This window comes from Chiloscyllium plagiosum, unplaced genomic scaffold (assembly GCF_037043375.1).
Source record: "Chiloscyllium plagiosum isolate Xiang-an unplaced genomic scaffold, Cpla_swu_hap1 HiC_scaffold_10, whole genome shotgun sequence".
In the NCBI taxonomy this organism is placed as follows: domain Eukaryota; kingdom Metazoa; phylum Chordata; class Chondrichthyes; order Orectolobiformes; family Hemiscylliidae; genus Chiloscyllium; species Chiloscyllium plagiosum.
The window spans coordinates 76795975-76940153 of NW_028270148.1; the positions used below are offsets into that span (position 1 = coordinate 76795975).

At 43.8% G+C, this 144179-nt stretch overlaps 1 protein-coding gene across 2 annotated transcripts; it reads left to right on the top strand.

Moving 5' to 3' along the window:
- The first annotated feature begins 28712 nt into the window (after positions 1-28712).
- On the top strand, positions 28713-109277 carry rsph3 (radial spoke head 3). 2 transcript variants are annotated; one of them, XM_087991470.1, is made up of 8 exons: positions 28713-28910; positions 37307-37391; positions 68471-68612; positions 68998-69143; positions 74302-74505; positions 80347-80509; positions 106399-106485; positions 108743-109277. In XM_087991470.1, the coding sequence occupies exons 1-8, from the start codon at positions 28807-28809 to the stop codon at positions 108799-108801; spliced, it is 990 nt and encodes a 329-aa protein (XP_087847596.1). In that variant the 5' UTR covers positions 28713-28806; the 3' UTR covers positions 108802-109277. The 2 variants fall into 2 exon arrangements, with proteins under 2 accessions (XP_087847596.1, XP_043552105.2); XM_043696170.2 differs by having other exon boundaries at positions 28715-28913.
- Positions 109278-144179: the final 34902 nt, after the last annotated feature.

The following is a 144179-nucleotide window of genomic DNA, read 5'->3' on the forward strand; positions in this document are numbered from 1 at the left end:
AGGAAATAGCTGGGACCCTGATGGATATCTTTGTAGCAGCCTTTAACACAGGTGAGGTGCCGGAGGGCTAGAGGGTTGCTCATGTTGTCCCCCTGTACAAGAAGGGTGGTAGGGATATTCCGGGTTACTGCTTAAAAATGTGCTGCTGAAAAAGCGCAGCAGGTCAGGCAGCATCAAAGGAACAGGAGAATCGACGTTTCGGGCATAAGCCCTTCTTCAGGAAGAAGGGCTTATGCCCGAAACGTCGATTCTCCTGTTCCTTTGATGCTGTCTGACCTGCTGCGCTTTCCCAGCAACACATTATTAAGCTCTGATCTCCAGCATCTGCAGTCCTCACTTTCTCCTATTCCGGGTAACTACAGACCAGTGAGCCTGACGTCAGTGGTGGGAAAGTTGCTGGAGAAGGTACTGAGGGATAAAATCTATTTATATTTGGAAAAGAATGGGCTAATCAGTAACAGGCAACATGGTTTTGTGTGGAGTAGATCGTGCTTTAGCAACTTAATAGAGTTCTTTGAGGAAGTGATCAAGTTGATAGATGAAGGAAGGGATGTATGTACTGTACATGGACTTTAGTAAGGTGTTTGATAAGATTTCCCAGGGTAAACTAATGGAGAAAGTGAAGTCACATAGTGTGCACAGTGTTCTAGCTAGGTGGATAAAGAACTGATTGAGCAACAGGAGACAGAGAGTAATAGTTGAAGGCAGTTTCTCAAAATGGAGAAAGGTGACTAGTGGTGTTCCACAGAGATTAGATTAGATTACTTACAGTGTGGAAACAGGCCCTTTGGCCCAACAACTCCACACCGCCCAGCCGAATCGCAACCCACCCATACCCCTACATTTACCCCTTACCTAACACTACGGGCAATCTAGCATGGCCAATTCATCTGACCTGCACATCTTTGGACTGTGGGAGGAAACCGGAGTACCCGGAGGAAACCCATGCAGACACGGGGAGAACATGCAAACTCCACACAGTCAGTCGCCTGAGGCGGGAATTGAACCCGGGTCTCTGGTGCTGTGATGCAGCAGTGCTAACCACTGTGCCACCGTGCCGCCCACTAAGTAATCTAAGTAAGTAATCAGTGCTGGGGCCAGTGTTGTTTGTCATATACATAAATGATCTGCAAACAACATTGTGTCAGCCCAAAAGCAACAAATATTTTCTTGACAGCTTTTTCGATTACTGGGTGTTTAACATTCATTGAGGCACCAGATATTAAAACCTTTCAGGAATTGGCAGACGTAGTTAGGGAATAGTATGACCCCAATCCTCCTCTAATACTGAAACACTATTACTTTTACTTGGCAATTTCAGAACTAGGGGAATCCAAATCAAGATTTTTTGACTTTGTTAAGATAAGTGGCAGAAGCCTATGACTTTGGTTTAACTCTTAATGAGATGCTTAGAGACCATTTGGTATATGGGATTAATGATGTAACTGTGCAAAAACACCTGCCAAAAGAAGCCCAAGTGGACTTCAAACAGGTGCTGTAGCTGGCTTTATCATTGGGAAATGCAGTAAATGGAACTTACCAGTTGCAGGGTATGCCTGTGGAAGTGGACCCCATCTCCAGTCAGACTGAGCTTGGAGAATGCCACTTGAGCACAGGCAATTGCACTGTCTCAATCAGGACATATCCTGATCAGAGAAACTCAAGGTCAGGCCACAGCAAAATCCCAAATGAAGCTAAACCACAGATTCAATCAATAAGCACATCGACCTGGACCCAATATACTGGCCACTGCAGCGGACATCTGGAACTGACAACTGGAAGCAGCAGGTACAAATCACCATAAATGCTGGAGGAAACATCACAGAAGCGCTTCACAGGAGGTTCCCAAGCACTGAGGATGTCACCTAGACAGGGGACGAAATGTCTGCAACACAAATTTCCAGCTCGGCGAACAGAGCCACAACAACGAGCACCCAAGCTACAAATCTTCTTCCAAACTCAGCCAAATGGTTAGAATTTTTTTCAGGATCCTGGACAACAAGCCATTGTTGTTGCTGTCAGTATGCAGACTTGAGACAGCAAAAGTGCCCTACTAGACCTAAATCGAGTAAGATAACTCATAGGCATGTCCAGGAGGGTATCCAGGACAGTTTATCCTCAGGAAAGTACACCTGCATCTGGTTTGGAACAGTTAAGCTGCTTAGCCACATCCAAGTCAGAACCAATCAAAATAAACATCTGGTTAAATGGTCATCTGGTTCTAATGGTGATTGATATTGGCGTGGCCATATCAGTGATCGTAGAACCAGTTTTCAACACAATTTGCTCTGGAAACCAGCCTTTAGGTTTGTGCAAGACCTACGTTAGGCTGAGAACCTATACCATGGGACTTTTACAGATTAAGGGTACATTTTGATTCTGGTTGCTTATGAAAAGCAACTGCCTCAGTTAACAGTGATTTGTAGTAAAATGCTTGAGCGCAAGCTTGCTGGGGTGAAATTGTTGTAAGAGATTCACCTATACTGCGTCAACATGTTTGATTAGAAAACGGTTGCCTAAGTCCTAATTAAATACTCGGAAGTCTTCCAGGAAGGCCTAGGGACTATCAGAGAAGTCAAGGCCACCTTGAACCAGGAAGCAATTCCATGATTTTGCAAGTCCTGCCTAGTACCATTTGCTTTATGGGCAAAAGTAGAGGCGGAACTCAGAAGGCCAAAAAGTGAAGGAATCATCAAATTTACGGAATGAATTGCATCCGATTGGATCGATTTTGAAACCTTATGGGTCAGTTCGCCTTTGTAGGGATTTTAAGCAAATGGTAAAATCATTTTTGAGCTGGATAAATAGCCAATTCTTTGGACAGAGGACTTATACACAAGTTGGCAGGGGAGCTGTTCTTCACGAAACTGGACATGAGCCACATTTACTTGCAATTACATTTAGACAAGCATTTCCAGAAGTATGCTACAATTAATACACATAAGGGCTTGTATCAATATACAAGACTGCCATGTGGGGTATCATCAGACTGTTCAATTTTTCAGTGGATGACAGTTTACAAGGCCAACCTCAGGTCACCATTTACATAGATGACATTCTAGTAACAGGGAAAACTAATAAGGAACACTTGGAGATCTTAGATATAGTCCTAAGGCATTTTTCCAAGGTGAGCATACACCTGAGAAGGGCAAAATGTGTCCTCTAGGCACCCCAAGTGACAAAATTGGGGTACAGAGTTGACAACATCAGGTCACACCTACTGGAAGATAAAGGGAGGGCGATCAAAGGGGCTCCAACTTCCACATGAAAAGGAGCTTAGATCAATTTTTTTGGATGGTAAATTATTACAGAAAGTTCATACATAACCTGGCACCTATCCTGGCACTTTTGCATCAAGTCCTAAAAAGTGTCAGCCTTGGAAATGATCACATAGACAAACTCTTCCTTTCAGTGAAGTAAAGAAATCACTATCATCTTCTAAAGTGTTAGCACACTGTGACCCCAAGAAAGATCTGGTATTTACATGCAATGCCTCCCTGTACAGCATCAGGGTGATATTAGCTCATAGGTGGCACAAAGGAGAGTAATGCCCAATAGCATATCGACCCAGGGCTTTGGCTAATAGAACATGGAACATAGAACATTACAGCACAATACAGGTTCTTCACCCATTGATGTTGTGCCAACCTGTGGAACCAATCTGAAGCCCACTACACTATTCCATTTTCATCCATAATGCCCTTTCATCCATTTAAATGCCCTTAAGGTTGGTGAGTCTACTACTGTTGTGGGCAGATTGTTCCATGTCCCTACTACTTTCTGACTAAAGAAACTACCTCTGACATTTGTCCTATATCTATCATCCCTCAATATAAAGCTATGTACCCTTGTACTGGGCCATCACCATTCCAGGAAAATGGCTCTCACCATCCACCCTATCTAACCCTATGATTATCATACAGGTCTCAATTAAGTCACCTCTCAATCTTCTTCTCTCTAACAAAAACAGCCTCAAGTCCTTCAGCCTTTCCTCATAAGACCTTCCCTCCATACTAGGCAACATCTCCTCTGAACCCTTTCCAAAGCTTCCATCCTTCCTATAAGTGGTGACCAGAACTATACAGAATACTCCAAGTGCGGCCGCACCAGAGTTTTGTACAGCTGCAACATGACCTCAGCACTCTGAAACTCAATCTCTTTACTAATAAAAGCTAATACATCGTATGCCTTCTAAGCAACCCTATCAACCTGGGTGGGAACTTTCAGGGATCTATGTAAATGGACACTGAGATCTTTCTGTTCATCTACACTACCAAGAATTTTACCATTAACCCAATACTTTGCATTCCCGTTAATCCTTCCAAAGTGAGTCACATCACACTTTTCTGCATTAAACTCCATTTGCCACCTCTCAGCCCAGCTCTGCAGCTTATCTGTGTTCCTCTGTAACCTACAATAGCCTTCGGCACTATCCACAACGCTACCCACCTTAGTGTCATCTGTAAATTTACTAACCCATCCAACTACGCTCTCATCCAGGCCACTGATAAAAACGACAAACAGCAGTGGCCCCAGAACAGATCCTTGCGGTACACCACTAGTAACTGAACTCCAGGATAAACATTTCCCATCAACCCCCACCACCCGCTGTCTTCTTTCAGGAGCCAATTTCTTATCCAAACCGCTATATCACCCACAAACCCATGTCTCCATATTTTATGCAATAGCCTACCATGAAGAACCTTACCAAATGCCTTACTGAAATCCATATATACCACATCAACCGCTTTACTCTCATCCACCCTCAAAGAACTCAATAAGGTTTGTGAGGCACGATCTACCTTTCACAAAACCATGTCAATTATCCCTAATCAACGTATTCCTTTCTAGATGATTATAAATCCTATCTCTTATAACCATTTCCAACACTTTACCCACAACCGAAGTAAGGATCACTGGTTTATAATTACCAGGGCTATCTCTACTCCCCATCTTGAACAAGGGAACAACATTTGCTATCCTCCAGTCTTCGGGCACTTTTCCTGTAGGCAATGATAACATAAAGATCAAAGCCAAAGGCTCTGCAATTTCTTCTCTGGCTTCCCAGAGAATCCTTGGATAAATCCCATCCGGCCCAAGGGATTTATCTATTTTCACATTTTTCAAGCTTGCTAATATCTCCTCCTTGTGAACCACAATCTCATCTAGTCTAGTAGCCTGTATCTCAGTATTGTCCTTGACAGCACTGTCTTTTTCCAGTGTAAATACTGACAATAAAATTAATTTAGTGCTTCCCCTGTCTCCTCTGACTCCACGCACACTTCCCACTACTACCCTTGATTGGCCCTAATTTTACTCTAGTCACTCTTTAATCCTGATATACCTAAAGAAAGTCTTGGAGTTTTCCTAATGCAGAATGTAAATATGCCCAGATAGAGAAAGAAAGCTTAACGGTTACATTTGAAATCAGGATGTTCCATCAGTATCTTTCTCGATGAAAATTTGTGACAATCAGTGACCACAAACTCTTTCTTGCTGTGCTTAAACAAGACAAGGCAGTGCCACCCATAGCTTTGGGCCACTATCAGCAGTGGGCTGCAATGCTAAGTGCTCATAATTACAAGTTAGAACACCTTAGAAGGCCAAATAGAGAATACAGAAGCATTGGGTCACCTTCCATCAGCAGATACACCACCCGTGGTACCCCCAGTGGAAGAATCTGTAATGGTATTTAAATTTTCTGGACACACTCGCAGTTACAGCTGACAGTATCAGACTTCGGACACAGAAAGATCTAGTGCTTTCAAAACTGAAACAATTAATGGTGATGGGGGAAACCAAAGGGCTGCCACAACTAGAATTGAAACCTTTTCAGTGCAGGAGAAACCAGCTCAGTAGAAGATGGCGTATTGTTATGGAGAGCAAGAGTGATTGTCCCAAGCAATGGTCGCCATTGAATACTGGCTGAACTCCACCAGGGCCATCCAGGGATCTCCAAAATGAAAATTTTGGTGGCAAGTTATGTCTGATAGCCAGGCCTGGATACAGACATAGCCACATTGTTGGAGCAGTGCTCAGAGTACCAACAACGGCAAATATTTCTACCAGCAGCTCCTCCACATCTTTGGGAATAGCCAGGTAAACCTTGGGCTCAGGTGCATTTTAACTATGTAGGTCCTTTGCTGGGTTCAATGTTCTTTGTCATTTAGATGCCTACTCAAAGTGGTTAGGCATGTATGCAGTCCATTTGTCAAACACTGGTATGACAATGGAAAAATTATGCACATCCTTTTCAATACACGCAGTCCCAAAAGTGTTGGTCACAGATAATGGGCCATCATTTACCAGCAGGGAATTTGGGTATTTCCTAAAGTCAAATGGGATTTGACTCCATACACACCCCACTCATCCAATGGCCTGGCAGAAAGAACATTCCAAACTTTGAAGGCTGACTTGAAGAAACAGCCTACAGCCTCACTAGTCACCAAGCTGTCACAGTTCTTATTTGAGTCTTGGACTGTCCCACATGCAACTACAGGGAGAGCACAGGCAGAGTTACTAAAGGGTAGAAAACTCCACACTTGGTTGAGTCTGATCTTCTCAGACTGGGAGCATCAGGAATACCAATGCTGGACAAGACTCCACCAAGTCAGAGAGACAATTTGATACAGGGACGAAGTTTGATGTTAGAATCATGGAAGTGGACCCACATGGGTAACAGGCATTGTCGATGCAAGGTCAGGACCAGTGATGTATTTGGGTAGGTGCAATGGTCCTGAACAAGAACGTGGACCAAATAAAATCTGCAAATTCACAAATGGTGCAGAAACAAGACATGCCCTGCCCTCAGAACAGTCAAAAAGACTGCCAGAACTCATTAGTTTACTTCTCCACCAAACATTGGTGAGTCCTCTGAATCAGAGATGGACATGATGGATGTAGCCGCTTTGATGCCTTTACCGCTAGAAGAAGAGTAAAATTCTAGCAAGGCATGCCTGATGCAGGGATGAGCTTCCATGTAACATCAACCGTATCAGATGCAGTGTCAGAGAACTTGACCTGGTGCTAAAATGCACTTGGAGACTCTCCACGAAAAAGGTCCAGCCTATGTTCTAGGTCTCAGAGAAGGAGAGATGCAGTGACTGTAATGAGGTTGGCCAGCTGGACTTCATAGGATATGAGTTCCCTAATTGGGGCTGTCAAATGGGTCTATTCAGGAAGCTCTGGCTGACAGATAAAAAGGAGAGTGTCAGAGATACTGCCCCTTTGAGAGCTGTGACTGAATGGGGCAGTTCTAGATTAGATTACTTACAGTGTGGAAACAGGCCCTTCGGCCCAACAAGTCCACACCGCCCCACCGAAGCGCAACCCACCCATAACCCTACATTTACCCCTTACCTAACACTACGGGCAATTTAGCATGGCCAATTCACCTGACCTGCACATCTTTGGACTGTGGGAGGAAACCGGACGCAGACACGTGCAAACTCCACACAGTCAGTCGCCTGAGGCAGCAGTGCTAACCACTGTGCCACCGTGCTGCCCACTAAGTCAAGAACTCTTCATAAAGAGTGACAGGAAATTGGCCTCTGTAGAGTTACTTTCTTCTCTAGTTCTCTTGTTTTACACTCTAATTTTATGTAGCTTGTTCCTCTTTTCTATTCCTGTAATTACTTTATTCACAGTCTCTCATTAATGTAGCTTAAACCCTCCCTACTAGTGAACTTTCACATGTAGACATTAATGTTACCCATTTTTAAAAAAATATTCTTCCTGCTGCAAAACTGATCCCAATGCCCAAACATTTGAAGTCTATCTATCCTACACAATGCCTCAAGTCAAACTATAATATTCACTATTTCAATTCTTGCTGATGCATGGCATTGGCAGCAATTCAGACGTTACTGCCTTACATTTTGCTTTCCTCCCTAGCTCCTAAAAGTCTGATCCTACATCTCAATACCTGCCTCTCTGTGTGGTAGGTACCAATATGTGTCACAACTTCGGGTACCCTCCCTTCCCCTTGCTGAATATTCTGCACCCTCTCCATAATATTTTTTACCTGGCAACAGAAACATCTGACTTTCAAATTGTGGGATCTCTGATAACAACTGCACTTCTACACTTTGTTGTTTCCACCCCATGCTGTCCTTTGCCCACTGGCACCACTGTCTAACACTTACAATCTAGAGAATTCCCATTTTCCTTAATGGTCTGCAGTAACTCTGTTTGTCTTTCAAGCCTGAAACCATTAGCTTGAGTTCAAGAAGCTACATTCTGATGAAGTGACAAAACCAATCCACAGGAATCTACTTTTATAAAAACTAGTGGACTTCTTGAAACCATGTAGCCATAAACTTTATAACAATAGTAAATACAACATGTTCGCGATTTTGAGCATTGTGGAAATAATTCACTGAAATAACACTGCTCTTGGTTTTTTGGTAACATCTTGTTCAATGTTTCTTTATGTACGTTGTTTTGTTAAATTTAATCATCTGTTTCTATATACAGAACATAAAATATTGACTCAGATGTTCCAAAGGGCAGATGATGGCGGCACGGTGGCACAGTGGTTAGCACTGCTGCCTCACAGCGCCAGAGACCCGGGTTCAATTCCTGACTCAGGCGACTGACTGTGTGGAGTTTGCACGTTCTCCCCGTGTCTGCGTGGGTTTCCTCTGGGTGCTCCGGTTTCCTCCCACAGTCCAAAGATGTGCAGGTCAGGTGAATTGGCCATGCTAAATTGCCCGTAGTGTTAGGTAAAGGGGTAAATGTAGGGGAATGGGTGGGTTACGCTTCAGCGGGTCGGTGTGGACTTGTTGGGCCGAAGGGCCTGTTTCCACACTGTAAGTTATCTAATCTATCTATCTAATCTAATGATTGTTTCTGCAGTATGGATGGGAGTTGTGTATTGGGACTTCACAGACTCCCCTGTCTAACAGACTCTGACGAAATCACTGGGAAATTGAAGATTACACTGAGCAGTTACCCCACACTGGAACCCTCAGAAAATATCAATTTAAATTGGACAATTCAGAGAGTTCGACTGCAATTAAATGATTAGTTATCAGGCAAGGTTAGACTATTAAATACCTTTTGTAACTCCTGATTAATTATGCAACTGACACCACCCCATCACATCTCACACATCCCCAACTATACCTCCCACAGACCCTTTAGCATCCTAGGCCTGACTCAGCACTCTACTTCTTCAACAAGATCTGACACAGCACCCTACCTCTCGAATCAAAAATCCCCTGCCATGGCACTCTCTACACCTGCCTCTGCTCCTGGGGCTCAACATCAACACCAACCCTCAATTTCCAAGGTCCTGATACTTTCTCAGCTTGCCACTGGACCCGAACTGCACTCCCCACCACCAGCAGGTCTACCACAACATTCCATCACTTACCTGACCATCTTTCTACTTTGCACCTGATTCCCTGCCAACCAGACATCATACATGCTCGACACCCCATCGCGCCAGCACTCTAACCTCACACTAATCTTCTGTAACTATCTTTTCACAGAAGCTGTCAATATCTGTATTGTAAAATATTTAAATCACAGACTACGGCAACTACTGCTGGGAAAATGAAGGAATGATTTGCCGACCCCCAACTATCCTACAGTACATGAGATTTGTCAGATTTAAAGGTGCCCTCATTGGAATGTTCTGCCAGAAATGTGGAACTCTTCCTTTACACAGAGAAGGAAAGAATCGTACTCAATCTGATTATGATGGCCATTCCTCAGAAAATCTAGCCCATAACAGTCCTGAGTTTCTGGGGAGTGATGAAACCAAGACAGTCAATGCTGACCTTGAATAAAACCTCACTGAAAGATCTATTGTTTCCAGTGCTATGTTATGGTAATATAGTTGAGAGCAACATTGTTTACTGAGGAATTCCCAACATGGAGCTGGAATCATGTCATCAAACTGTTCAAACACCCAATCACAATAAAAGATTTTCAGTAACCTTGAAGTGGAAAAGCACAAGTAATTAAATAAAATTATTTACAAAGAATTTTCCACTTAACAAATTAAAAATGGTTACATACAAAAGAGGTGAAGGCAGAAGCTAGAATATTGAAAAAGCATTTTTTTTTAATGATCAATACTACTAAGTAACTTACCAGGACTCCAGAAATATGAAAATACATTTTCAAAGCCAGTTCTGCTGTTCAGCAAATGTTATAACCTTAGCATGTGTTATACCTTGAAATTGCAGTCAGTTTCACAGGGATTAGAAAGATGAACACTGACAGCTTACTGTCAACTCCTCCACTATTGCACATCCCTCACCATCACACTCATCAATATTATCCCCACCCCATACTGCTCCACAGTACATCCAGGCCAATCTGTTATTTATATTTTATTCCATAAACCTAAGTTTAGAAAGTACAATTCTGCAATTAAATTCTTGAACGTACATTGCAAAGTAGCTCCATCTTTGTAGCCACAACAATCACAAACCTTGCAAAAATCATAATTCTGTTTGAGGTATTTTTTAAAAATATATCTTCACATCAATTTGTTTACCTTTGAGGAATAGTAGGGAGATGGTGGAAAGATTCCCACCAGCCTGCTGAACTGTTTCATGTACAGTCCTTCAGTGGTCAACAAATCCTGGAGACTTGAACCTTCTTTAAGAAGGCACGGTTACTACTACTGCAACAAAATATCTCTTATGTTGAACTATTCAACAATAAAACAAATTCCCACAAATTCTGCACGTAAAAATCATTGATACTGTATTTTATGTTGCAAACTGCTAAATAACCTCTCTTGCTCAAGGTAGACCAACTAGGACATGCATCGACCAGCACATCCTTCAGCCATTTCTGAACAACTGAAGATTATTATGGAATGACAAGGTTATTTAGTGAATAAAGATTATTTGCGTTACTAGGTAAATAAAGCTGGCCTGTGACAATGAAATTAAAATGCCTTTTTTGTTTATGAGACATGATCTTCCAACATATATAAAGAACTAATGCATTTCTATATACTCTGTTTTACACATTTGAATGCAAGAATACGTTACAAATTACACTACTGGAATCAAAATCAAGTCTATAGCACTGCAGATGCATTAAACAGTGCAGTTCTGCCACAGCTCCAAATGAAATATAACAGAACACCTGGGACTCTAAACTGCCAAAACAGGGTAATACAGTGGTATTTTCATTGGTACCTTGTTACATATAGGAACTCAGTCTGCTCTTATATGGCCCTCTGCATCAAAAAGGACAGAGCTAATGAAGACAAGGGGTTCCTGCACCTTTAGGACTTGAGCAACCTGCTGTACATACCAGGTTCCAAATGTACAGTCAGATAAAGCATACCTTCCTGAAAGGCTGAAATCTGCTTCACAAGTTGTGGTGTCCAAGCTTGCAGTCAGAACCTGGACCCTAACAACCAGTGCAATTTCTGCTTTAATAAATTTGTCGCAGAGTCCCCTGACAGACTCTATGAGAGCAAATATAGTGAAACTTTTTCCACTAATTGGAATCGTCCGTCAAAGAAGAAACTTATTTTGATTGATGGAATTCAGTCTCTCAGTCTGAAGTTACTTAGCACTCAGCAAGACTCACCAGTATAGAGTAGCGATCTTCAAAGCCATGAGAATGAGAACTACAGAATTAAAACATTCAAATAGAAGTAGTGTTCTGATTATGCAATGCTGTGCTCAGACCACACCTTGCCTGATCTGGCTGCTGATAACGATGAATGGAGGCATTGATGAAAACTGTAAGACTGATCCCTGCAGCATCAAAGGTTACGTGGAAAGGCTAGATGAATTTAAGATTTTCATTGTAATTTTATGGTAGTCTGCAAAAGGTTAATCCAAAATACTACTGAAATAAGGGTCGAGATTGTGGTGCTGGAAAAACATAGCAGGTCAGGCAGCATCCGAGGAGCAGGAGAATTGATGTTTCAGGCATGAGCCCTTTACTGAATTAACCATTGTTTCGTGAAAATGGACAGAGACAAACATGTAAAGGTAGATTTATTACTGATATCAGAAGGTTTATCCACAGTGATCAACAATTGAAACAGAGAATTGAGTTGAGGCAAAGACCCTAATAACTCAAAAGTGCAACTAAATATAACAAAGGGTACGGTTCCAACGGAATTAATTGAAATGGGTCAAGTGGTATTCCTTTCAGTAAATGTTTTGCGCCATTTAGAAATGAATTATGATTACTGAGGGGAGAACACTCAAGGAACATCATAAGAAGCCTGTGAAATAATGATAAAAGTGAGATAACGAGAACTCAGGAATAGCATGTTCCTGTTAGTTTGAAGGGCACAGTTGGCAGGAGTAGGGAACACTGGATGACTTGAGATATTGAAGCTCTGGTCAAGAAAAAGGAGGTATTTGTCAGGTGGCATCAAGGGAATCCCTTGAGGAATATAGGTGATGTCAGAGTACATTTCAGAGAGAAATCAGACGGGCTAAAGGGAACATGAGATAGTTTTGTCACATAAGGTAAAGGAAAATACAAAGAGATTCTAAAAGCATATTAAGGGCAAAAGAGTAACTAGGGAAAGAATAGGGTCCTTTAAAGATCAACGAGACCATCTATGTGTAGAATCACAAGGGATCCACATTACAGAATAGGAGGTGCTGGAGATCTTAAAACACATATAGGTAGACAAATCCCCAGTAACAGATCAGGTTAACTCAGGACATTGTGAGAAGCTAGAGAAGAAATTGCAAGGTTCCCATCAGAAATATTTGTATCATTGATAGCCGCAGGTGACATGTCAGAAGACTGGAGGGTGACTAATGTTATATTATTATTTAAGAAAGGCTGCAAGGAAAAGCCAGGGAACTACAGATGGGTAAGCTTGACATCAGTAGTGTATAGGTTGTTGGAGGGGATTCTGAGAGACAGGATCTACATGCAAAGAAAGGCAAGAACTGATTAGAGATAGTCAGCATGGGTTTGTGCATGGGAAATCATGTCTTACAAACTTGGTTGAGCTTGTTTGAAGAGGTAACCATGAAGTTAGATAAAGGCAGAATGGAAGTCGTTGTCTTCAGGGACTTTATTAAGGCCTTCGACAAAGTTCCACATGGTACACTGGTTAGTAAGGTCAGGTCACACGGGGTCCAGAGAGAGCTAGCCAATTGGATACAAAATTGATGATAAGAGACAGAAGGTGTTGGTAGAGGTTGTTTTTCAGTCTGGAAACCTGTGACCAGCGATGTGCCACAAGGATCAGTGGTAGGTCCACTGTTGTTAGTCATTTATGTAAACAATTTGGATGAGAACATAAAAAGCATGGTTAGAAAGCTTGTAGATGACACAGAAATTGGTGGCATAGTGGACAGTAAAGAAAGTTATCTAAAGATCCAATGGCATCTTGATCAATTAGGCCAGTGGACTAAGGAATGGAGTTTAATTTAGACAAATGCAACATCTGGCAAGTGAAACCAGGGCAGGACTTATACAGTTAATGGTAGGTCCCTGGGGAGCATTGTTGAACAAAGAGACCTAGGGATGCACGTACATAGTTTTTTTTTTAGATTACTTACAGTGTGGAAATAGGCCCTTCGGCCCAACAAGGTCCTCACCGACCCCGCCGAAGCGCAACCCACCCATTCCCCTACATTTACCCTTTTACCTAACACTACAGGCAAATTAGCATGGCCAATTCACCTGACCTACACATCTTTGGACTGTGGGAGGAAACCGGAGCACCCGGAGGAAACCCACGCAGACACGGGGAGAATGTGCAAACTCCACACAGTCAGTCGCCTGAGTCGGGAATTGAACCTGGGTCTCTGGCACTGTGAGGCAGCAGTGCTAACCACTGTGCCGCCCAAATTCCTTGAATTTGGCTTCACAGGGTGGTGAAGAAGTTACTTGGCACACTTGATTTCATCGGTCAAAGCTGAAACGTGTGGTGCTGGAAAAGCACAGCAGGTCAGGCAGTATCCAAGGAGAAGAAAAGTTGACATTTCAGCATAAGCCCTTCATCAGGAATGTGGGGTGAAGGGGTCTGAGAGGTAAATAGGAGGATGGGGGTGGGGGAAAGGTACTGGGAAGACAATAGGTAGATGCAGATGGGGTGTGATTATGATAGCTTGGTGGGGAGAGTAGAGCGGATAGATGGGAAGGAAGATGGACAGATGAGACAGGTCAAGAAAGCAGTGCCGAATTGAATGGTTGGATCTGCGATGCGGTCGTAGAGGGGAGATTTGGAAACTAGTGAAGTCGATGTTGATGCCATGTGGTTGAAGTGTCCCAAGACAAAAGATGATGTGTTCCCCCTCCAGGCGTTGGGTAGCTCGGATTTGGCAGTGGAGGAGGCCCAGGACTTGCATGACCTTGGTGGATTGGGAAGGGGAGTTGAAGCAGCTGGCCACAGGACAGTGGGGTTGTTTGGTAAATGTGTCCCAGAGATATTCCCTGAAACATTCCACAAGTTGGCATGCTGTCTCCCCAATGTAGGGGATACTGCATTGAGGGCAATGGGCACAGTAGATGAGGTATTTGGATGTGCAGGAAAATCTCTGCTGAATGTGAAAAGATACTTTGGGGCCTTGGACTAAGGTGAGGGCAGAGGTGTGGGCAAAGTTTTACATCTCTTGCAGTGACAAGTGAAGGTGCTAAGTGTGGAGGGTGGGTCGGTCGGGACGTGGACCTAACGAGGGAGTTAAAGGTAAGCACGGTAGTGAAAGCGGCGGAAGAAGAGTTTGACGCATGGAATTAATTGACCGGAAGTGTAGTGGGATGAAGGTGAGACCTTTACTGAGGACTGATCACTCATCATCAGTGAGATGGAGGTCCTGGGGGATGGTAAAACCTGGCAGGGCTGGGATCTGGGGGCTGGTGTAGAGCTGGAGTTGGGAGTGGGGGTGCAGACTGTCTTTGGAATGAGGGCAATTATGTTATCATTGGTAATGTCACCAGAGGAAATAACATAAATAGCAGTGGTCAGGGTGGCGAAAGTGGTGCATTTGGTGGTACCTACAGGGGCGGAAGTGGCATTCCGTGTAGCATTCACAGTAGGTGTACCTTCAGCAAAGGCTGCCAAGGTGACATGGTCAGCGGAGCTGTGGTGAGTGATGTCAGTGGGGGCAAAAGTGACACATTCCACAGCAACTGCAGGGATGTAAGTGGTAGCTACAGTGGCACAAGCAGAAGCAGTGCTTTGGCATCATGTGAGAGGGTGGGATGGTATTCGGGGCTGTTCTTGTGAGTGTTGTTGGTGGGGACGGAAGTGGCATAGGCAGCGATAACCACAGGTGAGGATGTGACGTGGGCAGTGTTCATGGAGATTTCGGCAGCAGAGGCTGTGGCGCCGTTCATGGCGGCAGAGGTTCTGGCAGTGATCATGGAGTTGGTAGTCGTGGCAGCGATCGCAGAGGCAGCATTGTCGGCAGTGGTCATGGTCAGTAGGGTGGAAGTGACATCATCATTTTCAGGGGTAGTGGTGACTGTAGCGGCCACATGGATAATGGCATTCGACTGGTTCTGGAGGCCGGGGGAAGGTCTGGATTGGTCAAGGAATTGCGAGTTTGGAGGTAAGTATGTGAGGGTTTGGTGTACTTACATTCCTTGATGTCTGATAAGCTTGAGAAAAAGTGTTTGATGAGCGTTTTGCAGGTCTGGGAGAGTGTGGCCCTGAGCTGGGGCACAGCTGACTGCAGGAAGATGGCAGCACATGGCTGCGAATGTGAAGTGGATAATCTGGAGGAAGAACTGTTTCTGGAGGCTTTGGGTTTGCTGTAGGTAGTGATTGTCCCGGTCCAAATTGTGATGGTCTGAATGTGGTCTGGTCCATGCGAGGTAAGTTGGTTGCATAGGTAGGTGCTGAGGAAGGAGACATGACTGTAGTAGTGGGTCTGCTTCAGGATGTGGTTGAAGAGCTTCAGGACAGAGGAGATGACCTAAGGGGTGCAATGGGAGAGGTACTCACTAAGATCCCTGTGAAGGGAGGAGAACTTCTTCAAGGTGGGCATCCTTGGAAGAGGCTTCGTAGTAATGGTACAGTGACTAGGGAAAAGTTCAGTCAAAGCACTGAGTACAGGAGTTGAAACATTATGTTACAGCTATGCAAGACATTGGTAAGGCCATATTTGGAGTACTGCATACAATTCTAGTCATCCTGCTATAGTAAAGATGTTATTAAACTAGAAAGGGTGCAAACAGATTTACAAGGATGTTAACGACAATAGAGGGTTTGAGTAATAAGAAGAGGCTGGATAGGCTGGGACATCTTTCCCTGGAGTATAAGAGGCTCAGGTGACCTTAGTGAAGTTTATAAAATCATGAGGTAAATAGCCAGGGCAGGGGAGTCCAAAATTAGAGGGCATTTGTTTAAGGTGAGTGGAGAAAGATTTAAAAAGGACTGCAGGTGCAACATTTTTACACATAGTGTGGTGCTTTTATGGAACAAGCTGCCAGTGTAAACGCGAGTACAATTACAACATTAAAAAAAATTCGGACAGGGACATGAACAGGAAAGGTTTAGGAGGATATGGTCCAAACGCAGGCAAACGGCGTTCAACTTCGGAAACTTGGTTGACATGGTTGAGTTGGGCCAAAGGGTCTATTTCTGTGCTTTACAACTCTATGACAGATTGTTTCATCTGTCTAGCACACTTATGATTTTGGAAACCTTTTTCAGATCTCCACTTAGCCTTCTTGCCAAAGAGAATAGTTGCAACTTGTAACTGAAATTTCTCATTCCTGGAGCCATTTCTATAAGTCACTTCTGCACTCATTCTAATTTAGAGTCATAGAGTTGAAAAGGCACAACTTTAAAATGATTAACAAAAGGAGCAAATATAGAGCAAGTCAAACTTTTCACAAAGCACATCGTTAGACTATGGAATCCATTGCCTGGAACTGTGTTGGAGGCAGGTTCATTTGATACATTCAAAAAGTTATTGAATGATTATTTGGATCAAAATAATAATTGAATAAGGTTGTGAGGAAGGGGGGAACATGAGATTGGCAGAAGGCGATGGTGGTCATCTGTGTAATGATCGGAACGATGTCAACAAGGTGGATCTCTCATAGAATATGAATTCCCTGATTGGACCTCCTAACCTGGTCCAATCAGGGAGTTTCAGCTGACAGGTCAAACAGGAACATCAGTGGTTCTGTTCACTCTGGGAGTTGGCTCTGTGCTAGCTGGGTGAATGATGTTTAAGTAAATGATGACATGGTGACGAGATATTGGCCTTCTTGGAGTTATTTCAGTGATCATGAGATTAAAAAATCCCATATCAAGAATCCATATCTGGAATTTTGACAAAGTTAAGATGACTGGCAGAGGCATTTGATTTTTGATTTAACCCAAAGTGAGATGCAAAGATACTATTTGGTATGTGCGATTAATGATGTGACCACTCAAAAGCATTTACTAGCTGAAGCCCAATTGGGCTTCAAACAGACATTACAACTGGCTTTGCCATCAGAAAATGCGGTAAATGGAGCTTATGAATTATAGGAGTTGCCAATTAAAGCAGATATCCTTGCCAAGCCTGCAGAGCTTGCATCACTTGAGTGAAGGCAATTGCATAGCCTCACTCAGGACATATCCTCATAGAGGGACACTAGGGCAGCCCACTGTAAAACTCCAAATCAAAGCCAAGCCTTGGCCAAATGGTTAAAATTTTCTCAAGGGCTTGGACTGGCAGGCCATTGTAGTTGCTGCTAGTACGCGGACTCAAGATAGCAAAAGAGTCCCACTGGTCTTGAATTGAGAAAGAAAACTCAGGCTGATATTGAAGAGAGTGCACACCCTAAAAAGTTAAAAATCGCACAACACCAGGTTATAGTCCAACAGGTTTAATTGGAAGCACACTAGCTTTCAGAGCGCCGTTCCTTCATCAGGTGATAATCACCTGGTGAAGGAGCGGCTCTCCGAAAGCTAGTGTGCTTCCAATTAAACCTGTTGGACTATAACCTGGTGTTGTGTGATTTTTAACTTTGTACACCCCATTCCAACACCGGCATATCCAAATCACACCCTAGAAAGTTCACCTACAGTTGGTTTGGAACAGTTAAATTGCTTAGCGACATCCAACAAAGAGCCAATCAAAATAAATGACTGGTGAAATGGTTACTCGTTCTAATAGATGTCAATACTGGTGTGGTCATTGCAGAACCAGTCTTTAGCAAAATTTGCTATAGAACCCAATGCTTAAGTTTGAATAAGTCCTCAGCCAGGCTGAGAACCGAAACCAGGGAACCTTTACAGATTAAAGGTATAATTTCAGTTCCAGTCTCTGATGAGAAGCAGCTGGTTTAGTTACCACTGATTGTAGTAGAAGACTTAGGCCCAAACTCAATGGGGCAAAATTGTTTCAGAAAGATTCAACTTGACTGGCCCAATATATTTTGAAAAAGAGTGAAATCCTAATTTCTTTTTTCAGGGAGATCTGGGGACTATCAAATGGGCTAAAGCCACCTTACATGTTGACCAAGAAGTAATTCCATGATTCTGCAGGGCCTGCGCAGTGCAATTTCTCTTGCATGCAAAAGTAGAGGCAGAAATGAGGAGGCTGGATTGGGTAGCACCATTTGTATTGATTGTAAAGCCTTTGTGGGGATTTTAAACAAATGGTGAACCACTTTTTGCAGCTAGATAAATACTCAATTGCTTGCATAGAGGATGGATACACAAAGCGAGCGAGGGGAGGAGGGCTGTCCTTCGCAAAGCTGGACTTACATTATGCGTACCTGCAAATGCAATTAAATAAGGATTCCCAGAGGTCTCCTACAAATAATACTCATAAGGGGTTGTACCAACAAATGAGCCTGCCCTTTGGGGTATCATCAGCCTGTGTCATTTTCCAGCAGATGATGGAGAACATTTCACAAGGAATACCCCAAGTTGCCATTTATCTGTATGATGTGCCGATAACAGGGAAGACCAATAAAGAGCATTTGAAGAACTTGGTCATGGTGCTTAAACATTTCTCCAAGGTGGGTGGATGCCTTAGTTGGGAGAAATGTGTGTTCCATGTACCCCAAGTGGCTTATCTGGGCTACAGAGTCAACAAGACCAGGTTACACCCATTGGAAGATAAAGTGAGGGTGATTAAAGGAGACCGGCTCCCATGTCTGTACTGGACCTTAGGTCTTTCCTAGAAGTAGTAAATTATCACAGAAAATTCATCTGCAATCTGACCTCCCTCCTGGCACTCTTACACTTGTTTATCGAAAAAGTTTCAGCCTTGGAAATGGTCTCATAACCAAGATATAGTGTCTAGGGAAGTGAAGAAGCAGCTTCTGTCATCTAAGGTTTTAGCAGACTATCATTCCTAGCACGATCTGGTGCTGACATGCGATTCTTGCCCGTATGGTATTGGGTTAGTGTTGACTCATTGATGGCCCAACAAAGAAGAACGCCCAATCGTGTATGTTTCCCGGATGTTGGCTGATGCTGATTGCAAATGCCCATATAGAGAAGGAAGATTTGGGGCGGTCAGCTTTGGTGAGAGAAAGTTCCACCAATACCTTTACTGATGTAAATTTATAATAGTAATGGATGACAAACCCCTGCAAGGTCTATTTAAAGAGGACAGGGCTGCGCTGCCCATAGCTTCAGGTTGAATTCAGGGATGGGCACTTATTGTGAGCGTGTAAAATCACAAATAGGATCCAGCACCACTAATCCAAAATTTGGTTTCCAGCATCTGCAGTCATTGTTTTTACCATCCAGGAGGTCAAGTAGCAAATGCGGATGTCTTGAGCTGCCACCCACTGGTGGATAAACCACGGGTGGTCCATACACTGGAAGTTTCCATTCTAGTTTTAAACTTTCTGGATATACTTCTGGTCACCACTGACAATATCAGAATGTGGACACAAACAGATCCAGTCTTGGCAAAACTAAAATGAGAGGGGTGACAAAAGGGCCATCATAAACAGAACTGAAACTATTCTGGACCTGGCGAGATTGTAAAGATCAGTATATTATTAGGAGGAGCAAGAGTGATTGTCCCGATCAACAGTAGCTGCCAGACACTTGCTGAATTAAACCCGGGTAATCCAGGAGCTTCCAAAATGAAGATGTTGGTGAGAAGTTATGTCAGGTTTGGATACCGATTTAGTTGTGTAGGTGGGGCAGTGTCCAGAATGTCAACAAGGACAGAAATTACCGCCAGCAGTTCCCCAACATTTGTGGGAATGGACTTGGTTACACATTGACTATGCCAGTCCTTTCATGGATTCTATGTTTTTAGTCAAAGTGGGCGCTCCATTCAAAATGGTTGGATGCACATAAAGTTAATTTGTCAAATACAGGAATGACAACTGAAAAGTTTCAAGCATCTTTTGCTATACAAAAATTCCCAGGGGTGTTGGTCACAGACAACGGGTCATTATCTACCAGCAGGGAATCTGAGTATTTCCGAAAGTCGAATAGCATTCAGCATGTACGGACAACTCCATACCATCTATCATTCAATGGTCTGGTAGAAACAGCAGTCCAAACTTTGAAGGCGGGTTTAAAAAAAAGCCTGAAGCTTCACTCAACACCAAACTGCCCCAGTTCCCATTTGATTATAGAACCACCCCTCATGCAACTACAGGGTTAGCTCCAGCAAAGTTGCTAATGGGGAGAAGACTCCACACCAGGTTAATTCTGATTTTCCCGCTCCTGGGGAGGGGGGATTGGAGAAATGGCATCAGGCAAGCTAATGCCGATCACGACTCTTCGAACAGAGAGAGAAAGTTTACTTCAGGGAACTAGGTTTGGTGACAAAACCTTAGGAATGGCCCTTCATGGTAAGAGTCATGATTGACGCAAGGTCAGGTCCCATGACGTACAAAGTTTGAGTTGGGGAAGTGGTCCAGAACAAGCACGTAGACCACATGAAAGCTGCAACTTCACAAACAGTGCAGGTGCAAAACATACCTAGACCCACAGAACATCCAACAAGACTGTCAGAACCCCTGGGTTCTGCCTCTCTATCTTGTGCCAAAGAAACTTGTGAGGATAAGATGGACATGGCAGATATCGTAGCCTCAATGGCATTACTGCCTGAAGATAAGTTGCATCCAAGAGGCGGGCAATATCTGGTACACATTGCCATATCCAAGGCAGAATCCAAGGAACAAACCGAGTGTGAAAACACACCAGGAGGAGCTACAGGAGAAAAGAATGGGCCTATGTCCCAGGACTTAGAGGGAGAAGGATGTAGTAGAGAGAGAAGTATATAGTGATCGGACCAATGTCAGCCAGGTGAGTTGATTTAGAATATAAATTTTCTGAGTGGGGCTGTTAACCATGTCCAATCAGGGAGTCCTGGCTGATAGATATAAACAGGAGTGTTAGAAGCCATTATTAAGAAAGTTATAGCAGGACAGCTGAAGAGTCAACACTCAGGGTCTGCATAGTTTTGTGAAGGTATATCATATTTGACTAATTTGCTGGAGTTCTTCGAAGCAACAAGTGGATAATGGAGATCTGGTAGATGTAGTATAGAAGGCATTTGATAAGGAGCTGCACAAAATTTACAAGGTAAGAGTAAATCAGTTTAATGCTAATTTATTAGCTTGGATAAAGGATTAACTGACTAACAGAAAGCAGAGAGAGTCTTTGGGCACCCGGTACGGAGGAGGGAGGGCAGGTCTGCTCCTAGGCCTGACCAAACTGCCCATCAACAGGTCAAGGCAGCGGGCCGTGGAGGGGGTCGTTATGACCAACTGCCTGCCTCTCTTCCGCGGTTACGTTAGAGCCCGGGTGTCCTTTGGAGAAGGAGCACGCGGTATCCACCAACACCCTGGAGTTGTTCAGGGAGAGGTGGGCGCCACAGGGAGTGGGGTGCATCATTTCTCCCTCCAACTCTATTTTGATTTAGTCCCTACCCTCCCCTTCACTGTTTTGATCACACCGCACTGCCCTTTGATGTGAAGGGCAGTGCTTGTCACTGGCCACCCGGGTGTTTTCCTATCTTCCTGGTGGTGGAAATTGAATAAAGATTGGTGCACTTTGTGTCTTTCACTGTGTCTCACACCTGCACAAAAAAATAAATAAATACATAAACAGGAGATTTCCGCGGTTAAAAAAAAAATAAATAAACAGGAGATTTTTGATCACACAGCACATCCCTCTGATGTGAAGGGCAGTGTTTGTCACTGGCCACCCGGGTGTTTGCCTAATAAAAGAAAAGAACAGGAGATTTTCCTTTGATGTGAAGGGCAGTGTTTGTCACTGGCCACCCGGGTGTTTTCCTATCTTCCTGGTGGTGGAAATTGAATAAAGATTCGTGCACTTTGTGTCTTTCACTGTGTCTCACACCTGCACACACGGACCATGGGTGCTGGGGATAAAATAAGCACTACCGCACTTAGGTGGTAGTGTGGGGGTTAAAGAAAAAAAAAGAAAGAAGAAAAAAAAAGAAACAATGCACCCACCCTCCCCTTCACTGTTTTAATCACACAGCACTGCCCTTTGATGTGAAGGGCAGTGTTTGTCACTGGCCACCCGGGTGTTTGCCTATCTAAAAAAAAAATAAACAGGAGTGTTAGAAACCATTATTAAGAAAGTTATAGCAGGACAGCTGAAGAGTCAACACTCAGGGTCTGCATGGTTTTGTGAAGGTATATCATGTTTGACTAATTTGCTGGAGTTCTTCGAAGCAACAAGTGGATAATGGAGATCTGGTAGATGTAGTATAGAAGGCATTTGATAAGGAGCTGCACAAAATTTACAAGGTAAGAGTAAATCAGTTTAGTGCTAATTTATTAGCTTGGATAAAGGATTAACTGACTAACAGAAAGCAGAGAGAGTCTTTGGGCACCCGGTACGGAGGAGGGAGGGCAGGTCTGAAGACCTCCTCGTGGGTCTGCTCCTGGGCCTGGCCAAACTGCCAATTAACAGGTCCAGGCAGCGGGCCATGGAGGGGGTCGTTATGGCTAACTGCCTGCCTCTTTTCCGCGGTTACGTTAGAGCCCGGGTGTCCTTTGGAGAAGGAGCACGTGGTATCCACCAACACCCTGGAGTTGTTCAGGGAGAGGTGGGCGCCACAGGGAGTGGGGTGCATCATTTCTCCCTCCAACTCTATTTTGATTTAGTCCCTACCCTCCCCTTCACTGTTTTTGATCACACAGCCCTGCCCTATGATGTGAAGGGCAGTGTTTGTCACTGGCCACCCGGGTGTTTTCCTATCTTCCTGGTGGTGGCATTTGAATAAAGATTGGTGCACTTTGTGTCTTTCACTGTGTCTCACACCTGCACACACACACACACCATGTGTGCTGGGGATAAAATAAGCACCACCGCACTTAGGTGGTAGTGTGGGGGTTAAAAAAAAAGAAAAGAAAGAAAAAAAACAACAAAAAAATTAAACAGGAGTGTCCTCCTCTGCTTTTGGTTGCACTTCAGTCCCACGCTCCTGATCTTTGGGCACCCGGTACGGAGGAGGGAGAGCAGGTCTGAAGACCTCCTCGTGAGTCTGCTCCTGGGCCTGGCCAAACTGGCCATTAACAGGTCCAGGCAGCGGGCCATGGAGGGGGTCATTAGGGCCAACTGCCTGCCTCTCTTCCGCGGTAACGTTAGAGCCCGGGTGTCCTTGGAGAAGGAGCACGCGGTGTTGACCAACACCCTGGAGTTGTTCAGGGAGAGGTCGGTGCCGCAGGGAGTGGAGTGCATCATTTCTCCCTCCAACTCTGTTTTGATTTAGTCCCTACCCTCCCCTTCACTGTTTTGATCACACAGCACTGTCCTTTGATGTGAAGGGCAGTGTTTGTCACCGGCCACCCGGGTGTTTTCCTATCTTCCTGGTGGTGGAAATTGAAAAAAGATTCGTGCACTTTGTGTCTTTCACTGTGTCTCACACCTGAGCACACACACACCATGGGTGCTGGGAAAAAATATATATATAATAAGCACTACCGCACTTAGGTGGTAGTGTGGGGGTTAAAATAAAAAAATATATAAAAATAAAAAAGAACAGAAAAAGAAATAATCAAGAAATTCGCGGTGTCCACCAACACCCTGGAGTTGTTCAGGGAGAGGTGGGCGCCACAGGGAGTGGGGTGCATCATTTCTCCCTCCAACTCTATTTTGATTTAGTCCCTACCCTCCCCTTCACTGTTTTTGATCACACAGCATTGCCATTTGATGTGAAGGGCAGTATTTGTCACTGGCCACCCTGGTGTTTTCCTGTCTTCCTGGTGGTGGAAAAAAATAAATAAATAAATAAATAAATAAACAGGAGTGTCCTCCTCTGCTTTTGGTTGCACTTCAGTCCCACGCTCCTGATCTTTGGGCACCCGGTACGGAGGAGGGAGGGCAGGTCTGAAGACCTCCTCGTGGGTCTGCTCCTGGGCCTGGCCAAACTGCCCATTAACAGGTCCAGGCAGCGGGCCATGGAGGGGGTCGTTAGGGCCAACTGCCTGTCCCTCTTCCGCGGTTACGTTAGAGCCCGGGTGTCCTTGGAGAAGGAGCACGCGGTGTTGACCAACACCCTGGAGTTGTTCAGGGAGAGGTGGGCGCCGCAGGGACTGGAGTGCATTATTTCTCCCTCCAACTCTATTTTGATTTAGTCCCTACCCTCCCCTTCACTATTTTTGATCACACAGCACTGCCCTTTGATGTGAAGGGCAGTGTTTGTCACTGGCCACTCGGGTGTTTTCCTATCTTCCTGGTGGTGGAATTTGAATAAAGATTCGTGCACTTTGTGTCTTTCACTGTGTCTCAAAAAAAATATATAAACAAGAGATGTTCCTGGTGGTGGAATGTGAATAAAGATTGGTGCACTTTGTGTCTTTCACTGTGTCTCACACCTGCACACACACACAACCATGGGTGCTGGGGATAAAAAAAGCACCACCGAACTTAGGTGGTAGTGTGGGGGTTAAAAAAAAAACAGTAGAGTAGGGCAATGTTTGTCACTGGCCACACGGGTGTTTTAAAAAAAGAAAAGAGAAAAAAAACAAAAAAAAATATATATAAACAAGAGATGTTCCTGGTGGTGGAATTTTGAAAAAAAAGAAAAATAAATAAATAAACAGGAGTGTCTTCCTCTGCTTTTGGTTGCACTTCAGTCCCACGCTCCTGATCTTTGGGCACCCGGTACGGACGAGGGAGGGCAGGTCTGAAGACCTCCTCGTGGGTCTGTTCCTGGGCCTGGCCATTAACAGGTCCAGGAAGCGGGCCATGGAGGGGGTCGTTAGGGCCGACTGCCTGCCCCTCTTCCGCGGTTACGTTAGAGCCCGGGTGTCCTTGGAGAAGGAGCACGCGGTGTCCACCAACACCCTGGAGTTGTTCAGGGAGAGGTGGGCGCCACAGGGAGTGGAGTGCATTATATCTCCCTCCAACTCTATTTTGATTTAGTCCCTACCCTCCCCTTCACTGTTTTTGATCACATAGCACTGCCCTTTGATGTGAAGGGCAGTGTTTGTCACTGGCCACTCGGGTGTTTTCCTATCTTCCTGGTGGTGGAATTTGAATAAAGATTTGTGCACTTTGTGTCTTTCACTGTGTCTCACACGTATACACACACACCATGGGTGCTGGGGAAAAAATAAACACTACCGCACTTAGGTGGTAGTGTGGGGGTTATTAAGAAAAAAATAAAGAAATTAAAAAATAAATAAATAAACAGGAGTGTCTTCCTCTGCTTTTGGTTGCACTTCAGTCCCACGCTCCTGATCTTTGTGCACCCGGTACGGAGGAGGGAGGGCAGATCTGAAGACCTCCTCGTGGGTCTGCTCCTGGGCCTGGCTAAACTGGCCATCAACAGCTCCAGGCAGCGGGCCGTGGATGTGGTCGTTAGGGCCAACTGCCTGCCCCTCTTCCGGGGTTACGTTAGGGCCCGGGTGTCCTTGGAGAAGGAGCACGCGGTGTCCACCACACCCTGGAGTTGTTCAGGGAGAGGTGGGCGCCGCAGGGAGTGGAGTGCATTATTTCTCCCTCCAACTCTATTTTGATTTAGTCCCTACCCTCCCCTTCACTGTTTTTGATCACACAGCACTGCCCTTTGATGTGAAGGGCAGTGTTTGTCACTGGCCACTCGGGTGTTTTCCTATCTTCCTGGTGGTGGAATTTGAATAAAGATTCGTGCACTTTGTGTCTTTCACTGTGTCTCACTCTGCAAAAAGAATAAATAAAAATAAACAGGAGATTACCCTGGAGCTGTTCAGGGAGAGGTAGGCGCCGCAGGGAGTGGAGTGCATCATTTCTCCCTCCAACTGTATTTTGATTTAGTCCCTACCCTCCCCTTCACTGTTTTGATCACACAGCACTGCCCTTTGGTGTGAAGGGCAGTGTTTGTCACTGGCCACCTGGGTGTTTTCCTATCTTCCCCTGGTGGTGGAAATTGAGTAAAGATTTGTACACCTTGTGTCTCTCACTGTGTCTCACAACTGCACACACACACCATGGTGCTGGGGATAAAATAAGCACTACCGCACTTAGGCGGTAGTGTGGAGAAAAAATAAATAAATAAACAGGGGATTCACTTAGGTGGTAGTGTGGGGGTTTAAAAAAAAACAGGAGTTAATCCGCACCTCCGTACTAAAAAAAAATAAACAGGAAGCACAGCCCGGGCGTCCTTGGAAAAAAAAATAAACAGGAGTGTCCTCCTCTGCTTTTGGTTGCACTTCAGTCCCACGCTCCTGATCTTTGGGCACCCGATATGGAGAAGGGAGGGCAAGTCTGAAGACCTCCTCGTGGTTCTGCTCCTGGGCCTGGCCAAACTGGCCATCAATAGGTCGAGGCAGCGGGCCGTGGAGGGGGTCGTTAGGGCCGACTGCCTGCCCCTCTTCCGCGGTTACGTTAGAGCCCAGGTGTCCTTGGAGAAGGAGCACGCGGTGTCCACCAACACCCTGGAGTTGTTCAGGGAGAGATGGGCGCCGCAGGGAGCGGAGTGCATCATTTCTCCCTCCAACTCTATTTTGATTTAGTCCCTACCCTCCCCTTCACTGTTTTGATCACACAGCACTGCCCTTTGATGTGAAGGGCAGTGTTTGTCACTGGCCACCTGGGTATTTTCCTATCTTCCTGGTGGTGGAAACTGAATAAAGATTCGTGCGCTTTGTGCCTTTCACTGTGTCTCACACCTGCACACACACACCATGGGTGCTGGGAAAAAAATAAGCACTACCGCACTTAGGTGGTAGTGTGGGGGTTTAAAGAAATAAAAAAAAAATAATAAATAAATAAATAAATAAATAAACAGGAGTGTCATCCTCTGCTTTTGGTTGCACTTCAGTCCCACGCTACTGATCTTTGGGCACCCGGTACGGAGGAGGGAGGGCAGGTCTGAAGACCTCCTTGTGGGTCTGCTCCTGGGCCTGGCCAAACTAGCCATTAACAGGTCCTGGCAGCGGGCCGTGGAGTGGGTCGTTAGGGCCGACTGCCTGCCCCTCTTCCGCGGTTACGTTAAGAGCCCGGGTGTCCTTGGAGAAGGAGCACACGGTGTCCACCAACACCCTGCAGTTGTTCAGGGAGAGGTGGGCGCCACAGAGAGTGGAGTGCATCATTCCTCCCTCCAACTCTATTTTGATTTAGTCCCTACACTCCCCTTCACTGTTTTGATCACTCAGCACTGCCCTTTGATGTGAAGGGCAGTGCTTGTCACTGGCCACCCGGGTGTTTTCCTATCTTCCTGGTGGTGGGAATTGAATAAAGATTCAAAAAAATAAATAAAAAATAACCAGGAGTGAGTACGGAGGGTACTGAAGAAGGGCTTATGCCCGAAACGTCGATTCTCCTGTTCCCTGGATGCTGCCTGACCTGCTGCGCTTTTCCAGCAACACATTTCCAGCTGAGTACGGAGGGTGGCTGGAGACTGGAAGGCCGACAACCAGCTCATAGAAAGGTGGCCTGGGGTAGTCTGGTTAGTATGTGGGGCAACTGGAGTTGGGTGGTCGATAACCAGCCTGGAGGAAAGTGGGCCTGGGGAAAGTCGGTTAGTACACAGGGAAGCTGGAGACCAGAAGCAGTTGACTGTTCTGAAGGAAGACTAGCCAAGGACGATCCGAATAGTATGCAGCATGAACTGGTGTTAGTGTCTTTTCCCAGCTATATTGGGTCTGTGTTCTATGCACTGTTTCTCATTTGGTTGCAGTGTCTTGTCTGTGTTTGTTACTATTACCTTTGACTGAAAGTGGGATTTGAGGTTTGTCCTCATCTCTCTGAAAACTGGATGTACAGTGAGGTTTGGCTTTGTGGCCCTTTCTCTTGTATAATGCTTTTTCTTTGTGAACTGCTGCTTTCTGTTCATTAACTGTATTTTGTACTGTTTAATAAAATAAAAAAAGGTGCGTCAGGGGTTCTGTGTACTGTAGGAGCTAGCTGTGTCAGTGTCTTCTGCTATGCCTAAATAAATAATGGGTGGCGGGGGGAGATAAAATGTTGGCCTTTGTAGAGTTATTTCATTTTGTAACAAAATTCATACACTCACGATGGACCGAATGGCTGCCTTCTGCGCCCGAGCAACTCTATGATCCTCTAAAACAGTGGACTTTAGCTTCTCAATGATAGGGACCGGAGATGGGTCACAACCAATATAACTGTTACCAGGGGCAACCTTTCAATTTTCACCTCCAATCCGTGCTCCAACAGTGAGAGGAGCAGGCAAGGAAATCGGCGTCAGTCAGAAAAAAAAACCACTGGACGTGAAAGAGGAGCGAGGGAGCACTTCTTATGTCGCCAGGGAATTAAAACAGAAACAGGGAAATTACGTCTATGGAACAGGGAACTTCCTTTTGTCATTGGGAGGCTCGCTCCCGGAAATGACGCGAAGTTTGCATTAGTAACCGTTGCCAAGGCAGTGGTTGTTGGGACTGTAGGGGTACTGCATCACCTAAGTTTTACTCTCGGTTCCAGTTATTAGCTAAGCTGTAGCAATGGCGACTGTCTTGCCACAACAGGACAATAGCAACACGTACACATTCTCGAGCCGCCCGAGAGCGCTGCAGGAAAGGAGGAAATATCGGCAGGAGCAGCAGCAGCAGTGAGTAACGGGGAAAGAGACAAATGGAAAGTAGGAGTCGGGCAGAGAGCAGCACTGAGGAATGGGGTAAAAAGAGGACATCGGAGGGTATCATTGAGGGGGGAAGGGCAGGTCAGAGGATGACATTCGGGAGAGGGGTGGAACACCCGGGTAAAGGGTGGCATTAAGGGAGTGAAATTGAAGGGTAGGAGAGATGGGCTGAAGGATAGTAAGTGAGGCAAAGAAGTGCATTGTTGAGTGAAGTTATCATCAGCATAGGACTGCTGTCTAATTAAGCCACCATTCATGTAGTGGTTTAACCTGAGGGTCACCATGCCTCAGGTGAGAGAAGGTGAGTTCTTCATGGTAACCTCAGCTGGTATGGAATTTAACTTATGTTGTTGCCATTGCAAGCTAGTCACCGAGCCTGATTTCTCCAATTTATAGCTTTCATTCCCTGTTGGCATAAAATGTCACCTGCATGATGCAGCTTCTCCACGTCCTGGTGGTTATGGGGATAGACCAGGTGATGGAGGAATTTAAAAGTTTAAAAATTAGGGTTGCTAAACTGAAGTGTTGTCAGATCAGGAGTCATGCAAATTCAACAAACTTGAGTGGGCAGTGAACAGGATATGCAGCAAATTAAGATATAACTGTGCTTTGAATGAGCAAATGTTGTGTATGTGAATGACTTGTCAGATGGGCATGAAATAGTTAAGTGTGATGATAACATTGGCATGGATGAAGTCTTAGTGATATTTCTGCTTGATGGCAGTGATATGCAGGAGGATGCAAGTAGTTTTAGTGATGGTAAGAATAAGTGGTTATGTGTTAATTTCTGTTTGAAACATCAGTTATTCTGGCCTTGTTCTGCTTAAAATAATTGTAAGGAATTGAAGCAGTGTTCAAGGAGAAGTGCTTGTGGTATGGACAAAAGTGAGTTCCATTTTCTCAATATTTCCTTGGAAAACATTTCCCTTCATTCAATATTGAATGTTCAATCATCAATGTGACAAATCAGCCTGTAGAGAGTTTTGAAGCAAGGGCGGTGAGGTAGAAGTAAGAATCAAGCTCAGATCTGGAATAAGATATTTTTGGACGCTATACCAAAGGATTAGATGTTATGGATTCAAGAATATATTCTTGGACTCCAGAGCTTAAAGTGAATAATTGAGAGAAAAACCATTTCAGATGAATCGTTGTCCATGATTCCATAGATAAGAATAGAAGTTCCCCTCCAAGCCACTCACCATCCTGACTTGGAAATATGTCATTTCAGTGTCATTGGGTTAATATGCTGGAACTCCTTCCTTCATGGCATTATAGGTATACCTACACAAAATGGATTGCGGTGGTTCAAGACAGCTCACTACCACCTTCTATGGGGCAACTTAGGTGGGCAATAAATGCTGGCCCAGCCAGTCTCAGCATATCCCATGAATGAATTTAAAAACAAACTGACTACAACTCCACATAGCTGGACAATAAAGGAGTCTTTAGGGTAGGGTGTAATAGTCAATTGTGTTGAAGACTATGGATAGGTTAAGAAGGAAGAGGTTGAGAGAATTTACAGGGATAAAGATAATCTGAACATTCCACAGTATGGAAGGAAGGTGGGAGTTGGGTCCTGGTGCCTGTGTGAGGAGGGAGTAGGGCTAGGTGGGCACGAATGGAGTCAGGCAGAGGCACCAGGAGCTGGGGTGGAGGTGGGAGTACTTGGACAAGGTCTGGGAAGGGAGTGAAGCCAGTACAGCTAGGGGTGAAAGCAGAAGAACAATTGAGACCTGGGGAGTGTAGAGCAGAAGCAAGTGTCGTAAGGGAATAAAGGTGTTATTTTCAGGAGCACAGTTGAACTCTGGGATATGACGAGATGGGGCCAAAGTTGACGGGAGTTAGGCCAAACTCTGGAGAGGGAAGTTGTCCCTGAGATGAGAGATGTGTGAGCTTTTATTAAGGAGGCGAAACTGACAAAATATGGGTGGAGCAGAGATGGTCGAGATCATGAGTGGGGTAAAATTTGATGGAAAGAGTATACTGGAAAATTGGGCTGTGCTTAGTATATGGGTTGCCTGATTTGGATGGCTTGCAAAGTGCAGAGGGAAGTGGATATTAAGATGGTGGAAGTGTTCTCTGTAATCTTCCAAATGTTCCCGAGATATGGGGGGTGGTGTGCCAAAGTTGGCACATAACAAATGTGACATCCTTCTTCAAGAAAAGTTACAAGGACATTCCTGATTACTCAAATGTTGCTTAATATTAATAGTGGGTAGGTTCCAGAAACAATCAGATGGAAAAAAACATTCAGACAATTGAAGAGGTTTCAGTTAATTGAGGAAATCCAGTAATGATTTGTAGAAGATGGATCATGCCTAACTAATCTAATTGAGTTCTTTAGATGAATTAAATGAGAGGAGAATTCAATGAATGCACTCTGAATGGATTTTAAGAAAACATTTGACAACATGCCGCGTAAAAGTGGCAAACAAAACTGAGGTTTATGAAGAAGTAAATTTATAGTATTGTTTTAATCTTTCAATTCCAAAATCTCTTCACAATTGAAGAGAAGTGAAAAGGGAATGAGCTTTGTGTCGAAAAAGATGGGGTGGAGGAGCAATTGGAAATGGAACAGAAGGAAATATCAGGAAAACGTGCTGTCAAAATCATATTGAAGAAGGATGTAGTTGAGACTTTGGGTTGGCTAAAAACTGTGAAAGAAGCCAATGGATAGGCTATCTATCTGTACTTGGTAGCAAGAAGCACCGACTATCCTTCTGACCCTCCTTAGATGCACATGCTTGAGATCTGAAAATTGCCCCATTATTTACATCATATAGAAGGATAAACCTAATGTCTACAGTCCTGTCAGCTTAATTTTTGGAGTGCAAGTGATTTTATAAGTGATAATCTGGGACAAAATTGACACCCTTGGACAAATGTGGCTTGATTTAAGGAAAACCAGAAAGAATTTTTTTAAACATGGATGAGATTTAACTTCTGTTTAACATTTTTGTGGTAGTGCAGTTAATATGGCTGTGTATATTTCTAAGAAGTTTTTGCTAAGTACAACAAACAAGTTTGTGAGCCAAATAAAATCCATGAAATATAGGTGACAGTGACAGTATGGAGGCAAAGTTAGCTGTGTCAGGAAACTGTAGTTGTAAGCCATTGTTTCTCTGACAGGAGTTAGGAATGCTCATCATTCATAGTGTTTTACTTTTGTCTTTACAATGGTGTTTCATAGGGACCAGTAGTAGAACTACTGATTTTCTTGATCCATATTGGTGACTTAGACTTGAATATACTGGGCACAACTTCAACATTTGTGAATGACCTCCAGAATGAGAAAAGTTTATGAACTATGGGGCAAGGCTTTTTAAGATGCTTTTCCTTTTCAACACAATTTGAGGCCGCCAATCCAAAAATTCTAAGCAACAGGTGAAGCTAACTGGTATATGTGAGACTAGATAAGAGGAAAAAGGATGAGTACATAAGGTCTAGGCGACTGAAGACAGACAAAGCTTTGGAAGAATATCAGGAATGTAGGACCAATGAGATATCCTTAGCGAGCAGGGTTAAGGAAAACCCCAAAGCCTTTTTTTCATATATAAGGAGCAAGAGGGTAATCAGGGAAAGGGTTGGCCCACTTGAGGACAAAGGAGGACAGATATGCGTGGAGTCAGAGAAAATGGGTGAGATTCTTAATGAGTACTTTGCATTGGTATTCACTGAGGAGAGGGACATGGCGGATGTTGAGGTTAGGGATAGATTTTTGATTACTCTACGTTAGGTCGGCATAAGGAGGGAGAAAGTGTTGTGTATTCTAAAAGGCATTAAGGTGAACGAGTCCCCAGGTCAGGATGGGATCTATCCCAGGTTACTGAAGGAAGTGAGAGAGGAAATAGCTGGGGCTTTAATAGCTATCTTTGCGGCATCCTTGAAAACGGGAGAGGTCACAGAGGGTGTGGGGCAGTCCAGAACGAGAGAGCATAAATTTAAGGTGAGAGGGGAAAGATATAAAAGAGACCCAAGGGGCAACCTTTTCATGCAGAAGGTGGTACATGTATGGAATAAGCTGCCAGAGGAACTGGTGGAGGCTGGTACAATTGCAACATTTAAAAGGCATTTGGATGGGTATATGAATAGGTAGGGTTTGGAGGGGTCGGGTGCTGGCAGGTGGGACTAGATTGGGTTGGGATATCTGGTTGGCGTGGATGGGTTGAACCGAACGGTCTGTTTCAATGCTGTACATCTCTATGACTGTATGACTAGAGAATTGCTAATGTTGTCCCCTTGTTTAAGAAGGGTAGCAGGAATAATCCAGGTAATTGCAGACTGTCAGCTTGCCGACAGTGGTAGGGAAGCTACTAGAGAAGATACTAAGAGATAGGATATATACCCACTTGGAAGAAAATGGGCTTATCAGTGATAGACAGCATGGTTTTGTGTAGGGAAGGTTATGTCTTACAAACCTAATAGAATTCTTTGAAGAGGTGACAAAGTTGATTGAGGAAAGGGATGTAGATGTCATACACATGGACCTGAGTAAGGCGTTTGATAAGGTTCCCCATGGTAGGCTGATGAAGAAGGTAAGGCTGCTTGAGGTCCAGAGTGTTCTAGCTAGATGGCTAGAGAACTGGTTGAGCAACAGGAGACAGTAGTAGTGGAATAGTGCTTCTCAAAATGGAGGTCTGTGATCAATGGTGTTCCACAGAGATCCGTGCTGGGACCACTATTTTTTGTGATATATGTAAATGATTTGGAGGAAGGTGTAGATTGCCTCGTTAACAAGTTTGCAGATGACACTAAGATTGGTGGAGTAGTAGACAGTGAAGGCGACTGTCAGAGAATACAGCAGAATATAGATAGATTGGAGAGTTGGGCAGAGAAATGGCAGACGAAGTGCAATCCAGACAAATGCGAAGTGATATGTTTTGGAAGATGCAATTCCAGAGCAAACTATACAGTAAATGGAAAATTGATGTACAGAGAGATTTGGATGTTCAGGTCCATTGTGAAGGTGGCAATGCAGGTCAGTAGAGTGGTCAAGAAGGCATAAGGCATGCTTTCCTCATCAGACAGGGTATTGAGTACAAGAGTTGGCAGTTCATGTTACAGTTGGATAAGACTTTGGGTCGGCCTCATTTGGAATACTGCAGACAGTTCTGGTTGCGACATTACCAAAAGGATGTGGATGCTTTGGAGAGGGTGCAGAGGAGGTTCGCCGGGATGTTGCCTGGTAGTGGGGGGGTGCTAGGTATGAGGAGAGATTGGAGTTGATTAGGATTGTTTTCATTGGAAAGAAGGAGGATGAGGGGGGGACCTCATACAAAATCATGAGGTGTAGCCAGGATGGATAGCAAGAAACTTTTTTTCCCAAAGTGGAGGACTCACATACTAGGGGTCACAAGTTCAAAGTGAAAAGAGAAAAGTTTAGGGGAGTTATATGTGGAAATTTCTTCACGCAGAGGGTGGTGGGTATCTGGAATGCATTGCCAGCAGAGATGGTAGGGACAGGAATAATAGTGTCATTTAAGATACATCTAGACAGATACATGAATGGGCAGGGAGCAAAGAGATACAGAACCTTACAAAATAGGCAACAGGTTTAGATAGAGGATCTGGCTCGGCACAGGCTTGGAAGGCCAAAGTGTTCTTATGCTGTAATGTTCTTTGTTCTTTGTTCTATTCTGCAGTAGCACCATAACTGATATTTGTCACAGACTGGATGCTGCCATCAATCCAAAAGATGTTCTGCATTTCTCTCATGAATAATTTGTATATAAATTTCAGAGCATTACCAGCATAAAGCCCAAGTTTCCCAGTGATGGTCCAATCATTAGACAAAGGAGCAGAAATATGGCATTCAGCCCATCAAGGTTGCTCAGCAATTGAAGAAGATCATGGCTCATCTGATGATCCTCCATGCCTATATAATAAAATAATACAAATGCTAGAAATCTGAAACAGAAAATGCTAGAGAACCTCAACAGGACTAGCAGAGTAGCAAGAGAAAGTAGAGTAGCAAGAGAAAAACAGTGTTCTTGTTTGAAATCAGTTATGATTCTTCAGAACTGAGAGGTGTTGTATAATAGGATTTTTTAAATACTTCTGACAAACACAGAGGAGGAGCAAGAAGGCAGGTGGTGTAGAGGCCCAGGGCAAAAGACAAAGAAATGCTAACAGCAGAGAAATAAAAAAATGAGTTGTAAAATGGGTGTAAATTTGCAGTGTGAAAGGGAAAGCGTTAGTCCCAGTCAAATGGCGCTGGAAAAGTACAACAACATCCAAGGAGCAGGAGAGTTGATGTTTTGGGCATAAGCCCTTCATCCCATCTATTAAGTGCAGAGTAAACAAGACATGGCTATGTTTTACTGGGTGTGGGGATAGGCAGTGTTCTCTTTCTTAAACAAAAGACACAAAGTAGTCAGTTTCTGAGGGAGTGTCACTGAACCTGAAACATTAAGACCAACTGAGTTTCTCCAGCAGTTAATTTTTGTTTGATTTCCAGCATCCACAGTTCTTTGTTTCAGTTTTTGAAGTTATTGAATTCAATATTGAGACTGTAAAGTGCCTAAGTGGGAAATGAGGTGTTGTTCGGTGAACTTGCATTGTACTTCATTATAACGTTGCAGCACACCAAGGACAGAAATATAAACATGAGGACAAGGTGATTGATTAAAATAGCAAGCAATGGGAGATCTAGATCATTCCTACATTCAAAACTGTTGTTGTGCAAAGCAGTCACCTGGTGTTTGGTCTCATTTGAAGACTGTGGAGTTGGAAAAACACAACTGGCCAGGCAGCATACAGGATACAGGAGAATTGAGATTTTGAGCATAAGCCCTTCATCAGGACGGTGTTTGGTCTCAGCAGTGTAAAGGAGACTGCATTGTGAGCATTAAATGGAGTACACCAGCTTGAACTGCTTCACCTGGAAGATGTGTTTGGTGCCTTGGACAGTGAGGAGGGAAGAAGTGCATAGATAAGTTTTATCTCTTTTTACAATTGTGTTGGAAAGTGCTGTGGGCAATGAGAGTCTTGGGGGATATGGAGCAGGGTGTCAGAGAGGGAGCACTCCTTGTGGAATGTTGACAGTGGAAGGAAGTGGAGGAAATGGCAGAGATTGGTCTTTTGAATACAGAGACTCATGAATGCCTTAGATTTCTAAGTATTAAGCATTCTATATTTTGCAGCCTTGAGTATATTTAATGACCTAGCATCAACAGCATTCTGAGGTAAACCATTCCATTGATTCATTAACCTCATATGTCTTGAATGTGCAACCCTTTTTCTGAGATCATACCCTCTGCTCCTCGACTCTCTCATAAGAGAAACAAACTTTATTAAACAGTACATTCCTTAAGCTGTTCCCAATAGGCAAAATTCTGAGTGCATTTAATCAGTCTGTGCTTGCAAAACTCTGAACATAGTGTTACATGTGATTCCATGATTGGATAGCATTTGCTGAACAATCCTAAGTTTGTGATGAATTACATTAACAATCAATTTAAGATCCAGTCGTGCTTGCAAATTATCCCTCTCATGCTTGCTCGAAGCCAGATATGCATGTCCTCAGCAGAAAAAATGTCCCCACATTACACCTTGTTTTGAATCAAATGAAAGCTTGAGAGATAATAGTTCTCTGCATTCTGCATGTCAATGTTTTGTACAATAAATGTCAACTTTCCATCCAGTCAGCACTTCATTCTCAGGCAGTATAAATTGTTGCACTGTTTGATACTTGACATTCTTGTCTAGATGTGTGTAACAGGAAATCTTCAACATTGCTTTTTCTTTCAGCAATATTCGAGTTCTGTATTGTATGATGAATAGCATGATGCTTAATTGGCAGCCAAACATCCATTTATCTAACATTAAAAAGATTATACTGTAATTAATAAAAATATTGGAAGACAATAGAAAAATAACATTTTAACAAAAACATCCCTGATGACTTTTATCCTGGGTTGCTTGTAGTAGTCTGGGAGATTAATGTTTTATTCCAAGAAACTCTAAGATAATCCTGAAGAATTGGTAAATTTTACGTGAAGGGGGACAAGGGCTGAGAGAGATTTCAGAAAGTGGATTAACAAAAAAACCTGGCTATTTTGGCATTCTGAAATCAAACATGAATATTGAGTTGTTTTGCAAGAGGCTTAATGCAGTCCAGCTGAATCTTTGCTAACTTAAAGTTGCTGTGCACTCAAATTTGCAACATTCAAAAACTCAAGTGTTTGGACCATTGGCAGAGTATTGACATTTCTTATACAGGATAACAAACTCTGCTTTGATGTCACAGCTACTTAGTAAAATAGATTTGGACCTTACTTAACTCTAAAGAGATTAATGGAACAGGCAAAGCCAGCAAATTAAATTACGGCACTGTGGTAACAGCTCATTCCTTTGTATTTCAGATGTCCAGCAGGATATTATGGAAACATCATGTATGACAGAAGGGTAGTACGAGGAAATACATATGCACAGCATACCCTCCCAGCGGTATGTGTACTGAAACTTATTTCCAGTTTTACTAAGTTAGATAATTTAGCAAAATGATGTGTGCTGATTTCTTAAACTGGCAATGCACTGGATTCAAAGGAGAATAAATTCTGTTCACAGTTGAAGACTTAGATACAAAAATATGACAGATGCTGGAATCCAAGGTAGACAAGCAGGAGGCTGGGAGAACGCAGCAAGCCAGGCAGCATGAAGAGGTTGAGAAGTCAATGGTTCAGTTGTAACCCTTCTTCAGGCCTGAAGAAGGATTACACCTGAAACATCGACTTCTCCACCTCCTGATGCTGCCTGGCTTGCTGTGTTCTTTCAGCCACCTGCTTGTCTACCACAGCTGAAGATTGGCAATTTCAGATTTAGTAGGTTCACACTTAAATTCATAGTTGTGTTCATAAATGTTGTGACTTTAAGTAAATTATAGGTTCACAAAGAGATCTATGTTAAAACTGGAATAAAAGCAAAATTCTGGAAATCTGAACCAAAAGCAGAGAATGAAATAAAATGATGATTGCTATTTCAGTTGACCAACTTGCTCACACACTAACATTTCATTCCTACCCTGGCCTTGCTCTGATATTGCAACAAAGCAAAACACAAGCTCAAGTAACAACAACTCATCTTCTGCTTGGGCACTTTACATCCTTGTTGTCTCAGTACTGAATTAATTAACTTTAGAAACCAGATTATGTCTGTTCTCCATTTTTCTTATTCTCCCCCTCCTGTCCCCACAGTCATGTTGTATTTGTGTCTTGTTTAATTTCAGTTTAGTAGCAAGGACCAATTGTTTCCATTTCACAGCTTAATTTACACTTTTTTTCCCCTTTCTCCACTATTAACCCCTTTGTCATTTGCAGTGGACCCCAATACTATCTGCCAGTCTGCTCCTCCTCAGCCTATCAAAGTAAAAGAGAGAAGCTATTTTCCAACACCTTTCAGCTCTGAAGAAGATTCACACCAGATTTGAAACATCAATTCTCTTTCTCTTCACAACTTGAGTTTCTTCAGCATTCTGTTTGTTGAAGTTAAAATTGGTGCTGTGTTCCTTTGGTTGCACCCACAGATGCGATATGTCAATTGTACAAGCTGAAATATTGTTCTGTATTCTTATATGAAATAATATGTACAGTTTTTCAAAAATCACAATTAAATAAACACATTCTATAAATGGAGGTAAGTTTGTTCCCTGTGATGGAAGGTTCATTTTTAGATGTTTCATCACCATACTAGGTAACATCAGCAGCACTGGTGGTATGGCCCACCTTTTATTTTTGTTGGTGATGCCATTTCCTGTGGTGATGTCATTTCCTGTTCTATTTCTCAGGGGGTGGTAAATGGGATCCAAGTCAAGTGTTTGTTGATAGAGTTCCGTTTGGAGTGCCATGCTTCTAGGAATTCTCATGTGTCTCTGTTTGGCTTGACCTAGGATAGGTGTGTTGTCCCAGTCGAAGTGGTGTCCTTCCTCATCTGTATGTAAAGATACTAGTGAGTCTTTTCAATGTCTTTTTGTGGCTAGTTGATGTTAATGTATCCTGGTGGCTAGTTTTCTGCCTTTGTCCAATTTAATGTTGGTTAAAGTTCTTGCAAGATATTTTGTAAATTACATTAGTTTTGCTTGTTTTTGTATAGGTTCTTTCAAGTTCATTGGCCGCTGTTTTAGTGTGTAGGTGAGTTTGTGGGCTACCATGATGCCAAGAGGTCTGACTTGTCTAGCACTCATTTCCAAGATATCTTAAATGTAGGGGAGTCCTTGGGCTATTCACCTTATCTGTGCCCCTCATGATTTTATAAACCTCTATAAGATCACTCCTCAGCCTCTGCCATTATAGGGAAGAAAGTCCCAGCCTATCCAGCTTCTTCTTATAACTCAAACTCTCCAATCACAGCAATATCCTTGTATAATTTTTTTCTGTACCTTTTCCAGTTTAAGCAAGGCAACTACAATGTTACACAGTGAGGGGAATATTATAATTTTACAATGTTTTTAAACTTAAGACAATTAAAAAGGAAATAATATTTAACGTGGAAGCATTCTATCGGTACCTAGTTATAGAATTAGTTTGGGCTGAAGAGCACTAAGAGATGAGCAAAATAAGCTCAGTGGATTATGATAAAATGACTCCTTATTTTTGGTAAGGAGTCTGAATAAGCTAATTGCAATGGTGGAAGTCATCAAGAGGGATATTATAATAATTGAGAGCAAAAAAAATGTACAAGATAAACTAGATAATTAAAACCACAGATACTTGAGAAACTTGCAGGACAAAAACACTGGTATTTATTTATAAAAATTCAACACAAAATAAGTAATTTTTGAAGATGACTGCGTATCAGGTGTAATTCCAATTTTAAAAGAAAAATTGAAATAACTGAGGAAGTACTAGGTAAGTATCAGTGACAAGAAAGATATTGGAATTCCAGCTTAAAAAATATCCAGTAACAGAGCATTTAGGTGTGGAGAATGCAATGTGGTGGAGAAGCATGGATTTCTAAAAGGTCAGTTTTGTTGAATAATTAATTGAAGGAATTCAAGATGGTGGCAGAGTACGCAACATCTGGATTCCTCAGCCTGGGGATCGTCCATTCCATCTATTTTCTTTCTCTTTTCCTGTTCTTCTCTTTTTTAAAAAGACTGAAAGAAAACTTACCTTGGTGCAGCTGAGGGCCAGAGTAGAGGGGGCTTGGAGGCTGGCGTGGGAATAGTCACCAGGCCCTGACTAGAGTGGGGATAGTTGTTGGACTGGGGGCCAGTGCGAGGGTCAGCACCTTGCGAGCCCAGTCAGACCATGTCTGCATGCCTAAATTGATCTGTTGCAGGCCCTTTATGAAAGGACTATAATATTAATCTTTTTAAAGTTATTTCTTAATTTTCTAACTTATACTATGAATACTGTAAGGTAATATAAGTTTTTCATTTCTCTAGTTTATATCTACGATTTGTACCTTGGTACTTTGTACCTAAGATGACATTGTAAACTGTTCACGGTGTACTTTTGTACTTGAGTACATGTGATAATAAATCTAATTCTGAATAACTGATTTAGACAAGAACAGTGCAGTTCTGCTAAACATTGACTTTCAAAGCCACTTTAAAATGGTATGTATGAAATTAAATAAAAGATCCCATTTTGTCTAGGGGCAATGATTAGATTCTCTTATTGGAGAGGGTCACTGCATGGCATTTGTGTGACATGAACGGTACTTGTGTAATGTTAAAATATTAAATTGGACTATCTCCCTGTAATTAAAGGGTTAAACTGTACTGTTTTCTTCCAGAAACTGAACATTCTGGAAGTGGGTGGGGACAACATTCATGCAGGAATGCGGATTTAGACAGCCATTTACTACTACTCTCCTACTATTATCAAATTAAACTCATTCAGTCCCTTCCATTCAGAAATACTTTCATAGTCATCCCCTAGCCAATCAGGTTCACTTGCATGATCATCCCCGATGCTGAAGTATATCACACCTACATTTTCTGTGGAAGTAGAGGAACCAGAACTCATTTGCAAGGCAGCCCTGAAGCTAGGACATATGACACCTATATTGTCTTGGGTAATCATGGAGTCAAGAAATCGTCTGCATAATGATTTCCCAGGATTAGGGCATTTACATTTACATTATCTCCAAGGATGACCTCATCCTACCACTGTACTGGGTAGCATGTGGTTAGGGCCGGGGAGTGGCCAGATTACCTGTAAACATTACTAGTTGACCTGTATAACAGGAATGTGTTTTTCTTGTTCAGGGCCAGAAGGGGTCACCAAGCTTGTACAAGCTTTAATAAACTTTAACTGTTTGCAGAAGGTGGTATATGCAAATCACATCTCGTGTGTGAAATCTCGGGAAAAGAACGGCACGGTGGCTCAGTGGTTTGCACTGCTGCCTCACAGCACCAGGAACCTCTTTTCGATTCTAGCCTCGGGTGACTGTCTGTCTGTGTGGAATTTGCGCATTCTCACTGTGTCTGTGGGTTTCTTCCGGGTGCTCCGGTTTCCTCCCACAGTCTAAGGATGTCCAGGTCAGGTGAATTGGCCATGCTAAATTCTCCATGTTCAGGGATGTGTAGGTCCGATGCATTAATCAGGGGTAGATATAGGGTAGGGGGAGTGGGTCTGGGTAGTTTACTCTTCGGAGGATTGGTGTGGACTTGGTGGGCTGAAGGGTCAATTTCCACACTGTAGAGATTCTATGATTCCACTTGTCAGCTAAAACCTGGTATTGTCCATGTTTAGTTGCATTTGGTCATGGAATGCTTCACTATCTGAGGTAGAATCCCTACAGTACAGAAACAGGCCCTTCGGCCCAACAAATCCGCACCGACCTTCCAAAGAGTGACCCACGCAGACCAGTTCCCCTCTCACCTATTGTCCTATATTTACCCCTGACTAATGCAACTAACCTACACATCCCTGAACACTATGGGCAATTTAACGTGGCCAATTAACCTAACCTGCACATCTTTTGCTTGTGGGAGGAAGCCAGAGCACCCAGAGAAAACTCACACAGACACAAGGAGAATGTGTAAACTCGACACTGACAGTTGCCTGAAGTTGGAATCAAACCCAGCCCCTGGCGATGTGAGGCAGTAGTGCTAACCACAGCCACCATGCCACCCATGTCGTGAATGGTGTTGAGCATTGCTCAATTATTAGCGAACATCCACACTTCTGACCTTATCTGTTGGAAGGAAGGTCATTGAAGCAGTTGAAGAGAGTTGGTCCTAGGGTACTAGAAATGTCCCAGAACTGACATAACTGATTTTCAACAAATGCAATTAACCTCCTAGATGCCATGTCTGACTCCAACTGGTGAAGACTTTGCCCCCTGATTTCCATCAATTCTAGTTTTGCTAGGGCTCCTTGATGCCACACTAAGTCAAATGTGACCTTGATGTCACTCTTGTGTCATCTGTGGAATTCAACTGTTTTTGTCCATGTGTGAACTAAAGCTATAATGAGGTCAGGAGCTGAGTGTCCCCCTGGCAGATGAGAGATTTGGAGCTCTCTTCTACAAACAGCAGTTGATCCACAGTTAGGCCACAGATCAGTCATGATCTTCCCATTGAGGTTGCAGGGGCTGAATGGCCTACTATTGTTCCCATGTTCCTAAATTTTTCTTCTGTTGTTTAAGAATTCTTTAGTTTTGTCTCAATGTTGCTGTAAATGAATACCATATTGACTAAATTTTAAAACCTGATCTATCAAGCCAGGTTTTATGCTGGGATCTGATTTGTCCAGCAGAAGCATCAGATGGTATCATAATGAGTGTAAATACTGGAAAAGGACAAGTCTCTTGTATTCCTAAATTGTGTTTAGAAGATCTTTACTACAGAATTGTGTCCAATTTAATGATGAAGGAACCTCGACCTGGCTCTTAGAATAGAGGTAGGCCAAGTTGATCAAGTGTCAGTTGGGAGCATTTGGGACAGTGGAAAAGAACAACGAACAATCAGGAGTAAGCATAATCAACTAACTTCAATGGGGCAAAAAGAAAAGCTGAGCTAGATAGACTAGAACCAAAGACGGCTAGGAAAATCTGTAGCTGAATAAATGGCTTAACTTCAAAGAAAACATTTGTTTGGGGTCTTAAAGTGCATTTACATGTGGAAGGAGGATTGTGGCTCATGTATTAGACAAGCACTTTGCATTTGTACCTAGAAAGCACATGCTACCCATACCATGGTGACAGGGAAGGGAATTTAGTCAGCAGAAGAGTTCAAAATTGATAACGGGAGATATAGCATAAAGTGTCAGCACATTATATTAGGACCAGTTGAGATGTATTTAAGCACACAGATCATTTTGCTATAGTGTGCATTTTTGTTAATGTGAATTCGCTGTAATGCAATTGAATTGGGGACACTGTTTCTAAATTGCGAACTTCTAAAACATGTATTGGCAGTACTGTGAATACATCACCAACACTTTATGCACTTTTTGTAAAGCATGATTTTTCTATAATGCGGGGTTGCACAAGCATTCATCCATCGTTACAAAAGAACTACTTGTACTAAAGAAAATTAGTGGGAATTGTGAAGCCAATGACCATAATTTTTCACCCTTAGCTTTAGGTGGTGCCAGAAAATCAGAGAATTGCAAACATTTCACCCTCGTTCAAAAAGGTGCAGGGACAAGCCTTGCAATTACTAATACAGACTAGTCAGTTTAACTCAGTGGTTGGGAATCTTCCAGAAATTGTTCAGGATAGAATTAAGAGTCATGTGGACAAAACAAAAGGCAAATAGTGTTTACTAAGTTGCTGGATTTTTTTTGAGGAGATTACTGAAGGTAATGCTGTTGTTGAGGTGTATGTAGACTTTGAAAAGTGACAGGTTTGTGGACACATTTAGAGCCGCATCAAATAAAAGGGACAGCAGCAGCAGCATGAAAAGAACATTGGCTGAGGTAATGGATATTTTCTGAGCTGTAGGAAGGCTTGAAGTGAAGGTCCCTAGAAATCAATATTGGGTTCTTTTTTGCTTTTCCTGATAGGATCTAATTATCTACACCTACATGTACCACCAGGGATAAATTTCCCTCCTCACCCCTATTAGTGAATCCCGTGTCAGACCCAACCCTCCCCTTCACCCAAGCCCTCACCCCACTCCTGGCAGCTTCCCCTGCCACCGCAGGAAGTGCAAAACCTGTCCCAACACCTCCCTCCTCACCTCCATCCAAGGCCCCAAAAGATCCCTTCACTCAGACAGAAATTTACCTGTACTTCCACAAAGGTCATCTGCTGTATCCTTTGCACCTGAGGTGGTCTCCTCTACATTGGGGAGACAGGACGCGAACTTGCAGAATCGTTTCAGAGAACTTATCTGGGATACCTGCACCAACTAATGCCACCAACCCATAGCTGAACAGTTCAACTCCCCCTCCCACTCCACCAAGGATATGCAGGCTTCCTTCATCACCAAACCCTAACCTGTGGGAAGAGCTTCTCATCTTCCATCTTGGGATCCTGCAACCACACAACTAATGTGGTTTTCTCCAGTTTCTTTTCCCCTTTTCCCCCCCCCACACCCCCATCTTATCCCAGTCCAAGCCTCCAACTCAGCACCGCCCTCTTGACCTGTCAATCATCTTTCCTATCTATCTGCTCCACCCTCCTCCCTGACCTATCACCTTTTCCCCCCACCTTCATCTACCTATTGCATTCTCACCTCCCCCTCCCCCACCCACACTCCCATCCCACTTATCTCTCAGCCTCCCGGCCCACAAGCCTCATTCCTGATGAAGGGCCTATGCCCAAAATATCGATTCTCCTGCTCCTCGGATGCTGTCTGACCTGCTGTTCTTTTCCAGCACCATACTCTCGACCACATGTAACAGAGACAATTCCAAGGTTTGTGGACTATACAGATAAAGCTGAAGCATTCGTAACAATCTTCAGCCAAAAGTGTCAAATAGATAATCCATCTCAACCCCCTCCATTGAATCATAGAAACCCTATAACATGGAGGCAGGCCATTCAGCCCATTGAGTCCACCACACCTTCTGAAGAGCATTCCTCGCAGACCACTCCCTCCCCTCGCCCTGTAACCCTGCATTTCCCATGGCCAAAGCACCTAGTCTGCACATCTTTGGACTGTGGGAGGAAATCCACGCAGACCCATGGAGTGAATGTGCAAACACCACACAGCCACCTGAGGGTGGAATTGAACCCCGGTCCCCAGTACTGTGAGGCAGTAGTGCTAACCACTGTGCATCCCTACATGTCCCCTTTATCACATACCAATCTTTGGCCAATCAATTCACTTCATGTTGGTGGCATTGGATATTGCACAAGCTAAGGAAACTGACAACATTGCAGCTGTATTGTTGAAGACTAGAAATTTCTGTGCTCCTAGTCAAGCTGTTCCAATATAGCTACAACAGAGTATAAAATTGTCCAGTATGTCTCGTACACAAACAGGAAAACTCCAACCTGGCAATTACCACTCCATCGGTCTACTCTTGATGATCAGTAAAGTGATAGAAGGTATCAATCACAGTGCTATCATGTGCCATTTAGTTAGCAATAACCTGCTCACTGGCATTCTTTTTGAATTCTGCAAGGGCCACTGAATTCCAGAGATGAGACGCAGAGTTTCCTTGTGGCTATCTCCCTTTTTAACAGATAAATGGTTTTTGGTACTGATGGGGGAGATGGCTGTGCAGGGAAACCAGTGGCAGCCAACTTTATGTCACCAGGGCTATGCCTGTTCTACAAGAGAAGAGGAAGAAGAACAGCAGGCTATAGTGGTAGGGGATTCAGGTGTAAAAGGAACAGTTGGGTGTTTCTGCATCTGCAAAAGAGACTCCAGGATGATATGTTGCCTCCCTGATGCCAATGTCAGGGATGTCACTGGCTGCAGGGCATTCTGAAAGGGAGGGGCAAAAAGACAGATCATGGTTCATACTGATATCAACAACATAGGAAAAGGGATGAGGTTCTCTAAGCAGAATTTAGTGAACTAGAAAGCATATTTAGTGAACTAGAGCAGGACCCAAAATGTAGTAATTTCTGGATTAATTCCAGTGCCACAAGCGAGTGAGTGTAGGAATAGGAGGTTACTCCAGATGATTGCATGGCTGCAGGAGGGAGAGATTTCAATTTCTGGGACTTCGGGATGTTTTTTATAGGTGTGGCACCTGAACCTAAATGGGGACACCATCCTCATGGGTCAGGTTTGCTAGTATTGTCGGGCCGGTTTTAAACTAACTTGGCAGGGGTGGGTGGGATCCACAGAATGTTCAGCAGGAGAAGCCAAAATTAGAAGTGTCAACAAGTAAGTCAGGAAGGCATAGATATTATAGACCGGTTAAGACACAAGGTATTTATCTTTAATGCATGGAGTCTGACAAACAAGGCCGATGAGTTGAGGGCCCAAATTAAAATATGGGAGTATGATATCATTGCTGTCACTGTAACATGCTTGAGAGAGGGGCAGGACTGGCAGCTAAACATTCCAGGATACAGGATCATGAGGTAAGATAGGGAAGAAGACAAAGGAGGGAGTGTTACAGTTTTGATCAGGGTATCTATTACAGTAATAAAGAAGGATGAGATCTTCAGCTCCTCAAGTGAAGCCATATATGTAGTGGACAATGAAGAAAGTTATCTCCGAGTACAGCAGGATCTTGATCAGATGGGCCCGTGGACCGAGGAGTGGCAGATGGAAGTTAATTTCGACAAATTAATTTATCTAAATTAAAGGCGATTCCAGCCTTTAATAGTCGACTGTTTGAGTGGAGTTTGCACATTCTCCCCATGTCTGCTTGGGTTTCCTCTGGGTGCTCTGGTTTCCTCCCACAATCCAAAAATGAGCAGGTTAGATGAATTGGCAATGTTAAATTGCCCATAGTGTTCAGGGATGTGTAGGTTAGCTGCATTGGTCATGGGTAAATGTAGAATAATAAGGTAGGGGAATGGGTCTGGGTGAGTTGCTCTTCAGAGAGTCAGTGTGGACTTGTTGGACCAAATGGCCTGTTTCCACACTATAGGGATTCTATGATTCTATAAAATGTGAGGTGCTGCATTTTGGAGAGGCAAATCAGGGAAAAGGATTTATACGCTCAATGGTAAGGTCCTCAATGGGGATTGTTGCTGAACAAAGAGTGCAGGTTCATAGTTCCTTGAAAGTGGAGTTGCAGGTAGAAAGGATAGTGAAGAAGGTATTTAGTATGCTTTTCTTTATTTGTCAGAGCTTTGAGTATAGGAGTTAGGAGGTCATGTTGCAGCTGTACAAGACATTGGTTAGGCCACTTTTAAAATACTGTGTGCAATTGTGGTTTCCTGCTATAGGAAGGATATTGTGAAACTTGAAAGCGTTCAATAAAGATTTACAAGGATGTTGCCAGAATTGGAGGGCTTGAGCTATAGGGAGAGGCTCAATAGGCTGGCTCTATTTTCCCTGGACCATTGGAGGTTGAGGGGTGACCTTTAGAGGTTTATAAAATCATGAGGTGGATGGATAGCGTAAATAGACAAGGCTTTTTCCCTGCGTTGGGGGAGTCCAGAATTAGAGGGCGTAGGTTTGGGGTGAAAAGGGAAGGATTTAAAAGGGACCTAAGGGTCAACTGTTTCACGCAGAGGGTGGTACGTGTATGGAATGAGCTGCCAGAGGAAGTGGTGGAGGATGATACCCATCCAGATGCCTTTTGAATAGTGTAATTGTATGTGAATAAGAAGGATATGGATCAAGTGCTGACAAATGAGACTAGATTAATTTAGGATATCTGGTCAGCATTGACAAGTTGGACAGTAACGTCTGTTTCCATGCTGTACATCTGAGTAGAACTTAAAAATCAAAATGAAGCATCCACACTGCTGGGAGCATGCAATTGGTCCACTAATAGTCCAAGAGAAATAGAAAGAATTTTGGGAAAATGTAAAGATAATAGGGTAGTGATTGGGGATTTTAACCAGGTTAGTCATTGATTAGAGGTAGTAGAATTTTAAATGCATCCAGCACAGCTTTTTAAGCCAGCACATAGAAGATCCTACAAGCGAGGGGGTGGTCCTGGACTTCATTTTAGGTAACGAAGCTGGGCAAGTAGTTGACTTATCAGTGAGAACATTTTGCAAACAGGGATCATAACTCAGTTAGAGTCAAAACTACCCCAGCAAAGGGCAAGAATGGGCCTGAAATCCAAATTCTCAACTGGGGGAGGGTTGATTTTAGTACAGTCACATGATTTAGCCAGAGTGGATTGGGAGCAGATATTTTCAGATGAATCTGTCTCAGAACAGTGGGATGCATTCAAGGAGGAAATATGGAGAGAATAGCCAACACGTTCCAACAAAAAAAAATGGTGTAACAATCAAATCACATGAACCCTGAATATCAAAGGTTATACAGGTTAAGAAAAAAAACAGATCCTCATAGCAGATACTAAGGCTCAAAATAGCAGAAGCCCTATAGGAGTATAGAATGTGCAAAAAAGAGCTTAAAAGGGAAATTGAGAGAGCTGAAAGGGGATATGAAAGGATAATAAAGGAAAATTCTAGGTTATTTTACAGGTACCATAAAGGTAAAACAATAATGTGGGAATGAGTGCAGCACATTAAGGATCACAGCAGTAATTTGTTGGAGCTAGAGGACATAGTTGGGGTTCTAAGAGAGTACTTTATGTCAGTGTTCACAGGTGAGAGGGATGATATAGATATAGAATTCAGGTGTTTGATATATTTAAAAGAAAGGCATTGAGTAATCTGGCAATCTTAAAAGTAAATATCCCTAATTGTCCAGGATGCAGAAAAGGGTCACCCTGGAGGGTCCAGAGTCACATGTAAGCCAGACCAGGTAAGGATGGCAGTTTTCTTTTCTAAAGGACATTTGTGAACAATGTGGGGTTTTTTCAGCAATCAACAGTGCATTTATGGTCTTCATTAAACTCTTAATTCCAGATATTTATTGAATTAAAATTCCACCATCTGCTGTGGTGGGATATGAACCCAAGTCCACCATTAGAGGGAATGTGAGGAAAAGCTTTCTCACCCAGAGGTTGGTGGGAATCTGGAATTCACTAAGAGTGGTAGAGACAGAAACCCAAAACATTCATGAAGTATATATTTAGAAGAGCACTAGTGAGATAGGAATAGCGCCAGAAGATTGGAGGAAAGCAAATGTTCCCTTATTCAAGAAGGGGAGTAAAGACAACCTGTAATTATAGACCAGTGAACCTTACTTCGGTTGTGAGTAAAGTATTGGAAAAGGTTATAAGAGATAGGATTTATAATCAGTAAAAGAATAAGCTGATTAGGGATAGTCAACACGGTTTTGTGAAGGGTAGGTCATGCCTCCCAAACCTTACTGAGTTCTTTGAGAAGGTGCCAAACAGGTGGATGGAGGTAAAGCAGTTGATGTGATGTGTATGGATTTCAGTGAGGCATTTGATAAGGTTCTGCATGGTAGGCTATAGCACAAAATATAGAGGCATGGGACTGAGGGTGATATAGCGGTTTGGATCAGAAATTGGCTAGCTGAAAGAAGACAGAGGGTGGTGGTTGATGGGAAATGTTCATCCTGGAGTTCAGTTACTCGTGGTGTACTGCAAAGATCTGTTTTGGGTCCACTACTATTAGTCATTTTTATAAATGACCTGGATGAGGGATTAGAGGATGGATTAGTAAATTTGCAGATGACATTAAGGTCAGTAGAGTTGTACGTAGTGTCGAAGGATGTTATAGGTTACAGAGGAACAAAGATAAGCTGCAGAGCTGGGCTGAGAGGTGGCAAATGCATTTTAATGTGGAAAAGTGTGAGGTGATTCATTTGGGAAGGAGCAACAGGAATGCAGAATACTGAGCTAACAGTAAGATTCTTTGTGGTGTAGATGAGCAGAGGTATCTCTGTGTCCGTATAGATAGATCTCTGAAAGTTGCCACCCAAACAGAAGGCATATGGTGTGTTAGCTTTGGTTGGTAGAGGGATCGAGTTTCAGAACCATGAGGTCATGCTGTAGCTCTACAAAACTGGTGCGGCCACACTTAGAGTGTTGTGTACAGTTCAGGTCACCGCATTATAAAAGGATAGAACATACAAGATTACAGCACAGTACAGGCCCTACAACCCTTGATGTTGTGCCGATCTGTGAAACCAATCTGAAGCCCATCACACATACACAATGTGTGGAAGCTTTGATTAGATTACTCAGTGTGGAAACAGGCCCTTCGGCCCAACAAGTCCACACTGACCCACCGAAGAGCAACCCACACAGACCCATTCCCCTACACCTAACACTACGGACAATTTAGCATGGCCAATTCACCTAACCTGCACGTTTTTGGACTGTGGGAGGGGTTAAACCGGAGCACCCGGAGGCGGCACGGTGGCCTAGTGGTTAGCACTGCTGCCTCACAGCGCCAGAGACCCAGGTTCAATTCCCGCCTCAGGCGACTGACTGGAGTTTGCACATTCTCCCAGTGTCTGCGTGGGTTTCCTCCCACAGTCCAAAGATGTGCAGGTCAGGTGAATTGGCCATACTAAATTGCCCGTAATGTTAGGTAAGGGGTAAATGAAGGGGTATGGGTGGGTTGCGCTTCGGAGGATCGGTGTGGATTTGTTGGGCTGAAGGGCCTGTTTCCACACTGTAATGTAATCTAATCTAAAGAAACCCACGCAGACTTAGGGAGAATGTGCAAACTCCACACAGACAGTTGCCTGAGGTGAGAATTGAACCCGGGTCTCTGGTGCTGTGAGGCAGCACTGCTAACCACTGTGCCTTTGGAAAGGGTCAGAGGATATTTACTATGATGTTGCCTGGTATGGAGGGAAGTTCTTATGAGGAAAGGCTGAGGGACTTGAGGCTGTTTTCGTTAGAATGAAGAAGGTTGAGAGGTGACTTAATTGAGACATAATCAGAAGGTTAGATAGGGTGGACAGTAGAGCCTTTTTCCTCCGATGATGATGGCTAGCATGAGGGGGCATAGCTTGAAATTGAGGCGTGATGGATATAGGACAGATTTCTTTACTCATACAGTAGTAGGGGCATGGAAAGCTTTGCCTGCAACTGTAGCAGACTCATCAACTTTAAGGGCATTTAAACAGTAATTGGATGGACGTTTGGATGAAAATGGAATAATGTAGATTACATTGGCTTCAGATTGGTTTCACAGGTCGGTGCAACATCAAGGGCTGAAGGGCCTGCACTGCGCTGTAATGTTCTATGTTCCATAGGGCTATGGAGGAGGTGCTGTAAAATGAGATTCAACAGTTAAGTTGTTGATTTTGAAAGGCACAGACATGATGGGTTGAAGGGCCTCTTTGTGCTGTCGATCTCTGACTGAGGTGGATATGAATGCCCTTGACATCAAGGAACTCTAGCAAAACTGGAGCCAGTAGGAATTGATTCTGCATTAGTTGAATCATACTTCGCACAAAAGAAAATGTGTTGTTTGGATGGTCAGTCATCTTTGCTGTAGAACATCTCTGCAGGAGTCCCTCAGGGTAATTTCCTTGGCTGAATCATTTTCAACTGCTTCACCAATGATGTTCTGTCCATGATAATGTCAGAAGTAGGGATGTGCAATCAGCAACAAACTGTTCAGCACTATTCATTACTCCTCAGATATTAAAGAATCTCATGCTTAACGGTAATAAGATCTGGTCAGTATCTGTGTTTGACTGACAAGTATGTTTGAACCTCCAATGATTTTTCATTATTTTTACTTTATTGATTAATCAATTTTTGGTTTGGAGCTGTGAACTGACCTTTGGACTGTGGGCTGTGAGCAGCAGCTAGTGGTGGTGGTTGGGGGGAGTAGGTGGGGAGCGGCCATGCTAAATTGCATAGTGTCCGGGGATGTGTAGACGAGGTAGGTTAGTCCTCAAAAATGCAGGGTTGCAGAGATAAGGGTCTTGGTCTGGGTGGCATGCTCATGAGTATTGCTGAAACCTCCTCAGTGAACTGAAAATCTGGTCTTTATTGACATCTCCAGAAAATCAGTCAAGAAGCAATAATATATACCTTGAAACAATGCAAAATAAAAGCCACTTAAGTAATTTGACCAATTTGATTATTTTCTTTAATTGTTCCTTAACTATTTGGTTGTGTGCCTTTTGTATGAATGAGACTGAAAACAAAAGTTATAAGTTTAAATCAGACATCAGTTAGATTACTTTGGGGTGAGCTACTGACTGGAATCTAATCAAGGGGTTTGGGGTGGTTCATGTTTGGAATAATAGATAAATGGAAGTTAGTCGCAGATTGGAATTTTATCGATGGGCTTGGAGTATTTATTTACAGAAGAACAGTTACTCATGAATGAGGTACAGACTGGAATGTAGATTAGATTAGATTACTTAGTGTGGAAACAGGCCCTTCGGCCCAACAAGTCCACACCGACCCGCCGAAGTGCAACCCACCCAGACCCATTCCCCTACATTTACCCCTTCACCTAACACTACGGACAATTTAACTTGGCCAATTCACTTAACCTGCATGTGGGAGGAAACCGGAGCACCCGGAGGAAACCCACGCAGACACGGGGAGAACATGCAAACTCCACACAGAGAGTCGCCTGAGGCGGGAATTGAACCCGGGTCTCTGGCGCTGTGAGGCAGCAGTGCTAACCACTGTGCCACTGTGCTGCCCTTTTTTTTTGTTCCCTGTTACAGAATGTAATTGAGGTGCTTTTTATATAGAATAACTGATAACTCAATACTCTCTCTCTCTCTCTCCTGCAAAATCTCAGTATTTCTCTCTCTGTGTCCTGTAAAATCTCTCAATTTCTCTCTCCCTCCCGTGTACAATCTCACTATCTCCCTCTCTATACAGGAAGGGAAAAGGATGAGATTCTGATGGGAGAATATAGAAAGGTAGGCAGGAATTTAAAAAGGAGGTCGTCAAGGGTAGTAATATCTGGATTACTCCCAGTGCTACGAGCTAGTGAGGGTAGGAATAGGAGGATAGAGCAGATGAATGCGTGACTGAGGAGCTGGTGCAGGGGAGAAGGGTTCACGGTTTCGGATCATTGGAATCTCTCTTCTGGGGTGGAAGTGACATGTACAGGAAGGACGAATTGTACCTGAATTGGAAGGCGACTCAAAATCTGGCAGGGAGGTTTGCTAGAGCTGCTCGAAGGATTTAAACTAGTAAGGTGGAGGGGTGGGACCCAGTTGAGAGCGAGTCAAACAGTCAGGGCAGGCAGAAACAAAGCAGAGAACAAGGTAGGACTGATAAACTAAACTGCATTTACTTCAATGCAAGAGGTCTAACAGGGAAGGCAGGCGAACTCAGAGCATGATTAGGAACATGGGACTGGGATATCATAGCAATTACAAAAACATGGCTCAGGGATGGACAGGACTGGCGGCTTAAATGTTCCAGGGCACAAATGCTATAGGAAAGATAGAAAGGGGGTCAAGAGAAGAGGGAGAGTAGCATTTTGATAGCATTACTGCTGTACGTAGGATATCCCTAGGAATACCTCCGGGAAAGTAATTTGGCTAGAACTGAGAAATAAGAAAGGGATGATCACCTTATTGAGATTGTATTTTAGATCCCATAATAGTCAATGGGAAATTGAGAAACAAATTTGTAAGGAGATTTCAGTTATCGCAAGAATAATAGGGTGGTTATGGTAGGGGATTTTAACTTTTCAAATATAGACTGAGACTGTTATATTGTTAAGGGTTTAGATTAGATTCCCTACAGTATGGAAACAGGCCCTTTGGCCCAACAAGTCCACACCAACCCTCCAAAGAGTAACCCACCCAGACTCATTCCCCATATTTACCCCTGACTAATGCACCTAACACTATTCACCTGACCTGCACATCTTTGGATTGTGGGAGGAAACCGGAGCAAACCCACACAGACACGGGGAGAATGTGCAAACTCCACACGGTCACCCCAGGCGAAAATTGAACCCGAGTCCCTGGTGCTGTGAGGCAGCAGTCCAAACCACTGAGCCACCGTGCTGCCCCAGATGGAGAGGAATTTGTGAATTATGTAAAAGAAATTTACTAATTCTGTGTATGTACCTACTAGAGAAAGGGCAAAACTGGTGCAACTGGACCTATTTTTGGGAATTAAGGCAGGGCAGGTGACTGAGGTATCAGCGGGGTAACATTTTGGGGCCAATGACCGTGATTCTGTTAGTTTTAAGATAGTGATGGAAAAAGAGAAACCAGATCTAAAATTGTAGGAAGGCTAATTTTGACATTATAGACAGGTATAGACAGGAGAGATTGAGTGAATCCTTAGAGTATAAAGGCAGTAGGAGTGTATTTAAATGGGAAATCAGGAGGGTGCAAAGGGGACATGAGATAGCTTTGACAAATAGGGTTATGGTGAATCCAAAGGATTTTTATAAATGCATTAAGGGCAAAAGGGTAACTACGGAGAGAATAGAGCCCCTCAAAGATCAGCAAGGTAGCCCAAGTATGAAGCTATAGGAGATGTTGGTGTTAATAAATGAGTATTTTGCATCAATGTTTACTGTGGAAAAGGACATGGAAGATATAGGATGTGGAGAAATAGCTGGTCACATCTTGAAAGATGTCCATATTACGGAGGAGGTAGTACTGGATGTCTTGAAATGCATAAAAGTGGATAAATCCCCAGGACCTGATCAGGTATACCCTAGAACTCTGTGGGAAGCTAGAAAAGTGATTGCTGGGCCTCTTGCTGAGATATTTATATCATCGATAGTCACAGGTGAGGTGCTGAAAGACTGGAAGTTGGCTAATGTGGTACCACTATTTAAGGAAGGTGGTAAGGAAAAGCCAAGGAACTATAGACCAGTGGGCAAATTGTTGGAGGGAATCAGAGGGACAGGATTTACATGTATTTGGAAAGGAAAGGACTGACTAGGGATAGTCAATATAGCTTTGTGTGTGGGAAATCATGTCTCAAGGGGCAACTTTTATGCAGTGTGGTACGTGTATGGAATAAGCTGTCAGAGGAAGAGGTGGAGTTAAGTACAATTGCAATACTTAAAAGGCATATGAATAGGAAGGGTTTGGAGGGATATGGGCCTTGTACTGTCAGGTGGGACTAGATTAGGTTGGGATATCTGATCAGCGTGGGTGAGTTGGACTGAAGGGTCTATTTCCGTGCTGTACATTGCTGTACATTGCTATATGACTCTATGAACTTGATTGAGTTTTTTGAAGAAGTAATGAAGAGGATTGATGAGGGCAGAGTGGTAGGCGTGATCTATCCAGACTTCAGTAAGGCATTTGACAAGGTTCCTCATAGGATACTGGTTGGCAAGGTTAGATCTCATGGAATACAGGGAGATCTAGCCATTTGGATATAGAACTGGCTCAAAGGTAGAAGACAAAAGGTAGTGGTGGAGGGTTGCTTTTTAGACTGAAGGCCTGTCACCAGTGGTGTGCCAAAGGTGCTGGGTCCACTACTTTTCTTCATTTATGTAAATGATTTGGATGTGAACACAGGAAGTATAGTTAGTAAGTTTGCAGATGACACCAGAATTGGAGGTGTAGTAGACAGCGAAGAATGTTCCAACGGGATCTTGATCAGATGGGTAAGCGGGCTGAGGAGTGGCAGATGGAGTGTAATTTAGATAAATGTGAGATGCTGCATTTTGGAAAAGCAGGATTTATACGCTTTAATGGTAACGTCCTGGGGAGTGTTGCTGAACAAAGAGACCTTGGACTGCAAGTTCATAGTTCCTTGAAAGTATAGTCACAAATAGATAGGATAACGATGAAATAATTTAGTCTGCTTTCCTTTATTGGTCAGAGCATTGAGTATAGGGGGGTCATGTGGTGGCCATACAGACATTGGTTAGGCCACTTTTGGAATATTGTGTGTAGTTCTAGTTTCCTTCCTTTTGGAAGGATGTTGTGAAATTTGAAACGTTCAGAAAAGAGTTACAAGATTATTGCCAGAGTTGGAGGATTTGAGCTATTGTGAGAGTCTAAATAGGCTGGGGCTATTTTCCCTGGAGCGTCATTGGCTATGGGGTGCCCTTGTAAAGATTTATAAAATCATGAGGGGCATGGATAGGATAAATAGACAAGGTCTTTCCCTAGGGTTGGGGAGTTCAGAACTAGAGGGCATAGGTTTATATACAGAGTGACTCACAGACTGGAATCTAATTGAGAGGATTGGGGTGCTTTTTATATAGAGTAATAGAAACCCAGGAGTGAGTTACAGACTGAAATTAATCCAAGTGGTCAGGTTGGTTTATACACAGAATACCAGAAACCCGGGAGTGAGTTATAAACTGGACTCGAATTGAGGGGAGTGGCCGACTTATTTACAGAGCAATAGGATATGAATGGGGGAAAAAGTACCCATCATGGACCAACTCAACTCAACAATGAGCTGAACTGTGCTCTTGGGTCCTGGTTTCCCCACTAGTGGAAAGATCTTCAACTGCTGTGTATAGAGGTTTTCATGTGTTCTGAAAGATGGGAGAGAAGCAGGCAGACACCCTTCCAGTGAACAACAATCAGGAAGGGGCAGAAGCAGATTAAGATTTCCAAATGGTATCAGATCAGGACAGTCTTAGATTTAAACATTGACTCAGCAGAGATAGCTTGGAAAGGAAATTGGAGTGAGGACAAATCACAAGAAATTAACCTGTTTGTTCCACCAACATTTAGGAGGATAAATGATGTGTTCCCAAATTTACCAGAATTTGTGTGGGATAGTGAGGAAAAGGCATCAGATTATTATGAGTCTGCACTGAAAAATTCTAATTGATGTTTGATCAGTTTCCTTTTGCTGAGAACAATTCCAAAACTTGTATAACCTTTTAAGTGTTGAACTCATAAACAACATATTTTAGTGACTCCTCACTTGCCTACTTTGAACACCATCCCCCTCTGCTTTCCCCATTCACTGAAGATATGCATACCCTTTGATCATGTAACTACCATACTGGTTACAATGCTGCCTATCTCGCACTGTCTCCATATGATATAGGAGCAGAGTTAGGCCATTTGACCCATCAAACCTGCTCCACCATTTGGTCATGCCTAATATAGGTTTCTCAACCTCCTTTTCATGCCTTCTCCATGTACCCCTTGATGTCCTTTCTGATTAAAATCTGTTTTGAATACACTCAAATGACTTGGCTGAGAGACTGTGGCAATAAGTTCCACGGATTACCCACCCGCTGGTTGAAGAAATTCCTCCTCACCTGAACAAAGAGACCTTGAGGTGCAGTTCACAGTTACCTGAAGCGCGAATCACAGGTAGATAGGGTAGTTAAGGTGGCATTTAATATGCTTTCCATTATTGGTCAGTGCAATCGAGTTTAGGAGTTGGGTGGTCATGTTGCAGCCATACTGGACATTGGTTAAGTCACTTTTGAAATACTGCATTCAATTCTGTTCTCTCTGCTGTAGGAAGGATGTTGTGAAACTTGAAAGGGTTCAGAAAAGATTTACAAGGATTTTGCCAAGGTTGGAGGGTTTGAGTTATTCCAAGTGGTTTTATTAGGCTGGGGCTATTTTCTCTGGAGTAGAGTTTGAGGGATGACCTTATAGAGGTTCAAAATCATGAAGGGTCTATTTCCGTGCTATACAAGTCCATGATTCTATGAGCAGCATAGATAGGGTGAATAGCCAAGGTCTTTTTCCAAGAGGTTGAAAGAAAACCAGATGGCATAGGTTCAATGAGAGAGAGGAAAGACTTAAACAGGACCCAAAGGGCAACTTTTTCACGTGTTGTATGGAATGACCTACCAGAGGAAGTGGTGGAGGCTGGGACAATTACAACACTTAAAAAGCATCTGGGTGGGTACATGAATAGGAACATGAATGGTTTAGAAGGCCATATGCTGGCAAAATGGGATTTGATTAATTTAAAGTATCTGGTCCACAGGGATGAGTTGGACCAAAGGGTCTGTTTCTTTACTGCACAACTCTATGACACTCTCTTAGTGCAAAAGGGTTGTCCCTGCACTGATGCTATGCGCTTGGGTCCTGGTCTCCCCACTAGTGGAAAGATCTTCTTCATGTCCACTCTACCCAGGGCCCTCAGTATCTAGTAAGTTTCAATGAGATCCTCTCTCATCTTTCTAAACTCCATTGAGTACACACCCAGTGTCCTCAGTTGCTCCTCATATGATAAGCCTTTCATCCCTGGGATCATTCTGGTAAATCTTGCCTGGAACTCCTCCAATGCCAACACATCCATCCTTTAATACAAGACCCAAACTGCTCTCAATATTCCAAATACGGCCTGACTGGAGTCTTATACAGCCTCAGCAGTATATCTGTGCTTGTATTCTAGCCCTCTTGAATTTAATGCTAACACTCATTTGCTTTTCTTTTCATCACAATTTATAAATTTGAGAAATTTTGGAACTTTGAATGAAGTTATTAAGGAGCCAAGATATGTGACTTTTGAGAGTTGTTTTCTTAAACCAAATCCTGTTCAAAAATGACCCACTTCAATAGTAAGTGAATGCACAATTTTGAAATATTTTCACTCCCCAAGACTTATTGCAATGGCTCACCAGTTAGCATTCCTTTTTGTTAAATCAGCACTCTCTTCAACCACAGCTTTCTTTGTTCCCGCTTCCAGTTTTATATTCAACCGTTTAGTTCATACTGAGTTAGAGACTGGAATTTCATTGACGGTCTCAGTGAGTTTATGTCTTTCATAAGAGAAAATGAGGTCTGCAGATCCTGGAGATCAGAGATGGAAATGTGTTGCTGGAGAAATAATCTTCAGGAAGAAGAAGGGCTAATGCCCGAAACGTCGATTCTCCTGTTCCCTAGATGCTGCCTGACCTGCTGCGCTTCTCCAGCAACACATTTTCATCTATGTCTTTCATAACACAACGGAGAATGGGTTTTAGTCTGAAATCTAATTGAATGATTTGGAGTGGTTGAAACATGGAATAATAGAAACCCAGGAGGGAGTTACTGACTGGAATCTAATCGAGCGGTTCGAGGTGATTTATGTTTGGAATAACAAATAAATGGAATTTAGTTACAGATTGGCATTTTATAGAGAGGTTCAGGGTGTTTATTTATAGAAGAACAGGTCCTCATGAATGAGGTACAGACTGGAATGTAATTGAGGGGATTGGGGTGCTTTATATATAGAATAACTGATAACTCTCAGTATTCTCTCTCCTGCACAATCTCAGTTTTTCTCTCTATCTCTCTCTGCTGTAAAATCTCACAATTTCTCTCTCCCTCCCATGTACAATCTCACCACCCCCTTCTCTACACAGGAAGGAAAAATGATGTGATTCTGAAGGGAGATTATAGAAAGTTAATCAGGAATTTAAAAAGGAGGTCGTCAAGGGTAGTAATATCTGGATTACTCCTAGTGCTACGAGCTAGTGAAGGTAGGAATGGGAGGATAGAGCAGATGAATGCATGGCTGAGGAGCTGGTGCAGGGAAGAAGGGTTCACAGTTTTGGATCATTGGAATCTCTCTTCTTGGGTAGAAGTGACCTGTACAGAAGGACAGATTGCACTTGAATTGGAAGGTTGCTTGACCTACTGTTGGATAACAAGTAACCTTCCAATTGGCAGGGAGATTTGCTCGAGCTGCTCGGGAGGATTTAAACGAGTAACGTGCAGAGGATCAGGGGGACCTGGGAAAATAGTGAGGAAAGAGATCAATAGTTGGGAAAGAAATGAGTCAAACAGTCAGGGCAGGCAGGAACAAAGAGAATGGGGTGAGACTGATAAATTGCATTTATTTCAATGCAAAGGCCAAACCGGAAAGGCAGACAAAATTGGCATGGTTAGCAACATGGGACCGGGATATCATAGCAAATACAGAAATATGGCTCTGGAATGGACAGGACTGGCAGCTTAAATGTTTCAGGATACAAATGCTATAACAAGGATAGAAAGGGGGGGGGGAGGAGGGGGAGTGGCATTTTTAATAAGGAATAGCATTGCTGCTGTACTTGAGGATGTTCTTGGGACTACATCTAGGGAAGTAATTTGGCTGGAACTGAGAAATAAGAAAGGGATGATCACCTTATTGGGATTGTATTTTAGACTCCTAATAGTCAACGGGAAATTGAGAAACAAATTTGGAAGGAGATTTCAGTTATAGAGGAGGATTTTAAATTTCCAAACATAGACTGGGACTGACATACTGTTAAGGGTTTAGATGGAGAGGAATTTGTTAAGTGTGTACAATGAAATGTTTTGATTCAGTATGTGGATGTACCTACTAGATAAGATGCAAACCTTGACCTACTGTTGAGGAATAAGGCAGGGCAAGTGTCTGGAGGAGCACTTTGCGGCCAGCAACCATAATTCTATTAATTTTAAAATAGTGATGGAAAAGGTTAGACTGGATCTAAAAGTTGAAGTTTAGCGGTATTAGGCAAGAATTTTCAAAAGTTGACTGGGGGGAGATGTTCGCAGGTAAAGGGACGGCTGGTAAATGGGAAGCCTTCAAAAATTAGATAACGAGAGTCCAGAGACAGTGTATTCATGTTAGGGTGAAAGGAAAGGCTAGGAGAAAGTGAGGACTGCAGATGCTGGAGATCAGAGCTTAAAAATGTGTTCCTGGAAAAGCGCAGCAGATCAGGCAGTATCAAAGGAACAGGAGAATCAACGTTTCTGGCATAAGCCCTTCCTGAAGGACAAAAGGGAAACTATGGAAAGAATACGGCCCCTCAAAGATGAGAAAAGCAGCCTATGGGTGGAGCCACAGGAAATGGCAGAGATACTAAAACGAGTATTTTGCATCAGTGTTTACTGTGGAAAAGGACATGAAAGATATAGAATGTGGGGAAATAGATGGTGACATCTTGAAAAATGTTCATATTACACAGGAGGTAGTGCTGGATATCTTGAAAAAAGTGGATAAATCTCCAAGACCTAATCAGGTATATCCTAGAACTCTGGGGGAAGCTAGGGAAGTGATTGCTGGGCCCCTTGCTGAGATATTTGTATCATGGGTAGCCACAGGTGAGGTGCAGGAAGATTGGAAGTTGTCTAACCTAGTGCCACAATTTAAGAAAGGTAGTAAGGACAAGCCAGGGGACCTGTGGGACTGACATCGGTGGTGGGCAAATTGTCGGAGAGAATCCTGAAGGACAGGATTTACATGTATTTGGTAAGGCAAGGACTGGTTAGGGATAGTCAACATGGCTTTGTGCATGGGAAATCATGTCTCACTAACTTAATTGAGTTTTTATTTGAAGATGTCACAGAGGATTGATGAGGCCAGAGTGGTAGATGTGATCTATCCAGACTTCAGTAAGGCATTTGACAAGGTTCCTCACGAGAGATTGGTTAGCAAGGTAAGATCTCGTGAAATACAGGGAGATCTAGCCATTTGGATACAGAACTGGCTCGAAGGTAGAAGTCAGGTAGTGGTGGATGGTTGCCTTTCAGTCTGGCACCAGTGGTGTGCCACAAGGATTGTCTTCTACTTTTCGTCATTTACTTAAATTATTTGGATGTGAACATAAAAGGTATAGTTAGTAAGTTTGCAGATGACACCAAAATTGGAAGTATAGTGGACAGCATAGAAGATTACCTCAGAGTACAATGGGATCTTGATCAGATTGATCATTTGGCTGAGGAGTGACAGAAGGAGCTTAATTTAGATAAATGCGAGGTGCTGCATTCTGGAAAAGCAAATCAGAGCAGGACTTATACACTCTAATGGTAAGGTCCTAGGGGGTATTGCTGAACCCTGGAGTGCAGGTTGAAAGTAGACTTGCAGGTAGATAGGATATTGAAGAAGGTGTTTTTTATTAGATTAGATTAGATTCCCGACAGTGAGGAAATAGGCCCTTTGACCTAACCAGTCCACACCGACCCTCCGAAGAGTAACCCACCCAGACCCATTTCCCTCTGATGAATGCACCCAACACTATGACTCCACACAAATAGTCGCCTAAGGTCGGAATTGAACCTGGGACCCTGGTGCTGTGAGGCTAACCACTGAGCCACCGTGCTGTCCCGTGCTTTCCATTATTGGGCAGAGCATTGAGGATAGGAGTTGGGAGGTCATGTTCTGGTCATACAGGACTTTGGTGAGGCCACTTTTGGAATATTGTATGCAATTTTGGCCTCCTTCATATCAGAAGGGTGTTGTGAAACTTGAACAGGTTCAGAAGAGATTTACAAGGATATTGCCAGGATTGGAGGATTTGAGCTATCGCGAGAGGCTGAATAGGCTAGGGCTGTTTTCCCTGGAGCTGAGGGGTGACCTTTATAGAGGTTTATAAAATCATAAGGAGTATGAATAGGATAAATAGACAAGATCTTTTTCCTGGGGTGGGGGAGTCCAGAACTAGAGGGCATAGGTTTAGGGTGAGAGGAGAAAGATATAAAAGGGACCTAAGGGGCAATGTTTTCATGCAGAGGGTGGTGCGTGTATGGAATGAGCTACCAGAGGATGTGGTGGAGGCTGGTGACAATTATAGCATTTAAAAGGCATTTGGATAGGCATATAAATGGGAAGAGTTTAGAGGGATATGGGCCAAGTGCTGGCAAATGGGACTAGATTAGGTTAGAATATTTGATCGGTATAATCAAAAGTCTGTTTCCATGCTGTACATCTCTATGACTCTATGCTGAGGTCATTGTATTATTAATAGTTAAGTAGATTAGATTGTAGATTAGATTACGTACAGTATGGAAACAGGCCTTTCGGCCCAACAAGTCCACACCGCCCCGCCGAAGCGCAACCCACCCATACCCCTACATTTACCCCTTACCTAACACTATGGGCAATTTAGCATGGCCAATTCACCTGACCTGCACATCTTTGGGCTGTGGGAGGAAACCGGAGCACCCGGAGGAAACCCACGCAGACACGAGGAGAACTTGCAAACTCCACACAGTCAGTCGCCTGAAGCGGGAATTGAACCCGGGTCTCTGGTGCTGTGAGGCAGCAATGCTAACCACTGTGCCACCGTGCTGCCCACAGTGTTTAAGATCTTTTGTTTAAGATCCAAACCCAATGTTTAGAATCGGTTATTCAGAGTCTGGGATTGGATTTTCAAAACTTCTGTTAATGGGCCCCTTGGATTCTATTTTGATGGTCTTTTAAGGTTTTAATTTTACTGTGTTGTAAATGGAGGTGGGAAAGCTGATTTGATTAAGCTGACTGATCCATACTACAACAATGGCAAGTAACATTGCCTGACACTTGTGTGGTGCAAATGACCAAGAGGATGAGATAGGGTGGACAATGAAAGTCGTTTTCCTAGGATGGTGACGTCAGCTTGTACGAAGGGGCATAACTACAAATTGAGGGGTGATAGATTTAAGACAGATGTCAGAGGCAGGTTCTTTACGCAGAGAGTGGTGAGGGGGTGGAATGTCCTACCTGCTAATGTAGTCAACTCAGCCACATTAGGGAGATTTAAACAATCCTTAGATAAGCACATGGATGATTTTGGGATAGTGTAGGGAGACGAACTGAGAATAGTTCACAGGTCGGCGCAACATCGAGGGCCGAAGGGCCTTTTCTGCACTGTATTGTCCTATGTTCTAAGCGACAATCTAACTGTCACTGCTTGACATTTAATAGTATCACCATCACTGAACACCCCTGCCTCCCTCCCTATTCCCCACTGTCAACATCTTGGGGGTTACCATTGAACAGAAACTGAATTGGACTAGTCATAAATGGCCCCAAGAAGGAAGGAAATTGTGCTTGGAGGCAGAGAATGTAGAAGAGATCCTAAATGTGTACTCTACTTCTGTGTTCACCCATGAGAAGGATTTGGAGATTTGTGTGGCACATGGTAGGGCATTTTGAGATCAAGAAAGAAGTGGCGTTGGATCTCTTGAAAAGCATTAAGGTGGATATGACCCCTCCCCCCCCGGTATCTATCCCTGATTATTGAGAGAGGCAAGAGAGAAGATTGAGGCCTTACCCAAGATCTTTGTAACGTCATTGGCCACTGGAGAGGGACCAAAGAACCAGTGAGTAGCTAATGGTGTTTCTGTGATCAGGAAGGAAAGTGGGGATAATGCAGGAACCATAGACCAGTGGAGTCTCACATTGTTGGCTGGGAAGGTATTGGAGAGAATTCTTTAGGATAGGATTTATTCGCATTTGGAAAAGCATGGCCTAATTGGGGTCACTGAGCATGGCTTTGTACAGGGTATGTCATATCTTACTTACTTGATGGAATTTTTTGAGGAGTTGACAAAGGTGATCAATAAGGGTAAAGCACTAGATGTTGTCTACATGGATTTTACTATGGCTTTTGACAAGGTCCCTCATGGTAGGCGCATCCAGAAGGTTAAGCTACATGGGATCCACAGTGACCTGGCCACATAGATTCAGAATTGGCTTGCCCATAGAGGGCAGAAGATAGGGGTAGAGAGTGTTTTTCAGGCTGAAGACCCATGACAAGTGGTGTTCTGCGGGGATCTGTACTGGGAGCTCTGCTGTTTGTGATGTGTATAAATGATTTGGATGAAAATGTAGATGACTGGGTTAGTACATTTGCAGACAATACAAAGATCAGTGGAATCATGGATAGCCTAGATTGTCTAGGGATGCAGTGGGATAAAAATCAGTTGCAAAAATGGGTGGAGAAATGCCAAATGGAGTTTAGTCTGGGTAAGTGTAAGATGCTACACTTTGAGAAATTAAATGTTAAGGAAAAGTATATGGTAAATGGCAAGACCCTGAACATCATTGATGTACAGGGGGATCTTGGGTTCAAGTCCATAGGTCCCTGAAAGTGGCCATGCAAATGAGTAGAGTGGTGAAGAAAGCATCTCGCATGCTTGTCATTATTGGTTGGGGAATTGAGTAGAAGTGTCAGGATATCATGTTGCAGTTTTATAAGACTTTGATTTTGCTACACTTTGCGTATTGTGTTCAATTCTGGTTGCCAAATTGCAGGAAGGATGTGGAGACTTGAGAGGGTGGAGAAGAGATTTACCAGGATGCTGCCTGGATTAGAGGGTATGAGCTATTAGGAAAGGCTAGAAAAATGCAGGTTGTTTCCTCTGCAATGGCAGCAGTTGAGGGGAACTTGATAGAAGTCTATAATATTGAGATGCACACATAGGATTACCAGTCAGAATCTTTTTCCGAGGATTGAAATGCCTAATACTAGGGGGTATGCATTTAAGGTGAGAGGGGTAAATCCAAAGGAGGTGTGAGGTGCATGTTTTGTAAGCAGCATGTGGTTAGGAATCTGAAAATTGCTACCAGAGGTGGTGGTGGGCACAGATATGTTAGGGGCATTTAAGGGACTTTTAAATAGGCACATGAATATGCAAGGAATGGAGGGATATGAACCAAGGGCAGGCAGAAGATATTAATTTAATTTGCCATCCTGTTCGATACAATATTGTGGGCCTAAAGGCCTGTTCCTGTGCTGTACAGTTCCATTTTCTACAAGAGCAGGTCAGACGTTAGGAATCCTGAAGCAAGCAACTCCCCTCCTGACTCCCAAAGCCTGTCCACCATTTACAAGTCAGGAGTGTAATGGAATACTTCCGACTGAAGAAGCTTGACACCATTAGGACAAGACAGTCCATTTACTTGGCAGTACATCCTCAAATATCCACTCCTTTCATCACTGACTCTGTAGCAGCAGTGTGTACTATTTATAAGGTGCGCTGTAGAAACTCACCAAGGCTTATTAAACTGCAGCTTCAAAGACCATGACCACTTCCATCTGGCTGAGGGACTAAATTGGGCAGAGAGACTTTGGTGTAAATGTGCATAAGTCAGGACAGAGAGAGAGTAATTCATAAAGCCTACAATATTCAGGGCTTTATCATCCAGACCCCACCGTGTCTCTGTAACCCTGTAACCCCTGGACAATATGGACAATGTGGCATGACCAATCCATGTAACCTGCTCATCTTTGGACTGTGGGAGGAAATCAGACCACCTGGAGGAAACCCAAGCAGACATGGGGAAAATCTACAAACTCCACAGATAGTCGACTGAGGATGGAATCAAAATCAAACCTAGATCCCTGGTGCTATGAGATAGCAATGCTAATCACTGAGGCACCATGCCACCCTACATTTTGCATCTTTATATATGTCAATTAGATCTTCTCGTAATAAAAGCAAATTGAGCTTTGTCAAAGGGTCAGTTAGACTCGAAATGTCAACTGTTTTCTCTCCTTACAGATGCTGCCAGACCTGCTGAGATTTTCCAGCCTTTTCTCTTTTGGTTTCAGATCTTCTCTCATTCTTTAACTTGAGGGTGTAGCTTCATTTATGAAGTTAGATTGGAGAAATTGGGGCTGTCCATTTTTGATGAGCAGATTAAGAGGATACTCCTATGTATAATACATGTTGAGAGTTTGGAATGCACTGCCAGGAAGTGTGGTGGAGGTTCAAATGGGCATGAGTTTTGTTTTATTTAAATAATATGTTGGGTCAAGGCGAGAAGGCATTGAGTCATAACACTCATTGAGAGACCCATTGTAGACCTGATGGATGCCTGGCCCCCACTTCTACAACATAGCAATTATGTGAATTTTTTTAATATGTGGAATTCATAAATTCATATGTGGAATTTTCCTGGCTCGGCCACAATTTATTGGCCATCCCTAATTGCCTCATGAGAAGGTGTTGGTAAGCTGCTTTTTTGAAATGCTTCAGTTCATTTGGTATAGGTACACTACAATCAGTGTTGACAAACTGGACTACATGACCTGTTACAAACATAGAATATATAGCATTGAATGTTTTAATTGAATGAGTAGAGTCTGTTATAGGATGGACATAGAATGAATGAAGAAAAGCACTATCTAAAGTTGCCAGTATGTAACAGAATAAAAAGTTGCCATCATCAATTGAGAAATTACAAAGTGTATTGAAGTAAGTTTTCAAAAATGAGTTTTTTATAGGAAAAATGGTTCTGGATTAGTGGTGCTGGAAGAGCACAGCAGTTCAGGCAGCATCCCAGGTGCAGTATGATCGACGTTTCGGGCAAAAGCCCTTCATCAGGAATAAAGGCAGAGAGCCTGAAGGGTGAAGAGATAAGCTAGAGGAGGGTGGGGGTGGGGAAAAAGTAGCATAGGTGAGTGGGGGAGGGGATGAAGGTGACAGGTCAGGGAGGAGGGTGGAGTGGATAGGTGGAAAGGTAGATAGGCAGGTAGGACAAGTCATGGGGACAGTGCTGAGCTGGAAGTTTGGAACTAGTGAGGTGGGGGAAGGGGAAATGAGGAAACTGTTGAAGTTCACATTGATGCCCTGGGGTTGGAGTGTTCCGAGGCGGAAGATGAGGCGTTCTTCCTCCAGGCGTCTGGTGGTGAGGGAGCGGCGTGAAGGAGGCCCAGGACCTCCATGTCCTCTGCATGGAGGGGGAGTTGAAATGTTGGGCCACAGGGCGGTGTGGTTGATTGGTCCGGGTGTCCCGGAGATGTTCCCTAAAGCGCTCTACTATGAGGCGTCCTAGCAGAGGGCCCTAGCTATGCCTGTCTGTCTGTTGGCTACGTAGAACAGTCGATCTTCTGTAATTACACTGGCACCACTCCCCACCTCTTCCTCCACTACATTGATGACTGCATTGGCGCCACCTCATGCTCCCGCGAGGAGGTTGAGCAATTCATCAACTTCACCAACACATTCCACCCTGACCTTAAATTTACCTGGACCATCTCTGACACCTCCCTCCCCTTCCTGGACCTCTCCAACTCCATTAATGATGACCAACTTGACACTGACATTTTTTTGCAAACCCACCGACTCCCACAGCTACCTGGATTACACATCTTCCCACCCTATCTCTTGCAAAAATGCCATCCTGTATTCCAAATTCCTCCGCCTCCGCCATATCTGCTCCGAGGAGGACCAGTTCCACCTCAGAACACACCAGATGGCCTCCTCCTTTCGAGACCGCAATTTCCTTTCCCACATGGTTAAAGATGCCCTCCAACGCATCTTGTCCACATCCCGCACCTCTGTCCTCAGACCCCACCCCTCCAACCCTAACAAGGACAGAACGCCCCTGGTGCTCACCTTCCACCCTACCAACCTTCGCATAAACCAAATCATCCGCCGACATTTCCGCCACCTCCAAAAAGACCCCACCACCAGGGACATATTTCCCTCCCCACCCCTTTCTGCCTTCCGCAAAGACCGTTCCCTCCGTGACTACCTGGTCAGGTCCACACCCCCCCTACAACCCACCCTCCCATCCTGACACCTTCCCCTGCCACTGCAGGAACTGCAAAACCTGCGCCCACACCTCCTCCCTCACCTCCATCCAAGGCCCTAAAGGAGCCTTCCACATCCAAAGTTTTACCTACACATCCACTAATATCATTTATTGTATCCGTTGCTCCTGGGATGCTGCCTGAACTGCTGTGTTCTTCCAACACCACTAATCCAGAATCTGGTTTCCAGCATCTGCAGTCATTGTTTTTATCTTTTACATAGGAAAAATGGTGATTGTCTTGCTGACCAGTGGAAATTATGTTGAGAAGCATGAATTTAAGATAATCTCAAAAAATAGTTAAGTGCATGTTGGAAAAAGATGTGATTAATAGTAATTAGAGTGCATATTTCCTAGTTGCATGCTACAACTTTAGTTATATGTGTTTGTTATTTCAGCATGTGCTAAACTTATTAACAATGCTTTTTGGGTAGCTTTTTTTAAAAAGATCTATACGTATTTTTAAAAATATTTTTCACATCTTATTGAACCCTTTAGACAGCCCAGCCTGACCCTATTGAAATCCAACGACAGCATGAAATTCAGAGGAGGGCAGTGGCCAGGAGGCGAGCTAAAGCACAGCAGCGAACTGGAACCCCACACCCTGTGGAAGGAAGAATACATACAGAAGTACAGACCGGTATGATTAGTAGGGGTCTGTGTTCAAAATAACACAAAGTGCTCACTCTTCCAAGCCTGCTACTTTAGGAGTTTGGAAAGCATTATTAGGATGTCACATTTCCAAGTGTTTTAATGGGGTTCTGGAGCTCATAGGTTGATTTTGGAGTTTGGTTGTAATCCAGCAATACTTTGATTAAATATGCATTGATGTCACTTGCAGCCAACTGTAATGTTTCCCATATACACTGTCAGACCTCTCCGATTAATAATTATGTAACTGCTACCTCGCAAGAAAAGAAATTGGTAAGAAGAGCCTGATATAGGATGCATCTTTTATGAATGCCAAGTTTGAATTAATATTAGCACTAAAGTTCCAAGCTAATCTTAATTTCTGTATTGATCAGAATTGTATCTGGAAGAACTCAGTGATCGCATAGAAGAAGTTGATGTTGATACTCAAACAGATGCATTTTTGGATAAACCACAAACACCCCTCTTTATCCCTGGAAAAACGGGCAAGGATGTTGCTACGCAAATTGAAGAAGGAGAAGTATGTTACACATAGCATGTAGAGGATATATTTAGAGATATTGTTATAAATAAAATTGACAAAGTAGTCTGGATCATGACCTTTTAAAAGGCATTTTCATAGTGATAAATGCTCTAGTTAATGTTTTTAGATCTAGCACTGTGTTCACTCGTTCACGGAATATGGGTGTTGCTGGTTGTCCAGCATTTGTTACCCAATCCTAATTGCGGTTAAGATTCAACCCATTGTGTGCATATGGAGTCACACACAGACCCAGATCTGGTAGGGATGGCAGGTTTTCTTCCTTAAAGTTCATTATTGTACCAGATGGATTTTTATAATTGGCAATGGTTGCAATTGTATTTGGGCTAGCTTTATATTCCAGAAGTTTTTTTTTAATTGAATTCAAATCCCACCATCTGTCATGGTGTGATTCAAGCCCCTGATCCCACCTCCCTATGTTGGCACAGGGCAAATTAAAATCTGATAAGATCCTCCAGGAAAAGGTAATCAAAGTACAGGCAAATTCCATATAGAGTCACAGAATTATACAACATAGAAATAGACCCTTCAGTTCAACTCATCTGCACCGACCAACTATCCGAAGCAACTGATCTAATCTCGTTTGCTAGCATTTGGCCTATATCTCTCTCAATTCTTCCTATTCATGTATTTATCGAGATGCGGCACAGTGGTTCAGTGATTAGCACTGCTACTTCACAGTGCCAGGCACCCAGGTTCGATCCCAGCCTTGGACGACTGTGCAAACTCCACACAAACATTCAGCGTGGGTTTCTTCCTGGTGGTTGGTTTCCTCCCACAATCCAAAGATGTGTAGTTTAAGTGAATTGGCCATGCTAAATTGCCCATAGTGTTCAGGGATGTGTAGGTTAGGTGCACTAGTCAAGAGTAAATGTAGAATAATAGGGTAGGGGAATATGTCTGGGTGGGTTACTCTTCGGAGGGTTAATGTGGACTTGTTGGGCCAAATAGCCTGTTTCCACAGTGTAGGGGTTCTATTAATGCCTTTTAAATGTTGTAATTGTACCTACCTCCACCATCCTGTAGAAGCTCATTCAATGCATGCATCCTCTGCAAGAAAAAATTGCCCCTCAGGTTCCTTTTAAATCTTTGCCCTCTACCTAAAACCTATGCCCTCTTGTTTTGAACTCCCATAGTCTCAGGAAAATGATCTTGGCTATTCACCCCAACCATGCATCCTATGATTTTATAAACCTCTATAAGGCCACCCTTTGGCCTCTGATACTCCAAGGAACAAAGTCCCAGCATATTCAGCCTCTCCCTGTAGCTCATACACTACAATCTCAGCAAAATCCTTAAATCTTTTCTGACCCTTTTCAAGTTTAACAACATCTTTCCTATAGCAGGGAGATCAGAATTGAATGCAGTAGCCTAAAAGTGACCTCACAAATGTCCTGTACAGCTGCAATATGATTAGATTCTCTACAGTGTGGCCTTTTGAAGAGTAACCCATCCAGACCCATTTCCCTCCGATTAATGCACCTCATACAAGATCAATTTAGCATGGCCAATTCACCTAACCTACACATCTTTGGATGTCCCAACTCCTATTCTCAATGTTCTGACCAATGAAGGCAAGTGTGCGAAACGTCTTCTTCAAAATCCTGTTTACCTGAAACTCTGCTTTCAAGGAAATATGGACCTGCATTCCTAAGTCTCTGTTTGGTCACACTCTCCAGGATCTTACCATTAACTGTGTAAGTGTTGCCCTGGTTTCCCTTACCAAAATGCAACACCTCACATTTATATAAATTAAACCCCATCTGCGACTTCACGGTCCATTGGCTCCTCTGATCAAGATTAGATTAGATTACTTTAGAGTGTGGAAACAGGCCATTCGGCCCAACAAGTCCACACCGACCCGCCGAAGCGCACCCACCCAGACCCATTCCCCTACATTTACCCCTGCACCTAACACTACAGGCAATTTAGCGTGGCCAATTCACCTAATCTGCACATTTTTGGAGTGTGGGAGGAAACCGGAGCACCCGGAGGAAACCCACGCAGACACGGGGGAGAATGTGCAAACTCCACTCAGTCAGTCGCCTGAGGCGGGAATTGAACCCGGGTCTCTGGCGCTGTGAGGCAGCAGTGCTAACCACTGTGCCACCGTGCCGCCCACAAGATCCCATTGTAATCTTAGACAACTTTCTTCAATATCTCTGTTATTACCAATTTTGCTGTGATCTACAAACTTGCTAACCACACCTCCTTTATAAATGATGAAAAGCAGTGGACCCAGCACCAATCCTTGTAACACACGCTAGTCACAGGCCTCCAGTCTGAAAAACAACCCTCTACCACCACCCTCTATCTCTTACTGTCAAACCAATTTTGTATTCAGTTGGCTAGCTCCCCGAGATTCCATGTGATCTAACTTTGGTAATCAGCCTATCGTGGGGAGCTTTGATGAAGATCTTGCTGAATTGCATTTAGACAATATCTACCACTCTGCCTTTATCGATCTTCTTAAAAAAAACTCAATCAAGTTAGTGAGACATGATTTTCCATGCATAAAGCCATGTTGATTATCCCTCATTAGTCCTTGCCTTTCTAAGTGCAAGTAAATCCTGTTTCTCAGAATCCCCTGCAACAACTTACTCACTATTAATGTCAGGCTCACCAGACTATAATTTCCTGCCTTTTCTTTACCATCTTTCGGAAATAATGGTACCACATTAGCCAACCTCTAATCTTCCAGCACATTGAAGGTGTGATACTCAATTCCAAAACAAGAATCTTAAATATAGCCAATGACTGGTGTGAGGGGAAAAGTTGGCTAAATTTTGTCTAAAGATGAAAAATGATAGCAGTAAATAAAAAGTGGGAACAGCGAATGAAGAATTTCAAGATGTTCAACAGAATATGTTCCTATTTCTAAGAAGAAAACACCTCCAATGAGAGATCATCTGTGGCTTGAGTAAAGTTGTGCCTAGACTAAGGAAAGAGGCATGTAATGTTATGTAATATAATAGTAGAGCTAAAGTTTGAGATAGTTTTAGAAACTTGCAAAGGAATGTAAGTAATTAAAATATCAACTGGGCAAAATTATGACATATTATGACAAAATTATGACAAAATTATGACAAATTCACTGTAATGTGATTGATGAATTGGAGACACTGTTTCTAAAGTGCGAACTTTTAAAACGTGTTGGCTGTAATGTGATTACATTGCCAACACTTTAGATGCTGTTTCTAAGCATAACTTTTTTATATTACAAGGTTGCTCAAAAACGCAACCATTGTGTTATAGAAGAACTGATGACTATACTCTAGAGACTAAAAGCTGACAAATCCCTTTGACCAGATGACCTAAGATTTATGAAAGAGATAGCTAAGATGTACTATAACAATTTTCCAAAATTCCCTAGATTTGAGAATAATCCCTGCAATATGATTTTAGCAACATTAGCATTGCCTTTCAAGAAAGGAGGGAGAAAAGAAAACTGGGAACAACAGGCCAGTTAGTCTAACATCACATCAGTAACTGGAAAAATGGTGGATTTTTTTTATTAAACAAGTCTTAGCAATGCTATGATTGTACTATGATTGTCAGATAAAATGAAATTGGCTTAATGAAAGAGAAGCCATGTTTGACAAATATCAGTTTCTGAGCACATAATTTGTATACGGATATTAATGCAGATAATAACACACCACACACAACTTTAAAATGCAAGATACAGTCATGTGGTGTTAGGAAGAGGAATATATTGAATGGATGGTTCCAGACTGAGAAAGCAAAGAGTACATGTGAACAGGACATGTTTCAAGTTTGCAGATTGTGTCTAGGAGAATGCCTCCAAAAATTAGTGCTGGAGTTTCATTCATTTACAATTCTATGTCAGTGATATTGAAGAGAGAGCAAACGAGCATAATTTATCTACATTTGCTAACAATCCAAAGCTTGTGTGAATGTTAGCTGTAAGAAAGACAGGGGTTGCAAAGATGTGGTTAGGTTAAGTGAATATGGTGGAAGGCTTACCCTTGAAATGTTGACTCACTCCCACTCTTCAAATGCTGGCTGACCTGCTGTGCTTTTCCAGTGCCACTTTTCTCTACACTAAGTGAATATGCAACAAAGTGGCAAATGGAGCATTATGTGGGAAAGTGTGAAGTTGTTAACTTTGAATCTAAAAATGTACAACAAAATAACAGAAAACAGAAAATAACAGATTTGTTTAAGCCAGAATTAGATCAAATATGCTACATCAAGAGGGGCATTGAAGAAATGAGACTTTCATTTTTTGGCAATAGAATGGCAATAGAAAAAGGGAATTCAATGTGAATAAATGTCAGATGATGCATTTGGGCAGGACAAACAAGGCAAGGGAATACATGATGAACGTTAGGACCTGGGAATCACTGAGCATCGAGAGGATAGTTGCTATGCATGTATACTGGTCCCCTGTGATATCAGGACACGTGTATATAGTGTTTAAGAAAGCATGTGGTGTACTTATATTTATTAGCCAAGGAATACTGTTATGAGCAAGGAGTTTATGCTGGAACTGTAAATTATTGGTTTGATAATGGCAGAGCATTGTGTGCAATTCTGGGATCCACATTATAGAAGGTATATGATAACACTGGAGAGGGTGCACCTGAACTGGAGAGTTTCCGTCCTGAAGAGATTGGACAGACTGGTGTTTGTTTCCTTACAGCAGAGGAGATTGAGAGGTGACCCGATTGACGTGCATAAAATTGAGGGGCAAACTTAGTAGATACTAAGAAACCTTCCCCTTAATGGAGACATCAATGACCAATGGTCATAGATTTAAGACAAGGGGCAGAAAGTTTAGAGGAGTTATGAGGCAATGCTTTTTCACCCAGATGGTGTTGGAAATCTGGAACCCACATAAGGGTGGTGGATTCAGAAACCCTCATAACATTTAAGTATTTTAGATGTGCACTTGCAATGCCAAGGTATACAAGACTATGAGCCAAGGGCTAGAAAATAGGATTAGAATAGTTAGGTGGTTGTGTCCGTGCCAATCAAAACCAATGGGCTGAAAGGCCTTTTTCTGTGCTGTAGGTCTGTCTGTGACGCTTCTAACTGTTTAGTAAGTAGGTTGGGTGGATTTGATATTGAGGTTTCATGTTACCACAATGATTCAATTTCCTTTGCCTATCAGCTCTTTGACTTTGACATTGAAGTGAAACCACTGTTGGAGGTACTGGTGGGAAAAACTATTGAACAAGCTCTACTAGAGGTTATGGAGGAAGAGGAACTGGCTCACCTGCGCGCTTTGCAACGTGACTTTGAGGAACTTCGCAATGCTGAGCTCGCAGAAGTACAACGTATGGAAGAGAAGGAGAGACGACACAGAGAGGAAAAGGTATAGGTCATTCCAATATAAGATTTATTTTGTGAAATACTTTTTGTTTTCACTCTACAAGATGGTGTAAAAATTTCTTTCCAGTCAATATTATATTAGCTATTTTGACAATTCTTAGCGCCCTTCCAGAATCTAATTTTTAAGGTGCTCTCAAAAGAGGACTGGAAAATTCCTGAAGCACAGCTTGAGTGGATCACACTGTTTGTGAGGAGCAAACAGCTGCCACTGAGTGCTGGTCGTGAAGGGAATGAATGTTCAAACTGTTGAATAGGATGCTAGTGTTGCGCCTGCCGCAGTTTAACTCCCATCTAGCCAAGAAACTGAAAGTCGACACTTAATAGTAATAAATGATAATATTTATATATTTAACACAATATTATAATAACAACATACACTACAAGCTAACAATTTATACTATAAATCTAAAAAACTATCTTGTACTTTAACTTAATGCTGGTTGATCATATACAACCACACTAGATCTTGGCCTAGGCAATGATCTTCTCCTGGTGGTCCTTGGTTGTCTTCCCTTTAAACTGGTTGGTCTAGAATTAGCGCCCCTGAAAGGTGGTGTTGCAGCGATTCTTATACTATGAAGCGTTCGTGCCTTTTGGGAAGATCTTCGCTGTCCACCAATAGATCGATCAGGTCTCGATCACCCTGATCAATTGGAACCAACCAGATGTTGACATATCAATGGCAGGATGGTCCTTGGGCATCTATTCTTGAAGATGTTGAGGGCACGTAGGTCAGATAGCCTTTCCCAGATAAAGGTCTGGTAAAAATCTCAATGTTTCTGATTGTCCTGGGGATGGCATTCCAGTCAACTCCATTCAATTCAAATTGAAGTGCATATTCTATTTTCTTCAGTTGCTGAGTCAATGGTATACTGTCTGTCTGTAGTTGCAAGCTGTCTGGATTCATCAGTTTGTTTGTTAATTTCAGTGTCTTTGAGCACATTCACTTTTGGCTAAGACTTGCCTCAATTTCCCAGCATGCCTCAGTTATTGTCCCTTTTTTCCCTATGTCCACCATTCAGAGCAGCCTTTCCAGCCACAGTCCCTTCTCTTGATCCTAAGCGTGACATGTGATGGATCACATGATGACTGGCAAACTTCCGTGTACCATAACTGTTAGGGCAGCACAGTGGCTTAGTGGTTAGCACTGCTGCTTCACAGTGCCAGGGACCCCGGGTTCGATTTCAGCCTCAGGCCACTGTCTGTGTGGAGTGTGCACATTCCCCCTGTGTCTCCCTGGGTTTCCTCCAGTTGCTCTGGTTTCCTCTCACAATCCAAAGATGTGTGCAGGTCAGGTGAATTGGCCACGCTAAATTGCCCATGGTGTTAAGTCGATTAGTAAGGGTTAAATGTAGGGGAATGGGTCTGGATACGTTACTCTTCAGAAGGTCATTGTGGACTTGGTGGGCCATATGGCCTGTTTCCACACTGTAGGTAATCTAATGGTGACTGTATGATCATCCACTTAAACAACTAAACTCTTACAGGTAGCATATTGGAAAATCACATCTAACTAGGAACAATCAAACATGATCAAACTATATCCAAATAGAATATCCAAATTCGGACTTAATGGCTAATCAAGCAAGCATGGTAGATTAGAACTATAGACATTGGAGAAACCAAAAAAAAAAGAAAATCAAACAAACATTATAAAACCGGAGCAAACAGAGATCAAGCAAGGGTCACTGTGTACAAATGAACTAATAATCCAGAGAACATTTTATACAAACAATAGGATAAACGAATATTTGAGACTAAACAAATATATATTATGTCACTATAGTTTTTAATAAGCTTGTGGAGACCATGAGTTGAGTGAGTCTCTATGTTCAGTCTCTGTGATAATTGTCTTCTCCACCAGGCAAATCTGACATTGAGGATGGTGAGGTGTACCAGGGTGACCAGGATTAACAACACAGACAGATGTGACACAAGGCGGACCCAGGGATGGATTTATACATTGGAGCCCCAGTTCCAGAAATCCTCCCAACACCTTTTATGAATCTCCCGGGGCATCGCTGTCAGAGTTCCAATCCATTTTTTGGGCCATTTGCTAAGCATCCTATCTCGGGGCACCTATTGTTTGAGAATCCTCACCCATGATTTCTATGCTCAGGTAGCAATCATCTGAGCTCTCATTTGTTTTCTTATATACTGCCGGCTGGTTGTTACACCCAAATTATACTTTTATTGGGGTGTACCCATAACACACCATCCTCGCATTCGCCTGCGTCCAGTGAGCCAAACCATAACCTGTTCAGTGTGTTTCTTGTGTGTTGTTTTTCGGGATAATGATCCCGATGAAGTAGATCTTGATTATGTTCCATGTGGTCATAGTTGTCCTGGGCTTGTTATCCTTATCTAATATCTAAATAGTTTAGAACAGGTGTAGTGCATTCACCCTAAACTTCCTCCACTTTTTTGTTAAGGAATGGGAACCCCATATGGAATGTTAATTTGAGTTTCGGTGACTGGTAAATTCCAACCTCGGTTTCCAGTGATGGGAATTTGTAGGTTTAAACGGCCTGAATATGGACTGGGTGTAAAAAAAACAATTGAAATGAGGCAATCATTATGGCCAACAAACTAAATGTGAAGAAGTGGTCATTGTGACCCATGAATGAAATATGAAGATAAGACTACCCTAGACCGTTGACGATGGGGCAGATTCTGATATGGAGATTATATCCAATGAACGACCAAATATAACCTGGTTAATCCCATCATTGCACACAGGAATTTGAGTTGGTCCTACTGGGACTATAGAGAGGTGTGAAAGTACATATCAGTTCAGACCATCAAACAGTGACTTTGTGCCTTGGGTGGCTGCCAGAAGCTGTTACATCATCTGGATGAATGGTTTAATGCATTCATTCAACAGGCTCATCAGTTTGTCATCTTCTGCCTGGGGGCTTGGACGTAATGTATCCTCCCCATTGCCATGCCCATGGTCTATCACTCCCTCTAGTGGTGGTGCCCTAAATGTTGGACATTTCATTCTGACGACCTGGTTCAGTTTGTTTTTCCCTGGTTTGTACTAATCTTTTAGTATTGTTGTATAACCATGTTGTGGATATGCCATCTGGGGTCGGAGTTATCAGGGAGTAATTGGAGAGTTCTGTTGGGAGTATGTAACACATCCATGCTGTCAGTCACTACCAATTTGTTCCAATCTGTTAGAGTCCTCAGCAGTTAGCAATGCTGCCTCACAGCACCAGGGTCCCAGGTTCAATTCCAACCTTGGCTGACTGTCTGTCTGTGTGGAGTTTGCACATTCTCCCAGTGTCTCCGTGGGTTTCCTCCGGATCTCCGGTTTCCTTCCATAGTCCAAAGATGTGCAGGTTAGATGAATTGGCCATGCTAAATTGTACATAGTGTTAGGTGCATTAATCAGAGAGAAATGGGTCTGGGTGGGTTACTCTTCGGAGGGTCAGCGTGGACTTGTTGGGCCTAAGGGCCTGTTTCCATGCTTTAGGGAATCTAATCTAATCCATTAAGTCACTGAGATCATTTGGGAGTCCCTTAGGCATTGAAGCTGCAGTCAGTGATAGGGATGGGGGAGTATAAATTTTGTCAGGAGTGCAATCTGACAGACGATATGTCAGGGGTTTCCTTGGTCTGGGCTAATCTTGGTCTTGTCACTTGCTGTTGTCACAGTGTCATCCACCATACACATCTAAAGGTGGTGAGAGCAGCTGTGTTAAGTGCCATAGGCTTTTAATTTGTTTACATGGTACCAGCTGGTCTTTCCTGTGACTAGTAGAACCATGTAAACTGAAGGGCTTGCCTTATCCACCACAATTTGGGGACTTGAGTATTTAGATTAGATTCCCTTCAGTGTGGTAACAGGCCCTTTGGCCCAACAAGTCCACACTGCCCCTCTGAACAGTAACCCACACAGACCCATTCCTTACCCTCTATTTATACCCCGACTAATGCACCTAACACTATGGGCAATTTAGCATGACCAATTCACCTGGCCTGCACATCTTTTGGATTGTGGAAGGAAACCGGAGCACCGAAATGCATGCAGACTTGGGGAGAATGTGCAAACTCCACACAGACAGTCACCCCAGGTGGGAATTGAACCCGGGTCCCTGGTGCTGTGAGGTAGCAGTGCTAACCACTGAACCACCGTGCTGCCCCGGCTGGAGAGGAATTTGTGAATTGTGTAAAGGAAATTTTCTGATTATCTAGTCTAAATGTTCTTGAAGTCTTGCTGCATGCAGACTGCTTCAGTGTTTTAGGAGGTGTGATTTTTACTGAATATTTTACAATCATCAGCAAATATCTCAGTTCTGATCTTCTGATGCCAGAAGGTAATTTAGACAGCTGAAGATAGTCAGTCCAAAGAAAATGCACTGAGGAGCATATATAATGATATGTGGTTGAAATAGAAATCTAGAGACTGAACATGAGAAATTCCAGCTGTAAAACTTGAAGTTCACCTAATAAATTTGGAGTTAAGTTGTTTGTCTCAGGACTACAATCCAAATGTTGCAATCCAAAATCCAACTGATTCACTCCTATCCTTCATGGTAGGAAATTTATTACACAGATCTGCATGCAGCAGAAGTATCCTAAGTGTAGCTAAGTAATCACACAATTAAGGCTGTAAAGCAAACTTTTGTATCCAGTTATGAATGGTACAATAATTGAATAAATAACCACAGGAGAATACTTCACAATAGCAACAAATTCATGATGGTTGGCAACACTTAAACTTCTATGAAATGCCTAACATGTTTCTCTGTTAAAAGTGCCATAAAAATGTGATTTGTCACAAATTACAAATAATTCTGAAGTAGTTATTGAGTTCTATATTAGCTGCAAAGTTTTAATTTATGTAATAACAGTCTTTACAAGACTGGATGTTGTACATGTGGATAATCACCACAGTGACAATGAAAGTTCATGGAAGAGTAGAGTGGTGTATTGTACCTCAGCATAATTTTGCTTAAAGATAAGTGAAGTGAACCAAGTCAGGGTTCCTGGCATCTCCGAAAGTATCATTATGGGGCCATTGCTGGAGATTTCCTGGCTATGATTCAAAAGTCAAGAATGGGATAAAATAAGGGCAGGTCCACTCAGTTGGACAGAAAAAAAAAAAGAGGTATTGGAAGAACATAATGCTTCAGTAGCTACAGAACGTGCAAGAAGGACCAGCAAGGCTAGTGCATCTTGGTAATAGTTGCAGAAGATGTTATTTATGATTTTGATTGGACCCATTTTTGGGGTAGAAACCTGATGCATGTAACAGCAGTCCTGTAGCTTTCACCTTCTACGCAGCATACTTCATCTGAGGTACCGGATAAAGTAAGATATCCTGTTGCTGGTCTTCAACCAACGAGGTTCTAACATGATACTGAGAATTATGCAGAAGTAATTCTAGTTTTCTCATTTTCAGTTCATTACCACTGCTTGCGCTAATGTGTATCTTGGGGATAGTGAGGACTGCAGATGCTGGAAAGTCAGTAGATAAAGTGTGGAGCTGGAAAAAGCACAGCAGGTCAAGCGGCATCAGAGGAACAGGGGAGTCAACGTTTCAGATCAAAACCTTTCATCAGTCCTGATGAAAGGTTCTAACTTGAAACATCAACTCCCCACTCCTCTGATAGTGTTGACCTGCTTTGCTTTTTCCAGCTCCACACTTTATCCACTTTATCTTCCATATTGTCAACTCACCTGGTTAATAAATGTTAATCCACTGTAGTTCTTTGATAGTACAATAACTGTGGCAAAGATAGTCAATATATTTATCAACTAGTACAGTACTGATGTTTCATCAAGTAATATTTGAGTACTATGTGGTATTTTACAGAAACGTCGCATGGCACAACAGCAGGAAGTGCTAAAGAAGGAAAAGGACACTTCAGATAAGATTGCAGCCCGTGCATTTGCCCAAACATATTTAGCTGACCTAATTCCTACAGTTTTCAGCACTCTTCGGGATAATGGTTACTTCTATGATCCTGTGGAGAGAGGTTTGCCTTTAACATATTTTATAGTCACACTAATCTTTGCAAAGAAATGTTGCTTAAATTTATTCTTCTAACAAATAGATTCAGTTTGGGAATTATTAATCTCTTTACTTTGTTACTCCTTTTGCATCTTCCCTTCCTGTGAGTGCCCTCCCTTATTCTGTTTCTACTGTTTCTCCTTCCCCCATACTGAAACTGGCCCTCCCTTTATTTCACTGACACCGCAAATGCTCTGCTGTTCCACATCCCATCCCCGCCATAAAAACAAATTCTCATTTTCTATCAAGTATTGTACTATGTTTCTCATCAGGATGATGTATTCACTGCTTCCATCTTCTGCCTATGTAATGAGTACCTCTAATCATTGGTGATGTTAACTATTTAAAATTATTTTCTCTTTTATTTTAAGCTGGTATAGGCCATTTGGCCCCTCAACCTTGCTCCAGCATTCAGTAAGATCACAGCTGATCCGACATTCCTCCTCGTCGACATTCCTCGACTTTCTCTCCCCTTTCCTTGCAACCCTTAATTCCCCTAACCAATCAAGAATCTATCCACTTTGGCCTTGAATATACACAACAAGTCTGTGCACACATTTCTCTGTGGCAAGAAGTTCCAAAAATGCTCAACTGTCTGAAAGAAGAAATTTCTCAGTCAGAACTCAAGATGTGGTCTCACGAGCACCTTGTACAGTTGCAGTATGGGTGGCCAACTCTCATACTCCAACCCTCTTAAGATAAAGGCCACCATAATATTAGTATTCCTAATTGCCTGCTGTGTGTTTTGTGTTTTGTGCACAAATGCCCCCAGGTCCCTTTTGTTTTTCAGCTTTCTGCAGTATTTTTCTCCATTTTAAATAATACTCTGTTCTATGTTTTCCCTTCCAAAATGAATACCTTCACATTTTCCCACATTATACTCCCAACTGCATACTTTTCGTCCACTTACTTAACATATTAATATCTCTCTGTTAGCTGTCTGTTTCCTTCTTACAACCTGTCCTATTTTTGTGTCATTTTCAAATTTGACTACAGAACATTGACTTCCTTCTCCAAATCATAAATATATATATAGTAAACAGTTGTTGTTCCAGCACTAACCACTGTCGAATCGGGGTGACCAATCTAAAGAAGGACCCCTGATCCCTACTGTCTATTTTCTGCCTATTAGCCAATTCTTTATGCATGCCAATATACAACCTCCAACTCCATGAGTTCTTATTTTATGACTTAATCTTTTGTGAGGTATCTTGTCAATCGCCTTCTGAAGTCCAAATACAATACATTTACTGGTTCCCCTCTATCCATTCTGGTTGAGACTTCTCCATAAAATGCTAATAAATTATTCAGACATCATTTCCCTTATACACTTAATTAGATTATGATTTTCCACATGTTCTGCTTTTATTTCCTTAATAATTGATTCCAATACTTTCCCAGCACTTGATGTTTGGCCACTCGGCTTATGTTTACCTACTTTTTGCCTCCCTTCCGAATGAGTAGAGGTGTCACATTGGTACTTTTCCAACATCTGGTACTTCTCCAGAATCCAAGGACCTTTGGATCAGAGAAGGCTGAGTGGTGATGTTATTGAGGTATACAAAATTGTGAGGGGTAGAAGATAGAACCTGTTTCCCTTGGCAGACAATTCAAAAACCAGGAGTCACAGATTCAAGCTAAATGGTAGAAGGATTGGAGGGGATATGAGGATAAACATTTTCATGCAACAGTTGTCTAGAATTTGCTGCCTGAGTTGCTCGTGGAGGCAGAGACCTTAAACTCCTTTTTCAAAAAGTATAACGATCTGCAACTAGATCAGCAGGGCTATAGGTTGTGTGCAGGAAGATGGGATTAGAAAGGGCATCTAAATGTCTTTGAATCATAGAGTAAAGAGATGTACAGCATGGAAACAGACCCTTTAGTCTAACTCGTCCATGCCGACCAGATATCCTAATCGTATCTAGTCCCATTTTGCCAGCACTTGGCCCTTCCTATTCATATAACCCTTCCTATTCATATAACCATCCAGATACCTCTTAAATGTTATAAGTGTGCCTACCCCCATCACTTCCTCTGACAGCCCATTCCATACCTACACCATGGAAAGGTTGCCCTTTAGGTCTCTTTTAAATTTTTCCCCTCTCATCCTAAACCTATGCTCTCTAGTTCTGGATTCCCCCACCCCAGGGAAAAGATCTTGTCTATTTATCCTATCCCTCATGATTTTATGAACCTCTTTAAGGTCACCCCTCCGCCTCCAACGCTCCGGGGAAAACATCCTATTCAACCTCTCTGTGTAGGTCAAATCCTCCAACTCTAACAACATCTTTAAATTTTTACTGAACCCTTTCAAATTTCACAACATCTGTCCTATAGGAAGAGACCAGAATTGCACACAATGATCTCTCCATGCTTCAGGCTCTATGCCTTTATTCCTGATGAAGGGCTTTTGCCCGAAACGTCGATTTTGCTGCTCGTCGGATGCTGCCTGAATTGCTGTGCTCTTCCAGCACCACTGATCCAGAATCTGGTTTCCAGCATCTGCAGTCATTGATTAGGTAAAAACAATGTCCTGTACAGATGCAACGTGACCTCCCAACTCCCCTACTCAGTGCTCTGACCAATAAAGGAAAGCATACAAATGCTGCCTTCACTATCCTATCTACCTGTGACTCCACTTTCAAGGAGCTATGAACCTGCATTCCCAGGTCTCTTTGTTCAGCAACACTCCCCAGGATCTTAGCATTAAGTGTATAAGTCCTGCTCAGTTTTGCTTTTCCAAAATGCAGCACCTCCCATCTACTACTCCTCAGCCCCTTGATCTCAAGATCTCTGAGGTAACCTTTTTTGATGTCCACTACACCTCCAATTTTGGTGTCATCTGAAAACTTACAAACCATACCTCTGATGTTCCCACCCAAACCATTTATGTAAATGACAAAACGTAGTGGACCCAGCATCGATCCTTGTGGCACACCACTGGTCACAGGCCTCCAGTATATGCAACCCTCCAAACACCTCCCACTGTCTTCTACCTTCAAGCCAGTTCTCTATCCAAATGGCTACTTCTCCCTGTATTCCATGAGATCTAACCTTGTTAACCAGTCTACCATGAGGAACCTTGTCAAACACCTTACTGAAGTCTATGTAAATCACATCCACTGCTCTGCCCTCATCAATCCTCTTTGTTACTACTTCGAAAAACTCAATCAAGTTCGTGAGACATGATTTCCCACACAAAGCCATGTTGACTATCCCTAATTAGTCCTTGACTTTTTAAATCCTTTCCCTCAGGGTTCCCTCCAACAACTTGCCCACCACTGATATCAGGCTCACCAGTCTATGGTTCCCTGGCTTTTCCTTACCACCTTTCTTAAATAGTGGCACCACGTTAGCCAGCCTCCAGTCTTCTGGCACCTCACCTGTGACTATCGATGAGAGTTCTAGGTCCCGATCAGGTCCTCGGGATTTATCCACTTTGATGCGTTTTAAGACATCCAGCACCATCTCCTCTGTCATATGGATTTTTTAAAGATGTCACCATCTATTTCCCCACATTCTGTATCTTTCCAGCATGGACAAGATGGGATGAACCTCCCCCTTCTGTGCTATGTTAATTCTATGGTTCTAGCTCTGTAGCTGCTTCTTTTAGGATCCTTGGATGTAAGCCTTCAGTGGCAGAGGACTTATCTACCTTTTGGTTCCATTAGTTTGTCAAATACTACTTCTCTAGTAATGGTAATTGTACTTAAATCCTCTCTGCATTCATCCAAACTAATGGGAAGTTCCAAGTGTAATGATTGTAACAAGGTTAGCCAGCTGGACTCATAGAATATGAGTTGCCTAATTGGGGCTGTTAATGTGCTCCAATCAGAGAGGCCTTGCTAACAGCCCGTTCCATATCCGCACCACCCTCTGCATGGAAAAGGTGCCCCTTAGGCTCCCAGAAAAAAGGGGTGTCTCAGAGAAACTGCCACTCTGAGAGCTGACTGAATGAGGCAGTACTAAAGTCAAGGATAGTCCATGTGTAACTAAAGGATGATTTAGTGACAGGATACTGGCTCCTGTGGTTTATTGATGATCAGAGTAAAGACTGAAGAAGCCTGCTCGCAACAGTCCTCTTTGAGTTGGGGTAAGCATTTCTTACATCATACGTTTGTTTGGGAAACTTGACTTGTTCAACCTTGCCATCGAGGACTGAGCCCAGTATGTGAAAAGGATGTGTTATTTTTTTGGGCAAATAATATTGAGGCACACAAAAAGCAAGGAGTAATTCTCCTGACAGTCCGTGGAGCCGCAGTTTTACTATTACTAAGAGCCGGACTTTGCCTAAGGTATAAGATACTAAAACCTTTCAAGAGTTGACAGACATAGTTAAGGAATATTACAGTCCCAAGCCACCTCTAATTCTGAAACGCTATGGGCAATGTAAGAACATGGGGAATCTGAATCAGAATTTTTGACTCGGTTAAGATGACTGATAGAAGCCTATGACTTTGGTTTAACCCTAAAGGAGATATTGAGAGAGCATTTGGTATGCGGGATTAATGATGTGACTATGCAAAAACATCAACTATGCGAAGCCCAACTGGACTTCAGACGGATGCTACAACTCACTTTATCATTGGAAAATGTTGTAAGTTGAGAATATGGGTTGCAGGCTATTCTGATGGAAGTGGACATCTTTGCTGATCTGACTGAGCTTAGGGAACACCACTTGAGTTAAGACAATTGCATAGCCTCACTCCTGTTCAGAAGGACTCTACGTTGACCCACAGAAAAACCCCAAAACAAAGCCAAGCCTCAGCCAAACGGTTAAAAATTTTTTGAGGATCTGGGCCAGCAAGCCATTGTAGTTGCTGCTGGCATGTGGACTCTAGACAGCTAAAGAGTCCTACAAAACCTAAATTGAATAAAGAGAGTTCATATCCTGGAAACTCCACCTACAGCTGACTTGGAATGACTGAATTGCTGAACAACATCCAAATTAGAACCAATCAAAATAAATTATGGCTAAATGGTCATCTGATTTTAATGGAGGATGATACCGGTGTGGCCATATCAGTGGTCGCAGAACCAGTTTTTAAACAAAATTCACTCTGGACTTCAGCCCTTAAATTTGCAAAAGACCTTGCTTAGACTAAGATCCTAAACCAGGAAACCTTTACAGATTAATGGTACAACTTCAGTTCCAGTTTCTTACGAGAAGCAGCTGATGCAGTTACCAGTGATTGAAGTAAAATGCTTGAATCTGGTTGAGGAAGATTCACCTTAGTTGATTTTCAATTTTCAATTAGAAAACTGGGTGGCACGGTGGCACAGTGGTTAGCACTGCTGCCTCACAGCGTCAGAGACCCGGGTTCAATTCCTGCCTCAGGCGACTGACTGACTGTGTGGAGTTTGCACATTATCCCAGTGTCTGCATGGGTTTCCTCTGGGTTTCCTCCCATAATCCAAAAATGTGCAGGTTAGGTGAATTGGCTTGGCCATGCTAAATTGCCCATAGTGTTAGGTGTAGGGGAATGGGTCTGGGTGCGTTGTGCTTCGGCAGGTCAGTGTGGACTTGTTGGGCCGAATGGCCTGTTTCCACAACTGTAAGTAATCTAATCTAAAATGACTGCCTGAGTAAAGTCCAAGTTAAATACCTGGACTTCCAGGAAGGTCTAGGAATTATTAGAGGCGCCAGGACCACCTTTCATGTTGAGCAGGAGGCAAGACCTGCCTAGTGTCATTTGCCTTATGGGCAAAAGTAGAAGCAGAAGTCAGAAGGCCAGAAAGTTAAAGGAATCATCAAACCAATCCAATTTGTAGAATGGGCAACACTGGTCATACGAAGTTTGGAGCCCGACAGGTCAGTTTGCCTTTGTGGGGATTTTAAACCAAATGCTAAGCTGCTTTTCTCAGCTGGAGGCTCACAAATCCTCCCTCAGGGGATTTTGTACACAGGGGACCAAGTGATGTATAAAGTTCAGGTCAGGGCAATGGTCCTGAACAAGTACATGGGCCATATGAAAGGCACAAATTCACAAGCAGTGTGGGAGCAAAATATGCCCTATCCCTCAGACAGTCTGAAAGGCTACCAAAACTGTGGTTCACCCTCTCCATCAAGCGTTGATGAATCCTCAGAACTGGAGACCAACAAGATGGATGTAGCCACCTCAGCATCTTTGCAGCTGGAAGAAGAGAGTAAAATTCTATCGCGGCACTTCTGGTGCAAAAGGCAAGCTCCTGTGTGTTCCTCGCTACCCGTATTGGAAATCGAGTCCAAGGAATCTGACCCTGTCCTAAAACACCCTGAGGGGTCCAAGATAAATGATCAGCCTATGTCCTCAAACTCTGACAGGGAGGGATGTATTGATTAGAACATAGAACATAGAACAATACAGCACAGGACAGGCCCTTCGGCCCACGATGTTGTGCCGAACTTCTAACCTAGATTAAGTACCCATCCATGTACCTATCCAAATGCCGCTTAAAGGTCGCCAATGATTCCGACTCTACCACTCCCACGGGCAGCGCATTCCATGCCCCCACCACTCTCTGGGTAAAGAACCCACCCCTGACATCTCCCCTATACCTTCCACCCTTCACCTTAAATTTATGTCCCCTTGTAACACTCTGTTCTACCCGGGGAAAACGTTTCTGACTGTCTACTCTATCTATTCCTCTGATCATCTTATAAACCTCTATCAAGTCACCCCTCATCCTTCGCCGTTCCAACGAGAAAAGGCCGAGAACTCTCAACCTATCCTCGTACGACTTCCTCTCCATTCCAGGCAACATCCTGGTAAATCTTCTCTGCACCCTCTCCAAAGCTTCCACATCTTTCCTAAAGTGAGGCGACCAGAACTGCACACAGTACTCCAACTGTGGCCTAACCAAAGTCCTGTACAGCTGCAACATCACTTCACGACTCTTGAATTCAATCCCTCTGCTAATGAACGATAATACTCCATAGGCCTTCTTACAAACTCTATCCACCTGAGTGGCAACCTTCAAAGATCTATGTACATAGACCCCAAGATCCCTCTGTTCCTCCACCTGACTAAGAACCCTACCATTAACCCTGTATTCCGCATTCTTATTTGTTCTTCCAAAATGGACAACCTCACACTTGGCAGGGTTGAACTCCATCTGCCACTCCTCAGCCCAGCTCTGCATCATATCTAAGTCCCTCTGCAGCCGACAACAGCCCTCCTCACTGTCCACAACTCCACCTATCTTCGTATCATCTGCAAATTTACTGACCCACCCTTCGACTCCCTCATCTAAGTCATTAATAAAAATTACAAACAGCAGAGGACCCAGAACTGATCCCTGCGGAACTCCACTTGTAACTGGGCTCCAGGCTGAATATTTACCATCTACCACCACTCTCTGCCTTCGACCGGTTAGCCAGTTTTCTATCCAATTGGCCAAATTTCCCTCTATCCCATGCCTCCTGACTTTCCGCATAAGCCTACCATGGGGAACCTTATCAAATGCCTTACTAAAATCCATGTACACTACATCCACTGCTCTTCCCTCATCCACATGCTTGGTCACCTCCTCGAAGAATTCAATAAGACTTGTAAGGCAAGACCTACCCTTCACAAATCCGTGCTGGCTGTCCCTAATCAAGCAGTGTCTTTCCAGATACTCATAAATCCTATCCCTCAGTACCCTTTCCATTACTTTGCCTACCACAGAAGTAAGACTAACTGGCCTGTAATTCCCGGGGTTATCCCTATTCCCTTTTTTGAACAGGGGCACAACATTCGCTACTCTCCAGTCCCCTGGTACCACCCCCGTTGCCAGTGAAGATGAGAAGATCATTGCCAACGGTACTGCAATTTCCTCTCTTGCTTCCCACATAATCCTAGGATATATCCCGTCAGGCCCGGGGGACTTGTCTATCCTCAAGTTGTTCAAAATGTCCAACACATCTTCCTTCCTAACAGGTATCTCTTCTAGCTTACCAGTCCATTTCACACTCTCCTCTTCTACAATACGGTCCCTCTCGTTCGTAAATACTGAAGAGAAGTACTTGTTCAAGACCTCTCCTATTTCTTCCGACTCAATACACAGTCTCCCACTACTGTCCTTGATCGGACCTACCCTCGTTCTCGTCATTCTCAGGTTTCTCACATACGCATAAAATGCCTTGGGGTTATCCTTGATCCTATCCGCCAACGATTTTTCATGCCCTCTCTTAGCTCTCCTAATGCCTTTCTTCAGGTCCCTTCTGGCTATCCTGTATCCCTCCACTGCTCTGTCTGAATCCTGTTTCCTCAACCTTATGTAAGCCTCCTTCTTTCTCTTTACCAGACATTCAACCTCTCTCGTCAACCAAGGCTCCCTCACACGACCATTTCTTTCCTGCCTGATAGGTACATACATATCATGGACACGTCGTATCTGCTCTTTGAAAAAGTTCCACATTTCCACCACATCCTTCCCTGACAGCCTATGCTCCCAACGTATGCTCCTCAAATCCTGCCTTACAGCATCGTAATTTCCCTTCCCCCAATTATAAAATCTACCTTGTTGTGCGCACCTATCTCTCTCCATAACCAAGGTGAAAGTCACAGAATTGTGGTCACCATCACCAAAATGTTCACCCACTAACAAGCCCACCACTTGTCCCGGTTCATTACCGAGTACCAAATCCAATATGGCCTCCCCTCTGGTTGGACAATCTACATACTGCGTTAGAAAAGCTTCCTGGACACACTGCACAAACACCGCCCCATCCAATCTACTTGATCTAAAGAGCTTCCAATCAATATTTGGGAAGTTGAAGTCGCCCATGACTACGACCCTGTGGCTTCTGCACCTTTCCAAAATCTGTTTCCCAATCTGTTTCTCCACATCTCTGCTGCTATTGCGGGGCCTATAGTAAACACCCAACAAGGTGACTGCACCTTTCCTATTTCTGACTTCAGCCCATACTACCTCCAGAGGCAGATCCCCCTCAAACTTCCTTTCTGCAGCCGTTATACCATTTCTAATTAGCAATGCCACCCCCCCTCCTTTTTTCCCACCCTCCCTAATCTTACTGAAACACCTGTAACCAGGAACCTCCAACAGCCATTCCTGTCCCACATCTATCCACGTTTCCGTGATGGCCACAACATCGTAGTCCCAGGTACCGATCCACGCCTTAAGTTCACCCACCTTATTTCTGATACTCCTTGCGTTGAAGTATACGCACTTGAGCCCATCTGTGTCGGCAAGTAGTCCCTGTCAGTGCTACCTTCTCCACGGCCTCCCTACAGTCTTGGGCATCCTGACAAACAGCTAACCTACTTGCCGGATCCCATCCCCCTGCCAAATTAGTTTAAACCCCCCCGAAGAGTGCTAGCAAACCTACCCCCCCAGGATATTGGTGCCCTTCTGGTTCAGGTGCAACCCGTCCTGTTTGTACAGGTCCCACCTTCCCCAGAATGCAGTCCAATTGTCCAAATATCTGAAGCCCTCCCTCCTACACCAGCCTTGCAGCCACGTGTTCAACTGCACTCTCTCCCTATTCTTTGCCTCACTGTCACGTGGCACCGGCAACAACCCAGAGATGACGACTCTGTCTGTCCTAGCTTTTAGCTTCCAGCCTAACTCCTTGAGCTCTTGAATGACCTCCCCACCCCTCTTCCTACCTATGTCGTTGGTGCCAATGTGCACCACGACTTCTGGCTGCACACCCTCCCCCTTAAGGATTCTGAAGACACGGTCTGAGACGTCTCGGACCCTAGCACCCGGGAGGCAACAAACCATCCGTGAGTCTCGCCCATGTCCACAGAACCGCCTGTCCGTCCCTCTAACTAGAGAGTCCCCTATAACTAGCGATTGTAATGAGGGTCAGCCAGCTGGACATTATAGAATGAGGTAGGTTTAGTAAATGACCTCCGAGTAAAAGATCCCCCTAGGATCTCCCTACTCATTATAGAATGAGTTCCCTGATTTGGGCTGCTAGATAAAAAGGGGAGTGTCAGAGATACTGAGGCAGTCCTCAAGTTAAGGACTGTTCATGTGTAAATGAAGGGTGACTAGGTGACTGGCCTCTGAAAAGTTATTTCAGAAGTATCTTCCCCGATAAAGACTGCTGCAGAATATCTGTTTAACTTCTCTGTGCTTCCTTGTTCCTCATAATTATCTGCTCAGATTACTTTTCTGAGGGGAATATGTTCACTTTGCATCTGAGAAGCAGGAGAATCGACGTTTTGGAAAAAAGCCCTTCATTGATTCTCCTGCTCCTCAGATGCTGCCTGACCAGCTGTGTTTTTCCAGCACCACACTCTAATCTCCAGCATCTGCAGTCCTCACATTCATCTATGTTCACTTTGACCTCTTTCTTTTTATATTCCTTGCTAGTTTGCCTTTGTAATTTATTTTCTCTGCCTTTATTATCTTTTTAGTTTTCCTTTTGGACTCTATATTTATCCCAGTCTTTGGGGCTACTGCTGATTTTCACCTCCTTTTATATGCCATTCTTAGCCATGGTTGGTGTATAACTCTCTTAGAATCTTTCCCCATTACTGGTGTATAATTTTGCTGAGAATCATGTGCTACCTCTTCAAATGATGAAGGGCTTATGCCCAAAACGTCAATTCTTCTGCTCCTCGGATGCTCCCTGACCTGCTGTGCTTTTCCAGCAACACACTCTCGACTACCTCTTCAAATGTTTGCCACTGCTTGCTTACTGTCTTTCCTGCCAATCTATCTGCCCAGTCCACAGTAGCTTGCATTATGCCAATTTCATTAGAATTCCCTTTTATTTAAGTTAAACACATTTGTTTCAGATAAAATTTCTCTACACAAACTGAATATTAAATTCTAGCATGTGTGACTACTATTCCTAGGGGGATCTTTTACTCTGAGGTCATTTACTAAACCTACCTCATTACCACATCCAGGGTAGCCTGTTTCCTGGTTGGCTCATGAATATTGCACCATGACACTATCCCTAATACACTGAGTTTGTTATTGTAGCTATTCTTCCAAATTGATTTATCCAATCAGTATGAAGATTGAAGTCACCTATAGTCATTGCTCTATTCTTTTTGCTACCCTTTCCTACAGTGAGGCTACTGTTTTGAGAGCGGGGTGTTGTCTATGCACTACTCCTACCAGTGATTTCTTTCTCTTGCTGTTATTTACTTCCACCAAAGTGGACTGTACGTCATCTGAGGCTAGATCATGTCTCACAAACTGTCCTTATTTCATCTTTTCTTAACAAAGCTGCCCCACCACCTTTTTTCTTATCCTCCTGCCATTCTGAAAGAAATATCCCTGAATGTTAAGTTCCCAGTGCCTCTGTAATGGCTAAGAAACCATACCCATTTACCTCAGTTTGCATCGTCAATTTGTCAAATTTCTGAATGCGTAATGCATGAAGATACAAGGCTTTTAGGCTTGCCTTTTTGCCATTTTTAATCATCCTAACTTTTCTTTTGGGCCTATTTGCCTCCCATTCTTGTCTACCATTTCTACCATTTTTGCATTTGGTTCTTCCTTTTTATAACTCTCCTTGTTTCTCCTTCCTTTGTCATCCTGCTTAGGTTCCCCTGCCCATACTTTAGTTTAAAGCAAATACTTTCCCTCAGACATCAGTTCAGGTCCTGCAAAGATAGAACGCGTTCAATTTCTACTGATCCCTGTCCCACCCAATATCCTAGGAATTTGAAATCCTCCCACTTGCACCATCTCACAGCTCCATATTCAATGATGCATCTTTTTATTTCAACATTGAATAGGATATTGTACCGGTTCATCCTGCAATCACTGTCTTTCAACTTTGTTCCTAACTCCCGATATTCAGCTTTTAGAACCTCATCCCTTTAACCATAGCCTATGTTTAACTGATATGTACCACAATCACTGGCTGTTCACCCACCCCCCCAGAATGTCCTGTTACCACTCTGAGATATCGTTGACCCGAGCACCAGAGAAATAATGTGGAGTCTCATTTGCTGCCACAGAAATGCCTATTTATTCCAGTATTCCAGTATTCTCCTCCTCTCCCATGAAGTTGAGCTAACTCTGGTGTGACAAGTTTAGCTGTACATGTCTGCCCTAAGAAGCCATTCCACTGCCACTCTCCCACCACACCCCCAATCATTCTTATCCAGAGTGGTATATCTGTTTTTCAGGGAAATAGCCACAAGTGGTTTCTGCACTGCCTATGGGCGGCACGGTGGCACAGTGGTTAGCACTGCTGCCTCACAGCGCCAGAGACCCGGGTTCAATTCCCGCCTCAGGCTGTGTGGAGTTTGCACGTTTTCCCCGTGTCTGTGTGGGTTTCCTCCGGGTGCTCCGGTTTCCTCCCACAGTCCAAAGATGTGCAGGTCAGGTGAATTGGCCATGTTATATTGCCCGTAGTGTTAGGTAAGGGGTACATGTAGAGGTATGGGTGGGTTGCGCTTCGGCGGGGCGGTGTGGACTTGTTGGGCCGAAGGGCCTGTTTCCACACTAAGTAATCTAATCTAATCAAATCTACCTCGTCCTTTTACTCTGCTTGGTGATCACCCATTCCCTTTATGTCTATGGTGTCTTAGCCTGCGGTGTGACCGCTTCTTTATATGTGCTAACCACTATACTCTCAGCTTCACTGCTGTGGCTCCATCGCCAAAACCCATGCTTCGAGGATCTGCAGCTGGAGACACTTCTGCACATGTGCTGGCCCCATGAACTGGAAACATGCACAGATTCCCACATAGAGTAGGAGGAGAAAGTAAACAGGAGAGCTTTGACTGTCCTGCCATGACTTATCCCTTTGGATTAAACCTTTTAAAGGGCCAATAAGACTAAGAGGAATAACAGATATAAGGAGGTGATCATATTTGTTTTAATGCAAGGAGTATGACAGGTCAGGCAGATGAATTTAGAGCTTGGATTAATACATGTCTTTATGATTTTGTAGCTATTACAGAAACCTGGTTGAGAGAGGGGCAGGATCAGCAGTTTGATGTTTCAGGCATGGTAAAGAAGTGGGGGAGTTGCATAACTGATTAGGGAAAGCACTTTAGAGGGCTTATCAAACAAGGTCATGTGGATAGAGTTTAGGACTAGGATGGATGTAATTATGGTGGAATTATATTGCAAGCCTCCCAACAGGCAGAGAAACAGAAATGTGTACAGATTTGAAAAAATATACAAATAGCAGGGTTATGGTAGGTGATTTTAACTTCCCCACACTGCCAAGGATTTAGATGGGGAGTTTTCTAGGCATGTCCAGGATCATTTTTTGAAATGCATAAGTAATCCAATTGGGGAAGGTGCGATACTAGACCTGGTGTTGGGAAATGAACCAGGTCAAGTGATCAAAATTTCAGTGGGGTCGCATTTTGAGAACAGTGACCATAATACTATAAATTTATAAGTTACTTATGGATAAGGATAAGAATGAAAGTACTAAACTGGGGGGAAGGCTAACTACCACAGTATCAGACAGGGACCGGTGAATGTAGATGATGGCAGCTGTTTGACGGTAAATCTATGTCTGGCACGTGTGAATCTTTTAAAGGCCAGTTGATTTAAATTCAGGACAAACATGTTCCTGTGAAAATCAAGGTTGGATGGCAAGATTAGAGTACCTTGGGTGACAATAGAATTGAGAGCTTAGTTAAGAGAAAGGAAGCATACGTGTGGTTTAGGAAACTGAAGACAGAGAGCCTGCAAAGCATACAAAGATAGCAGGAAAGATCTCAGACAAGGAATTAGGACTGAAAGAGGCCATGAAATGTCTTTAGTAAACATGATTAAGGAGAATTCCAAGGTGTTTCATATTTGAGCTAGAGCATAACGAGGGAAAGTGTAAATAAACTCCAGGTCAAAGGAGGGAATTTACACGTGGAGCTGGAGGAAGTGGGTGAGGTCCTTAAGGATAACTTCACATTGGTATTCACAAAGGACATGGTGGATGGTGAGTCTTTTGTTGTTACGTAATAATACAGGCAAAAAACAAACTACTATTGGAGTTCAAGGTGTGTGATTGGGAAGTGTGAGCCCACTTTTGAAATACTGCATTCAATTTTGGTGTCCCTGTTATAGGAAGGATGTTGTGAAACTTGAAAGGCTCCAGAAAAGATTTACAAGGACGTTGCCAGGGTTGGAAGATTTGAGCTATAGCGAGAGGCGGAAGAGGCTAGGGCTGTTTTTACTGGAGACTGAGGGGTGACCTTACGAAGGTTTATAAAATTATGAGGGGCATTAATAGGCCAATAGCTAAGATCTTTTCCCCAAGGTAGAGGAGTCCAAAACGAGAGGACATAGGTTTTAGGTGAGAGGGGAAAGATTTAAAAGGGACTTAATGGGCAACTTTTTCATGTAAAGAGTCATAGAGATGTACAATACGGAGACAGACCCTTCAGTCTAACTCATCCATGCTGATCAAATATCCCAACCCAATCTAGTCCCACCTGCCAGCACCCAGCCCATATCCCTCCAAACCCTTCCTATTCATATACCCATCCAGATGCCTTTTAAATATTGCAATTGTACCAGCCCCCACCACTTCCTCTGGCACCTCATACACGTACCACCCTCTGTGTGAAAAAGTTTCCCGTAAGGTCTCTTTTTATATCTTTTCCCTCTCACCCTAAACCTATGCCCTCTAGTTCGGGACTCCCTCACCCCAGGGAAAAGACTTTGTCTATTTATCCTATCCATGCCCCTCATGATTTTATAAACCTCTATAAGGTCACCCCTCAGCCTCTGATGCTCCAGGGAAAACAGCCCTAGCCTATTCAACCTCTCCCTATAGTTCAAATCCTCCAACCCTGGCAATATCCTTGTAAATCTTTTCTGAATCCTTTCAAGTTTCACAACATATTTCCGATAGGATGGAGACCAGAATTGCATGCAGTATTCCAACAATGGCCTAACCAATATCCTGTACAGCTGCAACATGACCTCCCAACTTCTATACTCAAACTTTAACCAATTATAAGAGAGCACACCAAACACCACCTTCACTGTCCTATCTACCTACTTTCAAGGACGGTGCGTGTATGGAATGAGCTGCCAGAGGAAGTGATGGAGGCGCGTACAGTTACAACATTTAAAAGGCATCTGGATGGGTATGTGAATAGGCAGTGTTTAGAGGGATAAGGGCCAAATTAATTTAGGATATCTGGTCAGCCTGACAAATTGAACCAAACTATCTGTTTCAATGCTGTACATCTCTATGATTCTATGACTCTGTGTTGGTAATCTGAGGTGTATCAATATAAAAAAGGAGGGCTGTTTTGAAAACAAAGACAAGTCCCCAGGATCTGATGAGATCCCTCCCAGAATGCCAAGGGATGCAGGTGACAAAATTGCTGGGGCCTTATTTGAAATCTTTGCATCCCCTTTAGTGACAGGAGAGGTCCCAGATGACTGAAGAATAGCCAACATGTTCCTTTGTTTGAGGGCAGCACAGATTTTCAGGGAAATTGCCGACCAGTAAGCCTTTAATCAGTGGTAGGGAAATTATTGGAGAAGATTCTTGGTGATACTCATATTTGGAAAAATATGGATTTATTAGCATCAGGCAGCATGACTTTGTCTCACAAATTTGATTGAGTTTTTTGAGGAAGTAACAAAGATAATTGAAGGCATTGTCTAATGAAGGCCTTTGACAAGGTCCCTCATGGCAGGTTGATATAAAAGGTGAAGTCATATGGGATCTGCAATGAGCTGCTAAAATGGATACAGAACTGGCTTAGTCATGGAAGACAGAGTAGCGGTGGAAAGTGTTTTTCTGACTGGAGATTCGTAACTAGTGGTGTTCCATAGGGATCAATGCTTGGACTTCTTTTGGTAATATATATAAATGACTTGAGGGAGAATATAGGTAGCCTCATTAGTAATTTTGCTGATGACAGAAAGATTAGGGGCATTCCAGATAATGAGGAGGATTGCCAGAGTATACAGCAGGATGTAGATAGGCTGGAGATTTAGGCATCAAAGTGGCAGATGGGGTTTAAACTGGACACATGTGAGGTGATGTATTTTGGAAGATCGAATGCAGGAGAGAAGTATACAGTAAATGGTAGAACCCTTAGTAGTATCCAGGGTAGCCAGGAAGGACCTGAAGAGAGAGCTAAAAGCAGCAAGGAGGGGACATGAAAGGTCCTTAGTCGATAGGATTAGGGAAAACCCTAAGGCTTTCTATAGGTATGTTAGGAATAAAAGAATGACTAGGGTAGGAATAGGTCCAGTCAAGGATAGTAGGGGGAAGTTGCGTGTGGAGGCGGAAGAGATTGGGGAGACACTGAATGAATACTTTTCTTCAGTATTTACTCAGGAACAGGGCATTGTTGTCGATGAGAATACTGAGTCACAAATAAGTAGAATGGATGGCTTTGAGGTATGTAGAGAAGAGGTGTTGGAAATCCTGGAAAAGGTGAAAATAGATAAGTCCCCTGGGCCTGATGGCATTTATCCTAGGATTCTCTGGGAAGCAAGGGAGGAGATTGCAGAGCCATTGGCCTTGATTTTTATGTCCTCTTTGTCTACAGGAGTAGTCCCAGAAGACTGGAGGATAGCAAATGTGGTTCCCTTGTTCAAAAAGGGGAGTAGGGATAGCCCTAGTAACTATAGGCCGGTGAGTCTCACTTCTGTTGTGGGCAAAGTCTTAGAGAGAATTGTAAGGGATAGGATTTATGCACATCTGGATAGGAATAATGTGATCAAGGATAGTCAGCATGGTTTTGTGAAGGGCAAGTCGTGCCTCACAAACCTTATTGAATTCTTTGAAAAGGTGACGAAGGAGGTTGATGAGGGGAAAGCGGTAGATGTGGTATATATGGATTTTAGTAAGGCGTTTGATAAGGTTCCCCATGGTAGGCTACTGCAGAAAATACGGAGATATGGCATTGAGGGTGAATTGGAGGTTTGGATTAGGAATTGGCTGGATGGAAGAAGACAGAGGGTAATAGTTGATGGCAAAGTTTCTTCATGGAGTGCCGTCACTAGCGGTGTTCCGCAAGGATCTGTTTTGGGACCATTGCTGTTTGTCATTTTTATAAATGACCTGGAAGAGGGGTTAGAAGGTTGGGTGAGCAAGTTTGCGGATGATACGAAAGTCGGAGGAGTTGTTGACAGTGAGGAAGCATGTGGCAGGTTACAGCAGGATATAGAGAAGCTGCAGAGCTGGGCAGAAAGGTGGCAGATGGAATTCAATGTAGCTAAGTGCGAGGTGATTCACTTTGGGAAGAATAACAAAAAGATGGGGTACTGGGCTAATGGTCGGATACTTGGTAGTGTGGATGAGCAGAGGGATCTTGGTGTCCATGTACACAGATCTCTGAAAGTTGCCACCCAGGTAAATAGTGCGGTGAGGAAGGCATATGGCGTACTGGCTTTTATTGGCAGAGGAATTGAGTTCCGGAGTCCTGAGGTCATGATGCAGTTGTATAAGACTCTGGTACGGCCGCATCTGGAATATTGTGTGCAGTTTTGGTCGCCATACTATAGGAAGGATGTGGAGGCATTGGAACGGGTGCAGAGGAGGTTTACCAGGATGTTGCCTGGTATGGAAGGAAAATCGTATGAGGAAAGACTGAGGCACTTGGGGCTGTTTTCACTAGAGAAAAGAAGGTTTAGGGGTGACTTGATTGAGGTGTACAAGATGATTAGGGGGTTAGATAGGGTCGACAGTATGAACCTTTTCCCGCGTATTGAGTCGGGTATTACAAGGGGGCATAGCTTTAAATTAAGGGGGGGTAGATATAGGACTGATGTTAGGGGTAGGTTCTTCACTCAGCGAGTCGTTAGTTCATGGAATGCCCTGCCAGTAACAGTGGTGGACTCTCCCTCTTTATGGGCATTTAAGAGGGCATTGGATAGGTATATGGAGGATAGTGGGTTAGTGTAGTTTAGGTGGGCTTGGATCGGCGCAACATCGAGGGCCCAAGGGCCTGTACTGCGCTGTATTCTTCTATGTTCTATGTTCTATGTTCTATCAACGTACAGAGAGATCTAAGCGTACAGGTCCATAGTTCCCTGAAAGTATCAACACAAGTCGATACAGTTGTCAAAAAGTCAAATAGCATGCTTGCTTTAATCATTTGGGGCATAAGAGTGTAAACATTGGCAAATCATGTTGCAGCTGTATAGAACTTTAGTTAGGCCACATTTGTGGGTGGCACAGTGGTTAGCACTGCTGCCTCAGTGTCAAGGACCTGGGTTTGATTCCAGTCTCAGGTATCTGTTTGTGTGGAGTTTCTCCCTGTGTCTGTGTGGGTTTCCTCTGGGTACTTTGGTTTCATCCTGCAGTCCAAAGATATGCAGAGTAGGTGAATTGGCCATGCTAAATTGCTCATAGTGTTCAGGGATGTGTAGGCTAGGTTCATTAGTCCGAGGAAATGTGGAGTAATAGGAGAGGAAATGGGTCCGGGTGGGATACTGTTCAGAGGTCAGTGTGGACTTGTTGGGGCAATGGCCTATTTCCACACTAGTGATTCTATTATTTGGAATATTGTGTACAATTCTGGTCGCCACAATACCTGAAAGATATGGAGGATTTGGAGAGGGTGCAGAAATAGTTTACCAAGATGCTCTGAATGCCAGTTCTGAAGAAGGATCACTGGACCAAAAACATTTGCTCTGCTTTCTCTCCACAGATGCTACGAGACCTGCAGAGTTTTGCCAGCAATTCCTGTGTTTGTACCAGAATGTTGTCTGGTTTAGCAGTGTATTAGCTATGAGGCTAAGTTGGACAAATTTGGTTTGTTTCAATTGAACTTTCAAGAATGAGGGGTGACCTGATAGAAATTTACAAAATTATGGGAGTCCTGTCTAGAATGTCAAGGGTGTTTCCCAGGGTAGAAATGTCAGTTCCCGGGGGCATAGGTTTAAGGTAAAATGGAAAAATTTAAAGGATTAGATTAGATTTTAGATTACATTACAGTGTGGAAACAGGCCCTTCGGCCCAACAAGTCCACACCGACCCGCCGAAGCGAAATCCACCCATACCCATATATTTACCCCTTACCTAACACTACGGGCAATTTAGCATGGCCAATTCACCTGACCCTGCACATCTTTTGGACTGTGGGAGGAAACCGGAGCACCCGGAGGAAACCCACGCAGACACGGGGAGAACGTGCAAACTCCACACAGTCAGTCGCCTGAGGCGGGAATTGAACCCGGGTCTCAGACGCTGTGAGGCAGCAGTGCTAACCACTGTGCCACCGTGCCGCCCACTGAGTTACAGAGTCATAGAGATGTACAGCACAGAAGCAGACCTTTCGGTCCAACTTGTCCATGCCGACCATATATCCCAACCCAATCTAGTCCCACCTGCCAGCACCCGGCCCATATCTCTCCAAACTCTTCCTATTCATATACCCATCCAGAAGCTCTTAATCAGATATCAATTACTTTAGGGGCTGTTCTTCCTTTGACCTCATTAAAACAAAATATAGCCCTTTTAAACCATAAACAACAAAGTAAAGACTTTACAAAGTATAAATAATAATAGGGATACAAATACTCACCTTCTGTACTGACCCAGTCAGCAGCTTCCACTTGGCACTGTGTTACTTTGAACCTTGATGTCAGCCCAGGAGCTCTGCCTCTGGATTTAGTGAAAGTAAGTTGTGCTGCTCCTTTGAAAATTGTCCTGCTGCTTTGCTAAGTTGCTCCTTGCCAGATTTGCTTTCACTCTGTCAGATCTCCAGTACTCTTGGGTTCAGTGTTGTCCTCTTCTCCCTAAATCCCTTCCCTGACTCCTATTCTTGGTCACTCCCTTTACCTGCCTGTTTTATTTGGCTTTAAAGCATCCATAGTCAATCAGAGATGAGAGTACATCTAATCCCTTTTTATTATTGACCTCCCTGACTCAACCCCACTTATTTACATGCCTAATCCTGGTGGAAGTGAAATCCTTCCCCAGGCCACTTCCAACTGCACAAATCCAACTATTTCTAGCAGTCTAAACTTTGGCCATTGGTGAGGATAAGTTCAAGTATGTTTTTCTCTTTCTTTCTCGAACCTTTATCATACCAACTAAAGCAACTCCTTACATGTTGAAGCAGTTCACATGTAAATACAGCAACATCTGGACAATATCCAGGTTTAGTCTGAAAAGTGGCAAGTAACATTTGCAACGCACAAATATCAGAAGATGACCATCTCCACCGAGAGAGAATCTAACCATCATTCTTTGACATTCAATGGCATTACCATCATTGAACCCACCAGTATCAACATGCTGTGGGTTACCATTGACCAGGAACTCAACTGGACTAGCTATAGGACAAGCCAGGGAACTATAGACCATGAGCCTGACCTCTGTGGTGGGCAAGTTGTTGGAGGGAATCCTGACGGACAGGATGTACATGTATTTGGAAAGGCAAGAACTGATTCAGGATAGTCAACATGGCTTTGTGCATGGGAAATCATGTGTCTCAAACTTGATTGAGTTTTTTGATGAATTAACAAAGAGGATTGAGGGCAGAGCAGTAGATGTGATCTATATGGACTTCAGTAAGGCTTTCGACAAGGTTCCCCATGGGAGACTGATTAGCAAGGTTAGATCTCATGGAATATAGGGAGAACTAGCCATTTGGATACAGAACTGGCTCAAAGGTAGAAGACAGGGTGGTGGTGGAGGGTTGTTTTTCAGACTGGAGGCCTGTGACCAGCGGAGTGCCACAAGGATCGGTGCTGGGCCCTCTACTTTTTGTCATTTACATAAATGATTTGGATGCGAGCATAAGAGGTACAGTTAGTAAATTTGCAGATTACACCAAAATTTGGAGGTGCAGTGGACAGCGAAGAGGGTTACCTCAGATTACAACAGGATCTTGACCAGATGGGCCAATGGGCTGAGAAGTGGCAGATGGAATTTAATTCAGATAAATGCGAGGTGCTGCATTTTGGGAAAGCAAATCTTAACAGGAATTATACACTTAATGGTAAGGTCCTAGGGAGTGTTGCTGAACAAAGAGACCTTGGAGTGCAGGTTCATAGCTCCTTGAAAGTGGAGTCGCAGGTAGATAGGATAGTGAAGAAGGCGTTTGGTATGCTTTCCTTTATTGGTCAGAGTATTGATTACAGGAGTTGGGAGGTCATGTTGCAGCTTTACAGGACATTGGTTAGGCCACTGTTGGAATATTGCGTGCAATTCTGGTCTCCTTCCTATCAGAAAGATGTTGTGAAACTTGAAAGGGTTCAGAAAAGATTTACAAGGATGTTGCCAGGGTTGGAGGATCTGAGCTACAGGGAGAGGCTGAACAGGCTGGGGCTGTTTTCCTTGGAGCGTCGGAGGCTGAGGGGTGACCTTATAGAGGTATACAAAATTATGAGGGGCATGGATAGGATAAATAGGCAAAGTCTTTTCCCCGAGGTCAGGGAGTCCAGAACTAGAGGGCGTAGGTCCAGGGTGAGAGGGGAAAGATATAAAAGAGACCTAAGGGGCAACATTTTCACGCAGAGGGTGGTAAATATATGGAATGAGCTGCCAGAGGATGTGGTGTAGGCCGGTACAATTGCAACATTTAAGAGGTATTTGGATGGGTATATGAATAGGAATGGTTTGGAGGGATATGGGCCAGGTAGAATGGGTTGGGCTATCTGGTTGGCATGGACGGGTTGGACCGAAGGGTCTGTTTCCATGCTGTACATCTCTATGACTCTGTATAAATACAGTGGCTACAAGAGCAAGTCAGAGGCTAGGAATATTGTGGTGAGTAACTTGTCACCTGACTCCCCAATGCCTATCCACTAAGGCAGGTGTGATGAAATACTCCCTACTTAACTGGATGAGTGCAGCTCCAACAACACAAGAAGCTTGACATCAATCCAGGACAAAGCAACTGCTTGACTGGTTCCACATCCACAAACATCCACCACCAATGCTTAACAGTAGCAGTGTGTAACATCAACAAGAGACACTGCAGGAATTCACCAAGCCTCCTTAGACAGCACCATCCAAACGTGCAACCACTTCCATCTGAAAGACCAAAGCAGCAGATATATGGGAACATCACCTGCAATTTCCCCTCCTAGCCACTCACTTTCCTGACTTGTAAATATATTGCACTCCCTTCAATGTTGGAGGTTTGTAATTTCTTCCCTGACAGCATTGTGGGTCTACCTACAGCAATGAAACACAGCTATTCAAGAAGGCAGTTCACCACCGCCTCTAGGGGAGCTAAGGATGGGCACCTACAATGTTCATATCCCATGAATGTGTGTTAAAGGAAAGAAATTAACCCTTTGACCAAACTTCTTCTTTTGTCATCTCTCCTAGTGGCCTGCTTTGTGACTAAGAATCAGATTTTTATTTGATATGAAGGGTAAAGTTAGCATATTCATTAAACAGAGACAACTGGTGGTGGTTTATCCAGCGGGTCACTATGCCTCAAACAAGGGGAGAGATTGAGAAGGAGAGTCCTTCATGGTAATCTCAGCCAGTGCAGGAACTGAATCCATGCTGTTGGCATCACTCTGCATCACAAGCCAGCCATCCAGCCAACTGAGCTAACTGTTTGCTTTGTATTCATTAATTCCCGGCCATTTTTACTTGCATTCCAATTGTAGTGCCCTTAATCAACTGATATTCTGTGGATTAAGGATCAAGCTGGTCATGGCTCAAAGCCATAGTACTTTGTATATCGATGACTCACAGAAGAATAAAGGAAATGGAGAGAAAACTAGACCATGTTCCATGGTTAATGCCACTTAATTTACCTTATTTTCATTTATATTTAGGAGCTGGATTATTGCTGTGGTTCTGTTCGCCGAGCTGGAAGTTTTTGTTGCAAACGTTTCGTCCACATAATGAATATGATTATTTATTAATCCAGCCCCTTATTCTTCTGCGTTGATGAAAATAATGTTTTAGTCTTCTACATTTGTAAGACTAAGGCCATTTGTAATTCTAGACAGATTCTTATAGGACACAATCCTGGGGCATTGATCAAATGTCCATTTCAGTATTTGGCACAGAGTGAAGACACAATCATTCAAAAATAAGTTTCAGACAGTCAACTCCCTGGCAATATCCTGAGCTTGACCTTAAGATTGTGGGCGGCACGGTGGCACAGTGGCTAGCACTGCTGCCTCACAGCGCCTGAGACCCAGGTTCAATTCCCGCCTCAGGCGACTATGTGGAGTTTGCACGTTCTCCCCGTGTCTGCGTGGGTTTCCTCCGGGTGTTCCGGTTTCCTCCCACAGTCCAAAAAAGTGCAGGTCAGATGAATTGGCCATGCTAAATTGCCCGTAGTGTTAGGTAAGGGGTAAATGTAGGGGTATGGATGGGTTGCGCTTCAGCGGGTCGGTGTGGACTTGTTGGGCCAAAGAGCCTGTTTCCACACTGTAATGTAATCTAATGTTAAATGAAATTTTAATTTGTGATGTCAACAGAGAAAATGTCATTGTTTTAAAACACACTGCCATTTATAAAATAGCCTCAGTTTTTGCTTGACCACCTACATCCAAAGCATTTCTGTTGCACTCCCAATGTCCAAGTTTTCTCCCTTGATTAATCTATGTTAACAAATAGGAAAGTTAGATTATCTGTCTTGCAGCATCAACTTCATTCCAAAAAATATGTCGTTCATGTACTATTCAATTCCAGCTTCAGTTACTTGCGCTCATAACATGGAGTTAAGTAGTGTTCGTAACTGACTTTTTTTTTATATCCAGAAGTGCTTTCTCACATAGCTGAATGGTTTTCTCCCCATCACCGAATCACCTGCTTAACTTTCCACCACTAAATCATTTGAGATTAAACCAATAATCAATTTACATGTAGAACTCATTTAGGGCAGTGCAATGACACCAAAGGCAGGGAGATTTAAATGAAGACAGAGTTAGAACTTTGAACATAGAACATTACAGCGCAGTACAGGAGTTTTGCCCCTCGATGTTGCACTGACCTGTGGAATCAATCTGAAGCCCATCAATCCTACACTATTCCATCTTCACCTGTATGTTTATCCAATGACCATTTAAATGCCCTGAATTTGGCGAGTCTAATACTGTGCTGAAACATGTGTTGCTGGAAAAGCGCAGCAGGTCAGGCAGCATCCAAGGAGCAGGAGAATCGACGTTTCGGGCATAAGCCCTTCTTTAGGGCTTATGCCCGAAACGTCGATTCTCCTGCTCCTTGGATGCTGCCTGACCTGCTGCGCTTTTCCAGCAACACATGTTTCAGCTCTGATCTCCAGCATCTGCAGTCCTTATTTTCTCCGAGTCTAATACTGTGGCAGGCAGTAGGAGGGAGAAATAAGGCGCTCCATCCTCTGCAATGTCTGTTATTCTCAAGGCATTAAGAGTGTTGGTTGACATCGTTCAGGCTGAAGGACAGTCAGGCACAGACATAGCATGAAAGAGGGGGGCAGGAAGTTGGCAACTACGAGCATGAGGGCACACTATGTGAACCTGTTAGTGGCCACCTTGGCCAAGCCCAGAAGCAGAGCAGACCCACAAGGAGGTTTTCTGACTCGCTCCAATTGCCCTGGGGCTCCACAACATTGACAAGTGGCAAGTAGCATTCACGCCACTCAAATGCTAGGCTATGACCATCATCAGCAAGAGACAATCTAACCACCACCCTTCATATTCAATAGTGTTACTATCACTGAATCCTTCACTGTCAACATCCTGGGGTAATCATTGATGAGAAACTCAACTGGACTCATCACATAAATACAGAGGCTACAACAGCAGATGAGAGGCTAGGAATCCTGCGGCAAGTAACTCACCACCCAACCCCTTTGTCCATTATCTACAAGGCCCAAGTCAGGAATGTGATGTAATATTCTCCACTTACCTGGATGGGTGCAGCCCCAATAACACTCAGAAGCTTAACAGCATCCAGGACAAAACTGCTGCTTGATTGGTATTACATCCACAAGCATCCACTCCCTGCACCACCAATGCTCAATAGCAGTGTGTAGTATCTACAAAATGCACTGCAACAATTCATCAAGGACAGCACCTTCCAAAACAATGACCACTTCCATCTAGAAGGACAAGGGCAGCAGATATTTGGGAACACCACCATCTTTAAGTTCCTCTCCAAACCACTCACCATCCTTCACCATTTCCTCACTGTCGCTGTGTTAAATCCTGGAATTCTGTCCCTAATGGCATTGTGAATCAACCCAGAGCATGTGGACTGCAGCGGTTCAAGAAGACAGCTCACCACTACCTTCTCGAGGGAACTAGGGACCTGCAATAAATGCTGGTCAGCCAGCGACACCCACATCATGCAAATGAATAAATTTTAAAAAGGGTCATATAGCTTGAAAACGGACATTTTGGTCCAACCAGTCCATACACATCATAATCCTAAATTAAACTAGTCCCACCTGTCTATGCTTGGCCCATATCACTCCAAGCATTTCTTAGCCCTGTGTTTATCCAAATGTTTTTTAAACATTGTAACTATACCCGCATCTACTACATTCTCTGGCAGTTCATTCCACACATTACACTGTGTGTAAACAAAAAAATTTGAATTGAACTCAGGCCACCTGGCTTAGAGGTAGCGACATTATTACTACATCACGAGCATCCCCTAACTGTTTCATAGATTAATGAGATTCTTCATTCTATCTTGGAAAAGTACTGAGTCTCAGCAGACACCACTTGTATAGAGTTGGGAAATCTTGATATCAAAAATGCCAAAAAGAACATTCCTTACAATTCTCACCAATGCAGACCTGGACTTGTAATTGAACATACATATAGAAATAGAATGCACATATCTTTGTAGTTAGGCTATACTTTTCTTTAATCAACCAGTAGGGAATCAACCAGTGGCTAACTTGATTTACAGAGATTTCTCAATTTTTAATTGTTGAACTTTCTTAATTGTAAACTCACTTTTCTTTGTCAGGTAGTGTGGCTTGGGATGAGAAGAAAATTGTGATTATTGTTTCATTCTTTTTCATGGCTGGTCATTTTCCCCATTAGATGTGGAGAAGGTATTCTTGCCTTGGCTGATGGAAGAAACAAAGAAATCGATAGAGAAGAGAATTTTGGGAAGGACTATGTTGGACAGTAAGTAGATAATCTATCCAAGCAATTCTATTTTTATGCATATACTCAATTAATTCATGTAACAGACTAAAATAAATGCAAAATCAAAACATCTTGGGTGCTGAAAATCTGAACTGAAAACAGAAAATTAAAGAGATACTCAACAGATTTCATATTATCCACAGAAAGAGAAGCAAACTAAACATTTCAAGCCTAATGACCTTCCTTTTCAAAGACTTTAAATGTTGGTTAATAACACCATAAGAAATAAGAACAGGAGTACGCTATTCAGGCCCTCAATCCTCCTCCACCACTCAGTAGGATTATGGTTAATCTGACATTCATCATTTCAAATTTTCCCTGTAATCCTAATAATCAATAATCTGTCTATCTCAGCCTTAAATATACGCAAGGATTCGACCCCAAAAGTAACTGAGCCCTCTGAGAGAAGAAATTCTTCCTCGTCTCCATGTTAATATGTTCCTTGTGTTGTGGTTTTAATGAAGCAGTGATGATTATTGGGCATGTTGGCAAATTCTTCTCATTCGGCTTCTGAGACAGTCTAAATTTATTACCTATATCAGACAAGGATATTGTTACTTATTGACTGCATCATGTGGTGAAGGAGTTTTGGTGCTGAAGAAATTGCCCCTGAGAAATCTTGAAGCTCAATATTTTGATCACTCTTAAAAGTTCTCCTTGAGTATTGTGTACAGTTTTGGTCTCCGTATTAAAGGAAGGATGCCATAGAGGGAGTGCAACAGAGGTTTACCAGACTAATCTGCCTTAGCAGGATTGTTTTTAAAAGAGCAGATTTAGGAAACTGAGCCTGTATTCTCTAGAATTTTGAAGACTAAGAGGTGATCTTATTAAACTTACAAAGGTAATCCAAGGTGTAATGGGGGTTGTAAATGTGGTGTTTCCCCTTGTTGATATGGAATCGAAGGACTTAAGCACAGAATAAGGGGCAGGTCTTTTATGAGGTGAGGAGCTACCTCTCCACTCCGTGGGCAGTAAATTTGGAATTCCCTACCCAGAGGGTTATAGGGGCTCAATCGTTGAGCATGTTCAAGACAGAATTTGATAGATTTTGGATATTAATATCAAGGGAAATGGAAATTGCCACTTTCCTGCACTTTTATGATTAGCCAGGATGATGTAGTAGGATGTTTTCCCCTTGCTGCTGGCTTCCCTTTAGGGAAGAAAACTGCCCTACATTTTGGTCTGACCTACGTGTGTACAGTTTTGGTCTGACCTACATTTGACTCCAGACCCACAACAATTTGATTGACTCTTTAACTGCCCGCTGAGCAATTAGGGAAGGACAATAAATGCTGGCCTATCCATGCTCGTCCTGTGATTGCATTTTTAAAAAAAGAAAAGGGTTTTTCTCTGCTTATAATTATGTACACAAGTTACCGCTGTTTCTTTAACATTATATCTTAACTTTTCCAAATACTCTATCAAATGGTATGATGCAATAAATATTACAAACGCTTTCTTTAAAGAGGTCATTTGGACATTGTTTGTCTATAACGCACACGTACTGTTGTTTCATATTGATTCTGCGCTTCTCCAAATGAGAAGAAATGTTGTTCCTGACAATGATGTGATTTTTAGTTTTCTAAACGTTGATATTATCCCAATGGGACTTTTGTTTCCAGAATACAGGATTTGTAATTGGGGTGTTACATTTTGGAATCCACCAGTCCTCTACCATCACTCCTGTACCAAGGAGGATTGGAAAAATGTCATCAGATCTTCATTCAGAAACCTATCTGGATCAATTACTTTATTAACTTTGAATAATACCACCTTTTTATCTATCCTTTTTAACCTATTTTTTTCTGTCCAATACTACTACTCCCCACTCTACTGACATAATAATTTGCTTTGAAAGATAATTACAAAATATTTAGTCAATATTCCAGCCCTTAACCTACATACGATTTCCTGACTTATCCTAGCGTTGCATAGTTTTTTCAATTTCCTTTTACATTTTATATTCTTATCTTTTTGATTTCTTTTCTTCTCATGCACCCTCATTGATCTTTACCTTTGATCAGTGGAAAAAGTCAAATACATATCAGCGCTGACACTCGTTGCACTTTAGAGCAATATGATTTTTATTCCATTTACTAACTGATGTAGCTTTTATCCAACATTCAGCAGAGACAATCTTGAATCAATCATAGTAAGGACTGTTCTTTCAAGAAAAATACAATTGTGAGCAGTGTAGCTTCTGTAATTATAAGTATGTTTGTTCATTGTTTTGCAGTTATACTTCGTGATGTGGTTAATAACAGAAAACAGGCTTTTGCGAAGATGAAATCTTAGAAACCAAAAAATGGGGAGACAATACAAGACCAATTTGGGTAAAGAAGGAATGCCAGAAATTTTATATCTTTCACTTCAATAAACAGTTCTGCTTTGCTAAATAAACTGTCAATCTGTGAAGAAAATAGCAGTGTGATGTTGCTAGTTTACATTTGTTTCATATCTTTGTCTGTTTTCATCTCTACTGACTGGCAGGTGTTTTAGTTTAATTTCTGGAACTTCATGCAAGCAAGTTTCTTTCTTAGGAAATTGATGTTACAATTGGAAGATAATCGAGCTATCCATCCAACTTTCAAAATAATAGCACCTTGAAGTGTTCTGAAAGAAAACTTAAAAACACATTGCAGTGTTTATGAATGTGAAGCACACATCAAAAATGGAATTATGACAAGTATACTTTTTTGTATTGCAATTTGCACTGGATTTCATTCTTATGTAATTTACATGTGTTTAGATTAAAACATTCCCACATCATCTTCTGAAAAGGCTCCAGGTTTATATTCTTTGTTTTGCCTCTCAGTACATTTCCTGGGTAAGTGTGCATGTTGCACTGTATCTGACCTGCCTCAACCACTTCCTGTGTTAGCTCATTCCATGCACGCAGCACCCTCTGCACACAAACATTACCCCTTGGGTCCCTTTTAAATTTTTCCCATCTCACCCTAAACCTATCCCCCCTCTAGTTCTGGACTCCCCCACCCCAGGGAAAAGACCTTATCTATTTATCCTACCCATGCCCCTCATGATTTTATAAATCTCTATAAGGCCACCCCTCAGCCTCCGATGCTCCAGGGAAAATAGCCCCAACCTATTCAGCCTCTCCCTATAGCTCAAACACTCCAACCATGGCAATATCTTTGTAAATCTCCTCTGAAACCTTTCAAGTTTCACAACATCCTTCCGACAGGAAAGAGACCAAAATTGCACGCAATAATCCACAGAACAAGTCATAGAGCATGGAAACAGACCCTTCCGTCCATGCCGACCAGCTATCCTAACCCAATCTAGTCCCACCTGCCAGCACCTGGCCCATATCCCTCCAAACCCTTCCAATTCATATACCTGTCCAAATGCCTTTTAAATGTTGCAATTGTACCAGCCTCCACCACTTCCTCTAGCAGCTCATTCCATAGACGTATCACCCTCTGTGTGAAAAAGTTGTCCCTTAGGTCTCTTTTATATCTTTCCCCTCTCACCCTAACCATATGCCCTCTAGTTCTGGACTCCCCCAATCCAGGGAAAAGACTTTGTCTATTTATCATATCCATGTCCCTCATGATTTTGGAAACCTGAGGTCACCTCTCAACCTCCTGAAGCTCCAGGGAAAACAGCCCCAGCCTGTTCAGCCTCCCCTATAGCTCAAATCCTCCAACCCTGGCAACATACTTGTAAATCTTTTCTGAATCCTTCCAAGTTTCACAACATCTTTCCGATAGGATGGAGACCAGAATTGCACGCAATATTCCAACAGTGGTCTAACCAATGTCCTGTACAGCTGCAACATGACCTCCCAACTCTTGTACTCAATACTCAGACCAATAAAAGAAAGCACACTAAATGCCTCCTTCACTATCCTATCTACCTGTGACTCCACTTTCAAGGAGCTATGAACCTGCACTCCAAGGTCTCTTTGTTCAGCAACACTCTCTTGGACCTTACCATTAAGTGTACAAGTCCTGTTAAGATTTGCTTTCCCAAAATGCAGCACCTCGTATTTACCTGAATTAAACTCCATCTGCCACTTCTCAGCCCATTGGCCCATCTGGTCAAGATCCTGTTGTAATCTGAGGTAACCCTCTTCGCTGTCCACTACACCTCCAATTTTGGTGTAATCTGCAAACTTACTAACTGTACCTCTTATGCTCGCATCCAAATCATTTATGTAAATGACCAAAAAGTAGAGGGCCCAGCACCGATCCTTGTGGCACTCCACTGGTCACAGGCCTCCAGTCTGAAAAACAACCTTCCACCACCACCCTCTGTCTTCTACCTTTGAGCCAGTTCTGTATCCAAATGGCAAGTTCTCCCTGTATTCTGTGAGATCTAACCTTGCTAATCAGTCTCCTATGAGGCACCTTGTTGAATGCCTTACTGAAGTCCATATAGATCACATCTACTGCTCTGTCCTCATCAATCCTCTTTGTTACTTCAGAAATGCAATCAAGTTTGTGAGACATGATTTTCCCATGCACAAAGCCATGTTGACTATCCCTAATCAATCTTTGCCTTTCCAAATACATATACATCCTGTCCCTAGGAATCCCTCCAACAACTTGCCCACCACTGAGGTCAGGCTCACTGGTCTATAGTTCCCTGGCTTGTCCTTGCCACCTTTCTTAAACAGTGACACCATATTAGCCAACCTCCAGTCTTCCGGCACCTCACCTGTAACTATCGATGATACAAATATCTCAGCAAGAGGCCCAGCAATCACTTCCTTAGCTTCCCACAGAGTTCTAGGGTACACCTGATCAGGTCCTGGGGATTTATCCACCTTTGTGCATTTCAAGACATCCAGCACTACCTCCTCTGTAATATGGACATTTTACAAGGTGTCACCATCTATTTCCCTACATTCTATATCTTCCATATCTTTTTCCACAGTAAATACTGATGTAAAATATTTGTTTAGTATCCCCCCCATTTTCTGCGGCTCCACACAAAGCCCTTTTAACAAGATTCACTCTGGAGTCCAGCCCTTGTGTTTGCGCAAAACCTCAGCCAGAATGAGAACCTTTACAGATTAAGGGTATGACCTCAGTTCTGATCTACAATGAGAAGCAGTTGGTGCAGTTACCATTGAATATAGTAAAAGGCTTGGGGCCAAGCTTGTTGGGACAAAATTGCTTGAGCAAGATTCAACTTGATTGGCTCAACATTTTTCAATTAGAAAATGGCTGCCTGAGTGAAGTCCTAATTAAATACCTAGATGTTTTTCAGGAAGGGCTTGGGACTGTCAAAGGAGCTAAAGCCAACTTACATATTGACCAGAAAGCAATTCCATGATTCTGTAAAGCCCGCACAGTGCCATTTGCCTTGTATGCAAAAGTAGAGGCAGAATTCAGGAGACTGGAAAGTGAAGTATTTATCAAACCAGTACAGTTTGCAAAATGGGCAGCACCAGTTATATCGATTATAAAGCCTAATGGGATGGTTCACCTTTGTGGCGATTTTAAGCAAGCAGTAAACCGCTTCTCGCAGCTTCTTAATTCCTTGCATCAAGGACTTGTACTCAAAGCTGGCAAGGGGAATGCTGTCGTTCACGAAGCTAGACATGAACCACGCCTACCTGCAATTTTCACAAGGTGAGGAGTCCCAGAAGTGTACTACAATTAATATCGTAAGGATTTGTACCAGTATATAAAACTGCCCTTTGGGGAATCATCAGCCTGTGCCATTTTCCAGTGGACAATGGAGAACATTTTACAAGGTCTACCGCAAGTTGCCATTAACCTGGATGTTGTACTAATAATTAGGAAGACTATTAAAGAGTATTTAGAGAGCTTGGACATAGTGCTTAAACACTTATCTCAGACAGGTGTATGCCTTAGGAGCGAAAAATGTGTGTTCCAGGCACCCCAAGTGACCTAGTTGGCTTACAAAGTTCACAACACTGAGTTACACCCTTTGGAAGATAATGTGAGGGTGATCAAAGCTGCTGCAGCTATCACATCTGTACCAGAACTTAGAAAATTCATACATAACCTGACATCATCTCAACACCCTTACACCTGCAATTGAAAAATGGTCAGCCTTGGACATAGTTGCATAGCCAAGAAGTAGCTTTTACGGAAGTAAAAAAGCAGCTGTCATCATCGAAAGTGCTAGCCCTCTACAATCCCAAGTGAGAAGTGGTACTGACATGTGATGCGTTACTAGTGTTGGTTCAGCAGAGCGGAACATCTGATCGTGTATGCTTCCCGGACTTTGGCTGATGCTGAATGTAAATATGCATAGATAGAGAAGGAAGGTTTTGTGGTCACCTTTGGTGTGAGAAATACCTTTACATATCTAAATTTATAATACTAACGGACCAGAAGCCCTGCTAGGGCTACCTAAAATAGGCAAGGCTGTGCCATTCATAGCTTCGGATTGAATTCAGTGGTGGGCCCTTATTCTGAGTGCATACAATTGCAAGTTGGAACAACATTCGGGAGATCAAGTGGCAAATACGGAGTCTTGAGCTGTCTCCCACTGGCAGATACACTACCAGTGGTGCCTCCCCTCGAAGAGTGTGTTCTGGTTTTAAACTTTCTGGACACCCTTCCAGTCACTGCTCACAATATCTGACTGTGGACAGAAAAAGATCCCATTCTGACAAAACCACAACAGCTGGTGGTGTTGGGGAAGCTAAAGAGCTATCACAACCAGGATTGAAATCTTTCAAGGATGTGAAAAGGAGGGTCCTGTATAGACTGCTGCTGCACACCGTCCACGTCTTCTCCCTCATCCACCGTCCGGACATGCCTTGGCGTGCCCATTTGCCACCGGGCGGTGGGGATCCCCAGTGGAGAGGTCTCTACACGGGAGTCCTCCCCCTTTCTCTCGGGGATCTGGGGTGGAGGGTGCTACACGCAGCAGTCCCCTGCAACCGCAGGTTGCGGTGGTTCACGGACTCCCAGCCCAACTGCTTGTTCTGTGGCGCTGTGGAGTCCGTGGACCAAGTGTATATTGGGTGTGGGCATTTGCACTCCCTTTTTGATTTTCTGAAAAACCTCCTCCTCTGCTTTTGGTTGCACTTCAGTCCCACGCTCCTGATCTTTGGGCACCCGGTACGGAGGAAGGAGGGCAGGTCTGAAGACCTCCTCGTGGGTCTGCTCCTGGGCCTGGCCAAACTGGCCATCAATAGGTCCAGGCAGCGGGCCGTGGAGGAGGTCGTTAGGGCCGACTGCCTGCCCCTCTTCCGTGGTTACGTTAGAGTCCGGGTGTCCCTGGAGAAGGAGCACGCGGTGTCCACCAACACCCTGCAGTTGTTCAGGGAGAGGTGGGTGCCGCAGGGAGTGGAGTGCATTATTTCTCCCTCCAACTCTATTTTGATTTAGTCCCTACCCTCCCCTTCACTGTTTTGATCACACACCATTGTCCTTTGATGTGAAGGGCAGTGTTTGTCACTGGCCACCCGGGTGTTTTCCTATCTTCCTGGTGGTGGAATTTGAATAAAGATTCATGCACTTTGTGTCTTTCACTGTGTCTCACACCTACACACACACACCATGGGTGCTGGGGAAAAAATAAGTACTACCGCGGTTAGGTGGTAGTGTGGGGGTTAAATTTTTTAAAAAAAAGGAAAAGAAAAAGAAATAAATAGGAGCTAAAAAAATAAGCACTACCGCACTTAGGTGGTAGTGTTGGGGTTAAAGATTCGAAAAAAAAAGAAACAGGAGTTGCCACATAGCATTGCCCTTAGAAAAAAAAAAGAAAGAAAGAGAAAAAAATAATAAATAAACAGGAGCTACGATGCCTTAAAACGGCGGTGCTCAGACCCGACGTAGTGCACCAGTTGGAGGACGCTCAGGTGTACGGTGGGATCCCGTCCGCGCTCATCCCAGCCCGGACGGAATTTCACATTGGCCCCAAGGTCCCGTACTTCCCGCGGGAGCCTGTGCCCCACAACCTGAGCCACCTCAGGAATTTTAATTTTGTTTCATTTAGGGATGTGAAAAGGAGTGCCCTGTATAGACTGCTGCTGCACACGGTCCACCTCTTCTCCCTCATCCACTGTCCGGACACGCCTTGGCGTGCCCATTTGCCACCGGGCGGTGGGGATCCCCAGTGGAGGGCTCTCTACGCGGGAGTACTCCCCCTTTCTCTCGGTGATCTGGGGTGGAGTGTGCTGCACGCAGCAGTCCCCTGCAAGCGCAGGTTGCGGTGGTTCACGGACTCCCAGCACAACTGCTTGTTCTGTGGCGCTGTGGAGTCCGTGGACCATGTGTATGTTGGGTGTGGGCGTTTGCACTCCCTTTTTGATTTTCTGAAAAACCTCCTCCTCTGCTTTTGGTTGCACTTCAGTCCCACGGTACGGAGGAGGGAGGGCGGGTCTGAAGACCTCCTCTTGGGTCTGCTCCTGGGCCTGGCCAAACTGGCCATTAACAGGTCCAGGCAGCGGGCCGTGGATGGGGTCGTTAGGGCCGACTGCCTGCCCGTTTTCCGCGGTTACGTTAGAGCCCAGGTGTCCTTGGAGAAGGAGCACGCAGTGTCCACCAACACCCTGGAGTTGTTCAGGGAGAGGTGGGCGCCGCAGGGAGTGGAGTGCATCATTTCTCCCTCCAACTCTATTTTGATTTAGTCTCTACCCTCCCCTTCACTGTTTTGATCACACAGCACTGCCCTTTGATGTGAAGGGCAGTGTTTGTCACTAGCCACCCGGGTGTTTTCCTATCTTCCTGGTGGTGGAATTTGAATAAAGATTCGTGCACTTTGTGTCTTTCATTGTGTCTCACACCTGCACACAGACACACCATGGGTGCGGGGAAAAAATAAGCACTACTGCACTTAGGTGGTAGTGTTGGGGTTAAAGATTCGAAAAAAAAAGAAACAGGAGTTGCCACACAGCATTGCCCTTAGAAAAAAAAGAGAAAGAAAGAGAAAAGAAATAATAATAAATAAATAGGAGCTACGATGCCTTAAAACGGCAGTGCTCGGACCAGACGTAGTGCACCAGTTGGAGGACGCTCAGGTGTGCGGTGGGATCCTGTCCGCGCTCACCCCAGCCCGGACGGAATTTCATATTGGCCCAAGGTCCCGTACTTCCCGCGGGAGGCTGTGCCCCACAACCTGAGCCGCCTCCGGAATTTTAATTTCGTTCCTTTCCAGGGGGTAAAAAGGCGGGCCCTCGATAGACTGTTGCTGCACACCGTCCACCTCTTCTCCCCCGTCCACCTCTTCTCCATCATCCACCGTCCGGACACGCCTTGGCGTGCCCATTTGACACCAGGCAGTGGGGATCCCCAATGGAGGGCTCTCTACGCGGGAGTCCTCCCCCTATCTCTCGGGGATCTGGGGTGGAGGGTACAGCACGCAGCAGTCCCCTGCAACCTCAGATTGCGTTGGTTCACGGACTCCCAGCCCAACTGCTTGTGGGTGTGGGCGTTTGCACTCCCTTTTTGATTTTCTGAAAAACCTCCTCCTCTGCTTTTGGTTGCACTTCAGTCCCACGCTCCTGATCTTCGGGCACCCGGTACGGAGGAGGGAGGGCAGGTCTGAAGACCTCCTCGTGGGTCTGCTCCTGGGCCTGGCCAAACTGGCCATGGAGGGGGTCGTTAGGGCCGACTGCCTGCCCCTCTTCCGCGGTTACGGTAGAGCCCGGGTGTCCTTGGAGAAGGAGAAAGAGAAAAGAAATAATAATAAATAAATAGGAGCTACGATGCCTTAAAACGGCAGTGCTCTGACCCGACGTAGTGCACCAGTTGGAGAACGCTCAGGTGTGCAGTGGGATCCCATCCGCGCTCACTCCAGCCCGGACGGAATTTCGCATTGGCCCCAAAGTCCTGTACTTCCCGCGGGAGCCTGTCCCCCACAACCTGAGCCGCCTCCAGAATTTTAATTTTGTTCCCTTTCATAGGGTAAAAAGGCGGGCCCTGTATTGACTGCTGCTGCACACCGTCCACCTCTTCTCCCTCATCCACCGTCCGGACACGCCTTGGCGTGCCCATTTGCCACCGGGCGGTGGGGACCGAGGGCCTACCTGGGACTCGCCCGAGGCTTACTTCCATCGCTGCTGTTGCCTGAGGCTGGTCTCCACCGTCACTGCCCAGGACTTCACCACTGCTGCTGCCAGAGGCCCACCTCCACCGCCGCTGCCTGGGGCCTACCAATACCCAGCAGCAGAGTATGGCGAGCCCGAAGGTCGCGGGGCCCAGCCGCACCTACGCCGGGGTAGCTGCTGCCTTAGGCTCGGCTGTCTCAACCACGGCCGCAACCGCAACCCCCTTCAGGCACCTTAATAAATGCCTGGGGGTAAAGGCCTATCCCCACTCCAACATGTCCATCGAGGCCTGCAGCAAGGCCATGGCTAGTGTGGTCGGCCCACTGGCCATCGTCGCTGAGGCCCGGATGTACGGGAAGGCCATCTTTTTTCTTAAGACCGAGCAGGCGGTCCACCTGGCCGTGGAGAGGGGGCTCGCTGTGGGCGGGACACATTTGCCTGTCGACCCTTTGGAGGTCACGGCCCAGAGGGTCGTGATCTCCAATGTCCCGCCCTTCATTTCAAGTGAGTTCCTTCTTCCCCACCTCACCACCTTGGGGGAGATCCGGTCAGGGGTCCAGCCGCTCCTGCTCGGTCTTAAGGACCCCGCCCTCCGACACATATACTCCTTCCGCCGCCAGGTGTTTATTTGCCTGGCCCAGGAGGAGGTCACCGAGGGCTCCTTCACCCTCCTCCACGAGGGCGCGGCCCAAGCGCCTTCTGGATGGCGGACGGCATGCGGTGCCACCTGTGCCACGAGGTGGGGCACATAAGAAAAACTGCCCCACCCAGAAGGCTGCCCAGCCCACGCCAACGGCTGATGTTGGTGCCGCCGCACCCACTCCCCCTCCCCCGAAGTCAACACCAGAGGCTTCCAATGCTCCAGCCTCTGGCAGGGAGGGGGGTGAGCATCCGGCCGGCCAGAAGGCGCTGAAGAAGACGCGACGCGTCAGGCCCTACCACGGGGAGACCACCCTATCCCCTTCCCCGACACCTAGCCCATGACCTGCCCCGCCCCGGCACGACAATGCCCCTGTGGCCGTGCCAGCGTCGCCCCGGCGCGAGAACCCTGACCTCCAAACCCGTACCTGATCCTGGTCCCACTGACCCCACATCCACTCCCCACCCCAATAGAGAAACCCCTGGACCTTCAACGCCTGCCCCTGGTGCTGCAACACCTGGCCCGGGGGCACCCGAGCCCCGCCCAGCCCAGCCACACACTGGCACTAACCACCGCTGCCCCACCTCCTGCAGCGACCGTGTCTCTGGGCCCCGGAGAGGGAACTGGGCCCCTGCCTCACCCCGCCCACCCGCCATCACCTGATAAACCAGGGGCGGGGCAGGAAGTGACACGGCTGACCCTCCCCACCCTGGCCATGCCCCCTGTCTTCCCCCAGCCGATCGTATTCCGGGAAAGGCTGGGGGGAGGGACCTTGGGCCCCATGACCACCAAGGCGGGTGGGGCGGGGAGGGGAGGGGAGGGGAAGGCCCATAAATTCCCCCCTGTCTCTCTGGGGAAGAGACACTCCAGCAGTGTGCTGCTGGCCCTCTCCAGGGGATGAGCCATTGGTGCCTCTTGACTGTTCCGCACTGTGGCCTGACCTAGCCAAACCCCCAGGGGCTACAGCAGGGCCTTCTGCTGCCTCAACTCCTCTGGCCCCTGGGGAGGACTTTAACAACCACGAGGGCTGTGGTGTGGGCGACGATGGAGGACCCTCTGCTGGGTCGTCGAGCGGTGGAGGGGAGGAAGGTGTTATCCTCGCTCCTCCCTCCCAGACTGTTTTTCCGGGGGCCTTGGCCCTGGGGGAGCACCTTTTCCCCGAAGAGCTGGGTGTCTCGGTGTCGGGAAAGGAGCGGGTCCCCGAGCCTCTGCCGCCTGATAACCCGAACTCGGGGTGTTCCGGGAAAGGGTGCGCTGAGGAAGGTACTGCCGGTGACCCTGGGGGTGGAGTCGCTGGGGATTTGAGGCCAGTTGGCGGCGCCGGACCAGCCCCCATCCTCTCGGGCGACCTCCCGGAGGAGGGTTTGGGATCGGTGGCGGACACCGGGGACAATGCGGACTCTGTCTGTAGTGACATTTTTGAATCTCAGGTGCCCCCCACCGATCTCCCCTTCATCCCCCTCGAGGAACTCTGGGAATTTGTCGAGGTAACTCGGCATCGCTGGGATAGAGCCCAACTGGCGCTCAACCGCTGGAGTCCTTTGAACGAGTTTACTGGTTGGCCCATGCTGCCCGCCAGGCGCCTGGGCTCGATGTCATGAGCGAAAGCGAGTCAGGAACTTCCTGGGGGCACTCCTGGTGAGGGCGAGGAACTTCTGTGCCCCTCCCGCGTCCTCCCTGTAAATATGTATATAGGTTTTTAACTGTACTGGTGGTGGTTGCACAACGCTTCCGACATGGAGACAACTATAGCCAGCCTCAACATCAACGGCAGCAGGGAGTCACAGCGCAGATTCCAGACCCTCTCGGTCCTCCGGGGCGGGAGATATGCGGTGTGCTTCCTGCAAGAAACCCACACTACCCCGGGAGACGAAGCCACCTGGCTCCTGGAGTGGCGATGGGGGGTCTACATGAGTCACTTCTCCCGCAGATCTGGCGGGGTGGCTATCTTGTTGGCCCCGCATTTTCAGCCGGAGATCTTGGGGGTCAGCGAGCTTCTTTGAAGAAGTGTCCACTCATCTTTCTTCCATCGACGAGAACCAGTGCGTCGTCCTCGGGGGAGATTTTAACTGTGTCCTCGAGGGCAATGACCACGGCGGTGCCCACACTGGCTGGGCGTGGGGGAGGAGGTTGGGGGACTTGGTCAAGTCCTTCGACCTGGTGGACGTCTGGCGGAATCTCCATCCCGACTCCATCGCCTTCACCTTCGTGAGGCCTGGGGTCGGAGCGTCCAGAATCGACCGCCTGTACGTTTCGCCGGCGTACGCCTCCTGTTTTCCGAAGGCCTCCACACGGCAGGTGTCGTGCACTGACCATCACCTGGTGTGGGCAGAACTCCTTCAGTTTGGCGCCAGGCTCGGCTCCGCATACTGGCACTTTAACAACCTGCTGCTGGAGGACGAGCAGTTCCGGGACTCGTTTCGTCACTTCTGGGCCGGCTGGAGAAGGAAGCAGGGAAGCTTCCCCTCCCTGAGGCTACGGTAGGACGTGGGCAAGGCTCACGTCCACGTCTTCTGTCAGGAGTACGCGAGGGGGTCGACGAAGAGGCGGAAATCCAGGATCGGGGAGTTGGAGAGGGAGATGCTCGACCTGGAGTCTCGCCTCGGTCAGCCCGACGCAGACCCGGCCCTGCACGGGGCGTACGAAGAGAAGAAGGCCGCGCTCCGGGACCTGCAGCTCGTCGGGGCACGTACGTGAGGTCGCGGATCCAGCTCCTCCAGGACCTGGACCGCGGCTCCCCCTTCTTCTACTCGCTGGAAAAAAAGGCGTGGCACTCGTCAGCAGCTCCTTGTGCTGCTGGCCGACGACAGGTCCCTCGTCTCGGATCAGGAGGGCATCAGGGCCCACGTCCGAAACTATTATATGGCTCTGTCCTCTCCGGATCCATCCAGCAAGGATGCTGTGGGAGGACCTGCCGCAGCTCAGCCCGGAGGACGCCGGAAGGCTCGACGCTCCCATCACTTTAGAGGAGCTGACTGCGCCCTCGACCGGCTCTCGAGGGGCAAGTCCCCGGGGCTGAACGGGCTGACTGTGGAGTTCTTCAGGGCGTTCTGGGATGTCCTGGGGAGCGACTACGCACAGGTCCTGGGGGAGTGTCTAAATGCTGGAGAGCTGCCCCTTTTTTGGCGCAGGGCGGTCATCGTCCTGCTGCCAAAGAAGGGGGACCTTCGTTCCTTGAGGCTCGCCTAGGCCGCTGGACGGGACTGCTCCGAGTGCTATCTTACAGGAGCCGAGTGCTGGTCATAAACCAGCTGGTGGCCGCCATGCTGTGGTACCGGCTGGTCACTTTGGTCCCTCCTCCTGGCTTTGTCGCTGACATCCAGAGAACGTTGGTCGACTTCTTCTGGGACAAAAAGATGCACTGGGTCACTGTGCAGGTCCTGAGTCTCCCTATTGTGGAGGGCGGTCAGTCGCTGGTGTACGTCCACACCCAGGTCGCGACGTTCTGCCTTCAGACCTTGCAGCGATACCTTTACGTCGAGCCTCCTCCTAGGTGGTGCGCCCTGGCGACATATCTTTTCCGCCAGGTGCGTAACCTCAACTACGACACGCAGCTCCTGTTCGTCGACCGTGACGGTTTGGAGGTCGCCCTCAAGATGCTGCCTGTCTTTTACCAGGATCTGATCACTGTTTGGAACATGGTCGAATCGCGTCGCGCCTACCCTCCGGCAGGAGTAGCGGCTGTCGTCAGGGAGCCGTTGCTCAGGAATCCGCACCTCCGTACTCGCAGGCAATTTAGCATGGCCAATTCACCTAACCTGCACATCTTTGGACTGGGAAGAAACCGGAGCACCCAGAGGAAACCCACGCAGACACGGGGCGAACGTGCAAACTCCACACAGTCAGTCGCCTGAGGTGGGAATTGAACCCTACTCTCTGGCGCTGTGAGGCAGCAGTGCTAACTACTGTGCCACCGTGCCGCGCACACACACACATCATCTATTGCATCCTCTGCACCCGATGTGGCCTCCTCTATATTGGGGAGACAGGCCGCCTATTGCGGAGCGTTTCAGAAAACACCTCTGGGACACCCAGACCAACTAACCCAACCACCCTGTGGCTCAACACTTCAACTCCCCCTCCCACTCCACCAAGGATATGCAGGTCTTTGGACTCCTCCATCACCAGACCACAACAACACGACGGTTGGAGGAAGAGCGCCTCATCTTCCGCCTAGGAACCCTCCAACCACAAGGGATGAACTTGGATTTCACCAGTTTCCTCATTTTCTCTTCTCCCCCACCTCCCCCCCCCCCCCCCCCCCCCCACCTTGTCTCAGTCAAATCCATCGAACTCAGCACCGCCTTCCTAACCTGCAATCTTCTTCCTGACCTCTCCGCCCCCACCCCAGTCTGACCTATCACCCTCACCTTGACCTCTTTCCACCTATCGCATTTCCGACACCCCTCCCCCAAGTCCCTCCTCCCTACCTTTTATCTTAGCCGGCTGGACAAACTTTTCTCATTCCTGAAGAAGGGCTTATGCCCGAAACGTCGATTCTCCTGTTCCCTGGATGCTGCCTGACCTGCTGCGCTTTTCCAGCAACACATTTTCAGCTAGTGGAATAAAGGCAAAACTAGCCATTGGGATACAAAACTGGCTCGAAGGTAGAAGACAAAGGATGATGATGGAGGGTTGCTTTTCAAACTGGAGGCCTGTGAATGGTGGTGCCACAAGGATTGGTGCTGGGTCCAGTACTTTTCATTATTTATACATTGATTTTGATGTGAACATAGGAGGTATAGTTAGTATGTTTGTAGATGACACCAAAACTGGAGGTGTAGTAGACAGTGAAGAAGGTTACCTCAGAGTACAATGGGATCTTGCTCAGCTGAGCCAATGGGCTGAGGAGTGGCAGATGGAGTTTAATTTAGATAAATGTGAGGTGCTTCAGTTTGGAAAAGCAAGTCAGAGCAGGACTTAAATACTTAATGGTGAGGCCCTGGGGAGTGTTGCTGAACAAAGCGACCTCGGAGTGCAAGTTCATAGTTCCTTGAAAGTGGAGTCACAAGTAGATTGGATAGTGAAGAAGGCGTTTGGCATGCTTTATTGAGCAAAGCACTGCATATCGGAGTTGGGAGGTCATGTACAGGAAACAATGTACAGGACATTGTTTCGGCCACTTTTGAAATATTGCGTGCAATTCTGGTCTCCTTCCCATCAGAAGGATGTTCTGAAATTGAAAGTTCTCAGAAAAGATTTATCAGGATGTTGCCAGGGTTGAAGGATTTGAGCTATAGGGAGAGGCTGATGGGTGGTGCTGTATTCTCTGGAGTGTCGGAGGGAACACTCCAGGGAGGCTGAGGGGTGACCTTATAGATGTTTATAAAATCATGAGGGCATGGATAGGATAAATAGACAAGGTCTTTTCCCTGGGGTGGGTGAGTCCAGAACTAGGGGGCATATGTTTAGGGTGAGCATGGAAAGATAAAGGTACCTAAGAGACAACTTTTTCACAGAGTGGTGCAAGTATGGAATGAGCTGCCAGAGGAAATGGTGGAGGCTAGTACAACACAGCGTTTAAAAGGCATCTGGAAGGGTATATGAATAGGAAGGGTTTAGACATATGGGCCAAGTGCTGGAGAATGGGACTAGATTAGATTAGGATATCTGGTCAGCATGGATGAGTTGGACCGAAGGGTTTGTTTCTGTCTTGTACATATCTATGACTCTAAAGCCAACGTTAATTTTCATACAGAAAACTATGCTGAATATGAAGTTTCATGAAAGAGACATTTATGCATTCCCATGATATTGGTTGGTTGGAAAAGGATGGAGTGAAGCTATAGATTGTTAGTGTGTGAAATTTGTGACCCAGTTGCTTATGTAAAGAATGCAGATTATTGGTGTGAACATGTTCAGATCATTTCAGGTCAAAAGGTATCTGTGAAACAAGTTATGAGAATGGTAAATATGGGCTATCACTTTTCAACAATCTTCTAATTTTAATATCTGAAATCTTCATAGACGAAAGTGATTTTTTTGAAGAAGACAACACTGATCTAACATGACAGCTGTGATGACTTGGCCATGTTGAGACAGGCTCATGAAATCATCACTGAATAAGTATCAGTTTGAATCAAAAACAAAACTGTTATAAAAGGCACTAAAACTTTCTGAAAGTTATACATTGGAATACAAGTTGCCTGCAGATCACTCAACTTGATGGGCGTGAGGGGAATGACATTAGACACCAGAATCTAAAAAAGAATTGTATTTCAAGTAATAGCTTTTGAGCAGCAAAACAAAAATAGAAAGAAAGAAATACAAATTGATGATAATGAGAAGTTGGAAGATTCTCCCTCCCTGTATGTCTCAACGTCAAAATTGTTATCTGGTGAAAAAGTTACGTGAGACAACAGCCATTTTTGGAGCACTTAAAATCTACAAACTTCCCCACTGATGTAGAATATGAGTCTGCAATTAAACAGCTGACTATAATAATCAATAGGGAGATAATGGCTTAATGATCTTATTGCTGGACCTGAGACCCAGATAAATCCAGAGACCCAGGTAAAGTTCTGGGGACCCAGGTATAAATCCCATCCCAGCAGATGGTGGAATTTGAATTTTAAAAAAAAAGTCTGGAATTAAGAGCCTAATAATGACTGTGAATTAATTGTCAGGAAAAACTCATCTACTTCACTTAGGCCCTTTAGGGAAGGAAACTGCCGTCCTTACCTGGTCCAATCTACTTGTGACTCCAGGCCACATAGACCCCTGGGCAATTAGGGATGGGCAATAAATGCTGGTCTAGTCAGCGATGCTCACATCCCATGAATGCATTCAAAAGAATGACAGCCAACTTGATTTCATTGACTCATTGTCTCCATTATAAGCTTTTCTTCTTCACTGGCTTGCTATCAACCATTCCTTTGTCTGCCTAACTTTCTTTTTCTCTCTCTGGGCTCTGTTTCAACCTAACTTAAAGAAGGGCTTTTGCCCGAAACGTCGATTTCACTGCTCCTCGGATGCTGCCTGAACTGCTGTGCTCTTCCAGCACCACTGATCCAGAATCTGGTTTCCAGCATCTGCAGTTATTGTTTTTACCTAACTTGAATAACTAGTTACCAACGTCATCTTATCTTTCATCATCTTATCCCTTGATTTTTATCTTTATTTTTCAAGTAATCAGCATCCTCTGGATGTCTGTCCCTAATCAATTGAAAACCAGTTTCAAGGTGTGTTTCTTTAGCTGCACTGGAGCCTGAACACTATCGTTTGACGTGAATGTGCTCTGGTGGCTACTCAAATTGTTTACATTTTTTGATCCTTTGCTGGCTCCGTGCAGTACTGGATAGTGTAACCTGCCAGGAGTTTGGGTAGGAAGATTTGGTGAAAGGAATTAATCTTTCCAATAAGCAGAGAAGGGAGGAGGCCTTTAATATTATGACTGCCACCCAGTATATAAACAACTGATGTCATAGCTTAGGGAACAGCAAGAAAAAGCAATAAAAACCAGAGACTGAGTCAAACATATTTATTTAATCACTTTGAAACACAAGATTTCCAGTGTCATAAAATAGCAAAAAATGTTTGTCTTCTGATTATTAATGCCAGATAGAAATTGTATTTCACATGAGTATTTTGTGACTCAAGCTGGTATGCAAACATAATTTGAAAGGTAACAAAAAAATATTAATGAGAAAAAGCTCTTCAACTCTCAATTGTATATTTTCTTTATTAACTCTGCATGGAGTAAACTCAATCATGGCGCCCTTTGTGCTGTTGTTTAGATTTATCAATACATTTTTCAGCAGTCCTCTCTAATTTTGATATGGAGACACCATTAAAAGAGGATGAAGAAAGAAAAACCAGCAAAAGTTGCAAATGATGCATACTGGACCAACTCATCCTGCAAACCTCAAAATGAATCTCCAGTATAACTAGATATTTCCAAGTATTTCGTTTTTTGTTTTATTCCCCTGGAGCTGGACACCATTTGAAGAATGTGAAGGAGAAAGAGGGATATCATTTTTTTAAAAAAGAGAGAAGGGGGAACACTATTTGAAAAGGAGGTAATTTTTTTCAAAAAGAGCATGAAGTACCATTTAAAAGGATGGTTGGTGTGGACTTGTTGGGCCAAAAGGCCTGGTTACACACTGTAGGGGAATCTAATCTAAACCTTGCCTATCCAAATGTCTTTTAAATGTTGTAATTGTACTCAGCTCTACCATGTCCTCTAGCAGCTCGTTCCATATACATATCACCTTCTGTGTGAAAACGTTGCCCCTCAGGTGCATTTCAAACCTTTCCTCTCCCATGGTTTGTCTCACCAAAATGCAACACCTTGTATTTATCTAAGTTGAACTCCAACTGCCATTCCTCAGCCCACTGGCCTAGTTGATCAAAATCCCATTTTATTCTTCATTGTCCACAATATCATCAATTTTGCTGGCATCTGCAAACTTACTAACCATGCCTCCTATAATCTCATGCAAATCATTTCTATAAATGACGAACAACAGTGGACCCAGCACCAATCCTTGCACCAAGGATCCAGCCTGAACAACAATCCTCTACCATCACCGTCTCTGCCTTCTATTGGTGTATAGTCCCTTCTTAAATAATGGCACAGCATTAGCAATCCTTCAGTCTTCTGGCACCTCATCCGTGGCTGTTGATGATATAAATATCTCTGCTAGAGAGGCCCACAATTTTTTCATTAGCCTCCCACAATCTCCTGGGGTACACTTGATCAAGTCCCGGGGACTTATCTACCTTCTTGCATTTTAAGACCTCCCGCACCTCCTCTTCTGTTCTATGAACTCTTTTCACGACATCACTATTTGTTTCCCAGAGTTCCCAAGTTTCTGCGTCTTTCACCATAGTAAATACTGACATGAAGTATTTGTTTAGGATCTCATCCACCTCCTATGGTTCCATGCAGACATGACCTCATTCATCTTTAAGGAGCCCTGTTCTCTCCCTAGTCACTCTTTTGCCCTTAATATACTTTTAGAATCTCTTTGGATTCTCCTTAGCCTTATCTGAGCTACATCATGACCCTTTTTTCCCTCTTACGTGTACTGTTACAGCTCCCCCCACTCCAACCCCATACTCCTCAAGGGTATGCCATCAGTCAATACCTGACATATGCCTCCTTTTTCTTGACCACAGCCTCAATATCTCTAGTCATCCAATTGTCCTTACTCCTGCCAGCCTTGCCCTTCACACTAACTGGAAAATGCTGTTCCTGAACTCTCGTTATCACACTGTTGAATGGCTTCCAGTTTCCAGACAAGCCTTTACCTGTGGACAGCCTCCCCCAATCAACTTTTAAAAGTTCCTGTTTAATACCATCAAAATTGATCCTGCCTCAGTTTAGAACTTTAATTTGTGGACCTGGCCTTTTTTTTCAATTACTATTTTAAAAATAATAGAATTATGGTCACTGATCCCAAAGTGCTCCTCCCCTAACATTTCAGTCACTTGCCCTGCCTTATTTCCAAGGCAGAGGTCTAGTTCTGTCCCTTCTCTAGTATCTACAAATTAATTGAGAACATTTTCTTGAACACACTTAACAAGTTCCTCCCTAGTCCAAGCCCTTAGTACTCTGGCAGTTCCAGTCTAAGTATGGAAAGTTTAAATCCTCTACTATTACAACCCTATTATTCCTATATCTATCTACATATTTGCTTCTCAATTTCCACAGCAATTGGGGGGGTTCTATAGTAAAATCCCATCAAATGCTCACCCCTTCTTCTTTCTCAGTTCCACCCGTACAATTTTGCTGGGTGATTCCCCCAGGAATAGCCTCCCTAAGTACTGCCATGATGTTTCCCTCCTTCATGTAAACTCCTCCTTCTCTCGTTTCCCCTTCTATCTTTCCTATACCATCTATATACCAGAACATTTAACTGGTGTTGAGAATTCCAGACATTCGCTAACTCCAAAAGAAGAAATTCCTTTGCATCTCAGTTACAAAGTAAGTGTATCTTTATTTATGATTATGTCCCCTAGTTTGATGTTCCCTCATTAGTGGGAACATATTCTCAACATCTACCCTGACAAGACACCTCAAAATCCTATATGTTTCATTAGACCAGCCCTCATTCTTCTAAACTCCAATGAATAAACCTGTTTAGAATTTCTTGAAGAGGTTGAACAGCAATTTTTCTTTCTCCACTGAAAACTTCACAAAGATACGTGAAAATTAAGAAGTAGAACCTGATAGCCTATATGAGTCTTAAAAAATTGTGGCAGAAATGGTAGAGATCTTCCAAATGATGTACCAAAACTCATTAGATTCTGTAAGAGTGGACTAGAAAATAGCAAATGTAACACCTTTTTCAAGACAGGCAGGAAATAGAAAGCATCAAGTAATAGTCCAGTTATGCTACCTTATGCTGGAAGCAATTTTCAGAATCCATTATTAGGGAGATAGTAACAAGTTACTAAGAAAATTAAAATGGGATCAAGCAGAATCAACATCATTTGTGAAAGTGAAATATGGTTTAATTTATTAGCAAAGTTTGAGGAAGCAACAAGCAAGGTGGCTCAAAACAACAAAATGTTGGAGATCACAGTGGGTCAGATAGCATCCATGGGGAGAGGACAAACTAATGTTCCGAATCTAAATGACTCTTCATCAGAGCTGAAGTCAAGGTGGCTAAAAGGGAGCCAAAGATGTGGTCTATTTAAATTTTCAAAAGACATTTGATAAAGTTCCACATCAAAGTTTATAAAATAAAAGTTCATGATGCAAGGGTAACAAATTAACATGGATAAAGAAATGGTTTGTTTACATGAAGAAGGGACAATGGATAAATGATTTTTTTTTTAGTTGGGAAGTTGTAACTAGTGCATTGCCACAAGGCTCAATCCTGGGTGCTTCAACTGGTCATCATCAATATCAATGATTTTAATGAAAAGACCAAATGCATGTTGGCTAAATGTATAATGACACCAAGATAGATAGGAAATAAATGAATAAAAGGAGGTAAAAAGTCCACAAATGAATGAGCAGAAGTTTAGTAATTGGAGTATAATGTGGACAAATGTGAACTTGTCTACTCGATTACCCTTTCAGCTATTCTTCATATCAATGCAGTTTTACTAATTTAATAGGAAATTGCGGAACACAGTGGTGGAGAGGGATCTAGGTGTCCTGGTACATCAATCTCAAAAGCATGCAGCCAGAGTAAATGATTAGGAAGGTAAATGGAATGTTGGTACTTCTTTTGTTTTATTTTTTTCATGAGACATGGATATTCCTGGCAAGGCCAGTACTTGTTGCCCACCCCTAATTGCCCTTGAAATGAGTAGCTTGCTAGGCCATTTCAGACGATAGTTAAGAGTCAACCATATTGTGGGTCAGGAGTCACATGTAGGTCATGATGACAGATTTTTAAAAAGTATATTGGCAACCAGTTTGGTTTTTACAATCGTCACTGATAGTTTTTCTGGTCACCGCTATTGAGACGAGCTTTATATTCAAAATTTATTAATTAAATTTAGTTCCAACCAGTGTTATTACATTTGCCTGAATGGAACCTCCTGTTCCATTATGCTTGACTCTGTGGCCAGAACATACTCGAAATTAAAATAGGTTTAGATGTTGCCATTAATTAAAAGTGTTTTGGGTATTTATTTTGTCTTGTTACAGTCATGCAAGCATTGAACATTCAACTAGTGTTATTAATATATGTTATGAATTATTGAAAAAAAACAAAATTACTGTGAATTTTGTAAATAAGAAACAGAATGGGCAATTGTTAGGGACTAGGTTTATAATTATAATTCCAGCCTTGGCCAACTGCCTGTGTGAGTTTGCACATTCTCCTCCTTTCTGCATGGATTTCCTCTGGGTGCTCCGGTTTCCTCCCACAGTCCAAAAGATGTGCAGGTTAGGTGAATTGGCCATGCTAAATTGCCCATGTGTTCAGGGATGGGTACGCTCGCTGCATTAGTCAGGGGAAATGTAGAGGAGGAGTAGTAGGGAAATGGTTCTCGGATGGAACCACTTTTGGCGAGTCGGTGTGGACTTGTTGGGCCAACACTGTAGGGTTTCTATGATTCTAGAAACAGAAATTGCTGGAAAAGCTCAGCAGGTCTGGCAGTATCTGTAGAGAGACATCAAAGTTAACGTTCAGGATCAAGACACTCTTCCTCAGGACTGATGGTAGCTGGAAAGTCTTCTGCATATAAACCAACATTTTCCTAGTTACCATCAACTACGAGGAAACATTAACACTGATTTCTCTCCACAGATGCTGCCAGACCTGTTGAGCTTTTCCAGCAGTTTCTGTTTTTGTTGTTGGTTATGAATTATTGATGCTTATTGAAAGCTCAGTGTGAGCAGAAAACTAGCACAATATCTGCCTCTTAGCTAGAGGAATTCCTGGAACCTGGAAACAGCCTTAAGCATTAAAGGGGAAAAGAATTCCATGGATCTTTTTTGCAAATTTATGCATAGTTTGAAGTGTAAATTTACTGAAATTAAAATGACATTAATTAAATCTATCTTCTTATTATTAACAATCTTCTTATTAACAATGATACACAGTGTTCCATTGTTTTTTTTTTCCAAGGATTTATTAGTCACTGTTATAGAACATAGAATATAGAATGTTACAGTGCAGCTCTGCATCTTATCCATGCCCTTTGGGGCGGCGTAGTGGTTAGCACTGCTGCCTCACAGCACCAGGTCCCAGGTTCAATTCCAGCCTCGGGTGACTGTCTGTGTGGAGTTTGTGAGGGTTTTCTCCGGGTCCTCTGGTTTCCTCCCACAGTCCAAAGATGTGCAAGTCAGGTGAATTGGCCATGCTAAATTGCCCATAGTGTTAGGTGTGTTAGCCAGAGAGAAATGGGTCTGGGTGGGTTACTCTTCAGAGGGTCGGCGTGGACTGGTTGGGCCTAAGGGCCTGTTTCCACACTGTAGGGAATCTAATCTAATTCACAACATCCTTTGGCACTATCCACAACTCTGCCTAGTGTCATCCACAAATGTACTACCCCATCCTTCTACACTCACATTCAGATCATTTATAAAAATGGCAAACAGCAGTGGTCCCAAAATAGATCTTTGCAGCACACCACTGGTAACTGAGATCCAAGATGAACATTTCCATCAACCACCAACCTCTATCGTCTTTCAGCTAGCCAATTTCTGATCCAAACCGTTAAACCACCTTCAATCCTAAAACTCTGTATTTTGTGTAATAGCCTACCGTGTGAAACTTATCAAACGCCGTACTGAAGTCTAAATACACCACATCAACCACTTTACCTTCATCCACCTGTTTTGTCACCTTCTTGAAGAACTCAATAAGGTTAGTGAGTGTTAACTACCCCTAATCAAATTGTTCCTTTCCAGATTATTATAAATCCAATCTCATACAACCTTTTCCAATACCTTAACCACAACTGACGTAAGGCTCACTGGCTATAATAATCAGGGTTGGACTAGAAGCACTTAATGAATACATTTTGCCAATATTCCCTTTGGAAAAGGGCAATGTCAGTGAGATTGCAGAGATATAGGCTCACTGGCCTATAATTACCAGGGCTGTTCCAACTCCCCTGCTTAAACAAGGGAACAGCATTTGCTATCCTCCAGTCTTCTGGCACTACTCCTGTCGACAACGATGACATAAAGATCAAAGGCAAAGGCTCTGTAATCTCCTCCCTGGCAGAGGGTCTTATCTATTTTAAGATCTTCCAAAATTGTTTTCACCTCCTCTTTGTCAACTGCAATCCTATCTAATCTAGTAGCCTGTATCTTGGTATTCTCACTAACATTGCCTTTTTCCAATGTGAATACTGGCAAAAAGTATTCATTAAATACTTCTCCTACATCCTCAGATCCCACACACAACTTCCTACTACTGTCTTTAATTGGCACTAATCTTACTCTAGTCATTTTTTTATTCCTGATATACCTATGGAAGGCCTTAGGATTTTCCTTGTTCCTATCCGCCAACAACTTCACATGTCCCCTCCCTCCTGGCTCTTCTTAGCCCTCTCTTTAGATCTTTTCTGCCTAACTTATAACTCTCAAGCCCCCTAACTGAGCCTTCATGCCTCATCCTCAGATACGTCTTCTTTCTCTTGACAAGAGTTTCAACTTCTTTAATGGAAATGTGTTGCTGGAAAAGCGCAGCAGGTCAGGCAGCATCTAGGGAACAGGAGAATCGACGTTTCGGGCACTAGCCCTTTCTTCTTTAGTAAACCATGGCTCCCTCTCGACAACTACCTCCCTACCTGATAGGTATATAGTTACCAAGGACTTGCAATAGCTGTTCTTTGAATGAGCTCCACATTTCAAGTGTGTTCACCCCCTGCAGTTTCCTTCCCCATTCTATGCATCCTAAATCTTGTCTAATCACATCATAATTGCCTTTCCCCAGTAATACTTCTTGCCCTGCGGTATATACCTATCCCTGCCCATCGCTATTGTAAACATAAGTGAATTGTGGTCACTATCGCCAAAGTGCTCACCTACCTCTAAATCTAACACCTGGCCGGGTTCCTTCCCCAGTACCAAATCCAATATGTCATCGCCCCTTGTTGGCCTGTCTACATACTGTGTCAGAAAACCCTCCTGCACACATTGAACAAAAGATGACCCATCTAAACTACTTGAACTATAGTGTTCCCAGTCAATATTGGGGAAGTTAAAGTCCCCCATAATAACTATCGTATTACTCTTGCTCCTATCGAGAATCATCTTTGCTATCTTTTCCTCTACATCCCTCGAACAATTCGGAGGTCTATAAAAAACTCCCAACAGGGTGCCCTCTCCTTTCCTGTTTCTAACCTCAGCCCAAACTACTTCAGTGGATAGGTCCTCAAACTATCTCACCTGCTGTAATACTACCCTTGATTAACAATGCCACCTGCCCCCCCCACCCTGCTTTTTTACCATTTTCTCTGTTCTTACTGAAACATCTAAACCCTGGAATCTGCAACATTCCTGTCCCTCCTCTAGCTATGTCTCTGAATTGGACACAACATCAAAATCCCAGGGTAAAATTGGCCTGGAATATTGGCCTTGATTTTTATGTCCTCTTTGTCTACAGGAGTAGTGCCAGAAGACTGGAGGATAGCAAATGTGGTTCCCTTGTTCAAAAAGGGGAGTAGGGATAACCCTAGTAACTATAGGCCGGTGAGTCTCACTTCTGTTGTGGGCAAAGTCTTAGAGAGAATTGTAAGGGATAGGATTTATGCACATCTGGATAGGAATAATGTGATCAAGGATAGTCAGCATGGTTTTGTGAAGGGCAGGTCGTGCCTCACAAACCTTATTGAATTCTTTGAAAAGGTGACGAAGGAGGTTGATGAGGGGAAAGCGGTAGATGTGGTATATATGGATTTTAGTAAGGCGTTTGATAAGGTTCCCCATGGTAGGTTACTGCAGAAAATACGGAGATATGGCATTGAGGGTGAGTTGGAGGTTTGGATTAGGAATTGGCTGGATGGAAGAAGACAGAGGGTAGTAGTTGATGGCAGAGTTTCTTCATGGAGTGCCGTCACTAGCGGTGTTCCGCAAGGATCTGTTTTGGGACCATTGCTGTTTGTCATTTTTATAAATGACCTGGAAGAGGGGTTAGAAGGTTGGGTGAGCAAGTTTGCGGATGATACGAAAGTCGGAGGAGTTGTTGACAGTGAGGAAGGATGTGGCAGGTTACAGCAGGATATAGAGAAGCTGCAGAGCTGGGCAGAAAGGTGGCAAATGGAATTCAATGTAGCTAAGTGTGAGGTGATTCTCTTTGGGAAGAATAACAAAAAGATGGGGTACTGGGCTAATGGTCGGATACTTGGTAGTGTGGATGAGCAGAGGGATCTTGGTGTCCATGTACAGAGATCTCTGAAAGTTGCCACCCAGGTAAATAGTGCGGTGAGGAAGGCATATGGCGTACTGGCTTTTATTGGTAGAGGAATTGAGTTCCGGAGTCCTGAGGTCATGATGCAGTTGTATAAGACTCTGGTGCGGCCGCATCTGGAATATTGTGTGCAGTTTTGGTCGCCATACTATAGGAAGGATGTGGAGGCACTGGAACGGGTGCAGAGGAGGTTTACCAGGATGTTGCCTGGTATGGAAGGAAGATCGTATGAGGAAAGACTGAGACACTTGGGGCTGTTTTCATTAGAGAAAAGAAGGTTTAGGGGTGACTTGATTGAGGTGTACAAGATGATTAGGGGGTTAGATAGGGTTGACAGTGTGAACCTTTTCCCGCGTATGGAGTCGGGTATTACAAGGGGGCATAGCTTTAAATTAAGGGGGGGTAGATATAGGACAGAAGTTAGGGGTAGGTTCTTCACTCAGCGAGTCGTAAGTTCATGGAATGCCCTGCCAGTAGCAGTGGTGGACTCTCCCTCTTTATGGGCATTTAAGCGGGCATTGGATAGGTATATGGAGGATAGTGGGTTAGTATAGGTTAGGTGGGCTTGGATCGGCGCAACATCGAGGGCCAAAGGGCCTGTACTGCGCTGTATTCTTCTATGTTCTATGTTCTATGTTCTAAAACAATTAGTGCAGATGCTGGAAACCAGATTCTGGATTAGTGGTGCTGGAAGAGCACAGCAGTTCAGGCAGCATCCAAGGAGCTTCGAAATCGACGTTTCAGGCAAAAGCCCTTCATCAGGAATTCCTGATGAAGGGTTTTTGCCCGAAACGTCGATTTCGAAGCTCCTTGGATGCTGCCTGAACTGCTGTGCTCTTCCAGCACCACTAATCCAGAATCAAAATCCCAGGTACCAACCCATGAGACAAGTTCACCCACCTTATTCCAGATTCTCCTGACAATGAAGTACACACATGTCAAACTAAAATCCTGATTGCCAGTGTCCCCTCGTGACCTTGTAAACCTATCCCTGACTTCACTACCCCCACCTTCTTTACACTGGAACTATAATTCAGGTTCCCATCCCCTTGCAGCATTAGTTTAATCCCCACACCCAAGGAGCATTAGAAAATTTCTCTCCCACGATATTGGTACCCTTCTGATTCAGATGAAGACTATCCTGTTTGTAGAGGTCCCACCTTCACCAGAAAGAGCTCTAATTATCCAAGAATCATAAAACCCTCCCTCCTGCACCATTGCTGCAGCCACATGTTCAGCTCCGCTCTCTCCCTGTTCCTCGCTTCACTAGCACACGGCATATAGATTCTGACAGGTCCATTTATCCAGTTAAGATTGTGGGATCATGTAAAAAGATGTATGAATAATTGCTTAATTCCACCGACATCCTGGTGTTGACTCTGCAATTATGGCTTGAAATACAGTAACTGTTCTGGCTTTTGAGATGATATAATGGAGAATAATTGAAAGTCATATTGTTTCAATTTTAATTATTTTCTCTGCAGTTTTTGACACTTATGATTTTTTATGTTTCTTCTCCATTTTATTTTTAAATTTGTGTTTTAACATTTCAAAGAACTGTTAACATAGCCAGACTATGACTAATGTACAAATGTTTTTATTTATGACCTTCACTTTTAGATATCAGGAGCATTTGACAAAGCATCCTGTCTCATGAATAGGAATAAAGCATTGCATTTGACAACAATCCAGCCAGGAACTTCTCAAATCTAAAGCTGCTCCACATTGAAGTTGTTACTGGCATAGGAAGGTACAACATACTTCTCTGTTCAGATGTAACAAACATAGTGCATCACAACAGCTGACATCGGTACCTGAGTTTGGATCCTGTATTTTATGTTTTAACAAGAAAATTTAAATCAAATTAAAAACAAAACTTTAATCTGACACACCACATGAATATTTCATCATGATTCCTACGTACCAGGTTCCAATTTGCGAAAAGATACAAAATCTCAAGCCAAAAGTTGTAAATCAGTTTGGTGCATTAATAGCAGGAAAGTCATTCTTCACTATAGTTCAGAATTTGTGAGAGGAGCGCCCGAAGTTTTAATTAAAGACTCTATTAAACACTGAACTGGTTCCTACTCTACAGCTTTCATGTGTTTTGTATTTGATCTTGCACTTCTGAATCATAATAAGATCAACCTGAATAACTATTAATTCGAGCAATGTTGCTTCAGAGCTTTAGAGATTTTGTTATAAAATAATGCCATTCTGAGCAGTGGGCTTACAGTTGATTACAACACGCTTGCCTTTACAAACTGCAGCTGTTTGTAACTGGTAGGCTTAATTTCTGCTCTTTATCTTCAAACTAATGAACGGTTTATTTTCTGCAATCTATATGAATTTAGCTGGTCAAATTTTACATAAAGAGTACCATGTTGCATATAATATGCTGGAATTAAATGCTAGAAAGAGTTCAAATTTCAAGCAGGTACAGAAATCAAATATAAAACTCCTTTTTTCCATTTGTTTTCATGCATTTATATACATCAGGAATATAAATCTTGATATCCCATTAAAAACAGTTCTGCTCTTCTTATTCATAAACATTTTTGTGTAAATATAACTACGATGTTGCAAACTTTGTACAACCTTAGCTTTGTAAACATTACTTTCTTATTTTGTAGGGAGAAGAAACAAACTGAAGTGTTCTGGATGGGGCAAAGAACAAAGAACAAAGAAAATTTACAGCCCAGGAACAGGCCCTTCCGCCCTCCAACCCTGAACCGATCCAAATGTACTGTCTAAACCTGTTGGTCAATTCCTAAGCATTTGTATCCCTCTGCTCCCCACCTACTCATGCATCTGTCCATATGCATCTTAAATGAATCTACTGTGCCTGCCTCTACCACCTCTGCTGGCAATGCGTTCCAAACGCCCACCACCCTCTGTGTGAAATACTTGCCGCATGTATCCCCCTTAAACTTTCCACCTCTCACCCTGAAAGCATGGCCTCTCATTATTGAATCCTTCACCCTGGGAAAAAGCTTGTCTCTATCCACCCTGTCTATACCCTCCATGATTTTGTAAACCTCAATCAGGTCACCCCTCAATCTCCTTGTTTCTAGTGAAAACAACCCTAACCTACTCAACCTCTCTTCATAGCTAGCACCTTCCATACCAGGCAACATCCTCATAAACCTTCTCTGCACCCTCTCCAAAGCGTCCACATCTTTTTGGTAATGTGGCGACCAGAACTGTACACAGTATTCTAAATGCGGCCGTACCAATGTCTTGTACAATTTTAACATGACTTGCCATCTGTTATACTCAATACCCTGTCCAATAAAGGCAAGCATACTATATGCCTCTTGACCACTCTATCCACTTGTGCAGCAACCTTCAGGGTACAACGGACCTGCACTCCCAGATCTCTCTGCTCATCAACGTTTCCCAAGGCTCTTCCATTCATTGTATAATTCGCTCTAGAATTAGCCTTGCCTAAATGCAGCACCTCACATATGTCTGGATTGAAAGCCATCTGCCACTTTTCCACCCAACTCTCCAGTCTATCTATATCCTCCCGTATTCTCTGACAGTCCCTTATGCTTTCTGCTACTCCACCAATCTTTGTATCATCTGCAAACTTGCTGATCATACCAACAGTTCCCTCTTCATTTATGTATATTACAAATAACAGTGGCCCCAGCACTGATCCCTGTGGAACACCACTGGTCACCTTTCTCCAGTTCGAGAAACTCCCTTCAACTACTACTCTGTCTCCTGTTGCTCAACCAGTTCTTTCACCACCTCGCTAGAACACCCTGCACACCATGTGACTTCACTTTCTCCATTAGTCTACAATGGGGAACCTTATCAAATGCCTTACTAAAATCCATGTATGTGACATCAATAGCCCTTCCTTCATCAAATACATGGTCACTTCCTCGAAGAACTCTATTAAGTTGGTAAGGCACGATCTCCCCCGCACAAAACCATGTTGCCCATCACTGATAAGATCATTCTTTTCTAAATATAAATAGATCCTATCTCTCAGTACCCTCTCCAGCAACTTCCCCACCACCGACGTCAGGCTCACTGGTCTGTAGTTACCCGGAATATCCCTACTACCCTTTTTGGACAGGGGGACAACATGAGCAACCTTCCAGTCCTCCGGCACCTCACCTGCATTTAAGGATGCCACAAAGATATCTGTCAGGGCCCCAACTATTTCCTTTCTCACCTCCCTCAGCAACCTGGGATAGATCCCATCCGGTCCTGGGGATTTGTCCAGCTTCATAACCTCTAGCATACCCAGCACATCTTCCCTACTTTTGCCAACGTGATCCAGAATAATCAAACTTCTATCTCTAATCTCAAGATTCATGTTCCTCTCCTCAGTGAATAGGAAATGCTTTCACATCCATCACATTTTGAATAATGTCTTTAAAAATGAACTCTTCAAATTCTGGTGCATCTCGAATTTGAGAAATATTAACAGCACATTGGCGTGGGTCAAAACATAGTGGGGGGGCATGGACCTAACAAGGGAGTTGCGGGCCTTATGGTCTCTGTGGGGTGTGGATAGGTGTGGGATGGGAAATATATCCCTGTGGTGGAGACTGTTTGTAGATGGCAGAAATGGCGGTGAATGATGCACTATGTCCGAAGGTTGAGGTGGAAGGTGAGGACCGCGGAGGGGAGGGGTGGGGGGGGTTGGGGTTCTGTCTTTGTTGCAATTGGAGGGGTAGGGTTCAAGGGCTGAGGTGCGGGAATTGGAGAAGATGCGTTGAAGGACATTGTTGACCATGAGGGACGAGACATTGTGGTCCTTGAAGCAGGAGGCCATCTGAGATGTTCAATGATGTAATTGGTCCTCCTTGGAGCATATGCAGTGGAGGCTGAGGAATTGGGAGTAAGGCATTGTGTTTTTATAGGAGGGTAGGTGGGAAGAGGTGTAGTCCAGGTATCCCTCCACCAGAGATATATTTCCCTCCCACTCCTATCTGCTTTCCACAGAGACCATTCCCTCCGTGATTCCCTTGTTAGGTCTATGCCCCCCACCGCAAGAGGTGTAAAACCTGCACCTACACTTTCTCCCTCACCTCATCCATATCCGGCAGAGATTTTCCTGCACCTCCACACGTCATCTACTGTGTCCATTGCTCTCAATGCGGTCTCCTCTAAATTGGACACCCTGTGGCCGAACACTTTAACTCCCCCTCCCACTCTGCCAAGGACATGCAAGCGCTAGACCCCCACCACAGCCAAATTCTAGTCACCCGATGCACGGAAGAAGAATACCTCATCTTCCACCTTGGGACCCTCCAACTACATAGCATCAACATTGATTTCACCAGTTTCCTCATCTCCTCTCCACCCACCTTATCTCAGATCCAACCCTCCACTCGGCACCGCCCTATTGAACTGTCCTATTTGTCCATCTTCCTTCCTACCTATCTGCTCCACCCTCTGCTCCGACCTGTCACCATCACCCCAACCTTCATCTACCTATCGCATTCCCAGTTACTTTCCCCCAGCCGCACTCCCTTGCCATTGATCTCTCAGCCCCCTTGCCCACCCCCACACCCACATTCCCGATGAAGAGCTTGTGCTTTAAATGTCAATTGTCTTCCTCTCGGATGATGCCTGACTGGCTGTGCTTTTCCAGCATCACATATTTTGACTCTGATCTCCAGCATCTGCAGTCCCCAGCTTCACCTAGCACATTGACTTCAACAAGCAAACCTACATTTTGTAAATATGCTGGTAATGTGAGGTTGTAACCAGTAAGTATGATCTGAACACTGCAAACATATAATGGATAACCTTCAAATAAACCTGCTTTTCAAATCAAGCCATAATGTAGTTTGTCCCTAATCTCTGTGTATTAGTTACAGGTGTTTTCATAATATGAATCATATTTATTATTCATATAATTTATCCTACTTTTGTTTTCCTTTCTGTGGTTTGACATGCAGTTATTCTGACTTAATAATTGAAAACATTTCCAATGTGTGAGCTGCAAATTGTGATAAGACCCATATTCAGGCGTTGACATATGGCATTGTTAGCCTATGGGAAGATGTGGCTAAGCTTCAAGTAGCAACAAGTGTATGAATGGAATCCTTGAAATGAAAGTTGAAAAACTGCTGAAATTCATACCTGTGAACAGGAAACTGCATTTTGAAGCCCCACCCTAGCAATATGATTACTGCCCTCCACATTTCTGAATATGTGTCAAAGTATCAGGTTAACCTGTTAAAGATCCTGACAAACTGGTTTCTCCATAGAATTAAGCCATATTCATTGGAGAGTTGCCATCTGGCTCCCTTTATTTTAGTGCTTTAGTAATCTTGTGAGAATGTAGAATGACTAAAATTATAACCTCTGAAAGTAATTTAAAATTGTTACATACCTTGTTTTAAAACAAGAGCATCGTGTCATTTCAAATGCATAATCATTTTAATTACTCTTGGTATTACAATTAAACCTGATATACAGAGTCATAGTTCATATTTTGAATTGGAAACAGAGTGCTGAGTTACTGTTTCATTCAGGATTTCCAAGAATGTTTGCACAAAATATCCTGTATTTATATAGTTCTCTATTATGTTCTCAGGATTTCTCAGAAACCTTTGCTTGTATTGAAATACTTTGAATGCAATCACTTATTGGTGCGTAAGAATCTAAAAGAGTACATTGGCATGAATAACCATTCATGTTTTATATTTCTGATGGAAGGGCATCAACCTTAAATTCTGACAACAAAGAGCAGTCTGGCCAGCTGAATATTTTCCAGCATTTTCTGGTTCTACTTCAGATTTCCAGCATCCACAGTATTTTTGTTTTGTATATATTCTTTAGTCAAGGTGTGAGTTGAATTAAAAATGTTGACCAGGATAGCTTTCCTCACCTTCACATTGTGCTACAGTATATTTTAGATGCATGTAGCAGCTGAACATCTGTGATGGGATAATATTGGAAATTATTATTGGGTGCAAACTATTTTTATTTAGAAAACTGTAGATCGATTTTTATTTTTTTTTTAATTCACTCATGGGATGTGGGTGTTGCTGATTGGACCAGCATTTATTGCCCATCCTAAGGTGGTGATGAGTTGCCTTCTTGAACCGGTGCAGTCTATTTGGTATACATACACCTGCTGTGTCAATAGGAAGTTTCAGGATTTTGACCCAGTGACACTGAAGGAACAGTGATACATTTCCAAGTCTGAGTGCTGAGTGACTTTGAACATAGAACATAGAACATTGAACAGGGGTGTGTGGGAGGAGCTTTTTGGCTCAATGTTCTGTCGAACATGATGCTAAATTAAACTAATTCCTTCTGCCTGTACTTGGTCCATATCCCTTCATTCCTTGGTTCTCTAAGAGTCTCTTAAATGTCCTTATCATATCTGCTTCAACCATTTCCTGAAGAAGGGCTTATGCCTGAAACGTCGATTCTCCCGCTCCTCGGATGCTGCCTGGCCTGCTGTGATTTTCCAGCACCACATTTTTCAACTCTGGTACTCCAGCATCTGCAGTCCTCACTTTTCCCCTCTGCTTCAATCAGCACCTGTTATGGACCAGGTCAAATCCTGAACTGTGAGAACTGGCCACTCCCCTTATATTGCACATGTGTTTTAAAATAAAACACTTTAAAACACTTTCAAGTAAATATTTCCAGACATTTTGGAACCTCTGCCTTTACGATTCCTCTGAAAAAAACCAAGGACAACATAACCTTGTTAAAGGAGCAGTATTGTCGCACCCTTCCCCCTTAAAATAAGAATGCACCATCAATATCCAAAGATGGCTTCATTTTTAAACCTCTCAATCTTACACTGCTAGTACACTACAACACACATATATATTACATTGACAATAAACATGCAAACATGCACTACTACATTCTGTCTCAGACCATTTACTTCTGCCACCGAACACTTCCATTTCTCATCTAAGATTTGACAATGCGTCGGCAATCACGTTTCACCATCCTGCCACATGCACAATTTTCAAATTGAATGGCTATAACAACAAGTGCTGAAAATGTGTTGCTGGAAAAGCGCAGCAGGTCAGGCAGCATCCAGGGAACAGGAGAATCGACGTTTCGGGCATAAGTACCACCTAAACAGTCTGGAATTTCTTGTCCTTCAATTTCTCCACAAACTTCAATGTACATGATTGTCTCAGATACATTACTGAGATACATTACATAAACGTTGAAATATTCTAACGCCAACACCAAGCTCAAAGTCTCCTTCTCAATGGTCAAATATTTTTGTGGATGAATGTTCAATGTCCTGGAGAAATATTGATAAGTCTTTCAATCTTCTTGCTGTCTTCCTGCAAGAGCACAGCACCGACACCCACATCACTTGCATCGATAGTCCGTACACAAAGCCATTCGAGGTGGCTAAGTGTGGCTAACACTGGGGCAGTGATTAACACTGCTTTCAGGCTGTCAAATGCCTTCAGACAGTCCGCTGTCCACTGAAACTTCTTGCCGCTAAAATTTGGTATGAATTTCCAATAAAATCTATTCAATCCCAGGAATTAGAGTCACAGAGTCATAGAGACGTACAGCACAGAAACAGACACTTCAGTCCAACTCATCCATGCCGACCAGCTATCCCAACTCAATCTGATCTCACTGCCAGCACCCAGCCCATAACCCTCCAAACCCTTCCTATTCATACACCCATCCAGATGCCTTTTAAATGTTGCAATTGTATAGCCTCCACCACTTCCTCTGGCAGCTCATTCCATATATGTACCACCGTGTGTGTGAAAAGATTGCCCCTTAGGTCTCTTTTATATCTTTCCCCTCTCACCCTAAACTATGCCCTCTGGTGCTGGACTCCCCGACCACAGGGAAGAGACTTTGTCTATTTATCCTATCCATGCCCCTCATGATTTTATAAACCTCTATAAGGTCACCCCCTCAGCCTCCGATGCTCCAGGGAAAATAGCCCTAGCCTATTCTACCTCTCCTTATACCTCAAATCCTCCAACCCTGGCAACATCCCTGTAAATCCTTTCGTGTTTCGCAACATCTTTCCGATAGGAAGGAGACCAGAATTGCACACAATATTCCAACAGAGGCCTAACCAATGTCTTGTACAGCTGCAACATGACCACCCAACTCCTGTACTCAATACTCTGACCAATAAAGGAAAACATACCATACTGGGCGGCATGGTGGCACAGTGGTTAGCATTGCTGCCTCACAGCGCCAGAGACCCAGGTTCAATTCCCGCCTCAGGCGACTGACTGTGTGCAGTTTGCACGTTCTCCCCGTGTCTGCATGGGTTTCCTCCGGGTGCTCCGGTTTCCTCCCACAGTCCAAATATATGCAGGTCAGGTGAATTGGCTATGCTAAATTTCTCATACCGTTAGGTAAGGGGTAAATGTAGGGGTATGGGTGGGTTGCGCTTCGGCGGGTCGGTGTGGACTTGTTGGGCCGAAGGGCCTGTTTCCACACTGTAATGTAATGTAATCTAATCTAATCTAATGCAATCTAATCAAACACCGCCTTCACTATCCTGTCTACCTGTGACTCCACTTTCAAGGAGCTATGAACCTGCACTACAAGTTCTCTTTGTTCAGCAACACTCCCTAGGACCTTGCCATTAAGTGTATAAGTCCTACTAAGATTTGCTTTCCCAAAATGCAGCACCTTGCATTTATCCGAATTAAACTCCATCTGCCACTTCCCAGCCCATTGGCTCATCTGACTAGATCCTGTTGTAATCTGAGGTTACCCTCTTCACTGTCCACTACACCTCCAATTTTTGTGTCATCTGCAAACTTACTAACTATGCCTCTTATACTCACATCCAAATCATTTATATAAATAATGAAAAGTAGTGGATCCAGCACCGATCCTTGTGGCACAGGCTTCCAGTCTGAAAAATAACCCTCCACTGTTTTCTACTTTTGAGCCAGGTCTGTATCCAAATGGTTAGTTCTTCCTGTATTCCATGAACTCTAACCTTGCTAACCAGTCTCCCTTGGGGAACCTTGTCCAAAGCCTTACTGAAGTCCATATAGATCACGTCCACCACTTTGCCCTCATCAATCCTCTTTTTTACTTCAAAATAGTCAATCAAGTGTGTGAGACATGATTTCCCATGCACACAAAGCCATGTTGACTATCCTAATCAGTCGTTGTCTTTCCAAAATGGTTTGGAGGTGCCATTGCAGGACTGAGGTGTACAAAGTAAAAAATCACAATACACCAGGTTCTTGTCCAACAGATTTATTTGGAAGCACTAGCTTTCAGAGTACTGTTCCTTTATCAGGAGGTTGTGGAATATAAGAATGTAAGGCACAGAATTGTAGTACTGCGCTTTTCGTTGATAGTTTGGGAAACTCCCCAATTATCATTGTCCATGTCCAATGATATGGCCCAAGAAGGTGACTTGGGCTTTGGCAAAATCACTTTTCGCCAGGTTTATCACCAAGCTTTCCTCCAGAAGTCAATTGAACAATTCAGATAAATGTTGCAAATCTTGCTTCCACATGTGACTAAAAATCAGCAAGTCATCAATACAAACTACCCAGTTGGATAATCTGGAAATGACCTTATTTGTTAATCTCTGAAATGTGGCCGGAGCGTTTTTCATACCAAATGGCATGACTTTAAACTCATACAGTCCATTTGACATTATTGAAAGCCAAAATTGTCTACACTCTTTCAGACAAAGGTACCTGCCAGTATCCTCTCAGTAAGTCCAACTTAGAAATGTAAGTTGCTTATCCCACCTCCTCAACACGGTCTTCCAAATGTGGAATCGGATATGCATCAGTCTTTGTAACTGCATTGTTTTTGTGATAGTTTTTGTGTAACCATCTGATTTGGGCACCATTACTGTGGGTGAGCTTCAGTCACTGTAATTCACTTTGATTATGTTGTCTTGGAGCATGCATTCAATCTCCTTTTGAACTTGTGCCAACTTTAGAGGGTTATGCCAACAAGAATATTGCTTAATCAGAACAGCATTCCCTTTATCTACACCATGTATAATTAGGTTAGTACTTCACAGTTTATTTCCACAAAATTCCCCATGCGATAGCAATAATTCTTTCAGGTCATTTTGATTTTCCTCTGGAAGGTAACTCAGTAATTTATCCCAATTTTTGACAACTTGCCCATGGTCCAACTTAATTTGAGGAATGTCCAATTCAGAGTCCTCTGAACTTGGTTCTTCACTCCATCTTGCAATCAATAACACATTCTCCTCTTGCTTTCC

What these genes read in the sequence shown, in the direction of transcription:
- rsph3 (XM_043696170.2), top strand. Translation starts at nt 28,807, where the DNA reads ATGGCGACTGTCTTGCCACAACAGGACAATAGCAACACGTACACATTC. An exon ending in CGGCAGGAGCAGCAGCAGCA is followed by an intron (nt 28,914 to 37,306) that starts GTGAGTAACGGG and finishes TTTGTATTTCAG; the next exon opens with ATGTCCAGCAGGATATTATG. An exon ending in CACAGCATACCCTCCCAGCG is followed by an intron (nt 37,392 to 68,470) that starts GTATGTGTACTG and finishes TGAACCCTTTAG; the next exon opens with ACAGCCCAGCCTGACCCTAT.